The 144,179-nt window shown below is 39.2% G+C and overlaps 2 protein-coding genes, 1 non-coding gene and 2 pseudogenes across 3 annotated transcripts; 3 read left to right on the top strand and 2 right to left on the bottom strand.

Annotated features, from left to right (window-relative positions):
• Positions 1-44,492: 44,492 nt before the first annotated feature.
• Positions 44,493-102,697, top strand: RNF149 (ring finger protein 149). The gene is made up of 8 exons (XM_045827051.1): positions 44,493-45,335; positions 71,046-71,296; positions 76,383-76,451; positions 79,089-79,171; positions 81,325-81,421; positions 84,799-84,997; positions 97,794-100,052; positions 101,632-102,697. The coding sequence occupies exons 1-7, from the start codon at positions 44,885-44,887 to the stop codon at positions 97,835-97,837; spliced, it is 1,194 nt and encodes a 397-aa protein (XP_045683007.1). The 5' UTR covers positions 44,493-44,884; the 3' UTR covers positions 97,838-100,052; positions 101,632-102,697.
• Positions 74,707-75,171, bottom strand: LOC123811111 (annotated as a pseudogene).
• LOC123812289 lies at positions 100,126-100,241 on the top strand. Its single transcript, XR_006784564.1, has one exon. It is a non-coding gene; the product is annotated as a small nucleolar RNA SNORD89 (small nucleolar RNA).
• Positions 102,698-102,892: 195 nt separating the features above from the next.
• CNOT11 (CCR4-NOT transcription complex subunit 11) lies at positions 102,893-120,419 on the bottom strand. Its single transcript, XM_045827050.1, has 7 exons — positions 119,870-120,419; positions 115,878-116,042; positions 111,273-111,425; positions 107,743-107,945; positions 106,264-106,466; positions 104,004-104,100; positions 102,893-103,924 (listed from the first exon to the last, which is right to left on the bottom strand). The coding sequence occupies exons 1-7, from the start codon at positions 120,384-120,386 to the stop codon at positions 103,727-103,729; spliced, it is 1,536 nt and encodes a 511-aa protein (XP_045683006.1). The 5' UTR covers positions 120,387-120,419; the 3' UTR covers positions 102,893-103,726.
• Positions 118,811-119,371, top strand: LOC123811109 (annotated as a pseudogene).
• Positions 120,420-144,179: the final 23,760 nt, after the last annotated feature.

Below are 144,179 nucleotides of genomic sequence, written 5' to 3'. Positions count from 1 at the left end.
AAACCAGATAAAGACACAACAAAGAAAACTTTAGGCCAATATCACTGATAAACATAGACACTAAAATCCTCAACAAAATACTGACAAACTGCATCCAACAATACATTAAAAAGATCAAACACCATGACCAAGTGGGATTCATTCCAGGGATTCAAGTATGGTACAATATTCACAAATCAGTAAATGTAATATATCACATAAACAAAAGCAAAGACAAAAACCACATGATCATATCAATAGGTGCAGAAAAAGCATTTGTTAAGGTACAGCCCCCTTTTATGATAAAAACACTCTGCAAAGTGGGAATAGAGGGAGCATTCCTCAACATAATAAAGGCTATATATGAGAGACCTACAGCCAACATCATACTCAATAGGTAAAAATTAAAATCTTTTCCACTAAGATCAGAAACAAGATAAGGCTGTCCACTTTCACCACTTCTATTCAATATAGTACTGGAAGTTTTAGCCACAGTGATCAGATAAGAAAAAGAAATAAAAGGTAACCAAATTGTAAAGAAGGAAACAAGACTGTCATTGTTTGTAGATGAAATGATAATGTACATAGAAAATCCTATAGCCTTGGGCAAAAAGCTGATTGACCTAATAAATGAATTTGGGAAAACAGCGGGATAGAAAATCAATATCCAGAAATAAAAGGCATTTATGTACACCACCAATGAAACAGCAGAAGAAATCAAGAAAAAAAAACATTTGAAATAGCAAAAAGAAAAATAAAATACCTAGGAATAAATCTAACCAAGGAGGTAAAAGGCCTGTATTCAGAAAACTACATAACACTCAGGAAAGAAATCAAGAAAGACACAAACAAATGGAAACATATACCGTGTTCATGGATTGGAAGAATTAATATCATCCAAATGTCCATACTATCCAAAGCAATTTACACATTCAATGCAATACTTATTAAAGTACCAATGGCTTATTTCACAGGCATAGAACAAACACTTAAAAATTTGTATGGAAACATAAATGACCCCAAATAGCTACTGCAATTTTGAGAATGAAGAGTAAAGTAGGAAGGATCACAATACCTGATACCAAACTATACTACAAGGCCACTGTAATCAAAACAGCCTGGTACTGGTATAAAAATAGGCACATGGACGAATGGACCAGAACAGAGAGCCCAGAAATAAATCCAAGTCTCTACGGTTAGTTAATATTTGACAAAGGAGGCAGCAATATAAAATGGAGTAAAAATAGCCTCTTCAACAAATGGTGTTGGGAGACCTGGGCAGCTACGTGCCAAAAAATGAAACTAGAGCACCAACTTAAACCTTATAGAAAAGTAAATTCAAGGTGGATAAAAGACTTAAATATAAACCATGACACCATTAAAGTCATAGAGGAAAACATATGTAGGAAAATCTCAGATATTTCATGCAGAAACATTTTTACTGACATGTCCCCTAGAGCAAGGGACATAAAGAAAAGAATAAACAAATGGGATCTCATCAAAATAAAAAGATTCTGCACAGCTAAAGAAAACAGTATCAAAATAAAAAGAGAACCAACTGTATGGGAAAACATACTTGCCAATGATACCTCAGACAAAAGTTTGATCTCCAAAATATATAAAGAACTTACATGACTCCACTCTAAGGAGACAAGCAACCCAATTTAAAAAATGGGCAAAGGACTTGAACAGACACTTCTCCAAGGAGGACATACAGAGGATCCAAAGACACCTGAAATGATGTTCAATATTTCTAGCTATCAGAGAGATATAAATTAAAACCACAATGAGATACCACTTCACACCAGTCAGCATGGCCATCATAAACAAAGCAACAAACAAGTGTTAGAAAGGTTGTGGAGAAAAATGGACCCTAGTGCACTGTTTGTGGATTTGCAGACTGGTACAATCACTATGGAAAACAGTATGGAACTTCCTCAGAAAAATAAAAATGGATCTACCTTTTGACCCAGCAATTCCACTGCTGGGACTATATCCGAGGAACCCTAAAATACCAATACAAAAGAACCTTTGCACCCCAATGTTCCTAGCAGCACAATTTACAATAGCCAAGTGCTGGAAGCAACCTAGATGCCCAACAGTAAATGAATAGACCAAAAAACTATGGGACATTTACACAATGGAATTCTATGCAGCAGAAAGAAAGAAGGAGCTCCTACACTTTGTCACAGCATGTATGGAACTGGAAAGAATTATGCTAAGTGAAATAAGCCAGGTCGTGAAAGACAAATACCATATGATCTCACCTTTAACAGGAACCTAAACAGCAAAACAAAGAAACAAGCAAAATATAGTCAAAGACACTGAAATAGAGGAGAGGCTGATAGTGACCAGAGGGGAGAGAAGAGGGAATTTCAGGGGAAAATGGGAGGGTTAACCGGAACAAATTTAAAGAACAGGTGGACAAAAACTAGGGGAAGGGTGGTAATGGGAGGGAAGTGGGGAGGGCTGGGTGGGCGGGCTGGAATGGGAGTAAATGGGAGAAAACTGTACTTAAACAATGATTAAAATAATTTTTTTAAAAAATAAAATGCTTGATATGAATTCAATGTTTTTGAATTTGTGTCTTCTCATGTGGTCTATCTTTGAAAATGTTCCATGTGCATTTGAAAAGAAAGTGTATTTTGCTTCTTTGGGATAAAAAGCTCTCTCTATATATATCAGTTAAGTGGATTTGATCTAGAGCATAGTTCAATGCCACAATATCTTTGTTGATATTTTGTTTGGAAGATCTATCCATTTTTGACAGAGGATTTTTTAAACCCCCTAGTATAAGCATGTTGCAGTCTATATCTCTCTTGAATTCCTCCAATATTTTTCTTATATATTTGGGTACTCCTATGTTGGGTGAATTATGTTTAATATTTATGTCTCTTCATGGATTCTTCCCTTGAGTATTATGAAGTGTCCTTCAGTGTCTCTTTTTATGACATTTGTTTTAAAGTCTATTTTGTCTGATAGAAGTATTGGTACACCTGATTTTTTTCCTGTCCATTTTCTTGGAATATTTTTTTTTCTTACCCTTCACTTTTCATCTGTGTACGTCTTTTTTTCTGAGATGGGTTTCCTGTAGGCAGCATATGTGTGGGTCATGTTTTCTTATCTATTCAGCTACCCTATGTCTTTTAATTGGAGCATTTATTTCATTAACATTTAAGAATATTATTGATAGGTACTTGGCCATTTTTTCCCCTTTGTGCCTTAGATATAGATATAGATATAGATATCTAGACATAAATGTAGATATATATAGATATAGATATAGATAGATAGATAGATAGATAGATAGATAGATAGATAGATAGATAGATATCTTCCTCTTCCTCTTCTTAAAGCTCTCCCTTTAGCATATCTTGCAGTGCTGGTTTGGTGGAAGTGTATTCTTTCAGCCTTCTTTTGTCTGAGAGACTCCTTATTTCACCTTCGATTTTAATTGAGAGCCCTGCTGGGTAGAGTAGTCTTGCTTGCATGCCTTTGCATTTCATTGCTTGGAATACTTCTTGTCATTCTCTCCTGACTTGTAGTGTTTCTGTTCAGAAATCAACTTCTGGCTTTATCACAACTCCCTTATATGTTACTTCCTGTTTCTCTTTTGCTACTTTTAAGATTCTCTCTTTGTCTTCAAAACTTGGCTTTTTAACTGCAATGTCTCTTGGAGTAGGCCTTTGGGTTCATCTTGATTGGGATGTTCTGTGCTTCCTGAACTTGAGTTATTTCTTTCCTCTCCAAATTCAGAAAGTTTTCTGTCATTTTTTCAAACAAGGTTTCCATCCCTTGCTCCTTTTTTTTCCTTCTGGTATTCCTATTATCTGAATGTTGTTGCATTTCACTTTGTCTTGCAGTTCTATTAAGATAACTAAATATATTTTGACTCTTTTTTCATGTAGCTGCTCTCCCTGAGTATTTCATTTTACCTTGCAGGTCACTAATTCAGTCCTCTGCTTCACTCAACCAACTTGTAATTCCTTCGTGTGTTTTTTTTATTTCAGAATTTGTCTTCTTCATTTCTTCCTGGTTCTTATTTATAGTTTCTAGTTTCTTTTTCATACTGTTGTAGCTCTCATTCATTTCCTTGTAGTTGTCTGTGAGTTCCTTGAGCATCCTTATAACCATTCTTTTGAATTCTATTTCTGATAGTTTGCTTGACTCCATTTCATTTAGCTCTTTTAGTGAGGAGCCTTCCATTCCTTTTGTTTGCAGGTTCTTTCTTTTTCTCCCCATTTTATGTTACTCTTTTATTTCTTCAATTCCTGATGCTTTGCTTTACTAGCTATCTTCATAGGGTGAACTTCTTTGGCAGGAGTTATTTTGGACTTAGTGGTATGGTTTCTTTGATCTCCTTGTCTGGATGTTCTATGGTTGCCCTTTCTTCCTCTTGTGTGGGCTCTCTTGTTGTACTTGGGTTTTACCTCTTGGTGGCTCATTTGTTGGTGGGTTATCTCTTCCAGAGGGTTAGTGGTATTCACAACTCCCACCTTATCTTGTATATGATCATGGGCTGGTTGAAGGCAAAGGGATTAGCTGACGTGGACATTGGCCCACAGTGTCCTCAGCGTTATGGATGAGACGAGACATTCACAAGGACTACTGAGTCTTGTGGAAGAAAAGGGACAGTATGGCTACTCTCTCTAGGGGAGAGCACCCCAACCCTTGCCTTGACAAGCTTTTGTTGGATTTCTAATAGCATACATCAAAGGAGGTTTTCATTCATCATACTTAAGTTTGATTTAGGTAATTACTTTTTACAGATAGCAATGGAAGGGATGTTACTGATTACTTCTTATAGATTAACAAGGAAAAAATGTTGCAAATGCAAGGGAACATAACAGTAACAGGTCTAGTTACACTTCAATCCTTGGGAGAATTAGCACAGACTTCAGGAAGTTACTTTAAAGATATGCAGCAAGGGCTTTCTGTTTGAACTCAGGGTGAGAGAATTTTAGCAAGAGCAAGTCACAAAGCAGCCTAGGTATAATGAAGGCCTGATTTCCCATGGGAAAACTTCTTCACAGGCATGGTCCTGCATGCCGACTTGCCCCCTACTGGTTTTCCACGTAGGTGCTGAGCTACATTTCCATATCTTGTGAAGTGGTTCCCCACAATTAATACAGCAGGAGATTATTTTATGGTATTTAAAGTAAGAACAAGTAGAAAATAGATAGGAGATCCTTTGGAGAAGTACAGCAATAACTGTGATATTTCATCCAACTAGCCCCTTTTCATAAAAGGTGAAAAAGAGATAAGACTCTTATTAGAAGGGAAAAAGAAAGCAGAGTGCTTATGCAAGTTTAGATGTTGAGATATAGTGAGAGTAACAATTAGAAACTTGGTGTAGTGTGTGAGCTAATGAAATTAACCACCACAGTAATAAAGCTCAGGAAGATAGTGAAATGACTCAAGACCAGGGAAGGGTGTTGTGTGGGAGTTGGAAAAACAATAATATGATAAGAAATATATAATCAGAATAAAAAGGATAAAAAGTGAAAGACCAAGAGTAGTGTGTTATTTAAATATGAGTGAAGGAAGAGAAATTAAAATGCAATGTGAAAGGGAAAACAAATAAAACCAGTCAAAAGTTGAAATCAAACAAAATAAAGAAAATGTCTGTTTTTAAACATCCTCTGCAATCTTTGGCTTCCAAACTTCATATAAGCTGGGATTTCACTGGCTGTTCAATCTGTTCTTTAGATCAGCTAGGTGTCCCAGTTGGTGCATGAGCAAGTGGATTCAGCTTTCACCTACCTCACCATCATTATCAGTGTCCTGTTCCCTTTCTTTAAGCAAGTTTTTCTATCTAAATTCTTTTAGGTAAGTAAGAGGGAGGGTCAAAGGTTCTTTCTGAGATTTTTATTTTTTAATAACCAACCTTAAATCAATATCCCAAAAGGCATATTTGGAGGTGGAAAAAACTTTGGTCCCCCTCATTCTGTAACCTAAAGACCAAGTTATAAAGTTAGTCACCACCAGCATTCCTCATTTAAAAGAAAAGGAAAAAAAAAAGAAGGAAAAATTTTAGTAAATACAGGTGAATATAAAAACAACAAGCAAGGAAAAATATATAATAACCACTGCAGTCCTTGCTGGTCACAAAGGCATAGCTGATAGCCATAATTCCTTTTTCCACTATCCATTTCATGTTTCTTTCCATCTTAGCATTTCAGGTGAAGTTCATTACCCATAGGAGTAACCTAAGTCTTCTTTTCTGGAAGGTCTTGTTCATTTATTGGTAATTTTTGTAGCCTTCCATTACATGTTACTAAGAGGTGTTTCAAACATCATGCTCGCTACCCCCTTTGTGTATCAGGATCCCTTCTCCTCCCAATAATCAGGATAAATTGCCCTACACAACCTGCCAATTTTATGGTCAAATGACAGTCCGCTGTAATAAACCTGCCCATCAAGTAGAAGGCTAATCTCTTTGGCAATAGTTCCATAACAGGAAATAAACTGATATCTGTTTGGGTCAGATTCAGCATGCAATAGTCACAGTAGTGGCACCAGTCTTTTGAGACTGAAATAAAGGTATGTGGCAAAATGGCTGCAATCAATAAAAGCTTTAGGAACCATCAACAAGTAAGATCACTCATACCAGAAATATGGCTTAAACCTGGCATTGAACTTGATCCAACTTGGCAGCTAGACCCATTATACCTCTAGACTCATTATACACTCATTGTAATATATTAGCATGCTAAATGACACACCCTGCACTGCCATGATCAAAAACAAAAAGCCCATATAAGGACACAAAATACCCATCAGAGCTCTCCAGAGAAATCTCCATCCTTTATTCAGGAAGATCCTAAATATTCCTTCTCCTTATTGAATGCCCTACCTCCCTACCCCTGAGCAACCTGTTAAAAAAGCAAATTCTGCCTTGACTGGTGCAGCTCACTTGGTTGGGCATCATCCCACAAAGTGAAATATTTCTGGTTTTATCCCCGGTCAGGGCACATGCCTGGATTTCCAGCCCAGTCCCAATTCAGGGCATGTGTGAGAGGCAACCAATCAATATGTATCTCTCTGTCTTTCTACTTCCCCTCCCCTCTCCCTAAGAATAAGTAAATAAGATCTTTTAAAAATTAGAAAGTAAATTCTGTTACAGGGGGTCTGCTCTGTCTGTGGGGTAAGCCTACCCTCTATCTCACTGTTTCATTAATAAACTCTCTTTCACTTTAATTTCTATGTTGGCTCCTATTTGAATTCTTTCCTGTACAAACCCAAGAACCTACAGTGGCTGATAGACCCTCAAGTTCTCAAAACCCTGGACCAAGAAGAAGTATAAGTTGTTATATTTATGTATTACCTACAGCTCCACCTGCATTAGGCAAAGGTAATAGGAAAATGGAGGCTAACTGATCTTGTTCTGATAATTAGAATCCTCTTCTGTTCTTTGGTGAGAATTCACATGAGATATAAATATCTTCACAATTTTTGCCCATTCCGAGATTTCCATCCACCATCTCCCTTTCTAGATCTCTTTGTCACCAATCTTTTATTTTCCAGGTCCATGATTTTCTAGCCAAGCCATTAATTATTGTCTATGAATAAATATAGATTTAGGACCTGGAAGGTTAGAAATTTAGGCAGTTGTGCCCAGGATTTCCCTCCCCTGTTGTCTTTCAAAGACCCTTCTGATTGAAGCCACAATGTTGCAGCTGTCCAATTCTAGATGATGCCAGCATATCACAAACTAAGCCCAAGCTTGTTTGTGTTTTTCCTCAGTAAACTGATCATTGAAAATTTCCCTTTAGGATGGGTTATATAGGCTATTACATACCATCTCAGAATCCTGAAGCCTTTGTTATCTGGATCCTGGTCAAATAAAAAATATTCATTTTCTCATCTAAGTACTTGGACCACTGAGCCTGCAAAGGAAAAATAGAGAAATGATGCAGATTCAGAAATCATATCTTCACAGCATATAAAAAATAGGGAATTAAATCAGGAATTACATTCAGACACCTGGAGTCTACCTGAAAAACATTCAGAACACAATGAGTTTCCAGAAAATTTAAAGATCATAGAACTAGATTTGAAAAAAATGATCTCTCTCATCTTATAAATATATTTATTGATTTTTCTTATTTTAACTTGTTTATTCATCTATTATAATATTTATTCACTGCCTGCTTTATTCCAAGCACAGAGTGGCTATAAGAATAAACAAACAATGCCCTCATGGACCTCTATCACAAAGGCAGGCTGTTATGAAAATTAAATTAGTTAATACACATGAAGTGTTTAGAATAGGGCCTGGCACATAAGCATAGAGGAAATGTTAGTTATTCTTACATTCTATTTTCTACCCACAATTTCTCACAGAAAGAGAGAGGATTTAAGAGGTAAAAGGAGTCTTACTTGGCAAGCAATCCAACATCTTCATGTTACAGACATAGAAACTGAGGCCCAGAGAAAGTCTTTCAGGTCCCACAGAGTATAAGTGGTGGGGTCCAAACTATAGCCTGGAACCAAGGTGAGCCTTTAGAAGAGTGATTCGAGAGATCCCATCCCAATTTGAGTCAGATACCTGAATATATGCTAACCCAATAACTTCCTAACTATAACTTTGACAGGCTCTTTTGACTCATGAGAAGGAAGGCCTTGAGATTTTCACTTGAGACATTCAATGTGATGGTAATTTTAAAGGCTAATGGATTATTTATTTGTGATGGGTGATAAATTTCAGTGTTTCCTTGCTGTCCCCTTCTGGTTTTGTCTCTAAGGGACTTTCCAGAGAGATGGAATACAATGCAACCAGGAGAAAATACCTCTGCTTAACTTAAGCAAAAGAAAGCCTTAGAAGGCTTTACTGATGGCCATAGACTTGAGAGAAAGACAAAGTTCCTGGCTTCTAAAGGATGAAAACTGAGCCACTAGGTGTCTGGTGAAGGCGCCAAGGGAATGTCTCTTGAGAATCCTGGCTTCTGAACAGTACCCTCCAATCATTTCCAGTCTGCACTGTTCTCATTCAGGTTCTGAGAAAGAGCGCTCCCTTTGGACTAACTTGAGTTACTTGCCAAAACTTGAGTGAGGGAGAGGAATCACCTTGAGTGACAGTCTATTGAACACTGTATCTAGTGTAGAAGGCTATTTCCACAAAACAAAACGGTGGTGCTCCTGGTAGAAGAACAGGAAGTGGACCTTGGGCAGGCAAGCCAAACAGATGTCTACTACACTAAGCTCAGTGACCTGGTCACAAGAATATGTTGCCCAGTCAAATCTTAATTCACTGACACTGTCCCTTTTTCTCCTTATCTGTTAAATTGAGAAGAGGAAATGTATGTGATGGTCAATATAAGTGTCAACTTGCCTGGGCTAAGGGATGCTCAGATAGATGGTTAAACATTATTTCTAAGTGTGTCTGTGAGAGTGTTCCAGAAGAGATTAGCATTTAATGCAGTAAATGGAGTAAAGAAGATTGCCCTTACCAATGCAGGTGGGAATTGAAGGCCTCTGAACAGAACAAAAAGGAAGAGGAAATGTGAATTTTTTCTTTTTGAGCTGGGGCATCCATCTTCTCTTGCTCTTGAATATTGGTACTTCTGGTTCTCAAACCTTTGGACATAGACCAGGAATTACACCATTGGTGCCTCAATTCTCAGTCTTGGATTCAGACTGGGACCATCAGCTCACAAGACAAAGACCAAAACACATATTTCTTATACCACAATCAACCTCTTCAGTTGCAAAGAGCAAAGCTATGGAAACCCATCTGCCATCAGTTCCTCCTGGCCTCTGTGCTCTGATGTAAATCTTTTTCATCAGTCCAGGTCTTTCAAGAAGCTGACTGCATGATGAGATGAATGGTGCAAGGATTTTATTATGCCTGTGAGTGGGGAAGGAGCTGGGAAAGAGGTTGGACGCAACATTAAACTCTAAGTAAGTTTGACATCAAGTGAGAAATAGAGGAAAGAAAGACTGCTGTACGTGTCCTAGAGCTCTGTGTGAGGAAGGAAGGTTCTGAAAGAGCAAAGGAGAGCCTTCAAACCAAATTCAGCCATCAGAAGAAGTTCATGTCTTCCGGGAATTGTCTTAGTATCCCTGGATAAAGTACCCAGTCACTGGCTGAAAGCAAGCCAGCAGTGGTGTAAATTATGGCTCCTATACTTTGAGGTATATGAGATGCAGTCTGTAGCCACAGAAAGTTCCCATTCATCTGTCTTTAAAGGAGTGTTCTACCCAGAAATATGAAATTCTGAGAATTTATAGTCTGTTGACAATAAATGTTCATAAAACATCTAAATGATTATTAATTTTGTCTTGTACCTTTCTTGTGGGGGGTCTCCATTGTTTTTTTGGCAGGGGGGAGAAAAGTCCATGTTCTCTGCTGCTAAAAGATTAGATACTTATAATTGCAGAAAGCTCTAAATTCTGTATTTCTTCACTTTAGAATTATCAATGCAAAAACTTGCTTCTGGAAGCAAGTGATCCTGATACTAATGTCCAGCTTTGCAGCTTTGAAACTTATCTGATTAACTCATCCATGAATCGAATTCACACAACATGGGTTTTTAAGCCATTGTGATTTATTAATGTTAAAGGAAGATAGAGCCCACCCTGGCTGGTATGGTTCTGTGGATTGAGTGCTGGCCTGCAGACCAAAGTGTTGCTGGATTGAGTTCCAGTCAGGGCATGTGCCTGGGTTGCAGGCCAGGTCCCCAATTGGATGCACATGAGAGACAACTACACATTGATATTTCTTTCCCTCTCTTTCACTCTATCTTCCCCTCTCCTAAAATTAAATAAATAAATAAATAAATAAATAAATAAATAAATAAATAAATAAAATCTTTCTTAAAAATACAGATAAATTCCTTTTAGTAAACTATGATGTGGTCTTGATAATAGGCCTATTTATTAGATCTTATGAAGCCAAATTAGAAATTGAGACTGAAAGATAAACATGGTGACACAGGGAAGGAGAGTGAGGGGCTTTTATGGAGTTCTTCAATACCATAGGTAGGTGTGGTGTGCTTCTACAGGGAAGAGGGATCCAAGGTCCCAGCATCTTCTCTCTGTTGATAGGCATTGACTCAGCCATCCTCATAACTGTTCCTCTCCTTCTACTTTCTCCTGCTATATGGTAGTTAATGAGAATTTTGATCTTGCTGCACATTTTATTTATTTTTTCAATAACCATTTATTAAGTATGAACACAGAGATTGGGTTCTGGGTATTGGGACTACAGTTTTGAGTATGTTATGAATCTGTTTCTCACTTATCATGCTAATTAAACGGATAGTGTAAATAGCTGACTAGATTACGTTTCTGGAAGACATCACTATCTGCTTTCTTTGTTTCACCCTCCAAAAGGGCCCCATTTGGATAATGATGCCAACTGGTTCTAACATACATTCTTAGATTTAGATTCAGTTGAACTCCCAGTGGTTTTCAGAAATCTGTTTGTCTATTTCTACCGGACTTTCCCAGGAACTGCTTCTTTCCTTTCATTTTTTTTTCTCAAAACAGAACAGCTTCCCTGTCCCAGTCTCTGGGTTACCTCACTTTCTATTTTTCTGAGAAGAGTGAGTTGCCCGGTGAGAACACCTTCAAATTTCTGCCTCCAGATGTTAAAATGTCTCTGTATCCACACTTACCTTTTTATCCTTTTTTCCTGTGTCAAAGAAAGAAATGTACCTATTTTATTCTTAGGTTGCCTCCTCAACTCAATCCCATCCTTTTAGCAATTTGGAAACTTAATCTATCAACCACTTCCTCTAACTTCCATCCTCAATTTTTCCTATCTATGATTTCTTCTCTTTTACCTACAAACATTTGCATCTCCTGCACCCTCATTTGAGGGAAAAACAAAAATTCTTCCCTTATTTCTACTACTTCTTGGTATTACCAATCCTGCTTTTTCTCAAACTTAAAGTGGTAAACAGTTACAGCCCCCAATATTATAACAAACACAATCTTGGGGTCTCTGTTTTACTTGAACATTTATCTGCCATTTTCAATTTCTCTTCTTCATTCTCTTGCCCTTTCTTCTTCTCCCAAGGTTCCATCTGGCCAATGGTAGGTTCTCTACATTCTCATTTCAAGTAGTTTCCCTTGTTGAGCATTTCAGTCTTCAAGGCTCCCTAATCATCTCCATACTGTCATCTCTCAAATTAGGATGGCTAGACATCACCTTTGTCTTAAGTTGATGTACATTGTCCATGTACATTTCTTCTTGAATATCTTGCTAAGCAATTCAAACTCCGTTCAAGCCAATTCACCATCTTCTTACCAAACCAGTTCATCCTGCTGCCTTCTTTTAGTTTGGCACTGTCATCCCTACAGGCACTCTTTCTTTCCCTTGTTCATATTTAAGCAATTTTTAAGACCTATAGGTATTGCCTGAAATACAGCTCTTTATACATTGTCATTCCTTTCAGATCCCACTGCCACCACCCTGTGTCAAAGAAAGAAATGTACCTCTTTTATTCTTAGGTTGCCTCCTCAACTCAATCCCATCCTTTTAGCAATTTGGAAACTTAATCTATCAACCACTTCCACTTAAATAACATCCTAATTCATCTCCCTCACTCTATCTCTTCCTCTTCAGACACCTGCTCCTGAAAGATATTAGGTTAATCTTTAAGTCCAAGTAGTACTATGTTACTCCCTGGTCCAAAAGTGTCAAGAGGTCCAAGTAGAGGACAAACTCCATGGCATAATCTGAGTCCTTTCTAATACAGGCTCAAATGCTTTCTGACCTTACTTCAGTCTAACTTCTATACCCTACTTCCCATTCAAAACTGACTACTTACTGGTCTCCAAACACAGCCCTAATTTTCCCACTTCCAAACCTTTGCTTATGTTGTGGCCTACCTCAAATGTCTTAACTTTTTATTCTACTCACCCCATCAAAATAATAATTATCACTCATAATCCAACTAAACAATGGGTAGAGGACTGGAATAAACATTTTTTCCAAGAATATATATAAATGACCAACAGGTATATGAAAAGGTGTTCAACATCACTAATCATCATGGAAATGGAAATCAACGCCACAATGAGATATTACCTCATGCCTGTCAGAATGTCTATTATCAAAATCAATGGATAAAAAAACTATGGTACAGAAGATGGTGGCAAGATAGGTGGGAGTGAACTCCATTTCTCCCTGCACACAGGTGGAACACCTAGCCAATCTTCTGAGGAACAGAGTGAACAGCCAACAGTATCCCAGCATATATGGAGATTGGAGGCCAAAACAGTAGAGGACATTGAAAAATCAGACAGTAAGGAGATTTCTTTGGGACAATAAGTTCCCTGGGATGATAGCAAAGACCAGGGTGGCTGCAACCCCATGCTGGGCCCCCGCCAAGTCTGCCATAGGATTCTTGGAAGACAGCCAGGTAAATGGCACTGCCAAACAAGGAGGTTTGAGCAGCACCAGGATGGAACTGGATGTTTGAAGGCACTGGAGGAAATAAGGATGAAGTGGCAAACACACAGGGGTAATGTGCACCCGCTGAGACTGTGGACGCCAACTAGGAAGAGTTGGGCCATGATGGACCCTGACCTGGATAGTCTCCAGTATGGTTGGAGAGTTGAGCTGTGTGAGAGGCCAGGCACTTGTTTGGAGCAGTAGGCTTGAAAAGGAGGAATTATTCAAAAAGAAAAAAAAAGGGGGGCACTCAGAGACTTTTTGGGGAATTCTCCCCAAGAAACCAGCCCTACCTCCCCCAAACTGCACCTGTACAGTCTCCATAGCCTCAGTTGTGGGCCCACATCTGCTGCCAGGACCATGGAAACACACCTACTCTAACCCCAGCCACATGGAAGAGGGTGCCTAACCACACCTGAGACTTCAGTGGTGCACCATCAACCCAGCTGCCCTACAACCCCTGCAGCTGCTACCACAGCAGTGGATGCCCATGCATGCCAAACACCACCACATTCAAACTGTGCTCCTGTTGCAGCAGCGAATGCCACATGCTCACACCTGAAAAACCCCTAGGGAGGGCACATGCCAGAACCCACAACCCAGCAGCTGCTGATTCTGCCCCAGAAACAGAGGTTAAGCTCTCATGCCTACAGCCCAGGGGTGGAATGAGCCTGGCCCAGCCTCCCAAAGGCACCACGTATCTGACACCATTGCCCCCAGTGCAGCACCAAGGAGGAGCAAGCCCTCCACTGCCACCCCAGCCACAGCAGTTCCCCTGCCCTCTGGGGCTGACTGGCTCACTCAAAAGAAGACAGAAATGCCCTCACAGTGGAGAGCAGCAGGGCACAGGGAGTCAGCAGTCCCCAGAAAGACATAACTCAGTGCAAGGGCTGAACTACCCTGAAGAGACTCTGAGAGTGCCTAACATCTAGGACAGCAAAGAGCTAGAAGGTGGTGTGTGAGTTGCCCCTAATTGGTGCACCTCAAGGACAGCAAAACTGGTGGACTGAAGGTATAGGCCAGGATAACAAGGGCACTGGGGACCTGCAGTGAAATGAGGAACTTGGCTGGGGGCTGGGCAACTGTGAAGAATGTGGCTCAGACCTGGCCCCCATCCCCTCAAAACCACAGGAAGGAAGAAAAGCTAAACCAAACTCCCCTCAGCCTGCTGCAGCCATGAAGACCAACAGAACTGGCTTGGCCAGTTTAAAGCTAGCAGGGGGCTTTTAATTTTTATTCCTACTTCCTTTCTTTTTTTCTCTATTTCTTTTTATTATTATTATTTCCACAAGTGAGACAATAAAACCTGGAGCTGTAAAAGGACCAGAGACAGACCCAAAGAGGGGTCATGCCTATAACAGAGACAGTGAGACAAATTCCACTTTACTATTCCAGAGAACTTGCAAGTTATTGTATATTTGTATTATTATTTTTTCATCATTTTTACTTCTTTTACTTTATTAATATTTTTGTATTTCTCTTCTTTCTCTTTAGTCTTCTTCGCTTTGTTAAATTGCATTGTTTGACTGGTTTTCCTTGTTCTCTCTTTCATAGTGTATTTTTAATTTTCCTTCTTTCATTTCACTTGTGTTCTAATAGTGCACTGCTCTAGGTCATGTACTTCATATTCTTGTTATTCAGATCACATAGATTCTGTCATATGATAGTTGTTCCATTACTATTGTAAATAATTGTTCTTCAGTACAGTTGTAAACACTACACAGCACCCCTCCCAGATCTTAGCTCATTTCACTGTCTTCCAGAATTTTATTACTATTGTGGTTAACTCTATTCTCTCACACACTACAACTATCCTTCACTCTCACTATATCTCACAATCTGACCTCCCACAAGCTCATTGCTTCCTAGATCCAACTAACAATCCTCCCCCCAACCCACAAGAGTTGAATCATTTTTCCACCCTTTTGAAAAGTGGCTAGACAGGTGAAATATCACAGATAACACTATATGTATCCAAAGGATCTCCTATCTCTTCTCTACCAGTTGGTACTTTAAATCCCATAGAATACACTCCTGCTATCTTAATCCATTTTGTCTTCCCCCTCCAAATGATCACATAAAACAGATCACATAAAACTGGTATACCTGTGATCACCAGTATACCTGCTGGAAGAGGAAACCCACAAACAAAGGAACCACCAACAGATAATAACAGAAGAAGGTGAAGGAGTGGAAGCCACACTAACCTCCATCCAGCACAGATCTGGAAATACAACTAAACAGTGGAGAAATTACCCAGAACAAACAACTAAACAATAGCAAGAGAGAATCCTCAAAACCTCCTATAGACAGAAGAACAAGCTTCAACACCACCTGTTCACACCTGCACAACACAATACAAGATGTGGTGGATGAAGTCACCCTCAGTTAACCAGCTGGTGGAAGGACCCAGCAAAGAAACACCCAACACCAATCAAAACCCAAAGACATACAGAGAGCCATCATAAATGACAGCCCAAGACCAGCAACCTCAGAAGCTCAAGAAGACTGCACTACTGAATCTCATAGGTCTCCTACCATAGAAGCACACACCACAAATCCAGGGAGTCACAACAGATCAATTTAAGAAGCAGAGGCTAACAAGAAGAGTCTCACAAACAATGGGAAGACCAAGAAACAATCCCCAAATGAAAGGAAAGGAGGAATCCTCAGAAAGAGTGATAAATGAAATAGAGGCAAGTCAACTATCAAATACAGAGTTCAATGCAATGGTTATCAGGAAGCTCAATGGCTCACAGGGAATTACCAAAAATTACAGGAAAACTACAATGAACTCACAGCAAACTATGTGAACATGAAAAAGGAAATAGAAATTATCAACAAGTGTCAAGAGGAAATGAAGAATACAATTTCTGAATTGAAGAATACAGTAGAAGGAATCAAAAGCAGGCTAGATGAAGCAGAGTATTTCATCAGCAAGCTGGAGGACAAGGTAGAAAAAACACTCAGAATGAGTAAGAAAAAGAAAAGAGATTAAGAAAGAAGGAAGAGAGGTAAAGGGAACTGCAAGACAACAAGAAACATAATAATATCTGTATAATAGAGATACCAGAAGGAGAAGAAGAAGAGCAACGGATAGAAAACCTGTTTGAAAAGTAATGGTGGAAAACTTCCCTAACATGATAAGAGAAAAAGTCACACAAATCCAGGAAACACAAAGAGCCCCAATCAACAGGTACCCAAAGAGGCCCACTTTAAGACACATCATAATTAAAATGGCAAAATTTCAAGAGAAAGAGAAAATCTTAAAGGCAGCAAGAGAGAAACAGGAAGTAACATAAAAGGGAGCCCTGAAAAGGCTAGCAGTTGACTTCTCAATGGAAGCACACTGAGCCAGAAGAGGATGGTAAGAAATATTCCAAGTAATGAGAACCAGAGGCCTACAACCAAGACTACTTTACCCAGCAAGGCTCTCAATCAATGGAAGGCCAAATAAGGAGCTCCCTGACAAAAGAAGTCTAAAAGAATGCACTTCCACCAAACCAGCTCTGCAAGAGGTGCCAAAGAAACTGCTGTAAGAAAGAAAGGAAAAGAGTGAAAGAGTAAGAACACAGGTATTAAAAAAATGTCAATGAATAAGTACCTATCAATAATAACCTTAAACATAGATGGATTAAATGTTCCAAGCAAAAGACATAGAATATAATATTTTTCAGACAATAAGATGCACTTTTCCCTCCAAATTTGGGAGGAAATAGGGTTGTGTCTTATAGTCCAAATGTAGTTTACCTGGATCACTGGGGGAGGCAGTGGTGGTGGAGTGGGATTACAGGAGGCAGGAGTAGGGATGCACCCCTATTTTCCTCCCAAATTTGGGGGAGGAAGTGTATCATATCATCCAAAAATACAGTAGATGAATGAATAAGGATGCATGACCCACACAATGGTGACTATAAGAGACCCACCTTAGGACAAAAGACCTACACAGACTGAAACTGAAGGGCTAGAACCAAATATTCCAAGCAAATGGACAGGAAAAAAGAGCCGGAGTAGCAGCACTCACAGCAGTTAAAATACACTTCAAAAAGGGGCCATGAAAAGAGACTCAGGTCACTTTATAATACTCAAGGGAAGAATCTATTAAGAAGTCATAAAGACTATAAATATATATGTACCCAACATAGGGGCACCCCAATACAAAAAGAAAATCTTGGAGGACTTCAAGGAAGAACTGACGGCAACACAAGATACAGTGAAACTGAACAATATCCTAGATCAAATGGACTTAATGGAAACATATAGAGCCTTTCATACCAAAGAAGCAAAATATACATACTTTTCAAAGGCACATGTGACATTTCCAAAGATACACCACATGATGGGAAAAAAACCCTCACAAATTCAAGAAAATTGAAACCATATCAAGCATTTTATCTGATCACAAGGGACTGAAACTAGAAAGCAACCTCAAGTAAAAAACTCAGAAACACTCAAAATCATGGAGATTGAATAGCATGCTATTAAACAATAAAATACGTCAAGAATAAGATTAAGGATGAAATCAAAAAGTTTCTGGAAACAAATGAAATTGAACTAACAACAACCCAAAACTGGGACACAGAGAAGGCAGTCCTGAGAGGGAAGTTCATAGTGATACAGGCCTACCTAAAAGAGGTAGAAACATTTCAAACAACAACCTAACCTTACACCTACTAGAACTCAAGGAATAACAATAAAGACAGCTCAGAGCTAGAAGAAGAAAGGAAATAACCAAGATCAGAGCAGAATTAAACAGCAAGAGATTAAAAGCACAATCTAAGGATCAATAAATCCAGGAGCTGGTTCTTTAAAAAGATAAACAAAATTGACAATCCTTTAAGTAGGCTCATCAAGAAAAAAGAAAGGCCCCAAATAAACACAATCAGAAATGAAAGAGGAGACATCACAACTGATACCACAGAAATACAAAGAGTTGTAAGAAATTACTATGAAGAACTATATGCCAAGAAATTTTAAAACCTGGGTGAATGGACAAATTTCTAGAAAAATATAATCTTCCAAAACTCAGTGAAGAAGAAACAGAAAGCCTGAAAAGACTGATAACAACTGATGAAATTGAAGCATTAATCAAAATACTCCCTACACACAAAAGCCCTGGACTGGATTGTTTCACAGGAGACTTTTTCAAAACCTTTAAGGAAGGGCTAACCTCTATCCTTCTTACACTATTCCAAAAAAATCCAAGAACATGAAAGACACCCAAACTCTTTTTATGAAGCCAACATCATCCTAATTCCAAAACCAGATAAAGACACAACAAAGAAAGAAAACTCCAGGCCAATAGGTCGCTGATAAACATAAACACTAAAATCCTCAACAAAGGATTGTTGGTAAACCACATCCAGCAATACATTAAAATGATCATACACCATGACCAAGTGGGATTCATCCCAGGGATGCAAGGATGGTACAATATTTGCAAATCAATAAACATAATACATCACATAAACAAAAGCAAAGACAAAATCACATGATCATATCAATAGATCTGGAAAAAGCATTTGATGACAAAAACACTTAGCAAAGTAGGAACAGAGGGAGTATTCCTCAACGTAATAAAGGCCATGTATGAGAGACCTACAGCCAACATCATATTCAATGGGCAAAATAATAGAGCTTTCCCACTAAGATCAGGAACAAGACAAGGTTGTTCACTTTCACCACTTCCATTCAACATACTATTTGAAGTCCTAGCCACAGCAATCATACAAAAAGAAGTGTCAGGAGCCAACGAACAGCCAACCCTTGACACAGTCGGGATGGATGAGACGCATCTGCACAGCAGCAGCGACTGTGGCCAGAACTCCTGTCTATCTCTTCCTGTATGCCTATCCCTGAGAGCAATAGGTGGTGGGATTTTTGGACACCTGTGGTTTATAACAAAAAAATCTGCACAATGCCTCTGATTCTGTGCAAAATGACTTATTGACCACAGAATAGAAGTCCCTAACAACCCTAATGCTACCTACTTCCCCCACCTGGAAAGTTAAAGACAAAATTAAACTATGGGCAGACCAGCTGCCAGAACACTGAAGGAAGCTGTTGCTAGGAATGCCCCTTAAGGAGTTGCCACTTAAAAGCTCAAGATTTATTAGAGCCACTACCCCTCCCATACTCTGGACAGGAGTGGTTATTAATGGGACCAGGTGGGTAAAGAAGGAGAGAGTTTTAATTAAATATAATAGTCTCAATAGATAGAAATGAATACAAAAGTGCCCCCCCCAAGATGTATAAGTCAACAGACCTAGGCAAAAGACCATTTATCTAACTTAGACAATCTAGCCTCAATAAACAATAGCTGACTTTAAAATCACCCCTTGCACCTTTTTAATTTAGACCAATCTATAGAACCTTAGTAGACATTTAGTTATTAATTGCACCTGAAAGTTTGTGCCCATATAGCTTCATTGGCTAGCTGATTGATAACCCTCTTGGTCAAAATAACCTTTGTTTAACATCATTGATCTGTAAAACCTCCTGTACTTTTCGAAGTTATTTCTTTGTTTGACATGATTGCTCTGTAAAACTTCCTGTACTTTTCAAAGTTATTTCTATGGTAACTTTTTCTGTTTTAATAATCACACTATGTACCTGCTGCATTTAATATTGTATAACCTCCCCTATAAAAATAAAGATTGATTCTTCTTGGGGAGTCAGTCAGGCCTAGAGAGCCTGGCTGTCCTCTGGCACCCCACTTGGTGTCTGTTTCCTTCACCAAGCTATTCCTCCTTTGGGGACCCTGAGGCCTGCCAAGGCTGGACCCCTGCAAAGAAGTAATAAAAGGCATCCAAATTTGAAGGAGGAAACAAAACTGTCATTGTTTACAGATGACATGATAGTTTACATAGAAAATGCCATAGACTCCACCAAAAATGACTCAACCTAATAAGTGAATTAGGCAAAACAGCAGGATACAAAATCTATACTCACAAATCAAAGGCATTTTTGTGTACCAACAATGAAATATCTGATACATAAATTAAGAAAAATATCACATTTAATATAGCAGCAAGAAAAATAAAGTACCTAGGAATAAATTTAACCAAGGAGGCAAAATACCTGTACTTGGGAAACTACAGAACACTGAAAAAAGAAATTAAGGAAAACACACACAAATGGAAGCCTATAACGTGTTCATGGATTGGAAGAATCAACATCATCAAAATGTTCATACTACCCAAAGTAATGTATAGATTCAACACAATCCCTACCAAAATACTGATGACATATTTCACATATTTAGAACAAACATTTCAAAATTTTATATGGAACCAAAAACAACCCCGAATAGCCTAAGTAATTTTGAGAAAGAAGATCAAAGTAGGAGGGACCACAATACCTGATATCAAACTGTATTACAAGGCCACTATAATCAAAACAGTCTGGTACTGACATAAGAACAGAAACAGAGACCAATGGAACAGAACAGAGACCCCAGAAATAAACCTTAGTTTCTATAGCCAATTAATATTTGACAAAGGGAGAAGAAGCATAAAACTGAGTAAAAATAGCCTCTTCTACAAATGGTGTTGGGAGAGCTGGAAAGAAGAAAAAAAGAAAAGAAAGAAAGAGGAAGGAAGGAAGGAAGGAAGGAAGGAAGGAAGGAAGGAAGGAAAGAAGGAAGGGAGGGAGGGAGGAATGAAGAAAGGAAGGGGGGGACAGAGAGAGAGAGAGAGAGAGAGAGAGAGAGAGAGAGAGAGAGAGAAAGAAAGAAAGAAGGAAGGAAAGAAAGAAGGAAAGAATAACTTGATCACCAACTCACACCATGCACAGAAATAAACTCAAGGTGGATAAAAGACTTAAATATAAGTTGTGACACCATAAGAGTCCTTCAGGAGAATATAGGCAGGAAAATCTCAGATAGTCAATGCAAGAATATTTTCACTGTTATGTCCCCTAGAGCAAGGGACATAAAGAAAAGAATAAGCAAATGGAACCTCATCAAAATGAAAAGCTTCTGCACAGCCAAGAAAATAGCATTAAAGTGAAAAGAGAATCAACTGTATGGGAAAACACATTTTCCAATGATACCTCAGACAAGGGTTTGATCTCCAAAATATATAAAGAACCCACATGACTCCACTTCAGGAAGACAAACAACCCCACTAGAAAATGGGCAAAGGACTTGAACAGACACTTCTCCAAGGAGGACGTAGAAAGGGTCCAGAGATGTGAAAAGATGCTCAGCATCTCTAGCCATCAGAGAGATGTAAATTTAAATTACAATGAGATACCACTTCACACTGGTGAGAATGGCCATCATAAACAAAGCAACAAACAACAAGTATTGGAGAAGATGTGGAGAAAAAAAAAAACACCCTAGTGCACTGTTGGTGGGAATGCAGACTGATGTAGCCACTGTGGAAAACACTATGGAATTTCTTCAAAAACTGAAAATGGAACTGCCTTTTGTCCCAGCCATTCCACTGTTGGGACTATATCCTAAGAACCCTGAAACACCAATCCAAAAGAACCTATGCTCCCCAATGTTCATAGCAGCACAATTTACAATAGCCAAGTGCTAGAGGCAACCTAAGTGCCTATCAGTAAATGTATGTATCAAAAAACAATGGTACATTTACATGATGGAATACTATGTATCAGAAAGAAAGGAGTTCCTCCCCTTTGTGACAGCATGGATGGAACTGAAGAGTATTATGCTAAGCAAAATAAGCCAGGTGGTGAAAGACAAATACCATATGATCTTACCTTTTTAAGTGGAACCTAATCAACAAAACAAACAAGCATACATAAGTATAACCAGAGACATTGAAATTAAGAACAAATGGACAGTAGTCAGAGGAAGAAGGGAGGAGATAATGATGGGGAAAGAGTGAAGGCTTTTCAGGAACAACTATAAAGGACACACGGACAAAACCAAGGAGGGGTGGGATCAGGGGAGGCAGGGGGGGGATGGCTCGTGTAGGGGGATGTGGAGGAGGAAAAGGCAGACAACTATTTGAACAACTATAAAATTTAAAAAGTGAAAAAAAAACATTAAAAATAAATTAAATTAAGCATTTCTAAAAACAAAAATTAAATAATAAAAGAACAGAGCCCTAGAAAAATAGCTGGTGCTCCCCTGACTTCAGAAAGCAAGGATATATAAAACATCTATCATGGGAGAATTTGGGCTTCACAGCGAGAAATTGAATCTTTGGAGGGAGTTAGTGATTCCTTATTCCAGAAATTGATAAATAGAAGTAAATATCTGACCTGACTCTTCTGTACTAATGGTACTTCAGGGTAACCCCTACTTGTTGAGTGGTAGTTCCTTTTTACAGAAGTATTCCAGCTCCTAAATGAAGGAATCATAGAATTAGAATATTACCACTTTGCAAACCCTTAATAAAATAACAGATTAAGGTAATGACCATTAGTAGCTACTAACATCACAAAACAAGGACACCCCAACATGATATGCTCCTATATGGAAGTGCCCTACACTTCATAAGAATAAAACCTATGAAGTGTTCTTGCCCCCAAATCTAAGGGGGAGGAAAGTTCACAGAAAAACTAACTACTGGTTCACAGGAAATACAAGGGACAGAAAAATATGCTAAATTTTCATTAGCCAATATAATCAACCAAATACAGAATGTGGAAAATTATATGGGACAAATTGTTACAGGACAGGTGTTACAGAATTCCAGCTTATGACATTCTGATATAGATGTGTGGGTCCAATTGGCCACCGCCAAGACTCCCAATAGCAGAGTTTGGTCAAAAGGAAAGGAATTGTTTATTTAAAAGTTATACAGATTTATAATAATGGCAGAATTCTGCCATTAAGTCATACTGAATTTAAAATACACACACACACCCCCCCCACACACACACACACATACCTGCCTCCCTCTTGTCAAATCAGGCCAGTTTTCAGAATATGCTGGTCAGAGGTACCATCTTTCAGAAAAACAAAAAACAGAAGTCCACAGGTCAGCATTCCTGGTCAAAGCTCTGAATCTCAGGCATCTCCCATTAAACTGTGCTTGGCTGGGTAGGTCCTGCAATTCCCAGCATCATCAGCCATGATGTGTTATCCAGCTCTTAATTCAAAACTGTGTGGCATCTCCTCATGGTGAGCCAGTGGGGGTCCTTCTGCACCCTTTCAACCTGAATGGCCAACAGAGAGAATGGCTGCCCCACCTAATTTAAATCCTAGCCCAGAGCTTCAGGCATGATCCTACTTCTGACTTCTCCCACAATGAAGAAGCTACAAGTTTCCAGCCCTTCAGAATCTTACATTCATGCAGCTGCTATTCCCAGGCCATGCAGGTGTCTCCCCATGATGCAGGGGAACCGCCCACTGCTTCTCACCAGTGCTATAAAGGGTAACTGCCTCTAGGATTAACACATGCCCTGTAAGCTCCCAGGCTAAGTCACAAACCAGGATGCATTCAGAAAATCATACCCATCTCCCTTGCCTCCAATGGCTGCTACAGCTTTTTTAAAAAATGTATTTTATTTATTTTATTTTTAGACAGAGGGGAAGGTAGGGAGAAAGAGAGAGAGAGAAACATCATTGTGTGGTAGTCTCTTGTGTGCCCCCAACTAGGGACCTGACCCACAACCCAGGCATGTGTCCTGACTTGGAATTGAACTAGTGACCTTTTAGTTCACAGGCTGGCACTCAATCTACTGAGCCACCCAAGTCAGGGATCTGCCAGAGCATTTAATGTAACTATTAAGCTAGCCAAGTTGCCATAGTAATGTAGAGTAAATCTCAATAGTCATCCTCTACTTCTCCATCGCCCAAGCCAGGGTAGTGGGGGTTTTGCCTAGATCTTCAGGCACCCCAAGTTCTGAACCCTATTACAAGGGGCCTGGCCCTGAGACAATTTGCCTAGGACCAGCTGTAGTGTGTGGGTCTTTTACTTCATGTAGGAAGGATTTCACAACACGAATCCAGGTAGTTTGATCGATTGGTTTGACCATTTTATACTCCGGCTCACTTTGTTGAATATTAATTGACAAGAGAGAGTTTGGTTTATTCCTGGGCTATCTGTTCTGTTCCATTGATCTATCTGTCAGTTCTTATGCTAGTACCAGGCTGTTTTGATTACAGTAGACATGTAATACAGTGTGACAGCAGGTATTGTGATCCCTCCTACTTTGTTCTCCTTTCTCAAAATTGCTAAGACTAGTCAGAGTCATTTATGGATCCATATAAATTTTCTAAATGTTTGTTCTATATCTGTGAAATATGCCATTGATACTTTAATAAGGATGGTGTTCAATCTATAAATTACTTTGAGTAATATGGATATTTTGATGATGTTAATTGTTCCAATTCACGAACATGGTATATGCTTCCATTTTTTGTGTGTGTGACTTCCTTAATTTCTTTCTTCAGTGTTGTGTAGTTTTCTGAGTACAGGTCTTTTATATCCTTGGTTACGTTTATTCCTAGGTACTTTATACCAGATGGGAAATTTTTCCCAGTTTCTCTTCCTGATATTTATTTTGTTGGTGTACAAAATGCTTTCAACTTCTGAATATTGACTTTGTTTCACACAGTTTTTTCAAATTCACTTATTAGGCTGGGCAGGTTTTTGGTGGAGTCTATAGAATTTTCTATGTACATGATCATGTCCTCTACAAACAATTAGAGTTTTGCTTCCTCCTTTCCAATTTGGGTGTCTTTTATTTTTTTTCTTGTCTGATTACTATCGCTAGGACTTCAAATACTATATTGAATAGGAGTGGAGAAAGCAGCCATCCTTTTCTTGTTCCTGATCTTTCTGGGAAAGCTTATAGATTTTCTCTGTTGAGTATGATGTTGCTTGTTGGTTTCTACTGTATGGTATTTAATATATTGAGGTATACTCCCTTAATCCCAACTTTTCTGAGTGCTTTTATCATAAATGGATGCTGTACCTTGTTAAGCGCTTTTTCCACATCTATTCATATGATAGGTGATTTTTGTCTTTCCTTTTGTTTATGTGATATACTGTGTTTTTCATTTGCAAATATCTTACCATCTATGCATCCCTGGGATGAATCCCACTTGATCATGGTATATGATCTTTTTACTGTATTTCTGCATGTGGTGTGCCAGTGTGTTGTTAAGGATTTTAGCATCTATGTTCATCAGTGGTATTGGCCTCAAGTTTTATTTCTTCATTGTGTCCTTATCTGGTTTTGGAATTAGGATGATACTGGCTTCATAAAAAAATATTGGGAGTCTGCTGTCTTCTTGGACTTTTTGGAGTAGTCTGAGAAAAATAAGGATCAGCTCTTCCCTAAATGTTTTGTAAAATACTCCTGGAAAACAATCCAATTCAGGGCTTTTGTGGGTAGGGAGTTTTTTTTATTATTGCTTTCATTTCATCAGCTGTTATCAGTCTGTTCAGTATTTCTGCTTCTTCCTCATTGTATTTCCTCAGTACATTGTATTTTTATAGAAATTTGTCCATTTCATCTAGGTTTTCAAATTTCTTGGCATACAGTTCTTCATAGTAATTTCCTACAGTCCTTTGCATTTCTGTGGTATCAGTTGTAATATCTCCTCTCATTTCTGATTGTGTTTATTTGGGTCCTCTCTCTTTTCTTCTTGATAAACCGGCTTAAAGGCTTGTTGATTTTCTTTACCTTTTCAAAGAACAGCTCCTGGATTCATTGATTCTTAGAATTATGCTTTCAGTCTATATGTCATTTAATTCTCTTCTGATCATGGTTATTTCCTTCCTTGTACTTGCTTTGGGCTGTCTTTCTTGTTGTTCCTTCTACTCTTGTAGATGTAGTGTTAGGCTGTTTAGTTGAAATCTTTCTATAGATTTTTGATAGTTGTCTTTTTTATTTTACTTTACATGAAGTTTTATTTTTTATTTCATTTTATTATTTTTTTATTTTATTGTTGTTCAAGTACAGTTTTCTTTTACTCCCATCCCAGCCTACCACCAGCCCTTTCAACCTCCCTCCCATTTCCACAACTCCCTTGTTTTTGTCCATATGTCCTCTATACTTGTTCCTGTAAACTCTTCCGCTTTTCCTCCAAAATTCCCTCCCCTTTCCACTCTGGTCACTGTCACCCTGTTCTCTATTTCAGTGTTTTTGTTTATATTTTTTCTTGTTTGTTTGTTTTGTTGTTTAGGTTCCTGTTAAAAATGAGGTCACATGGTATTTGTCTTTCACTGCCTGGCTTACTTCACTCACCTTAATGCTTTCCAGTTCCATCCATGCTATCAAAAGGGTAGGAGCTCCTTCTTTCTTTCTGCTGCATAGAATTCCATTGTGTAATTGTACCATAGTTTTTTGATCCATTCATTTACTGATGGACACCTAGGCTACTTCCAACATATGGCTATTGTAAATTGTGCTGCTATGAATATTGGGGAGCATAGGTTCTTTTGGGTTGGTATTTCAGGGTTCTTAGGATATAATCCTAGCAGTGGAATTGCTGGGACAAAAAGGAAGATCCACTTTTAGTTTTCTGAAAAAATTCCATACTGTTTTCCATAGTGGTTGTACCAGTCAGCAATACCACCAACAGTGCACTGGGGTCCCCTTTTCTCCTCAACCTCTCCAACACTTGCTGTTTGATGCTTTGTTTGTGATGGCTATTCTGACTGGTGTGAAGTGGTATCTCATTGTAGTTTTAATTTTCATCTCTCTGATAGCTACTAATATTGAGCATCTTTTCATGTGTCTCTGGATCCTCGGTATGTCCTCCTTGGAGAAGTGTCTGTTCAAGTCCTTTGCCCATTTTTTAATTGGGTTGCTTGTCTTCTTAGAGTGGAGTCGTGTAAGTTCTTTGTATATTTTGGAGATTAAACCCTTGTCTGAGGTATCATTGGCAAATATATTTTCCCATACAGTTGGTTCTCTTTTCATTTTAATACTGTTTTCTTTAGCTGTGCAGAAGCTTTTTATTTTGATGAGGTCCCATTTGTTTATTCTTTCCTTTATGTCCCTTGCTCTAAGGACATATCAAAAAGTAAAAAATGTTGCTGTGTGAAATATCTGAGATTTTCCTTTGTTCTCCTGTATGACTTTAATGGTGTCATGGCTTCTATTTCATCAGCCTCAAATTTATGTTTGTGTATGGTGTAAGTTGGTACTTGAGTTTCATTTTTTGCACATAGCTGTCCAGATCTCCCAACACCATTTGTTGAAGAGGCTCTTTTTACTCCATTTTATGTTCCTTCCCCCTTTGTCAAATATTAATTGACTGTAGAGACTTGGGTTTATTTCTGGGCTCTCTGTTCTGTTCCACTGGTCCATGTGCCATTTTTTATGCCAGTACCAGGCTGTTTTGATTACAGTGGCCTTGTAATACAGTTTGGTATCAGGTATTGTGATCCTCCTACTTTACTCTTCTTTCTCAAAATTGCAACCACTATTCAGGTTTGTTTATGGTTCCATATAAATTTTTGAAGTGTTTGTTCTATGTCTGTGAAATATGCCACTGGTACTTTAATAGTATTGCATTGAATATGTAAATTGCTTAGGGTAGTATGGACATTTTGATGATGTTAAGTATTCCGATCCATGAACACAGTATATGTTTCCATTTGTTTGTATCTTCCTTGATTTCTTTCTTCAGTGTTGTGTAGTTTTCTGCATACAGGTCTTTTACCTCCTTGGTTAGGTTTATTCCTAGGTATTTTCTTTTTCTTGTTGCTATATCAAATGGGATTTTTTTTCTTGATTTCTGCTTCTGCTGTATCATTGTTGGTATACAAAATGCCTTTGGTTTCTGGATATTGACTTTGTATCCCACTGTTTTGCCAAATTCATTTATTAGGTCAAGAACTTTATTGGCAGAGTCTATAGGATTTTCTATGTACACTATCATGTCATCTGCAAACAGTGACAGTTTTGGTTCCTCCTTTTTTATTTGGATGCCTTTTGTTTCTTCATCTTATCTGATCGTTGTGGCTTATACTTCCAACACTATATTGAATAGAAGTGGTGAAACCTTGTCTTGTTCCTTATCTTAGTGGAAAAGATGTTAATTTTTTTCTCATTGAGTATGATGTTGGCAGTAGGTCTCCATATATGGCCTTTATTATGTTGAGTAATGCTCCCTCTATTCCCACTTTGCTGAGTGTTTTTATCTTAAATGGGTGCTGTACTTTATCAAATGCTTTTTCTGCATCTATTGATATGATCATGTGATTTTTGTGTTGCTTTTGCTTATGTGATGTGTTACACTTACTGATTTGCAAATATTGAACCATCCTCGCATCTCTGGGATGAATCCAACTTGGTCATGGTATATGATCTTTTTAATGTATTGTTGGATGTAGTTTGACATAATTTGTTGAGGATTTTAGTGTCTATGTTCATCAGCGATATTGGCCTGAATTTTCCTTCCTTTGTTGTGTCTTTATCTGGTTTTGGAATTAGGATTATGTTGGCTTCATAAAAAGAGTTTTGGAGACTTACATCATTTTGGATTCTTTTGGAATAGTCTTTAAAGGATAGGGGTTAGCTCTTCCTTAAATGCTTTGTAGAATTCTGTGAAACAGTTTGGTCCAGAGCTTTTGTGTGTTGGAAGTTTTTGATTACTGCTTGAATTTCATCTGCTGTTATTGGTCTGTACGGGCTTCCTCTTTCTTCTTCATTGTGTTTTGGAAGATTATATTTATCTAGAAATTTGTCCATTTCACTTAGGTTTTCAAATTTCTTGCCATACAGTTCTTCATTACAATCCTTTGTTAGTTCTTACAATCCTTTGTATTTCTGTGGTATCAGTTGCAATATCTCCTCTTTCATTTCTGATTGTGTTTATTTGGGTCCTCTCTCTATTTTTCTTGATGAGCCTGCTTAAAGGCTTGTGGATTTTGTTTGCCTTTTTAAAGAACCAGCTCCTGGATTCACTGATCCTTAGAATTTTGCTTTTAGTGTCTATGTCATTTAATTCTGTCCTGAACTTTCCACTCAGGACTGCCTTCCCTGTGCCCCATAAGTATTGGGTTGTTGTGAGTTCACTTTCGTTTGTTTCCAGAAACTTTTTGATTTCTTCCTTAATTGCATTCTTGACTCATTCATTATTTAATAGCATACTATTCAATCTCCATGATTTTGAGTGTTTTGGGTTTTGCTCCTTGGGGTTGGTTTCTAGTTTCAGGCCTTTGTGGTCTGAGAAAATGCTTGTTATGATTTCAATTTTCTTGATTTTGTTGAGGCTTGTTTTGTGTCCTATCATGTGGTCTATCTTTGAAAATGTTCCATTTGCATTTGAAAAGAGTGTGTAGTTAGCTTCCTTGGGATGAAGGGCTCTCTCTTTATATATAATCAGTTAAGTCCATTTCAGCTAGGGCATTGTTCATTGCCACAATATTTTTGTTGATATTTTCTTGGAAGATCTGTCCATTTTTGATAATACGGTGTTTAAATCCCATACTATAATTGTGTTGCTGTCAATTCATTCTTCAAGTCCTCTAAGATTTTCTTTATGTATTTGGGTGCTCCTATGTTGGGTGCATATATATTTCCAATGTTTATGTCTTGTTGGTGGAATCTTCCCTTGAGTATTATGAAGTGACCTTCTGGGTCTCTCTTTATGGTCCCCTTTTTGAAGTGTATTTTGTCTGCTATGGGTATTGTTACTCTGGCTCTTTTCCCCTGTCCATTTGCTTGGAAAATTTGTTTCCAGCCCTTCACTTTCAGTCTGTGTAGGTCCTTTGTCCTGAGGAGGGTCTCTTGTAGGCAGCATATGTGTGGGTCATGCTTTCTTATCCATTCAGCTATTCTATGTTTTTTGATTGGAGCATTTAATCCATTTACATTTAAGGTTATTATTGATAGGTACTTATTCATTGCCATTTTCATAGCTGTGTTCCTCTCTGTCTCTCTCTCTTTTCCTTCCTTTCCTTAGATCAGTCCCTTAGGATCTGTTGCTGAGCTGGTTTGGTAGAGGTGTATTCTTTTAGACTTCTTTTGTCTGGGAAGCTTCTTATTTGGCCTTCTATCTTGATTGAGAGCCTTGCTGGGTAAAGTAGCCTTGGTTGCAGGCCTCTGGTTCTTATTACTTGGAATATTTCTTGCCATTCTCTTCTGGCTTGGAGCATTTCCATTGAGAAGTCAGCTGCTAACCTTATTGGAACTCCCTGGTATATAAATACTGGTTTCTCCCTTGCTGCCTTGAAGAGGCAGCTGCTGCCTTGAAGAGGCTGATGCTGCCTTGCTGCTTTAAAGATTCTCTCTTTGTCTTGAATTTTGCCATTTTAATTATAATATGACTTGAAGTGGGCTGCTTTGGGTTCCTGTTGATTGGGATTCTCTGTGTTTCCCAGACTTGTGTGACTTTTTCTCTCATCAAATTATGGAAATATTCCATCATTACTTTTTAAATGGGTTTTCTATCCCTTGCTCTTCTTCTTCTCCTTCTGGTAGCCCTAGTATATGGATATTATGACATTTCATATGGTCTTGCATTTCTCTTAATCCCTCCTCATTTTTTCTGAGCCTCTTGTACTTTTCTTGCTCTTTCTGGGTGTTTTTTTTCTACTTAGTCCTCTCGCTCACTGATCCCATCTTCTGCTTCATCTAGACTGCTTTTGATTCCTTCTACTGTGTTCTTCAGTTCAGAAATTGTATTTGTCATTTCCTCTTGGCACTTGTCATAGTTACTATTTCCTTTTACATGTTCATATAGTTTGCAGTGAGTTCACTGTAGTTTCCCTGTTTCTTGTAAATCACTATGAGCTCATTGAGCTTCCTGATAATCATTGTTTTGAACTCAATATCTGATAGTTAAGTTGACTATATTTCACTTAGCATTCTTTCTGAGGATTCCTCCTTTCCTTTCATTTGGGGATTGTTTCTTTGTCTTCCCATTGTTTGTGAGACTCTTCTTGTTAGCCTTAGCTTCTTAAATTGATCTGTTCTGGCTCCCTGGGTTTATGGTGTGAATTTCTGTGGTAGAATATCTGTGAGATTCAATGGTACAGTCTTCTTGATATCCCAAGCTCACTGGTCTTGGGCTGTCATTTATGTTGGCTCTGTGTTTGTCTTTGCATTTTGATTGTTGTTGGGTCTTTAGTGGGTCCTTCCCACCAGCTGGTTAACTGAGGGTCTCTCTGTTCACCACCTCTTGTATTTTGTTGTGCTGGTGAGGGTAGGTTGTATTGAAGCTAGTTCTTCCATGTGTATAAGCTTTTGAGGATTCTCTCTTGCTCTTGTTCAGTTGTTTGTACTGGGTAGTTTCTCCACAATTTAGTTCTATTTCCACATAGGTCGTGGATTGAGGTTTGTGGGGTTTCCACTCCCCTTCACCTTCTTCTGTTGTTATCTGTTGGTGGTTCCTTTGTTTTTGCGTTTCCTCTTCCAGGGGGTATCCTGGTGTTCACAGCTTCCACCTACTCTTTTTTGTGATCCATTGGAGGGGGAAGACAAAATTATTTGAAAGAGGAAGAGAGCATTCTATGATATTTACAGTAGCAGCCAGTAGAACAGAAATAGGAGATCATTTAGCTATGAATAGTGTTAACCATGATATTCCACCCAACTATCCAATTTTTAGAAAGGGTGGAAAGAAGATAAGACTCTTGTTGAGGAGGGAAGAATTGTCAGTTGGATCTAGAAAGCAGTGAGGTTGTGGGAGGTGAGATTCTGAGGTAAGGTGAGGGTAAAGGATGGTAAATAGGTGTAGTGTGTGAGAGAATACAGTTAACCACTACAATAATAGAGTTTGGGAAACTGTGAAGTGGGCTAAGATCTGGGAGGGGTGTTATGAAATATTTACAATTGTATGGAACAGCTATTATTTATAATAATATTAGAGCAACAATCACATGACAGAATCTATGTAATCTGAGTAACTAGAATAGGGAATATAGGACCTTCAGTAGTGTGCTAAAGGAACACAAGCGTCATGAAGGACAGTAAATTATCAATACACTATGAAAGAGAGAACAGGGGAAACCTATCGAATGATACAATATAACCAGCCAAGCAAAGAAGACTACACAGAAAGAAGAGGGATACAAAAATACTGTTAAAATAAAATATGTAAGAATAATGAAAAAATAATAATAACACAAATATGCAATAACTTGCAGGTTCTCTGTAATAAGTGAATTTTGTGAAATTCACAAAGTGAATTTTGTCTCACTGTCTCAACTGTTGGGATGCCCTCTCTTTGGGTCCAACTCTGGTCTTTTCACAGTTCCAGGTTTTTATGTCACATTTGTGGGTATTTTTTAGAAAAAAGGCAGAAGGGAGGAAGAAGAGATAAAATGGGAAAGAAGAGAAGGAATAAAACAAGAAAGAAGGAAAGAGTGGGAAAAGGTATTGAAAGATAAAGTAATAATAGAAATTGAAAAAATAAAAGATTACTTAAAAAAAACACCCTCTTGTTGGTTTCAAACTGGCCAAACCAATTTTTTCTGGTCTTGCTGGCTGTAGCAGGCTGAGGGGTGATTGGGATGGCTTTTCTCCCATCTGGATACTCAGCCTGTCTTGGGCACACTCTCCCTGGAGCTAGCCTGACACCTCTCACTGGTACCTTGGTTGTGGGATTCAGGTCTTTCTGAGAGAGCTCTTTCCCTGGGGTTACCACTGTGGGCTGGGGTGCTGGCCCACATGTGCTTGGCTAGGCTGCCTCGATCCCTTGGGTTTGGGTGTGTGCTCTTCCCAATGCTATACAGGTGCACAGGGCATTCTGTGCCACCCCTCAACCTCAGAATCTCTGCCCTCGGGATTGCTGCTTGGCTAGTCGGGGAGGAAGCAGAGCGGCTGTTGTAGGAGAATTCCCCAAACAGTTTTTCTTTTTGAGAAATTCTTCCTACTCAAGCCTGCTGCTTCATACAGCCCAATTCTCCAGCCAGACCAGTGACCATCAGGGTCAGTGCCCATTACTGTGTGACTCTCAACTCTCCCAAGCTGGTGTCCACAGACTCCGCAGGTGATCACAGACCTTGTGTGTTTGCCACTTTGTCCTTTGCCCCTCTCTGAGACTTCAAGCAACCAGGTCTCTCCCAGTGCTGTTTAAACCTTGATTGTCCAGGGAGGGAGGGAGCAGTTGACCTGGCTCTCTCCCAAGGACTCTGTGGCAGACCCAGGGGTGGGTACTGGGCCTGGGGCTGCAGCTGCCCTGGTCTCCAAGCTGGCCCCTGGGACCTTATTGTCCTGAAGCACTCTCCTTACTGTCTGGTTTTTCAGTGTCCACTACAATTTTTGGTTCCTATTTTCATATATGCCGGGGTACTGTTGACTGTTGGCTCTGTTCCTCCATAGATCACCTATGTTTTTCTCCCATGTGTAGGGAGAAGTGGAATCTGCTCCCTCCTACCCTGTCACCATCTTCCCTCTCATCTACCTCCATTTCATTTCATTCTTTTAGTGGGAAGTCTTCCATTTCTTTTGATTGAAGGTTCTTTTTTATCTCCTCATTTTAGGTGACTCTTTTTATCTGTTTCTGTGCTTCCTGATGTGACACTTTGCTACGTGTCTTGGTGGGGTGAAACTCCATGGTAGTGTTACAGGGTGCAGCGAAGAGGGGGGACCCCAAATGGGCATTTGAAATGGGGTCCAGAACTTAAGGTGTCCAGGAGATTTTAAGATGTCTTCACCCCCATTCCCCAGGTGTGGGCTGGGGGAAGGGACAAATGGAGCAGGGTCATTGAGAGCTGTTTTGCATAGCAACAGCCTTGTAGCTAACCTCTGGTGTGGTCATTTAACATATCTATAGCCTTTGGCTGGTCGCTTAGATATGCTAAATAGCTATGGCCAGGTTCAAGGCCAGGGGGATGGAAAGGGATCTCCCCCCAAGATGAGACTGGGGGGCAGGTCCCCCGAGTTACAGCGCCTGCGTGGGAGCTGGGAGAAGATTGGCTCCATGACATGGGGTCACATCCGCCCAGACCCACGATGGTGACCAGAAAAGCTGGAGAAGACAGCAGATTGAGGGCAAGTGTGCCCAAGTGTAGGAGGAGTTGGAAATCGGGCTGCAGAGGAAGATTGGAGCAGGGGATTTAAACCCAGACACGGCAGCCATTGGAAGAGAACCTTGTGGCTTTAGGGGAGAACCATGCAGCTGTGGAAGTGTAGGGAGGATCACAGCCATTGGAGGGGAGAACCACGCGACCTGGACAGAGTGGGGACTCTTCCCTTCCTGCAGCCCTGAGAGAGAGAACCACGTGGCCTGGACAGAGTGGAGACTCCCACAGCCCTGAGAGAGAGAACCACGTGGCCTAGACAGAGTGGGGACTCTCCCATCCCGCAGCCCTGAGAGAGAGAACCACGCGGCTCTGGCAGAGTGGGGACTTCCGTGGCCCTGGGAGAGAGGACCACGTGCCTTTGCCAGAGTGGGGTCCCCCGCAGCTTTAGAAGGGGGAACCACCACCTGGTTTTAGCAGAGATCCCGGAGACTCAGCTGAGGGTGCAGGGAACCCAGGGAGGTCTCCCAGTCGAGATGGAGTACTAACTGGGAAGAACCAGAGGACTGCCTGAGCCATGGACTTCTATTTCCTTTCCTGAGATATGGTACTCTGAACTGGGCAAAGGGGGAAGGAAGGAAGGACTGTGTCTGTTTGTAGGTCTTTTAAGGGACTTTAGGATTTTTGGATAAAGACATTAGGTCACTACTTTAAGTTTGTATAGCATTAAATAAACATTTCCTTTCCTTTTCACAAATCTCTGGCATTGAGAGACATCTTTCCTCAGGCGGCGGACATAATGGACCCGGGGCCTTCTTTCAATAATAGTATATCGTCCCAGGCCCCCCTTGTTTGTTCTGTAACAGTAGTGCAGCAGGAAAAGAAAAACTCCAAAAGTTTCTTATGCTCTGTAACTGTAACACTTGCAAACTTTCACACACGACTGTAGAAGCTGACTAGTCATCACCAAGGCAACGATCAGTTATCTCAAGGTCGTACACTAACTCCCATGACAAGCTCCTGTGCTCTGTAGCTTCTGCAAATTTCCTCCTGCGTTTTTCTCTTTTGTCTCCCATATAAGGTAGCTAAACCTAACTTCTGCATTTAGCTTCTGTAACCTTGCTTCTCCACGTAGGCAGGAAGCCCGGGACTATTTAAACCCTGGAGAGTAAAGATCAGTGCTCAGGATTTAGGGGAAATTAACCCCCCCTTAAGCCCCCAGGTAATAAAGTTTGTGTTACATTATCTCCCCGAGTATGGGTGGATTTTCCACAACAGTAGAAATTTTTTTGGTTTCAGTAGTGTGATCTCTTTGATCTTCTTGTCTGGATGCTGTAGATTTGCCCTTTCTCCTGTTTGTGTGGGCTTTTTTGTTGTACTTGGGTTTTTATATGTTGTTGGTTCCTTTTTTGGTGGGTTCTCTTTCCAGTAAGTATACTGATGTTCACAGCTCCCACCTAATCTTGTATGTGATCAGTGGCAGGAGGAAGGCAAAATGGATTAACACAGCACGAGAGTATTCTATGGGATTTAAAGTACCAACAATTAAAGAAGAGATAGGAGATCCTTTGGATAAGTATAGCATTAACTGTGATATTTCACCCAACTAGCCATTTTTTATAAAAAGTAAAGAAGAGATAAGACTATTGTTAGAGAAGGATTGTGAGCTGGATCCAGAAAACAGAGCACTTGGGTGAGGTTAAGTGGTGACATATAGTGAGAGTAAAGAATAGAAAGTGGGTGTAGTGTGGAGACAATAGAGTTAACCACAACAGTAATAAAGCTCTGGAATATAGTGAAATGGGCTAAGATTAGGGAGGGGTGCTGCCTGGAACAGTATTTTTAATTGTATGGAACAACAATTATTTATAATAGTACTGAAACAACAATAATATGACAAGAAATATATGATTTGAATAATTAGAGTAGAAGGTACATGACCAAGAGTAGTGTGTTATTGAAACACAAGTGATGTGAAAGAAGGAAAATTAAAATACAGTATGTAAGAGAGAACAAGGAAAACCAGTTAAACGGTGCAATTAAACAAACTAAACAGAAAGAAGAGAAATAAAAAATACTAACAAAATAAAAGAAGTAAAAATAGTGAAAAATAATAATAATACAAATAATAAAATGTAAGTTCTATAGGATAACAAAGTGAAATTTGTCTCCATTTCTCAGTTGTTGGGGTTAGCCTTGTGCTCCCTCTTTGGATCTGTCTCTGGACCTTTTACACCTCCAGGTCTTATTGTCTCATTGTCTCACTTGGGAAAAAGAAAAAGGAAGGGGGAAATAAGGGGACATAAAGCCTCCTGCTAACTTTAAACCTGCCAAGCCAGTTCTTCTGGTCATCTTGACTATCTCAGGCAGAGAGAGGCTGGGCTTTGCTTTTCTCCCTTCCCATGGTTTTGCAAGGATGGGGACCAGGTATGGGCCACAATATTCACAGTTGCCCCGCCTCCAACCTAGGTCCTCCATGCACTTCCTGGCCCCCACTGTTCATCTCTTCCAGGCCAGCGTCTTTAATCCATCAGTTGTGTTGTCCTTGAGGTACACTAATTAGGGGCAACTCACACACCACCTCCACCTTCTTTTCTGGCTTGGATTCTGCATATTCTCAAACTTTCTTCAGGGCTGTTGAGCTCCCACACTAAATTAAGTCTATCTGGGGACTGCTAACTTCCTGAGCCCTGCTGCCTTCCTCTGGACAGTCCCATGCAGTGTGCCTCCTCCTTCCTCTTCACAAGCCAGCTGCAGTGTGGGCCAGCCACTGCATGAGAGCTCCTTAAACATCAGTTGAGAGCCTTTTTTAAAGTAAAATCCTCCTTTTTAAGCCCGCTGATCTTAACAAGTACCTGGCTTTTCACAAAGCCCAACTTTCTAACCAGATTGGAGACTATCTTGGTCAGGGTCCAACAGGGCCCCACTTTTCTCCCTTCTCCAGGTGTCACCCAGCTCCCAAATTTCTCTGGTAATGACCTAGCTGGCATTCACAGTCTCAGTAGTTGAATACTGCCTCTGTGCATCTCCCCCTTCATCTTTTTCCCCCCAGTGACTTCAAGCACCCAGGTCTCTCCTGGTACCAAGGTGTCCTCCCTGCTTTGGTAGGGGAGGAGCTGCTGCTCTGATTCTCCCCTAAGGATCCCACAGCAAGCGCCAGAGCCAGGGGCCACAGCAGCCTTGGTGTCCGAGGATGTCCCAGGGACCTTACTGTCCCAACACAATCTCCTTACCATCTGTTTTTCAATGTTCTCTACAATTTTGGCCTCCAGACTTTATATATGCTGGGATTCCATTTCTGTTTACTCTGTTCCTCAAAGATCAGAGGTGTTCCAGCTAGGTGCAGGGGGAAGCAGCCTCTGCTCCCACCTACCTTGCTGCCATCTTCCTATATCTCAAGATAGACAAATTTCAAATAAACAACTAACCATTTATCCACAAAATCTACAGGAACAACAACAGAGCCCAGAGAAAGTAGAAGGAAAGAAATGATCAAGATCAGAGCATAATTAAATGACACACAGACTAAAAGAACAATTCAACAGATCCATAAATCCAGGAGCTGGTTCCTTGAAAAGATAAACATAATCAACAAGCATATTACAAGATTCATCAAGAAAAAAAGACAGAGGACCCAAATACACACAATCAGAAATGAAAGAGGAAACATCACAACTGATACCACAGAAATACAATGGATTATAAAAATTACTACAAATAACTATATGCCAAGAAATTTGAAAACCTAGGTGAAATGGGCAAATTTCTAGAAACATACAATATTCCAAAATTGAATCAAGAAGAAGCAGAAGGCCTGAGTGGACCGATAGCAATTAGTGAAATTAAAATGGTAATAAAAAAGCTTCTGGGATAGAAAGCTCTGGACCAAATGACTTCTCAGGCAAATGTTACGAAATATTTAAGGAATAGCCAACACCTGTCCTTCTCAAACTATTCCAAAAAATTCAAGAAGAGGGAAGACTCCCAAATTCTTTTTATCAAGCCAACATTATCCTAATTCCAAAACCAGACAAAGAACAACAAAGAATGAAAACTACAGGCCAATATTGCTGATGAACACACACTAAAATCCTCAACAACATATTGCAAACCAGATCTAGCAATGCATTAAAGAGATCATACACCATGATCAAGTGAGGTTTATGCCATGGATGCAAGAATGGTATAATATTCACAAATCAATACATGCAATATACCACATAAACAAAATGGCAGACAAAAATCATGATTGTATGAATAGATGCAGAAAAAGCATTTGATAAGGTACAGCACCCATTTATGATAAAAACATTCAGAAAAGTGGGAATAGAGGGAACATTCATCAACATAATAAAGTCCATATATGAGAAACCTACAGGCAACATCATACTCAACAGGCAGAAGCTAAAAGCTTTCCCACTAAGATCAGGAAGAAGACAAGGGTGTCCTCTGAAGGGTTAAAGGGACTTTGAGAGTCCTCCCTGTTTATGCCTAAGCTGTTATCTTCATTGGAAAAGCAAAATATAGTGCTGTCTCCCAGGGAGAACTAGCCCTTCTCCCCAGGAGATGAGCACCTTTTAATCTTCAGTTGTTCCCTTGGGAGAATTGGCCCTTCTCCCAGAGGGAATGGTTAGTTAGTGAAAATCACACAAAGCCTTTGGCATGGAGACACTTTTGTCTAAAATAGATTTAATCATAGCCCCCAAAGTGAGACTTTGGAATCCCACTCGATGAAATTGTCTAAAATAGATTTAATCATAGCCCCCAAAGTGAGACTTTGGAATCCCACTCGGAAAGGACACTTTGCTTGGAATTATTTCCAGATGAACCCTGAATGCTGCTGCCTCTGGGATTCCCTAGAGTCTGTTAGGGTGTTGGTGATTTCCCATCTGGTGATGTATACTCCTGATTCTTGCTTTTCTTTTTGCTCTCACTTAATGAAGTACTTAACTATTCACCTTTGACTTGTGGTCTTTATTGTCTGTGAATCTAAACCTCCAAATTAAGTAGCCATGAACTCATATATGCCCCTTAATGACACACCCTCTTTCAACACTTTTATTCAACATATGGAAATTCTAGCCACAGAGATCAGATAAGAAAAAGAAACAAAACACATCCAAATTGGAAAGGAGGAAGTAAAACTGTCATTATTTGCAGACAACATGATAGTGTACACAGAAAACCGTATAAGCCCCACCAGAAAAGTACTCAACCCAAGTAAGTGAATTTGGCAAAATAGTGGGATACAAAGTCAATATTCAGAAATTGAAGGCATTTTTTAAAAGACCTTATTTATTCATTTTTTAGAGAGAGGGAAAGGGAAGGAGAAAGAGGAGAGAAACATCAATGTGTGGTTGCCTCTCATGTACCACCTGCCAGGGAACTGGCCCACAACCCAGGCATGTGTCCTGACTGGGAATCAAACTGGCAACCCTTTGGTTTGCAGGCCCGCACTCAATTCACTGGGCTACACCAGCCAGGGCCCAAGGCATTTTTGTATGCCTACAATGAAATATCAGAAATGGAAATTAGGAGGAAAATCCCATTTACTATAGCAGCAAGAAAAATAAAGTACCTAAGGATAAACTTAACCAAGGAGGCAAAATACCTGTACTTGGGAAACTACAGAACACTGAAGAAAGAAATTAAGGAAAACACACATAAAGGGAAGCCTGTAACATGTTCATGGATTGGAAAAATCAACATCATTAAAATGTCCATAACTACCCAAAGCAGCATATAGATTCAACACAATCCCTACCAAAACATCAGTGACATATTTCACATATTTAGAACAAACATTTCAAAATTTTATATGGAACCAAAAATGACCCAGAGTAGCCTAAGCAATTTTGAGAAAGAAGATCAAGTAGGAGGGATCACAATACCTGATATCGAATTATACTACAAGGCCACTGTAATCAAAATAGTCTGGTACTGGCATAAGAACAGACACATAGATTAATGGTACAGAATAGAGAACCTAGACATAAATCCATGTCTCTGTGGTCAATTAATATTTGACAAAGGGGGCAGGAACATAAAATTGAGTAAAAATAGCCTCTTCAACAAATGGTGCTGGGAGATCTGGAATGATACCAGCAAAAAAAGTAGACCACCAACTTATACCATGCACCAGAATAAACTCAAAACAGATAAAAGAGTTACATATAAACTGCAACACCTTAAAGACCTAGAGGAAAACATAAGCAGGAAAATTTCAGATATCCCAAGCAGCAATATTTTCATTCATACATCCCCTAGGGCAAGGAAATAAAGGAAAGAATCAACAAATGGGAACACATCTAACTAAAAAGTTTCTGCACAGATAAAAAAAAGAAAGAAAACAGCAGTAAAATTAAAAGGGAACCAACCATATGGGAAAAAATATTTGCCAAGGATACTTCGGATAAGGATTTGATCTCAAAAATATATATAGAACATACATGACTTCACACCAGGAAGACAGACAATTCAATTAAAAAATGGGCAAAGGACCTGAACAGACACTTCTCCAAGTACATGTTGAGAGCCCATAGGCATATGAATGAATGCTCAACATCACTAGCCATCAGAGAGATGAAATTAAAACCACAATGAAGATACCACCTCACACCTGTCAAAATGGCCATCACTAACAAACTAACAAACAAGTTCTGATGATTATGTGGAAGAAAGGGAATCCTTAGTGCACTGTTGATGGGAATGCAGACTGTCATGGCCACTGTGGAAAACAGTATGGCATTTCCCCCAAAACCTAAAGATGGAACTGCTTTTTGATCAAGCGATTCCACTGCTGAGATTATAACCTAAGAATCCTGAAACATCTATTCAAAAGTACCCATGTACTCCTGTGTTCATAGTAGCACTATTTACAATAGCCAAGTACTAGAAACAGCCTAAGTGCCCATCAATAAATGAGTAGATAAAAAAACAGTAGTACATTTACACAATGGTATACTATGCAGCAGAAAGAAAGAAGGAACTCCTCTCCTTGGGACAGCATGGATGGAACTGGAGAGTATTATGCTTAGTGAAAAAAGCAGGAAGCAAAAGATAAATACAGTATAATATCACTTATAAGTGGAACATAACAAAGAAGCAAAATAGAACCAGAGGCATGGAAACAAGGAATAGAATGATAGGGACCAGAGAGGAGTGGAGAGGGGAATAAGGGAGAAAAGAAGGGATAGTGCTTAAAGAACAAGTATAAATGACCCATGGCCATGAACACAGGGTAGAGAATGAATGTAGGGGAGGGAGTGGGGCAGGGAAGAACTTAGGGGGAAAACTGGGACAACCATAATATAAAGTAAGTAAATAAACAAATATATAGTTTTTCTAATAAATTTCTCTGTTAAAAAACAATACAATGATTTTAAAATAAAAAAAAAATTATGAAACTCAGGACCCACCCATTCAGTATTTGAAATTATTCGTCATTCTGGAGGAAAGAGACGGAGGCATGGGTCTGGGATTTCAAAGGGATAGTATGTAATTCACAGATATTTGAAAAAGGGCAAATTCTTGCCAGGCCACTCAGAAACAATGGGACATAGGGGGGTTCTAACAAAAAGCTTGTTTGGATATTCCATGTCTGCCACACTTAATTCTTATATGCTAAGGTGGGTATGCTAAGGTTCTTTCCTGAAGCAGGTTTTTCTATCAGAATTCCTTTAGGAAGGTAATGGGAGAGGAACAAAGTTTCTTTCTAAGCCTTTTGTTTCTTAAAAATAACCAGCTTAAAATAATCAATATCCCAAAAAGATATTTTTTGAAGTGGCAAATTTTGCTTCCCCTCACTGTCTGGGATTTCCTTCAAAATAATCCAGTGGGGGATGTGGAAGTCACTGGGTGTGTACTAAAAATGAAATTAGCTGTAGAGTTGATCATTGTTGAATCTGTTATAAGCCCATAGAGCTTCATTATACTAGTCTCTGTACTTTTGGAAACAGTTGAAATTTTCCATGGTAAAACTATTGAAAGAAAAGATAATGACATCTGCCTCACCCCACTACCCCACCTCCAGGGTAAGAGTAATGGTGTAAGGCCTGTCAGGTTTTCTTCTGGGACAGTAGGGAAGAGAGCGAGTGGCACTTGGCAACTAGTATAGTGGATAAAAGCCCTACAGGTTTGAGTCATTGGCAAATCTGAGGCCTGGAGTTGATAACAGAAAATAAAAACAAAGAAGCTAGGATGGGCCTTGGGGCTCAACAGCTGTAAGGCTTGTTCCTATTAGCCTGTTGGACTTCACTGACCTACAATCCTATTAACAATCATCAGTCCTTGACTCTGAAACAGTCAAAAGATATATTTTGTTCTTTTTAGACACATTGATTAGACACATGATGCTCTGCTAGCTGAGGTAGACTCATAAAAACAGCAAAGATGGATCATGGCCCTCAGGATACTCAGTTTTATAAAAAGGCTTAAAACTATTGGAAAGCAGTATTGCTAATACAACATTAATATGTTAGCATAACATACACAAGCAACATGGAAAATAGGAAGAACACCTAAGTTTGCCTTTAAGAACCAGAAAAGGTCTCACTGAAGAGTAACTTCTGAATTAAAACTTGAAGACTAAGTTGGTGTCTTCCAGGACAAGAGCGAGGAGATTTCAAAAAGTAGTAAAAAAAAAAAAAGAAAGAAAGAAAGAAAAGGAGAACATAGCATGAAACTGCAAGGCTTGTTCTGGGAACTACAAGTATGTATCTTACTGGAATACAATGTGGGGGGTCCTAGGACCTGCCCCTAGCCTGCTGCAACTGCTATACTTTATCTTCCTTTGAGACAGGATAGAAGGAAGCTGAGAAAATTCCTTGGCAAGTGGAACTCCTGCCTGCAAGAGAAAGATAAAAGCCTAAATGACCCAGCCCAAGTGTGCGCTTCCTCTAGGGAGCAACCCAGGCCATTTCCTTCCCTCTCTTCTTCCCCCACAGGCACACATCTCGTAAGCTCTAAGAGACCCCACAAAACTTGCAACCAGGAGAAAAATGGGCAGCAACAACTTGTCCCAGGCTAAGCCCCTGAACCTGTCCCCAAGGCCCTCATTTCTCTGACTTCCCAGTGAGCCTGGGCTTTCCTGTTGGTTCTTCTATGGTAAGCCCTTACTTGTTTCACTGTTCCCAGCTTTAATAAACATACACTCTTAGTCTCCTGGACTTCTGTTGTGAAATCTTTGCTACACAAAGTCAAGAACTACCGGCTGGCCCTAGGCAGACGCACTCAGGGCCAAGCCCCTTGTCCTGTAATACCTTACTCTAGGCTTGGGATCCTTTCAGTCTTTTAAAATTAGTTTCTTGATGGGGAAATGAGAGGAGATTCCAATTTCAAGGAATACTTACAGTTTGTGGGCCAGACTACATTTTGGAGCACAGTTTTAAAATGCAATCCAATAAAAATATTTAACAAAAAATGATTTGTCTGTTAAAAAATAAAAAATAGAATAAAATGCAGTCCACAAAAAATTGATAACAACTGGAAATGTAAAAGGGTGTAAGGCCCAACAAAACACCTGATATGATTGGCAACAATCTACTTCCAACCATTTGAGATCCTTGTACAAAGAAGGAAGATGAATACAGCTTTTCTTAACTTGTTTTCCTGCAGCTGTAAGGTTTTGTATTCAGGGCAAGTTTATTTCAAAATGAATTATTGATTGATTGATTGATTGATTGTTGACAACTTGATGCACTTATTTCAAAACTACAGATTATATATAAAATATACAATAAAGAGGGTAGTTGTGAGTATAATACTTCAGATAAGCCATCAAGAATCAATTAACACCCTGGCTGGTGTGACTCAGTGGATTGAGCGAACCGAAGCTCTCAGGTTCGATTCCCAGTCAGGGCACATGCCTGGCTTGTGGGCCAGGTCCCCAGTAGGGGGCACGCAAAAGGCAACACACATTGATGTTTCTCTCCTCTTTCTCCCTTGCTTCCCCCTCTAAAAACAAATAAACAAAACCTTAATTAAAAAAAAGAATCAATTAGCATTTCAAAATTGGTAACAAGAATTTGGAAAATGTGTGCAGCTTCAGATAATTTTAAATTGGATTTTTAAATGTTTTAGACAAGTTCTTTGCCACAGTAAACTCTTCATAAACATCCGTTAAGTGATTTTACACAAACTGGCTCCCACGCTTCACGAAGAGGCTTCCTGTTTCTCTGGCGCCCCCTTCCTCCGGCTTCCAGGACGAAAGAGGTCCTCTAGTTCCTCATCGGCCACTGCCTACCGGGCAGGCAGCATTGCGAAAGCCATCGTGTGGGCTATACGTAGCAGCTTCTCCGTCCGCAGAGTCTCAAGGGTCTCAGCACCGGGGTACTGCAAGTCTCCAGACTTTCACAGGCCTGAGGGAAGCTCCAAACCAAGCGCAATTGACCTTAGAAGTTCCAACCCAAGCCCAACTCACCCAACCAGGATGTAGGGTAGAGGGAGGGTGAGCAGCCACACCCTTCACATCGCTCCGCCCCCTCCATTCCACCAGGTGCGCTTGCGCCCTGGTCGCCACGATCTGGCCTACCCCTTCTCCCGCTGGGCTGGAAACATTTGGTTACTGTTGCTTCTCAGTTTTCTCTGACGCCTCCTCTCTCTCTGGAAGTCGTCCGGCCCGGCTGTCTCGCTCCTAGGCAGCCCGGCCATGACGCCGCGGCCGGAAGCTGGCCGCCAGGCCCACGGCGCCCTGGCGCTGCTGGCGCTTGCCTTGTGCGCTCCCGGGGCCTGGGGTCGGGCGCTCGAGTGGTACTCGGCGGTGGTGAGCATCGAGTACTGGGACAAACAGACGAACCGGACCACGTGTAGCGTTTCGGAGAGCGGCCGCTTTGGCGACAGCTCACCCAAGGAGGGCGCGCTAGGCCTGGTGGGCGTCCCTCGCGTGGTGGATGGTGACCGTGAGGGCTGCGCACCCAACACGCGCTTCGTTGTGCCCCGACCCAGCGGCCGGGAGGCTGCATCTTGGGTCGCCCTGGTGCCGCGCGGGGGCTGCACCTTAAAGGACAAAGTGCTGGTGGCGGCGCGGAGGAATGCTTCCGCCGTGGTAATCTACAACGAGGAGCGTCACGGGAACCTCACCGCGCCCATGTCCCATGCTGGTGAGCCAGACTCTGGTCGCCGTGAGGTGGGGGGCGTCTTTACAGCGCAGTCCTGGAGGAGTGCCTTCATGTTCTCCCTTTGTATCCTTGAGCGGGGGTGGAGGCGGGTGGGGGGGTGGGGGGGGTTGGTATGATTTTGATGGCCTGTGGCAATCCCGAACTTTCAGGGAAGCACTAGATTTGCTCGTTGTGCCCCCTGGGGTGCTGTTTGGAGGGAGGCCAGTCTCCTGAAGACAGTGGGGAGAACGAGAGACATTAAAACCCAGTCAATAAAGAGTGTAGCTCTAACCTGGAAGGTCTCATCATGGGTCCCCTTTCATTCTGCGTCGTCCAGAGTCAGGAGCAAAGCACTCCAGGGTCTGGCTGACCCTTTACCAGGGTAAAGTGGTGGCTTGGTAGCACTCTGGTTTTTGGAACATGTTTGAATATTCTAAACTGAAAGTTAGAAAATCGAGTTTAACTCTGAGTCTAAAAGCCTGGATTTAAATTCGGATATGTTGTCTCACTAAATATAGGGTTATAATACTGGCTTGACTGCCAATCAGGTTTGTTTAATCTTGAGTTTAGATGAAAATTTTAAAGCTGTGTTTCAAGAAAATATCTTGCTCTTTGCAAGGTGAGTGTTTCTACATACATGTATTCCATACATGTATGCCAACAGGTAGCATTTTCAAGCACTAATTATAGTTTAAAAGGCTTATTTTGTAAGATACCTTCTGAACTGAACCTGAGTGCTTTTCAACCAGTGCACATTAGAGTAGTGTATTATTTGTGCTGCCAAGATCATGACTCATTCAGAAACTTACTGTTATTAAAGGTCCCTGCATCTGCAAGTCAGATACCCTTTTTCCTGTACTTTTGTTTTTCGTTCTGTTTTGGCTTTCTGAAGTCACATTCTGACAGTAAAATGAGGACAGAAAAGTGGCTTAGGATTTGTCCTATTTTAGCAGAGCGATAGGAGCCCAAGTCAGTTCAGAGGTGAGGAAGTGGAGACAAAACAACACTTTAAAAAAGTTTGACTGAGAGGACTTGGGACGGTCCAATTTGCTTCTGGGTAGCAGCAGAAGTGACTGAAAGCCAGCCGAAAGCTGAACAAGCGGTATTGTTCCCTCATGGACTCCTCTCCCACATATGGCACCATAACACAGACACTGTGGATTGCCCTACCCTGGTGCATACCTAAGACTCTGCCCCTTACTATGTAACAGGCCCATCAAGACAAAAAAAAGTGGCCTAAATGACAGAACAGATCAAAACTCCAGAAAAAATACAACTAAACCACAGACAGCCAACCTATCAGATGCAGACTTCAAAATACTGGTAATCAGGATGCTCACAGAAATGGTTGAATATGGGTACAAAATAGAGGAAAGAGTGAAGGCTATGAAAAGTGAAGGCTACAAAAAGTGAAATACAGGGAAATGTACAGAGAATTAACAGTGACAGGAAGGAAACCAGGACTGGAATCAACAGTTTGAACCAGAATGAAGAAATAAACATTCAACCAGAACAAATGAAGAAACAAGAATTCAAAAAAATGACTTAGGAACCTCCAGGAAAACTTTAAATGTTCCAACAGCTGAATCATAGGGATGCCAGAAGGAGAAGAGGAAGAGCAAGAAATTGAAAACTTATTTGAAAAAGTAATGAAGGAGAAATTCCCCAATCTGGTGAAGGAAATAGAATTCCAGGAAACCCAAGAAGCTCAGTCCCAAAAAATTGGACTCAAGGAGGAACACACTAAGGCACATCATAATCAAGTTACCCAATATTAAAGATAAGGAGAGAATCTTAACGACAGCAAGAAGAAAGGAGATGGTTACCTAGAAAGGAATTTCCATAAGGTCATCAGTTAGTTTTTCAAAAGACACCTTATAGGCAAGAAGGGGCTGGAAAGAAGCATTCAAACTCATGAAAGGCAAAGACCTACATCCAAGATTACTCTATCCAGCAAAGCTATCATTTAGAATGAAAGGGCAGATAAAGTGCTTCTCAGACAAGGTCAAGTTAAAGGAGTTCATTATCACCAAGCCCTTATTATATGAAATGTTAAAGGGACTTATCTAAGAAAAAGAAGATAAAAAATATGAACAGTAAAATGACAACAAACTTAAAACTATCAACAGCCAAACCTAAAAAAGCAAAAACAAACTAAACCACTAGAACAGGAATAGAATCCACAGAAATGGAGAGCACCTGGAGGGTTATCAGCAGGGAAGAGGAGGGAGGAAATGGGGGAAAAGCTACGGGGAATAAGTAGTATAAGTGGTAGTTAGAAAATAGATGGAGGGGGGGGTTAAGAATATTATAGGAAATGTAGAAGCCAAAGAACTTACAAGTACGGCCCATGGACATGAAGTAAGGGAGGGGCAAATCCAGCTAGAAGGGGATATATAGGGCAGAGGGGAATAAAGGGAGAAAAATGGGACAACTGTGATAGCATAGTCAATAAAATATATTTTTTAAAAGTACATAAAAAATGTTTCCAGTAAAAAAAGATATTTTGGATTTATATCAGAATCAAATAGTGGCTCTAAAATAAATCATGACTTTAAAGTAATGTTCTGTCAGAACAACTGTAAGAACTGTTACCCTAATGCCCAGAGTTGATTCCCTTTAGCAGACAGATACTAAGCCAAGTAATGTGCCTTCTCAGAGACAGAAATGCATAAAACACATGTTTGCCTTTGAAGGGTTAGCAGCCTAGTCAGAGCAATAATCAATTTTCCAGACAGTGTGGTTTGGACCCTCACAAATTATATGCACAAGTGCTTAGGAAGCATAAAGGAAGGACATGTAATGCGGATATTGCAATGATGACTAGAAGTTAGTTTGAACAAGATGAGTAAAAATTGATACAAATCAAATAATTAAAAGCTTTCATGGAGTATTGGCCTTAGTGTAGTTATTGTTGAATAATAAATGGAATGATTCTTTACCTAAAATCTTAGTGTGACCTTTTAGGAATGGTGCTTTTATTCTGTTAACAGTTGTTTACTAAGTGCCAGTTATTGGCAAGGCTTAGAGCTGTGTTTGGGGAAGAGGCCAGAATTGGGGTGGAGGGGAATGACAGAATGACAGGAGTGTAAGAAGTCCCTGACCTTAAGAGAGATGTGCAATTTGTGTTTGCAGAACATAGTAAAATTTATGAATAATAATTTTTACCTTAAATTATTTTTTATTTTTCAATTACAGTTGGTATATGTTAGTTTCAGGTGTACAGCCCATTGATTAAACACTATATAACTTACTAAGGGATCATCCTGATAAATTTTGCACTCATCCATAGTTATTGGAGTATTATTGACTATATTTCCTATGCTATATTTTACATCCCTATGACTGTCCTGTAACAACCAATTTGTACTTTGCAGTCCCTTCACCTTTTTCATCTAGCCCTTCCAACACTCCTCCTATCTGGCAGCCATCAAAATGTCCTCTGTATCTATGAGTCTGTTTCTATTCTGCCTTGTTCATTTTGTTTTTTAGATTCATTTGTTGATATATATTTGTTGCCATTTTTTGTTCATATTTATCTTCTTTTCCTTCCTAAAAAAGACCGTTTAACATTTCATATAATACTGGTTTGGTGATGATGAACCCCTTTAGCTTTTTCTTGTTTGAAAAACACTTTATTAGTCCTTCAATTCTGAATAATAGCTTTGTTACAGAACAAACAAGGGGGGCCTGGGATGATATAAAGTAGCCCTCAGGTCCGTTATATCCGCCGCCAGAGGAAAGATGTCTCTCAATGCCAGAGATTCGTGAAAAGGAAAGGAAATGTTTATTTAATGCTATACAAACTTAAAGTAGGGACCTAATGTCTTCACCAAAAATCCTAAAGTCCCTTAAAACACCCACAAACAGACACAGTCCTTCCTTCCTTCCCCCTTTGCCCAGCCCAGAGTACCGTATCTCCTAAAGCTGTGGGGTGTCCCTACTCTGGCAAAGGCACATGGTCCTCTCTCCCCGTACCACGGGAGTCCCCACTCTGCCAGAGCCGTGTGGTTCTCTCCCTCAGGGCCTCGAAGAGTCTTCACTCTGCTAAAGCTGTGTGGTTCTCTCTTGCAGGGCTGCGCATGGTTCTCCCCCCCTCCAGTGACTGCCGCGTCTCGGTTTAAATCCCAGCGCCAATCTTCCTCTGAATCCCCATTTCTGGCTCCTCTCACAATTGGCTACAGCTGCCAGATTCTGGGTAGGTGTGGCCCTGTGGTGTGGAGCCAATTATCTCCAGGCTCTTCGGGATCTTATTATTGATCCCTATTTGAGGCTCCCCTCTTGGCTGCACCCTGTTACAGCTTTGCTGGGTAGAGTAATCTTGGTTGTAGGTCCTCATTTTTCATCACTTTGATACTTCTTGCCAATCCCTTCTGGCCCACAAAGTTTCTGTTGAGGAATCAGCTGACAGTTTATAGGAGCTCCCTTGTAGGTAACGAATTGCTTTTGTCTTGCTGCTTTTAAGGCTCTTTGTCTTTAAACTTTGGCATTTTAATTATGTCTTGGGTGTGGGCCTCTTTGGGCTCATCTTGTTTGGAACTATATGCACTTCCTGGACTTGTATATCTATTTCCTTCATGAGGTTAGGGAAGTTTTCTGTTGTTATTTTTTCCACATAGGTTTTCATTTTTTTGCTCTCTTTTCTCCTTCTCACACCCCCAAGATGCAAATATTGGTACTCATGAGGTTGTCCCAGAGATTCCTTATACTGTTTTCATTTTTTGGATTCTTTTTCTTTTAGCCGTTCTGATTAGGTGTTTTCTGCTTCCTTAACTTCCAGATCTCTGGTTTGATCCTCTGCTTTATCTATTCCACAGTTGATTTTCTATAATGTAACGTTCTTCATTTTAGTTAATGTATTCTTCAGTTTTCACTGTTTCTTTTTTATGTTTTCTAGTTCTGTTATGTTTCATTTCTCTTTGTTGAAGTTCTAAGTTCATATACTCTTCCCCTAAATTCATTTAGCATCCTTATAACCAGTGTTTTAAACTCTGTATCTGGTAGATTGCTTGTCTCCATTTTGTTTAGTTCCTTTTCTGGATTTTTTTTGCTCTGTTGTATCACTTGGGACATATTTCTCTTTTTTTTTTCTTTTTTACCTTCCTGTGTTTGTTTCTATGTATTAGATAGAGCTGCTATGTCTCACAGGCTTGGTAAAGTGGTCTTATGTGGTAGGGGTCCTGATGGGTCCAATGGCACAGCCTCCCCAATCAACCAAGCTGGGCACTTCAGCCGTACTCCCACCCCACCCCCATATGGGCTGTGTACTCCTTCCTGGTGTAGTTGAGCCTTGATTGCTATTTGGCGCCTCAGTGCGGGGGATTTACTACCAGGCTGATCAGCTGCAAGGAGTTGCTGCAGCCACTGTGGAGGATATAAAGAGGAATACCCCATGGAACAGGACTTACTTCAGTGGGGCTCCTGGGCCTAATGAGCCTGCCCATTGAGTATGTCACTTGTGGAAGTGTTTGGAAGGTGCTTTGATGTGGTCTGAAACTGTCCACCAGTTGTACTGGCTTTGGGGCCTTCTGGGAGGTGCAGACCAAGGTCAGCCCACCTAGCACGAGCTACAATGTGATCTACACATGGATGCTACTTGTGTTGGGTTTGGAGGTGCCCAGAAAAGGCTAAGCTGTGAACCAAGGCTAACTGCTGCTAGTTCAGGGCTGGGGCAATTTAGCAAAAGGCCAGATTCTGCTTGTTTGAGAGACTTTAGGAAAGCCTGAAGCATGAGACAGGACAGGCTATGTCTATGGAAAAAACCTCTTGGGTGGGCTGAAATTTGGATGCGGTGGGGTTTCAGGAAATCACCAGGTCTGGTTGAACAGTGTTAGCCAAGTTGATGGAATCTCAGATAAGGTGCCTGCCTGCTAACTCTGTAATTGGAGGGTTCATCAAAGGAACAACGGCCTCTGCCAGCACTTATGTCTGGGGGAAAGCCGCCCCTGTAGCTCTCACACTGAATCTGGACAGTTCAGTTCCTCTATATGTCCCTGGTGTCTTTCAAGCTGCTGCCCCAGCACTGGAGCTTAGGGGGACTAAGTCAGAGTAAGTTAGTGGGGGGGTTCCCTTGAAGAGGAACACCTGACTCCTCTGTCTCACTCAGCCTCAATCTCTGCTGGTTTTTACAGCCAGAAGTTATGGGACTTCTCTTTCCAGCACTGGCACTCTGCACTGAGGGCCTGCTGTGGACCTGGACCCCTGGCTCTTCATGAGGACTTCCACAGCCAAGAAGTCCCTCCCAATTTTATCTGGCACACATGGGTGTATGGGACCTGCCCATTCTGTTCAGTGTCTCTGCCCCTCCTATCAGTCTTATTGTGGCTTCTTTATATCCTTAGTTGTAGGACTTTTGTTCAGATAGATTTTGGGTAGTTCTGAATGATGGTTATTCTGCAGTTGAATGGTAATTTTGATGTGATCGGGGGGGAGGCGAATACTGTATTTACCTACAACTCCATCTTGACCAGAAGCCTCAAATAATAAATTCTTGATGATCTTTAAAACACTAACCCACAAATGATCTCAAAATTTAGCTTTGAATATAGACTGTATTTTGGCGCTATGGGAAGACAGAAATGGCACCTGACAGCTTCATAGAAGGTAGAATCCACTAGAGCAGTTTCCAGAAAGATTGAATTTTTGTTTTTAGATTTTGTTTTTGTTTTTTTTTATTTTTATTATTTTTAAAAGATTTTATTTATTTATTTTTAGAGAGGGAAGGGAGGGAGAAAGAGAGAGAAACATCAATGTGCAGTTACTTGGGGCCGTGGTCTGCACCCCAGGCATGTGCTCTGACTGGGAATCGAACCTGCGATGCTTTGGTTTACAGTCCACGCTCAATCCACTGAGCTACGCCAGCAGGGCGGTTTTTGGTTTTTTTTAGAGAGAGGGAAAGGGAAGGAGAAAGAGAGAGAGAAACATCAATGTGTGGTTGCCTCTCACACACCCCCTACTGGGGACCTGCCCACAACTGAGGAATGTGCTCTGACTGGGAATCAAACCAGCAACCCTTTGGTTTGCAGGCCCACTCTCAGTCCACTGAGGTACACCAGCCAGGACCAGAAAGATTGAATTTTGAAGGACATGTGAAGATGATGGAGAAGATGTCTCTGGGATATATGGCATTAGTGAGATTTGGTGGGCTGTAGGACATTCTGGATGGTGGGATTAGCACTGCAAAAAGCTGAATGCCTGAGATAGTCATGCATTTAGGAAAACAGCAAAGAGTTCCCAGTAAGATCGTTGAGTAGTATATTCAACAAATACAAAATATTTTTGAGTGAACCAAATTTTCCAAACATAATTTAAAATTCCAAGAAAAGAACTGTGTTTATTTTGGGGTCCTCTTCACTCTGAACTTACCATAAAAATTGTAAAATATCTTCAAATTTCAGAGACATTTACATTCAGATTTACTGTACTATTTTCTCTGCAGAGGAGTTAATATTCTTATTGGGTCATTTCAACTATAATACTAGAAGATAAGTCAATTTTTCACATTTACTCATTCAGAAACCCTCTATAAGTCATTAGTGTGATGCTGGGCTACAAAACCTAATAAATAAGAACAGATAGTACTGGTTTAGTGAAGGAGAGAGACCTATAAAGAAATTATATAGTAAGTGCATAAAAAGAGGTATGTCTAAGAGACTTTGATGCATCGCATACTCAGAAGTGTAGGTGGTGCTGAAAAACCTTAGTTTGATCTTAGGCTGACCCTTCAATATTTAACCAGGAAGTCTCCAGTTTGGGGGAGAAAGGTGGAGAGGGTATGGAATTTAAGTTAGTGGAAAAAAGAAAACCTGAAAGTTCATGGAATTCTTTTGCTGGAACTTTAAAATTTATTTCTTGCTGCCCAAATTAGTTTCCTAGAACAGAAATCTAATCCAGTACTTTAAATATTCCAGTAGTTCTTATTTCCTCCAACAGAGTATTGAAATCTACTTAAAATAGTTTCCATGAGAGGAGAAATGGTACACTAGACTCAAAGGTCACCTTCTAGAATTTTGAAGCTATTGCCACCAATCAGATTTTTTTTTAACATTTTGTTTGTTTTTGACAAGGTGGTAGGAACACAGAAATTTAAAAGGAAATGGAAATACATCCAATTTTATTTTGTGCATGGAAGAGTTTTGTGGATAATTTGGCTTGCTGAAGAATATTTTATTTGATATTTATTATTGACAACTAGGTGTTTGATTATATACTGTGTTCAAAGACCTTCTGATAAGTGTAAAACTAAAATAAAACAAACTGCCTCAAATTCTCCTATCTGATGGTGATGTGTATACATTATTTTGGGGAGCATGGGAGGTTGCACAAGATGACTTTCTTTAGTCAAATGTAATTGGCAATGTTAAAGCCTAGGGAAGAAAAATAATTTAAAGGCTTTTTCTCACCTGTCCCAAGTCTTCGGGAGTGTTTGTGCCTTCTCTGAAGAAATCAGCTGTTTAGTTTAAGTTGTGATGTGCTATCATATGCCACTGAAGCTGTCTGGTATTTCGCAGAGGTGCATCAGGAAAGGACAAGGACAGCAAGCACTGTTGGGGTTATGCAGACAGTAACCCCAAGCTGGTGCATTTTTACTCAGCTGCCCTGCTGCCTGTTTACCCCTAAAAATGTCCCAGAAAAGCAAATCACAGGATAGAATGAGCCTTTGTTCTGAATTGTGTTAATTTATAGTATTGGCCTGGACAAAAAGTCCGTATGGTTTTTTTCCTTAAAATAAAAGACACGTTTCATTTTCACCAGTACTTTATTGACTTGTGTATTTTGAGTATGTCAGCTATCTCCCGCTATTAGCTTCTAGTTGTGTAGAGGCCAGGAGTGCTGCTAAACATCTTCCAATGCATACGACCTCCCCACAGCAAAGAATTATTTGGCCAAAATGTCCGTAGTACCAAGAAACTTTGCAAACCACTTTGACACATTCAACCAGCCACAACACCTTCCCCATTCACTGCATAAATCTTTTATTGTGTTTCAGTTGCATTTTTACTTTTGTTAAAATAATAAAGCATAATACATGGAAAATGTTGCTTTTCTTCCATCTTCAATATTAAACTGGCTGTACAAAAATTCACCAATATTGATGTTATTTTTTTAATGCATGCTGATATGACAGCTGTCATAATACATTCTAACAAAATTGTTTCAAATGAAGTTAAAAACAACTAAGCACCTATTAGAGCCATCTTACAGAAAAAAACAAATGAATTTTTTTGCCAACCCAATAGTTCACAGAAGCAATCTTGGTGCTGTGATTACAAAACATAAGCAAACAGTTCAGCCATCATTCTAGGCATAGGATTTTTTTTTTAACAATTTCTTTTAACTCGTTAAACTAAGATTAATTTCCCAAGTGAAAAATTTCAAATTGGTGTGACAAGTTTTTCAGTTCAGGGTATCCTTCTGATGACCAGTGTGTTTTAGTTGCCCCACCCCTCCCCTACTTGAGATTGTAGGTGTTTAAGGACCTCCCTCATCTCAGTTTATCTTTCACCTCTCATTCATTCATGTATTTATTCAACAAATATTTTCTAAACACTCTGTGCTCCCTTCTATGTGAGGCACTGGGGATAATAAGATTAACACTTTTAGCGACTAACCAGACTGAATTAGTCATCACCTATGTTTTAGTGATGGTTTCACAGCCTAGAGGGTTTCGCAGTTTCCTCTGGTAAACTTTCCTGTCCTTGAGGGAAAGAGGTCTCCATAAGCCGTACAAAATGATCACCCTGTTTCTGCAGCTCTCTTTTCCCTTTCTTGTTAAGTGATACTTCAAAATTGAAAAATTCTCATCTCCATTTTATCGTTCTTCGGTTATAGTTGGCCTACCTTTTTTCCCATTGCTCACCAGTACCCCAGCCCCACTCACACCCACAGGCAATCCCCCGCCATTGTCTGTCCCCATGAGTCCTCTGTTCCTGTTCCTTTGCTTGCCCCTTTTCTTTCTTCCCCTATTTTCCCCCACCACATCCCCTCTGATCACTGTCAGTTGTTCTTTATTTCTAAGTCTCTGTTTCTATTTTCCTTGTTTGTTTTGTTGATTAGGTACCACGTATAGATGAGATCATAAGGTATTTGTATTTCACTGCCTGGCTTATTTCACTTAGCATAATGCTCTCCAGTTCCATCCATGCTGTCCTGAAGGGTAGGAGCTCCTTCTTTCTTTTTGCTGCATAGTATTCTGTTGTGTAAATATACCACCGTTTTTCAATCCACTCACTCACTGGTGGGCAAGCAGTTAGGCTGTTTCCAGCTATTGGCTATTGTAAATAACACTTTTATGAACGTTGGGGTACATAGGTTCTTTTGAATTGGTGATTCAGGATTCTTAGGGTATAGTCCCAGCAGTGGGATCAGATCACTGAATGGAAAGGAAGTTCCATCTTTAGTTTTCTGAGGAAATTCTATACTATTTTCCACAATGGCTGCACCAGTCTGCATTCCCACCAACAGAATACTAGGGTTCCCTTTTTTCTACAATTTCACCAGCACTCGCTGTTTGTTGATTTGGTTATGATAGCTATTCTCACCGGTGTGAAGTGGTATTGCTTTGTGGTTTTAGTATGCATCCCTCTAATGGCTAGTGATGTTGAGCATTTTTTCATGTGTCTGTGAGTCCTCTGTATGTCCTCCTTGGAGAAGTCTCTGTTCAGGTCCTTTGCCCGTTTTGTAATTGGGTTCTTTGTCTTCCTGGTGTGAGTCATGTGAATTCTTTATATTATTTTGTAGAAGAGATCCTTGTCCAAACTACCGTTGGCAAATATGTTTTCCCATAAGTTGGTTCCCTTTCCATATTGTTGATGTTTTCTGTATTTGTACAGAAGCTTTTTAGTTAGATGTATTCCCATTTGTTTATTCCTTCCTTTACATCCCTTGCTGTAGGGGTTGTATTGGTGAAAATACTGCTACATAGAATATCTGAGATTTTCCTGCCTATGTTCTCCTCTAAGACTTTTATGGTGTTGCAATTTATAGTTAAGTCTTTTTTCTCTCTTGAGTTTATTTTTGTGTATGGTTTAAGTTGGTGGTCAAGTTTAACTTTTTTCAATGTAGCTGTCCAGATCTCCCAACACCATTTATCGAAGAAGCTATTTTTACTCTGTTTTTCCTACAGCGGACTTGTAGTCAAAACACAGAGTTTTGACATCAGGTATTGTGTTCCCTTCTACTGTGTTCTTCTTTCTCAAAATTGCTGCAGCTATTCGGGGTCATTTATGATTCCATATAAATTTTTGAAATATGTCTGTATACCTATGAAATATGTCATTGGGATTTTAATAGGGATTGTGTTGAATCTATATATTCCTTAGGGTAGTATGGACATTCTGATGATGTTAATTCTTCCAATCCATGAACATGGTATATGCTTCCATTTATTTGTGTCTTCCTTAACTCTTTTCTTTATTGTTGTATAGTTTTCTGAATACAGGTTTTTTACATCCTTGGTTAAATTTATTCCTAAGTATTTTATTTTTCTTGTTGGGTCCCATAAATGGGATCTTTTTTCTGATTTGTGTTTCTGATATTTCATTGTTGGTGTACAAGAATACTTTTGATTTCTGAATGTTGACTTTGTATCCCATTTTGCCAGATTCATTTGTTAGGTCAAGTAGTTTTTTGGGTGGAGTCTTGGGGGTTTTCTATGTATACTATCATGTCATCTACCAACAGTGACAGTTTACTTCCTCCTTTCCAGCTTGGATGTCTTTTTTTTTTTTTTTTGTCTGTTTCCTGTGGCTAGACCTTCCAATACAATGTTGAATATATGTGCAAGTGGACACCCTTGTCTTGTGCCTTATGTTAGGGGGAACACTTTTAGGTTTTGCCCATTGAGTATCATGTTGACTATGTTTCTTATATATAACTTTTATATTATGTTGAGGTATGCTCCTTCTCCCACTTTGCTGAATGTTTTTATCAAAAATGGGTGTTGACCCTTATCAAATGCTTTTTTAGCATGTATTGATATGATCATGTCATTTTTGTCTTTCTTTTTGCTTATGTGATATATTACAGTTATGGGTTTGCATATATTTTACCATCCTAGCATCCTTGTGGTGAATCCCACTTGATCATGATGTATGATAGTTTGTATTACTGGCTGCAGTTCACCAAAATTTTATTGAGGATTTTACATCTATTTTCATCAGCAATACTGACCTGTAGTTTTCTTTCTTTGTTGTGTCTTTATATGGTTTTGGAATTAGGACAATACTGACCTCGTAAAAAGAGTTTGGGAGTCTTACCTCCTCTTGGATATTTTTAAATAGTTGGAGAAGAATCAGAGTTAGCTCTTCTCTAAATGTTTGGTAAAATTCTTCTGTGAAGCTGTCTGGGCCAGGGCTTTTGTGGGCCGAGAGTTTTTTGATTACTGCTTCAGTGTCGCTAGCTGATATCAGTGTATTCCAACTTTCTGCTGCTTCTTGGCTCATTTTTGGAGAATTATGTTTCTAGAAATGTGTCCATTTCACCCAGGTTTTCAAATTTTTGGCATATAGTTGTTTATAGTAATTTATTTTTTAAGATTTTATTTATTTATTTTTAGAGAGGGAAGGGAGGGAGATAGAGAGAGAGAAACATCAATGTGTGGTTGCTGGGGGTTATGGCCTGCAACCCAGGCATGTACCCTGGCTGGGAATCGAACCTGCAACACTTTGGTTCGCAGCCTGAGCTCAATCCACTGAGATACACCAGCCAGGGTTGTTTATAGTAATTTCTTACGGTCCTTTGTATTTCTATGGTACTAGTTGCAATCTCTCCTCTTTCATTTCTGATTTTCTTTATTTGGGTCCTTTCTCTTTTTTTCTTGATGATTCTGGTTAAAGGTTTGTCGATTTTGTTTATCTTTTCAAAGAACTAGTTCCTGGAATTATTGATCCTTAGAAATGTTCTTTTAGTCTCTATGTCATTTAATTCTGCTCTGATTTGATTATTTCTTTCCTTCTTCTCACTCTGGGCTTTGTTGTTATTTCTCTTTTTTTGTAGATGTAGAGTTATGTTTTTTATTTGAAATTTGTCTATCTTTTTTAGGTAGGTCTGTATTGCTGTGATTTTCCCTCTCAGGACTACCTTCACTGTGACTCTTATGTTTTGGGTTGTTTGTGTTCATTTTCATTTGTTTCCAGAAACTTTGATTTCTTCCTTGGTCCCATTCTTAACCCATTCATCGTTTAATAACATGTTATTCAGTCTCCATGTATTTGAGTGTCTCTGAGTTTTTCCTTGAGGTTGGTTTCTGTTTCAATCCCTTGTCCAAGAAAATGCTTGATATGATTTCAGTTTTCTTAAATTTGTTGATTTTTGTTTTGTACCCTATCATGTGGTCTATCTTTGAAAATGTTCCATGTGCACTTGAAACGAATGTGTATTTTCCTTCTTTGTGGCAAAAGTTTCTGTACATATCAGTTAAGCCCATTTGATCTACAGTGTCATTCAATGCCACAATGTCCTTGGTGAATCTTTGTTTGGAAGATCCGTCCTTTGCTGACAGTGGTACATTAAAATTCCCTAGTATAAGTGTGTTGCTATCTATGTCTTTTTTGAAGTCCTCTAATATTTTCCTTATATATTTGGGTGCTCCTATGTTGGGTGCATATATTCTTACAATATTTATAGCGTCCTGGGGATTCTTCCCTTTAGAATTATATAATTACCTTCTTTGTCTATTTCTGTCACCTTTGTTTTGAAGTCTGTTCTCTCTGATATAAGTATTGCTACCCTGGCTTTATTTTCCTGTCCATTTGCTTGGAATATTTTTTTCTAGTCCTTTACTTTCAGTCTCTGTAGGTCCTTAGTTCTGATGTGTGTCTCTTGTAGACAGCATATATATGGATCATGTTTTCTTTTCTATTCAGCTACCCTATGTCTTTTGATTGGAGCATTTAATCTCTTTATATTTAAGGTTACTGTTGATAGGTTTGTATGTAGGAGACCATTCTGCGTGGCATGGGTCCAGCTCTCACTCGGAGATGCATAGGACCCATGCCCATGGATAGGTTCTCCTGTAGGGAATCAGGCCTGCAATGTGCCTAGGCTGCTTTGAGTCTTGTTCTTGCTAAAAAAAAACTCCCTCACCCTGAATTGAGGATGTCTACTGCAAAGTAACTTCCTAAAATCAGTGCTAAACCTTCCAAGGATGAGTGTAACCGGTTCAACCACTTTTGCCTTTTCATTTGCAAATATCCCTCTTCTCTCATGTGATTAGTAGCATTGGCTCCTTTGTTTTCTGTAAAAGGTAACTTCCTAAAGCGAACCTGTGCATAGTGAATGAGGACCATCATGTAATGTGCTGAGAAAACCCAAAAAAAGGCCAGTCACGGCAAGGGCCAAGGCTTTTGCTCCTTTTGCGAGAAAAGCCATGCTGTCCCTTTTCCCCCACCGCACTCGGTACTCCATGTGAATGTCTCATTTCATCCATAATAATGTGGACACCGGGGGCTGGTGTCTGCATCATTTGTACTCATTGCCATTTTTTCCCTTTATACCCGAGTCCCTCTCTCTTTTACTCTATACTTTTATCTTCTTAAATCACTCCGCTTGGCATCTCTTGCAATGCTGGTATGCTTTTAACTTTCTTTTGTCTGGCAAACTTCTTATATCACCTTCCATTTCAAATGACAGTCTCATTGGGTAGAGTAGTCTTGGTTGCAGGCATTTGCTTTTTCATTATTTGGAATATGTCTTGCCATTCCCTTTTGTCCTTTAGTGTGTCTGTTGAAAATTCAGCTGTTAGCCTTATCAGAATTCCCTTGTATGTTAGTATCTGTTTCTCTCTTGCTGCTTCTAAGATTGTCTCTTTATCTTTAAAAATTGGCATTTTAATTATGATGTGTCTTGGAGTTGGCCTCTTTGGATTCATCTTGTTTGGGACTCTGTGCTTCCTGAATGTGCATGGTATTTCTTCTCTCCAAGTTACGGAAGTTTTCTGTCATTATTTTTTCAATAATGTTTTCTCCTTTTCTTCTTCATCTGGTATTCCAATGATGCCAATGTTTTTATGTTTCATGTTGTCCTGAAGTTCCCTTGAGCTCTCCACATACTTTTTGAGTCTTTTTTCATTTTGTTTCTCTACTGGGTATTTCATTGTACCATGTCTTCCAGTTCACTGATTTGGTCTTCTGCTTCATCTAGTGTGCCTATAATTCCTTTTAGTGTATTTTTTTATCTAAGATATTGTGTTCTTCATTTCTTCCTGGTTCTTGTTTATAGTTTCTCTTTACTTTTTTATGCTTTGTAGCTCCCAGTGAGTTCCATAAATATCCTTATAACCATTTTTTTAAAATTCTATATTTGATAGATTGCCTCAATTTCATTTAGCTCTTTTACTAGGGATTCTTCCATTCCTTTTGATTGGGGGTTCTTTCTTTGTCCCCCAGTTTTAGGTGACTCTTTGTGTATTTCTATATGTTGTGCTTTGCCTGTTTGTCTTCATGGGGTAGACTTATATGGCAGGCGTTCTGTGGGGACTCAGTGGTGTAGTCTCTTTGATCTCGTCTGAATGTTCTAGAATTGCCCTTTCTTCTGTTTGTGTGGGCTCTTGTTGTATTTGAGCTTTATATGTTGGTGGCCTCTTTATTGGTGTGTTTTTCCCTCCAGTGGGCTTACTGGTAGTCACAACTCCCACCTTGCCTTGTATGCTGTTGTACAGGTGTTGATTAACAAAGCAGTATTACCAGACAGCCAAACCTATGCCAGCAAACCTTACCACATCAGCAATTCCAACCACAATTGAGCAAAAGTTAATAAAGGTTAAGAGAGATGATGAATATTACAATATATGACAAAGGGAATATGAGATGACTAAAAGAGGGGGAAATGTTATTGTGTGGTCACAGCTAAGAGGACTGATAATAGTTGGGATAGAACCGAGGCAAAGAAAGGGAGAGAACAAAATTCAAAACATAAGTGAAACACGAAAGGACAATGGGGTAAGAAATGGGAAGAGTATACTATGAGGTTTGAAGTAAAATTGAAAAGGTACTGGACCAGTGGGAGCAAAATTACAGAAAAACCACAGTACAGTCAATATTAACAACAGCTGAATGAAGTTTAATAAAGGTGGAACAGGAATAAGGAAATTGTACAAAAGAGAAGAGTGAATATGAGATATCTACAGTAAAGAAAAATGATTTTGAGTGGATAGGGAAACAAACTAATAAGAGTAAGGAGTAAAGGCCAGGTCGAGGGATGTGGGGGAGAAATGAAATAATATTCCTCAATGAACTGATCAGCGATATGGGGAAGGTGAAATGCAGTAAGATGGGGAGACTATTCTGTGGTTTTTAAAGTACAGGCAAACAGTGAACAAATAGGAGTTCTGTTTGAATAGTACAGCAATAACCATGTTTTTCATCCAACTAACCACTATTTATAAATGATAGTAAAGGAACAAGACTCTCAGAAGAGGCAGGGGGAAGAATGTGAGCTGACTTAATAAAGAAGAGTGCTTATGTATGGTTAGATGGAGGAGAAACAGTGAGAGTAAGGGATAGGAACATGGCCTAGTGGGAGAAAATAAAGTTTACAGCACCATTAATAATGCTCAGGGAGATGGTGAAATGGATTAAGATCAGGGAAGAGTGCTGTGTGTGATTTGTTATCATAATATGATAAAAATATATAATATGAATAAGAAGTAAAAGACCAAGAGTAGTGAGTTATTTGGAATACCAATGAAGTGAAAGAACAAAAATTAAAATGCAATATGAAAGGAAGAAAAAACAAAACTAAAGAGAACAAAAAGAAGAGAGAAATTTTTTAAAAATACGCAAGCTCTGATGAAGAGCAAGGTGAAATTTGTCTCAAATGTTGGTGTTCTCCTTCCAACTTCTTTCTGGATGTTTCTGCTTTTCTTTCAGCTCCAGTCCTTAACTCTTAGGGAGGAAAAAACCCAAAAACCAATATTCAGAAATCAAAGGCATTTTTGTACATCAGCAATGAAATATCTGAAACAGAAATCAGGGAAAAAATCCCATTTGATATAACAACAAGAAAAATAAAAGACGTAGGAAGAAATCTCACCGAGGAGGTAAAAGACCTGTACTTAGAAAACTACACAACACTAAAGAAAGAAATAAGACACAAACAAATGGAAGCATATACCATGTTCAAGGATAGGAAGAATTAACATCATCAAAATGTCCATATTACCCAAAGTAATATATAGATTCAATGCAATTCCTATTAAAGCACCAATGACATATTTCACAGATACAGAACAAATACTTCAAACATTTATATGGAACCATAAATGACCCCAAATAGCTGCAGCAATTTTGAGAAAGAAGAACAAAGTAGGAGAGATCACAATACCTGATATTAAACTGTATTACAAGTCCACTGTAATCAAAACAGCCTAGTACTGGCATAAGAACAGACACATAGACCAATGGAACAATATAGAGACCCCAGAAATATACCTAAGTCTCTATGGTCAATTAATATTTGACAAAAGGGGAAGAAGCATAAAATGGAGAAAAATAGCCTCTTCAGCAAATGCTGTTGGAAGAGCTGGACATATACATGCAGAAGAAATGAAACATGATCACCAACTCACAGCATACACAAAAACAAATTCAAGGTGCATAAAAGAAATATGTCATGACACTGCAAGCATCCTAGGGGAAAACATAGGCAGGAGTATCTGATATTCCATGCGGGAATATTTTCACTGATATGTCCCCTAAAGCAAGGGACATAAAGGAAGGAATACACAAATGGGATCTCATCAAAATAAAAAGCTTCTGCATGGCTAAACAAAACAACCTTAAAGTGAAAAGGTAACCAAATGTATGGGAAAACATATTTGCCAGTTATACATTGGATAAGGGTTTGATCTCCAAAATATATAAAGAACTCACAGGACTCCACCCCAGGAAGATAAACAACCCCATTAAAAAATGGGCAAAAGACCTGAACAGGCACTTCTCCAGGGAGGACTTACAGAGGGCCCAGAGACATATGAAAAGATACTCAGCATCTCTAGCCATCAGAGAGATGCGAATTAAAACTATAATGAGAAACCACTTCACACTGGTCAGAATGGCCATCATAAACAAATCAACAAACAAGTTTTGGAGAGGATGTAGAGAAAAAGGAACACTAGTGCGCTCTTGGTGGGAATGCAGACTGGTGTAGCCACTGTGGAAAACAGTATGGAATTTCCTCAGAAAACTAAAAATGGAACTGCCTTATTTTGACTCAGCAATTTTACTGCTGGGATTATATTCTAAGAACCCTGAAACATCAATCCAAGAGAACCTATGCACCCCAGAATACATAGCAGGACAATTTACAATAGCCAAGTGCTGGAAGCACTTCAGTAAAGTGCCCATCAGTAAATGAATGGATCAAAAAACCATGGTACATTTACACAATGGAATTCTACACAGCAGAAAGAAAGAAGGAGCTCCTACCCTTTATGACAGCATAGATGGAACTGGAGAGCATTATGCTAAGTGAAATAAGCCAGGAGGTGAAAGACAATTACCATATGATCTCACCTTTAAGTGGAACTTAATCAACAAAACAAACAAGCAAGCAAAATATAACCAGACCCATTCTAATTAAGAACAATCTGACAGTAACCAGAGGGGAAGTGGGAGGGGATAATGTGGGGAAAGGGAGGAAGGGTTTTCAGGAACAACTATGAAGGACTGGGACAAAGCCATGGGGAGGTGGAATCAGGGGAGGGAGGTGGGGATGGCTGGGGTTGGGGGAAGTGCAGACAACTGTACTTGAACAACAATAAAACAATTAAAAAACAGCTGGTTGAGCCCAGGGGGTTTTGCAGGTCTTCCAGGCTCCTGCAGTTGTTTGAGGGGTGGGCTCAATTTCCCCTTTCTGCTGGTTCTGGCAAGGAAGGGGTCTCCATCTTGGCTACAGTAATTACAAGTGCCCAGTTTCCATGCCCTCACTCACTTTGCAGGCCACACTATCCACTCTGCACAGTTGTACCGGGCCGACACCAATAAACCTTTGCACCCCTTTGATCAATCTGTGAGGTGCACTGAGTGGGAGCAGATCACTCCCACAATCCTCATTCCTTGTTGGCCAGGCAGCTGCACAGACGAGGTCCCTGCCCAGCTCGCCTCAGTTCCCCTTTTGAAAAAAGTTTCTGTGTGCCACTGCCCCTCAGAGCCACTGCCTGGCTTTCCACACAGTCCAACTCTCTGGCAAGTCCAGAGTCTACCTGAGTCACAGCCAGTCTCAACCAACCTCTTCTCCCAGCTCCAGATGCCTCCATGATCCACCTCCTGACCCCCAACCCTGCACTGTCTAGCACTGTTGACCAGTGACTGCCACACTAGCTTGGGTGTGCTGCCTCTTTTTCCCTAGGATTTCAAGTCTCTCCTAGTGCTGGTCTTCAATTTCCCTGCCCTGTGAGGGGAGGGAGCCACTAGACTGCTATCACTGACCCAACTCTCCTCTGATGTCCATAAGGCAGCAGCAGTTTGTGGGGCCATGCCCAGAGTCTTTCCCTGTCTGCCTATAGAACCTCCTTACCAGCAGTTTTGAAGCGGCCTCTGCACACTTTGGCTTCCACACTTCATATCAGTTAAGATTTTGTTGGGTGTTCACTTTGTTTTTCAGATCAGCTAAGTGTCGCAGTTGGGTGCACATGCAAGTGGGCACAGCTCCCATGTACTTCACTGCTATCTTCTCCCCTCTCACTCATCTCCATTTTATAGCTGAAGAAATATTCTCAGAGAAGAAAGATTCTCCTAACTCAGACAGTGGTAACAGTGAGATTTGAACCCAGTCTGTGGCTCTCCACCCATAAGCGTATGTCCCCCTGTGACTACATACATGCCGATTCTTCTCCAATCAACTTTTTTTAGGTGCTGTATGACATTGGGCAGCTCTTCAGGATTCCTGAGCCTTCATCTGTAAAATAATTAGCCTCTTTCTGCTTCAAGTGAAATATAAATATGAAAGTGCTTGAAGGTTGTTTTGAGGGAGGAAACTGACATAGACAGTTTTCTGTATAAAAGTTTTTTAAAGTATTTTTTATTGATGATGCTATTACAGCTTTCCCAGTTTTTCCCCCTTTATCCCCCTCCACCCTGTCTCCCCAACCCTCCAGCATTCTCCCCACCTTAGTTCATGTCCATGGGTTGTATGTATAAGTTCTTTGAGTCCTCTGTTTCTTATACCATTTTTTATCTCTTCCTGTCTATTTTATGCATACTAATTATGCTTCTTCTTCCCTGTACCTTTTCCTCACTATTCCTCCCTTCCCCCTCCTCACTGAAACCCCTCTGTGTGATGTCCATTTCTCTGATTTTCTTCTTGTTCTGGTTGTTTGCTTAGTTCTTGTTTTTGTTGTTTTCTTTTAGGTTCATTTGTTGATAGTTGTGAGTTTGTTGTCATTTTACTGTTCATATTTTTTATCTTCTTAAACTTCTTAGATAAGTCCTTTAAATGTTTCATGTAATAAAGGCTTGGTGATGATGAACTCCTTTAACTTGACCTTATCTGGGAAGTACTTTATCTGCCCTTCCATTCTCAATGAAAGCTTTGCTGGATAGTCATCTTGGATGTAGGTCCTTGACTTTCATGACTTCAAATACTTCTTTCTAGCCCCTTCTTGCCTGCAAGATTTCCTTTGAGAAAGCAGCCGCAGCCCATAGCCTTATGGGCAGTCCTTTGTATGTAACTGTCTCCTTTTCTCTTGCTACTTTTAAGATTCTCTTTATATTTAATCTTGGGTAACTTAATGATAATGTGCCTCTATGTGTTCCTCTTTGGGTCCAACTTCTTTGGGACTCTGGGCTTCCTGGACTCCCTGAAAGTCTTATTTCCTTTGCCAGATTGGGGGAATTTTCTTTCATTATTTGTTCAGATAACTTTTCAATTTCTTGCTGTTGTTGTTCTCCTTCTGGCACCCCCATAAGTTGGATATTGGAATGTTTCAAGTTGTCCCAGAGGTTTCTAAGTCTCATTTTTCTAGATTCTTGTTTCTTCCTTGTCATCTGGATGTATGTTTATTTCTTTCTTATGTTCCAAATTGTTCCTTTGAAGTTCTGGTTTCCTTCCTGTCACTGTTGGTTCCCTGAATATTTTGCTTTATTTCACTTTGGGTATCCTTCATTTGTTTTTTTCTTTTTTTTTGACCAAACTCAATCAGATCTGTGAGCATTTTTATTATCGGGGCCTTAAATTCTCCATCAGATAGGTTGGCACTGTCCTCATCACTTAGTTCTGAGGTTATGCTCTCTTCTTTCATTTGGGCCATATTTCTTTGTCTTAGCACAGCTGATAGGTTGTAAGGGGGTGGGGCCTTATGTATTCACTTGGGCAGGGCAACCTTCCTTGCTGTGCTGCAGTGCTGCCTGTAGGGGAGGGGCCAGAGAAGGAACAGTGAGGCTTGCCTGCTTGTCTCTGGCATACTTTTCAATGACCTCTCATGTGAGGCTGGGAGTATCTCCCACTGCAGCAACCCCAGCCATAGCCCACAGTCAGCTCTGAGTCAGTCTTCCCCTTAAGTCAACCCCTCCTGTGTAGCCCACCAAATTCAGCACCCAGCCCCACCCCCATGGTCTGCCCTGCGTTGCCAAGGCCTCACCAGTCTGGTTGTTCTGGTTGATTTTTTGTTTAATTCCTTGGTTGTCAGAGTTGCATGCAGTTTGATTTGCTAGTGCTTTTGGTTGTTTATTGATTTTAGATTGGTTTTCCTCCTTTAGGTTGTACGAGGAAGCAAAGGGTTTCTACCTACGCGTCCATCTTGGCCAGAACTCTAAAAGTTTTTAATTGAGACAGGTATACGTGGTTATACAGGTATACATGGTCTTCCCACTTTAGTATGTTCCTGAAAACTTTCACAAAAAGGAGCTTTATTAAAAGGGCGTTCAGCTTGTGAAGGTCCATATAATTATAAGTGGTATAACCTATCATAATTGTTTCTATAGTTGTCTTTCTTAGTTACTAGATGCTTATTTTCCTGAAGGCAGAACATATCTTAGTCTTCATTGTGTCTCCCAGTGATAACATGATAGATTGTGTGAATGCTGAGACAGCTTCAGTACTTGTGAAGTAATACTTTTAGGTATAGGTCACATGATTGGCTTCCAGACAGGAACCATTTAGAAGGATGCCGTTCTGGTGATTCAGTAACTAAATATGATGGCTGAGGGCCACAGTGGATTTGCTACAGATTAAATTTCTCTGTAAGGTAAAATAGTGTTGTAATGTATTTTGGTATAATACCAAAGAACATTATATATGTATTTTTATTTTTTAAAAGATTTGATTTTTTAAAATTTATTTTTAGAGAGAGGGGAAGAGAAGTAGAAAGAGAGGGAGAGAAACATCATTTGGTTGCCTCTTAAATGTTCCCAGACTGGGAACGAACCAGTGACCTTTTTGCCTTGTGGGATGACGCCCAACCAAATGAGCCACACCAGTCAGGGATATACAAGTATTTTGAAATTAATTTTTGAATAATATGTATATATGGTAGAGAATTTTTACTATGTCCAGCTCTTTTCGCTGAGACACTAGGGCCCTCAGTCTCTAGGGTTGCCTTCCAGAGGTAGTCTGTATTGTTATGACCATTTAAATCTCGGTGTCACACAGTTCTACATGTTGCTCTTTTTCTTGTCTGTGTAGCTTGAGTGCTATCAGTATTGACAGAGATGCTGCCTCTGTGTACATTTCCTTTGATTTATATAACTGTTTTCTTATTGATGGACATTTCTATTGTGATAGCAAAAACTTAGAAAAATCATTGGCAATCAATATCTTTATAGATAACTCACATGTACATATGTAGGTATATTTATGCAGTTAAGATCTTGGATGTGGAATCACTGGGTCAAAGGGACATGTGCATTTAAAAAAATTTTTGATATCCATTACCCTCCATACCAGATTGTAATAATTCACTACCTGGAAGTGTGCAAGAATGCAGGTTTGTGCTTGCTCTCGCCAATATAGTGTATCAAACATTTTTATCTTTACCAGTGTAATAGGTATGCTTTTGTGTGTGCTACAATGTTTTATGTGTCTAAATTCCATTTGTTGGAGGGAAACTGGACAGGCTTTTTGAGGGTAATGAAAATATTATGGAATTAGATGGTGATGATTTCACAACCTTTGTAAATATTGCTTGGCCAAAAAGTTTGTTTTTCCCTTAAGATGGTTCTAGTAGCACTTAGTTGTCTTTAACTTATTTGAAACAATTTTTTTAAAGATTTTATTTTATTTATTTTTAGAGAGGGAAGGGAGGGAGAAAGAGAGAGAGAGAAACATCAATGTGGGGTTGCTGGGGGTCATGGCCTGCAACCCAGGCATGTACCCTGACTAGGAATCGAACCTGAGACACTTTGGTTCACAGCCCACGCTCAATCCATTGAGCTACGCCAGCCAGGATTTGAAACAATTTTGTTAGATTGTATTGTGACAGTTGTCTTATCAGCATGCATTTTTTAAAAAGCTTACCAAAATTGGTGAATTTTTGTATAGCCATTTTCATATTGAAGATGGAAGAAATACGTAATGTTTTCAGCATATTATGCTTTATTATTTCAAGAAAGGTGAAAACAACTGAAACGCAATAAAAGATTTGTGCAGTGTATAGAGAAGTTGCTGTGACTGATGGAACATGTCAAAAATGGTTTGTGAAGTTTCATGCTAGAGATTTCTCACTGATTGATGCTTCACAGTCTGGTAGACCGATTGAAGTTGATAAGGATCAAATCAAGATGTTAATTGAGAACAATCAATGTTATACCACACAGGAGATAGCCAACATACTGAAAGTATCCAAATCAATGAAGTTATTGGTAAAAATGAAAAATGTGTCTTTTATTATATGGAAAAAAACATATGGACTTCTTGGCCAACCCAATATACTAAAAGCCACTGAATTGTACCTTTTAAAAGGATGAATGTTATGGCATGTGAATTATACCTCAATAAAGCTGCTATTTTAAAAAATAAAACCCATTTCTATTTTTCTTTATGCACTCTGACTTTAAATAGAAGAATTTGTTTCATTACTTTGTTTTTCTATTCTTATAGGAAATTAGTTTTTTGTTTTTGTAATATTACATGTATTTTTCTCCAGTTAGCCATTGGCTATATTGATCTTGATGCCTTGAGTTTGCTCTTTAGCCATGTAGAAAATTTGTATTTATGTATGGTTGGTCAAATCCTTTCTTTCTTTTCTTTTTAGAACTTTGAGGTGGTTTTTCATACTTTCAAAGGTTTTTCTTCAATATTTTATATATATATATATATTTAAAGATTTTATTTATTTATTTTTAGAGAGAGGAGAACGGAGAGAGAAAGAAAGGTAGAGAAACATCAATGTGTGGTTGCCTCTCACGTGCCCCCTACTGAGGACCTGACATATGCCTGGGAACCCAGGCTTGTGCCCTGATGGGGAATCGAACCCATGACCCTTTGGTTTGCAGGCTATCACTCAGTCCACTGAGCCACACCAGCCAGGGCCAATGTTATATATTTTTAAATCCCTATGTTTCTTCTCTCTCTTTAAATTTTGTTTCTTTTACTGATTCTAGAGAGAGAAGATGGAAGGGAGGAAAAGAGGGAGAGAAACATTGATCAGTTATCCTCTTGCATGCACCCCAACCCAGGGCCAAACCCACAGCTCTGGCATGTGCCCTGACCAGAATTGGACTGTGACCTTTTTGGTTTGCAGGATGATGCCCAAGGAAGAAACTGAGCCACACTGGCCAGGACTCTTATGGCTCTTTTATGTTTACTTTTTAAATATTTAAATCTTTGATTCTGAATCTGCAGAATTTATTTTGTCATACGTTGTAAAAAAGGGGCAATAGCCTTTTTTTTCTTCTGATGATACCCAATTGACCCCCCCACCATACTATTTTTAAAAAATAATTCATTTTACCCTATTGCTTTAAACTCCATTTTTATTATTTCTTAAATTCTTTCATGTTTTTGGATCAAAGTCTGGATTTTTAATTCTTTCCTGATATTCTTGTCATATTCATATGTTACTATACACTGTTTTAATGACTTTAAATTAACAGGCTGGTCCAAGTTCTGTTTAATAGGTTTTCTTGATTAACCTTGATTACTTTTCCCTGAAGTGAACTTCAGAAGTGGGATTTTTAAGGTTTTTAAAATCCTATTGAAATGTTATAGTTTTTACATTAACAATTCATGAACTTGATTATTTCATTCCTTTGCTGTTTCTCTTCTGTTTTGTCTTATGTTTGCTTGTGCATTCAGAGCAGTGTTAAGTACTAGTGATCACAGGAGTTCTCAGCTTGCCTCCCTAGGTATAATGTGCATGTTTTAGGCATTATAGTCATAAGGGAAATTGGGCTGTATGGTGTTTTTGCTTTTTTTATTACTGTGTTAGGTTTTATGATCTTAGAAATCATTTTTTAATCTGTTGTGTAACAATTTAAATATCATTGATGTTGCTCATCGTTAAAAGGTTTGGTGGTAGAATTCACCTGTGAAACTGAGTGGGGCTCTTGCTTTTGAGGAGGTATTTGTTAGTGATTTATTCTGCTTCTCATGTAATCAGTTTTTTCTCTTTTGGGGCTAGTTTTAGTAACATGTTTTTCTTAAACTTACCCATTTTATCAAAGTATTTGGATGTATATTCATGAATGAGCTACAGTACTCATATTATTTTGTAAGATACAGAGTATTCTGTATCTTATTTTGTGTTCTTTATATAGATTTCTTTGTTCTTTCTTACAGGAACAGGAAATATAGTGGTCATTATGGTTAGCTACCCAAAAGGAAGAGAGATTCTGGATCTGGTGCAAAAAGAAATTCAAGTCAAAATGACCATAGGGGTTGGCACCCGCCATGTACAGGAGTTCATCAATGGTCAGTCTGTCATGTTTGTGGCCATCGCCTTCATCATCATGATGATTATCTCATTAGCATGGCTGATATTTTACTATATACAGCGTTTCCTGTATACTGGCTCACAGTTTGGAAGTCCGGTAATTATGGGTAACTTTTTATGCTTGCTTTTTCAAATATAGTTTGTAAATATTTTCCATATATATTGCTTGGAGTTGTATTGGACCCTATTCTTCTTTTCATTTTCACTCATATATAATTTAAATATTAATATGATTTTTCTTTTTTTTTAATTCTAAGGTCAATTTTTATTTCTACAAAAACAAAGGCAGTCAAAACAATATAAAACACATGTAAAAGATATTACTGACTGAGCTTCAAGGGGAGCTCGACTCTGCAAAGGCTGTGAGTCCAGAGGGAGAGGGAAGGCCATTTTGTTCCTGGGCTGGGTTGGGCTGACCCAGCCCATCCTGCTGCTTTGAAAGAAGAGGCCAGCAGGGCTCCAGTGACCCCGGACTGGTGCTGGCTATAGCTGAGTCCTGCCAGTTCCAATCCCACAGAATCAAACCATGCTGAGGGAGGGCTGAGGTGGGGCTGCTGAGCTGAGGAGTTGGAGAGCAAGCTTTGTGGCACATTCGGATGGAGCTTGCTGACAGTTGACCATTCTGGCTTCAGTGTTGTCTGCAATGACCAACACATCTTCCATAATGGCTGCAGTGAGGAGCTCCAACCTTTGACCTCAGGAGCCTCTCTGATGAGAAATTCCTCGCCCAAGTGCAGTGACCTCTGGCTGGCAGGCCCTGCCCTAGAGTGGCAGCAGACCTGATATTGCAGAGTTTTCCCTGGCAGGCTAGGCCAGGCCATGCTGGAGTTCAGTCACACACACAGACATGGGTTGCCATTTGATCCATGTTATTGTGGTAACATTGGCCAGGTTTTTACATAAGAGCTGGCCTCCCTTTTCAGAGCTTTTTTGGGAGGTGGGGTAGTGATAGTTTGCTTGTTTTTAAAATTTTTAATAGAATATTATAAATTGGAGCCAATAGAATTTGAACAAACTGCCACACTGGGCAGTGCAACATGAGAGAAGAGAAGTGACCAGACTGGACAGAGCTGTCTCCTCTTTGTAGAGGAGACAGGGCCTAGGTCTGGGAAAGTGAATCAGTGAAAAATAAACTGAATGCAAGAAAGTGAGAGTTGCAAGGGCAGGGGAAGAAAGGGAACCATAACATTTTATGTTAAATCTTAAGGTCTAAATGTAAATTGAAGATCTTGGATAAATTTGGACCAAGAAAAAAAACACCATTCTTTTAGAGTAGATTGAAGCAGTGATTTTTAAAACAAAGGGAGCAGAACTAAAACATCTTAAATTTTTAATCCTTTCTGTGCAGGTTACAGAAAGCACTTTTTTTAAAAATATATTTTATTGATTATGCTATTATAGTTGTTCCATTTCCCCCCCTTCACTTCCCTCCACCCTGCACACCCCCTCCCACCCACATGCCCCCCTTTAGTTCATGTCCATGTGTCATAAGTTCTTTAGCTTCTATGTTTCCCATACTATTCTTGCCCTCCCTCTATTTTATCCCTACCATCTATGCTACTTATTCTCTGTAACTTTTCCACCTCTCATCCTCCCACTCCCCTGTTGGTAACTCTCCATGTGATCTCTGTTTCTGTGGTTCTGTTCCTGTTCTATTTGTTTGCTTAGTTTGCTTTTGTTTTAGGTGTGGCTGTTAATAATTATGAGTTTGCTGTCTTTTTACTGGTCATATTTTTTATCTACTTTTTCCTAGATAAGTCCCTTTAACATTTCATATAATAAGGGCTTGGTGATGATGAATTCCTTTAACTTGACCTTATCTGAGAAGCACTTTATCTGCCCTTCCATTCTAAATGAAAGCCTTACTGGATAGAGTAATCTTAGATATAGGTGCTTGCCTTTCATGACTTGGAATACTTCTTTCCAGCCCCTTCTTGCTTGTAAGGTCTCTTTTGAGGAATCAGCTGACAGTCTTATGGAAATCCTTTGTAGGTGACTGTCCCCTTATCTCTTGCTGCTTCTAGAATTCTCTCCTTCATTTTAATCTTGGGTAATGTAATGATGATGTGGCTTGGTGTGTTCCTCCTTGGGTCCAACTTCTTTGGGACTCTCTGAGCTTTCTGGAAGTCTATTTCCTTTGCCAGATTGGGGAAGTTCTCCTTTATTATTTGTTCAAATAACTTCCACTTGTTTTTCTTCCTCTTCTCCTTCTGGTACCCCTATAATTCGGATGTTGGAACATTTCAAGATGTCCTGGAGGTTCCTAAGGCTCTCCTCATTTTTAAAAATTCTTGTTTCTTCATTCTTTTCTGATTGTATGTGGTTTTTTTCCTTCTGGTCCACTCCATTGGTGTGAGACCCAGTTTTCTTTCCATCACTATTGGTTCCCTGTGCATTTTCCTTCATTTTACTTAGTGTAGCTTCACTTTTTGATCTAATTTGCAACCAAAATCAACCAATTCTGTGAGCATCCTGATCACCAGTGCTTTGAACTATGCATTTGATAGGTTGGCTATCTCTTGGTTGCTTAAAAGTGTTGGCTCTGGAGCTTTCATTTGTTCTTCTGTTTGAACCATCTTTTTTTTGGTGGGGTGGGGTCTGGTCACACCTGTTATGTAGTGAGGGGTGGAGCCTTAGGTGCTCACGAGAGCGTGGCAACACATTGCTGGTGGGCAGCGTCAGAGAGGGAACAATGGTGCTTGCTCTGCTCTCAGTCAGATTTCAGTCCCCTCTGCTGCTTCCTACAAGCAAATTGGGCCCTTCTAGTGCTAGTTTCCGGGTGGGTGGGCTTGTGTATATTCTAGGACCCTGTGGGTCTCTCCAGTGAACTGTCCTGTGAGGCTGGAAGTCTCTCCCTGAGCCTCAACCTCCACAGGTGTTTTCAATTGGTGCTTTTAGGCTTTATTTCCTGGCGCTGGGTCCCTGGGTTGTGCAGTCTATCTCGCTGCCCGTTTTTCACCTGGTTTATCTGCACATGAATATGTGACTGCAGACAGCCAGCTGCCTTGCGCGCCTCACTGGTTCTGCCCATTGCCTCCCCACGCCTGGGGTCTGCTAGCCGCCACCTGTGCTTGTGGGGTCTGCCAACAGCCGCCTGGGTCCTGTGTGTCCTGGTCTGCCAGCCACCGCTTTTCCCTGCTGTGACCCCTCTCTGCAGGCTGCCAATTCCACCTCTTACTGGTCTGGATGAATGGTTGTTGGACTTCTGTACAGTTCAGTTTTCTATCTGTTCTGGTTGTTTTTTTGTTTCTAAAGTTTTGTTGTCTTTAATTTTGGCTGTGGGAGGAGGCACAGTGTGTCCACCTATGCCTCCACCTATGCCTCCATCTTGGCCAGAAGTCCCTAAAACCACTTTTGATTAAGAAAACTGTAGAAACTTAGTAACTGCCACAAGCGAACACAAGGCGATGGCATGTGTCAGTTTTCCATCAAATCCTGCTTTCCGAGGTGTCTGAATGCACTGCTCAGGTCTCTGCTCATACTTACTGGAATCAATTGTGGCAGATTTTAGTCCACAGGTCACTTTTCCCCATATTTCTTTGTAAACTCTTCAGGGTTCTTATAGAATTTTTTACAGTCCTTAGAGTATTTTCAGCTAGGTCAGCCCGAAGCGGGTGCTTGGGCTGGGGGTTATTCACCAGCGTTATGAGAGACTGGATTACTTGGCCAGTTTTGGTTACCGGCTTCCAGTTTTCAGCACTAATTACTGGCAGACAGACCTGCCCCTTTTCATCGAAGTTGGGGTGATAGATCTTTGTGTTAAATGTGATCTTCAGTGGTTTGAATGGGTACTCTGCTGGAAAGCTGATTTCCATTCTGAAGTCCCGCTTATCATATAGAGAGGGTTGTCAGGAACAGTAAGCCCTTGCCAAGTCAGTAAATTAGCTTTATCACTCTGGATATTATGGAACTTTTCATTACACATTTGCAGATTTCTTCAAGCTCCTTCATCAGCCTCCTGCTGGCCACCATCTTAGATCTGGTAATACGATTTTTCTGAAATTAACTTTTAAAATTGGAATATATTAAATTTTCTGTTTAGTGGGAAATTAGATATTTTTAAATCCAGGTCACTTTTTGCATGTTGTGCTCCTGAAAATATCCTCTTTGTCCTTTTCCAGACATAAAGGAGTGACAAAAAGGCATGAGGTAGATGGGACGTGGTTTTGTGTTTAAAAAGAGAACTCTGGATCCTAAGGTGAGGCGCAGAGTGGGAGGGGCTTCCCTGTCTCCACTTTGGAACAACTTTAAAAGTCATTTGTCTGCAGAGGAACTCTCTCTCAGCAACAGCAAAGAGGGGGGTGGTTGAAGAGGCAGGGGCTTCCAACACAGATGTTTTGAATTTCACACTTTCCTCTGTTGTCTTGAAAAGTAACCCTTCCTGACTTTGGCAGCATTAGATAGTCATATTTGTGGTCTTCTACTTGATGACTGGGAAACCTCTTTTCTTTTAGGGAAGTTAATAGATGGTAACCCTATCCTCAGCTTGCTGTTTTCTTTCCAATATTTAAACATATGAATTGGAATTGGCTTCCTGTTCATATATGAAATTGAAAACAAGCATTGTTCCCCCCACCTCCCCCAATTACTGTTTACATTCAGTATTATTTTGTAGTGGTTAGACAATCATACTTTATAAAATGTTCCCCTTGATATTTCCAGCACCCATTTGGCATCATACATAGTTATTACAGTATTATTGACTATATTTCTAATGCTGTACTTTACATCACTGTGACTATTTTGTTAATGTCAATTTATACTTCTCCATTCCTCCACCTTTTTCCACCTGTTCTCCACTCTGGCAACCATAAGTCTGTTGTCTGTACCCTTGAGTCTGTTTCTGTTTTATTAATTTGTTTATATTTTTCTTTAGATTCTACATATAAGTAAGATCATATGGTATTTGTTTTTCTCTGACTGACTCATTTGCAACAGTATGGGTAGATCTAGAGATTATTATGCTAAGTGAAAATAAGTATTCTTGAGCATATAGCTCTTAAGTTATATGTGCTTAGTCTATATATTAAGACAAGTGGTAATATTTAAGGTTATTTTCATTATAATCATTTAACTTTGCTTTTAAGTGAAATTTTTTATGTAGGCTACCATATATTTTATGAGTTTTTAAAATAGTGATTTTACCTGAAATTTTCAATAATAATAATTTTTTCCTACCCAAGAGCCATAGAAAAGAAACCAAGAAAGTTATTGGCCAGCTTCCACTTCATACTATAAAACATGAAGAAAAGGTAATATTTTTGTGTTCTTCTGTTTTGTTTTTGGTTTAGATTAGACTGTATGCCTGTCTTAGCGTCTGAGTAATGCTTTCCAATCTGCTAAATTTATAGTATAGAACATGTGGAGTTCTAACTAGTATGAGTTAGCACTGACTTAATTTATGTGTGTTCATTTTAAAGCAGGGTTGTCAGAAATAATTTTGTTGCATATGTGATGAGCCTTTCAGATATATGGTAGCCAGTAGCCATACCTGGCTACTAGAATTTAAATGAATTAAATTAAACTTAAAATTTAGTTCCTCCATCACAATAGCTACATTAAAATACTCAAATAAATCACATTGTCTAGTCACTACCATCCTGGACAGTGCCAGTATGTTCATCATTGAAAAAACTTCTACCTGTTGGTCAGACTCAGATGACTCTAAAGAAGATAAAGAAGAGCCTTGATCTGTGTGGCTCAGCTGGTTGGGCTTTGTCCCACAAAGCGAAAGGTTATTGGATTGATTCCAGGTCAGGGCACTTGCCTGGGCAGTGATTCAGTCGTGGTTCAAGGTGCATGTGAGAGGCAACTGAGTGATGTTTCTCTCCCTCCCTCTCCCTCCCTTCCTTCCCCTCTCTGTAAAAGTACATAAACTCTTGAAAAAGATAAAGAAGTTAAAGTCTCTACCACAGACCCTTGAAAATTTAAATTCACGTGTCTTGAATCTGAGACTCTGTTCTTCCTTTAATTATGGGGAAAAAATTGTGGAGAAAGGGAGAAAAGGTGTTTTTAAAAGTAGTTTTTTACCAAAACAAACAAACATTTTGACGTGGTCAACCTGAGACTTAACAGGCCAAAATTATACCAGAGTTGAAGCATTTGTAGACTAGGACAGATCCTGAATTTAGAACCTCAGGTTTGAGAAGGTGGATTCCTTAAAAGGAAAACAGTTGGTCATGCAGTGAGTGGTGTTTATTCTTTTAATAGTCTATCTTTTGTGCCATTAATTTTAATAACTGTGTTGATATAGCTGTGGGTTGATTTAGTTGTTTTGATTTTTATTTTATCTCACTAAGTTGTTGAGACTTAATCTATTCCTCCTTAATCTAGTCTCTCCTTAAAAAAAAAAAACAATAACTGTACTTAAAATATGTACCCCTTCCTCTGACCTACTTAAAGAATCAGAACAGAAATAACATATAGACCTTTGACCTAAGAATTTTGGAATCTGATACTGATGGTTTATGTGATATCTTTAATATTGATATCCCTGGATATCATTATTGCAAGGCAGGAATTCTCAGTCCTTAAATGAGAAGACATAGATTTATATGTAATAATTAACTGAGTTAAGTCTTTGAGAACATAAGTATATTGATATTATCCTCTTTCTTTACAGAACATTTTTGAAAATATGCTTCCATGCACTGTTTTTTCAAAGTTGTCAAAATAGTGGTTTAGAAAAGAAGATTTATATGTCCATGAGATATATACATGATTTTCTGATGATTTTATGTTTTAAAGTTACATGGAAAAATGTTGTTTTCTTAAATTGGGAGACTAGTGTGTGTTTTCTAATTTCTCTCTTCCTGTGGACTCATTCACAGTTACGTATAAGCTTGTCAATCATTCTTTAAAATAATTTCATCACTCTTGCATGGCATATGATAAGTAGTAAGTGATAATTTTTACTTTAGTTGTAACATAATTTTTAAGTGTTATAAGGTCCATTTTAATATAGTCTTTGATAACCATATCTACATATAAAGTCAGTTTTTATTGCTTGCTTGTTAACAAGTGATACACATGACTAAATATATTTTTAAAATAATTATGGTGTAGCCAAGTTCCATAAAATTAACTTGTTAAAGTTGTAGCCACCTACAGACACTGATTGGTGGTCCCTGAATCCCCATCCCAGAATCTTGGGAGTGAGAGTCTCATTGGTCTTTCTGGGTCAGATGATGACTCTGGCCCTACCTGCTTTGGTTGATGGGATGAGACCAGGTGGGTAGATCCTCACTACTTAGGAAAATGTGGGGGTGGGGAGGCTTGACCCATACATTCTTAGAAGTGGAAATTTTGTCTTAAGACTGCTTCCTCCCCCAATTTTTGTTTCTTTCTACCTTTGTTAATTTGATATGTGAAAAAATGGTAAGTTATTTCAATTTGTAATTTTTTAATCACTAGTGAGGTGAATCTTTGAGATATTTAGCCATTTGTATTTCTTCTTTTGCAAGTTGTAACTGTACTTCAGCAAATTCTCATGTATTTCTTTTTAATGATTCCAGAAAACAAGCAGCTTATTTGGATATTCATTCTCTTTAGAAATTTTATCTTTGAAAAATAATTAATTTTACTAAGTAAAGCATGCATTTGTATTTCTAAAGCCTTTAAAGCATGAACACTTAAAACCTGAACCACTAGCCTAGTATATAACTACTGTTTATGCCTGATTAGGTAGACAGTGAAATTTTTTTTCTTTTCAGCCAAATTCTTTAAATATTCTCTTAATAGTGGTACGAAGTGAATACCAAGTAGAAATTGTGTGTTTAGTTTTAGGTTGTACCCATATAGACTAGAACTCATCACTGTTTTACCCAAGGTACAGTGAATTTTACCAAGGATATTTACACCCAGGTTAATACTCCTCTTTTTTTTTACAGGGAATTGATGTTGATGCTGAGAATTGTGCAGTGTGTATTGAAAATTTTAAAGTGAAGGATATTATCAGAATTCTGCCTTGCAAGTATGTTCTTTTTACCTCCTGAGATGTTAAAAGGCTTCAGGTTTCCAGAAAAGAGTTTCATGTCTTCATGATATGAAGATCTTGCTATCGTAATAATCTCATGATCATCTTCAGGAAAGACGTTTTCCAGTCTTCAGGACTCCTGTTTTATATAGCTTTAGAACTGCTTTGCTTAGGACACTATAAGTGAGACATATTGAGACCAGTGATATATCTTTTGTCATGGATGAGTTTTTTAAAGTGTGCTGTGTAAGAAGCAAGGAAACTAAAGCATGACAGGGGAAGGCCCTGGTTGAGGGCTAGAATAGGGTGGCAGAGAGGAGGTCAGGGAGGGCAGTGGTTTGCTATTATTTGCATCCTAGGTTTGGGTTCTTTGGGGAGTTGCGTAAAACAATATTCTTCCCCTTACTCTAGGTTCATTAGGGGCTTGGGGCTTCTTTAGCAACAGGAAGTTATATTTCCTTTTTAATAATGGGATAGTTTGATTACTTTCTTAAAAAATTGCTTTGTTAGCAAACAGATGTACTGAATCTGCAATATTAATATGGTTAAGTATAATCAATTATAATTATACTTCACATCTATTATTAGCCAAGTCATGAGTTAATATAGGCAGGGTAGGGCAAAAGTAGGTTTACAGTTAGTTGCAAGTATATAAAGCACAGTTTATTCCTGTATTATTTATTTATTATTGTTTTATTTTCCATAAGACAACTGAAAACCTACTTTTGCCCCATCCTGTATATAATTATTTTTGCAAGTATTTTAACATATATACAAGTACTTTATAGTAGATTGAGTTCTCAGTAATGTGGAAGAAGTGAATAAACATCAGAATAACAAAAGTTTCCTGAATAAAAATATATAATTTAAATATGTAGGCATTTATAGTAGGTTGGTGTGGTGGGTACTTAGTGAATGAGGTCAGTACTGGTTGATCACATCCTGTAGAAAATTATTGGAATAGAAAAGTATTTTTACTCTAGGTTGGTTTAGGAGAGGTCTTTCTGACTTAAATATGTTGTTTAGGGTGCTACACAGAGAAGCAACAGATATATCCTGACTGCTGAACTGGGGTTTGTACTTGACCCATATAAGCACACATGTGACAAGACGTACACATTTCCTGGTCTCCTTAGGAATTTCCATAGTTTTACTCCATTTTCTCCTGTGCTTTATTTAATGAAAGGTGAAAGATTTATATGATCTGAGGAGAAACTAGAGTATATCTCCTGTGCTTTATTTAAAGAATTTCCCAATAAGGCCAATGTGTTTCTTTTATGTTTTTGTAAAAATATTTCCTTCGAGTGAATCAGTTTCAGTTTGAAGATGGAAAAGTCAAAACAGAACTGAGCTAGACTGTGTTATGTAATTAAGTACTGTTATTTTTAACTGCACCAGCAGATTATTGTACAATGAACAATTCCTAAGTATTTCCTGTCCCCAGCACTGTTGTAAGCAGTTTGTACATGTTTGCTCCTCAAAAGAGCCTGGGGTATAGGTGCAGAGAAGTTACAGAACTAGTTCAAAGTCACAGCATCAAGTCACACAGCTGATATATACAACTGATATTTGAGCCTAATCTGTCTGGTCCAACATTGGTATACTTAACTCCTTATCTTCACCCCATAAGAGCCAACAAAGACAAGTCAGTAAAAGAAGAAAATATGTACATGATTTTTTTTATCTGAAGGTGATAGGTGACTGTTACAGAAATATGTAGCACATTACAAAAACACGTGAGAGGAAATGTGCTTTTTAAAGCCTACAACCCAAAGGTGATTTCCTAATATTTTGGTCTGTTTCCATTTGAGTCATTTTATAGACTTATATAAGATGCTCTCAGTTTAGTATTAGTTTGTTACTATTAGTTTACTGTTGGTTTACTTATTCTACATTTGTTCCCAAAAGGCTTTTAAAAAACACATAAAAACATAATCTAGCATAAGGTGAAAATAAACCATGCTATTTTTTTGTGGAATAAAAGGGAAATTTCCCTGTAAGATTCTGTTTAACATGGAAAATAGGATGGTAAGAACTTAGGGTAAGTGAATGTTGATTGGACGTTATTTAACTTGTAATGAGAAGATAAGTTGGTAGAATGTGTTTTTTCCTTTATAAGATACAAACATTGATTTCACTTAATTTTTTAGGCATATTTTTCATAGAGTGTGCATTGACCCATGGCTTTTGGATCACCACACGTGTCCCATGTGTAAACTTGATGTCATCAAAGCCCTGGGATATTGGGTTTGTTACATTTTTGTTTATATTCAATCTTTGCCCTGGTTCTTCCTGAGGGATGTGATGTCATCACTGACCAGAGGCAAGAGGGATAGACTAAATACTCCTTCTAACATCCTTCTGGTTCTCTGAAAAATTTTCTTCTTTATTAAATTTGAATTAAGACATTTCAAAAATTGAACTAAATTTGTGATTATAGAATAATATGCTTGATGTTTTCTTAGAAAGTTTGTGATTACTTAGAGCAATATATTTTGGTATAGTACATTGCAGAATATGTATGTACTGGTTAATCTCGTATAAACAAAAATTATGAAATGTTTGAAGGAGCCCCAGATGTTCTCTGGCTCAAGCTGCACATCTTGCATATGAGGAAGTCAAAGCCAATGCTTTCTGACCCCAGTTCCCTTGATTCCTGTGGATTTTAGAGTCAAATGCTATTGGGGAAATGTGTCCTGTATTGAATTTTCCTCCTTTAGTTTGGTACATAGATTGTCATAGAACCTTCCTCAGAAAACAGACACTAGGGCAAAGTGAGAGAGCACATAGTAGTAGCCACGCTGTGTGCTGAATGCCATACACATTATTACATTTGCCCCCAAAGTCCTTTATGAGGTAAGTACTGCACTATCTCTATTTTGTTACTTAGAAACTTGAATTTAGGAGATGCTAAATAACTCATCCAAGGTCACAGTTTGTTAATGGGGAGTCAGTTTTCAGAAACAAGTTTGTTTGCTTATTTCCAGGATCCAAGCTCTTAACTACTGTCCTACCCTAAAGAGGAGACAGAGAGAGAAGAAAACAGATTTTTCTAGATTGTTCTATTTTTTATCATTTTTAGAGTCTTTATATAATCAAATTAGTATCTCAAAATATTCCTGATTAAATAGTAAATAGTTTTGAAATAAAGATCTTTGAAAGAAGTAATGCAAATATAAAATATATTTTTCTTCTTGCTAAGCATATTTTTAGTTTCTTCTAGTGTTTGTTGTAGTCAGAAACTACATAGTTGTTTTTTTTTAATAATTATTTTATGCTTCTTAAAGCCATAATGACCCTTAAGGCTGTAGGTCTATTAAAGAGTTCTCTTACCTTCTAGCTTAGTGTATCTGCAAATGATAGTTGAGAGACCACTACCTTAATAACCCACATAACTTCCTATGAATTATATTTTTCAAGTGTGAGTTCTGTAATGCCCTTATCATAGGTACAAAGAAAGGGGAAAGGGTTGGCATTGAAGAACTGTCTTATCTAAATCTCATTTGCTTTGATATCTAGAAAATTTGTCGTTTCTGTAGAATTCCATAGTTTTTAAAAATGATGACTCTGTGTAAGATGTTATAATATGCTTTCTTAGTGAACTAGGCTCATCCCCTCTCTGCTCTAGGCAAGATGATGAGCCTTTCTGGGACAGCATTTTACACAGTAGAATCCAGGCAGTTTGACAGGTGTTTTCTTGGCACATTTTTCCTTCCTTTTCCCTTCTCTAGATACACTCTAAGCTCATTTAAAGTAACTTACTTAATGAGTCAGTGATTTTTAAACCTGCTTGATATTTCTAAAACTTTGTATAAAAGGAATTTCACTGACAATTAGTATTAAGAGTTTAATCCTCATGAGTTTTGTTTTTGGAAATATAATTTATATATTGAAAATCAAGATTCTTCATTTTACATAAGGTTGGGTTGTTTCCTTAGAATGTTAACTTCAGAAAGCTAGAAGATGTGTCCTCAGAAAGCTTAGTATCTTTTTAAAGAACAGACCTGTAGTAACTTTAAATCAAACTGAGTAATTAACTTATCTTAATTTTTTAAATCTTTTGACAAATATGCCACTTTCTTTCCATTAGCCCCTCCTCTTTTGGATTCCATAGGTAGTTATGATACATTCTCATGTAGTAACTATAACTAGTTGTCATTTCCAAAAAAAATGTCCCCAGTAGGAGAGTAGTCACCTGTCCTTCACAGAAACATCAAAGGTAGACCTGTGGTTTGCAACTGTAACCACTTTGTCATGCTATTTATCACTGTTGTTTTCATTTGGCAAGCATTTAACAAAGAAATGCTATTTAAGGTGCTGGATCTGAACTTGGCTCTGGGAAATCAGTGATGAATAAGACATAGCCCTTTTACTTTGGGTTGGTAGGAGCCTAGACAGCCATTTTTATCCCAAACACAGCATGGCAGAAGAGGCTGTAGGAGTGCGGCAGAAAGAGGGTTTTCTGTGCCAAATGTGTGTGGGGAGGGATAGGGAGCTATTTTTAGAGGGGCATCTGAGCTAGATGTTAAAGGATTTGTCTGAGAGATGAGTAGTCTGCAGGGGTGTGAACATATGGGGTTTGAGGCTGGCAGGTAGTTAAGTTTGGCAGGTATTTAGAGAAATACCTGGAAAATACGATTAGGGTGAGCTGAGCAAATTTGGACATTATGTCAACTCAACAAAATTTGGTGTGTGGTATGTCAGGAGTCATGTTCTGAAAGTGTTCATTACTAATGATAAGACTGGAGTATATCACACAGTAGTCAGGAGATGTGGGGTATTTCAGTATATAGGTGGAGCTTCAGTGGAAGCAGCAGGCCAGCATGCCTTTTGGCCCTGAGCGCCCAGAGGAAGAGAAGGGGAAACAACAGTGCAGTTTGTTCACTCGAAGCAAAGGTGACAGTCTTGGGCATAGCTGCCTGTAAACCCATAGTCACCCCTCATTTCATAGGTCATTAGCAGTTTCATTTAATCACAACACAGCTTTTTGATTCTGGCATTAATCAAACAAGGTTTCTGGATAGCCCCCAAATTTTGAGACTTTTAATGTAGTAATCATCCTAGAGTCTCAGCCCTTACTTTTATTATTTTATTTTCTTCTTTAAAGCAGCACATAAAAGAGGGGGGAAGTTTGAGGCAAATTGACAGCTAATATTTTTAAGTGAACCAAAATCTAATCTGAAGCCCTGTGTTGTTCAAAAACCTTTATTTCTGAAACCCTGTCGCCTCACTGTAAAACAGTAGAACAATTCCAGGCAGTGATTGCAACTCATGGCCAAGGCCAGAAGTGATCTGCGGCAGACAGCCAGGCTGATTTCCACCATCTGTTCAAGAAAGCAGCAGTTTGTAACAACACTTCACTTTCTGTCAACAAACAGTTTAAACAGTGGCATTGTTTATGTCAAGGGGAAAATGGGTTTTAGAATAAAAATGTTTAGGTCTTGGAAAGTTGTTTATTGAGAAGTAACTCATTGTCTGATGATGCTAAATAAAGAAGACATCAATGTGCTTTTTGTCATATTCTGTGGATAAGTAAACATTATTTGTAAATTATGAACAAAAGGTGATGGATGAGCTTTGATTGTGTTAATTAGAAAAGACATTCTTATGTGCTAACTCTCAAGGGAGAGCTTGAAGATGTCCAGGAGATGCCCACTCCAGAATTGGCCCCTGGAAGTGTTTTGGCTGCAAATTTGAGTATTACTGTACAAGACTATGACAGAAGTGATAGGATTAATTCACTATCATCTTCCACTAATGAATCCATGCCACAGCGTGATGTACATTTTAAAGAAGATGCAGGTGAAAACACAGCCTTACTAGGTAAGTAGCTTGCAGATTATAAAGCAAACTGACATTATTAATTATTAAAAGAAAATGAAAAACATAAAGGAAATATCATTTTAATAAATATCTTTCAGAAGTTTTTGGTGTTTAAGGATAGGGAGAATGTGTTATTAGGTAACATGTTTTATTTTCCTTAGTGTATGAAGGTCTTTCTATATCAATAGGTACATAATTTTATTTTTTTAATTTATTGACTTTGAAGAGAAACATCAATTTGTTATTCCACTTATTTATGTATTTATTGGTTGATTTATGCATTATTGATATTGTCCTCTAACCAGAGATTGAACCCACAGCCTTGACAGATCAGGATGATGCTGTAACCAACTGAACTATCTGTCCAAGGCTCTAGATACATAAATTTTGTATAGCTGCATAGTGTTATATTTTAGGTTTACTATAGTCATTTCTTCAGACCACACCCTGTTGATGACCTTTTGTCAGTAACACTTTCATTATGTATATATATACCACTTGCTTAATTGTTTTCTGTCATTCTCATAGGTAAAATAGAGCAAATTGTATTTTTAAATTATTGTGGAGATTACCTTTTCATATTTTTGGTCATTTTTTCTTTTATAAATTGTTTCATTCTTAGCTTATTTTTCTGTAAAGAAACTGATTTTTCATACTGATGCCAAGAGCACTTTGGTCTTTATCATATGTATTCTATATTATCACCACAACCCCAATTTTTGTATCCTTTGACTTTCTGATGTGTTTTGCTTAGATAGAAATTTTGAATTTTTGTCTAATATTTGTGATTTTGCGTTTTACATTTAAATATTTAATCCATATAGTTTAAAGGGAGATTGAGCTAACCTATTTTTCCCCAAATGTTTAACCAATTATTCTAATATTATTTAGTGAATGACATAAAGAATATGTTTTGATATTTGCAAGACAACACAAATTCCTTCATCTTTATTCTTTTTAAAAAACTTGTGGCCTGTTCTGCATTTTTTAAGATTAATTTGGACTGTGGTAGCTGTTTCCTTCATATGGCAGCCCTGATAGCAGGACAGTAAGCCCTGGCAATAATGTCATTGAGGTTATACTACCTACCTAAATTTAATCTTACTTTTGTGTATTTGCTTCCTGAATTGGACCTAACTTGCTGTATTTCTTTTTCTCATTTTTATTATTATACAGTTTCTTTACCTTCTAAGTTTAAATATGTACATAAAATATAAATACAAGGAATTCACTAAAAATCACTATTAACAATTATTGTTTAAATAAAACTTGTAAGCAGTTATTATTTGAAAACCAGTCTTTGTTACTTTGGGGATATCTGGTTTATTTACCCAGATTTGGAGGGGGAAAAGGAGTAAATTTTTTTCTTTCCAAATCTAGCTAAAGTACTGTCTTATATCTCCCTTTGAACTTCCCATACAGGCAATATGAGGTTATTCTCATGGTCAGTTTTTCTTTTGTTTAAAGTATATTTTCAATTAAAAAATAACTTTTCATCCCTGGCTGGCGTAGCTCAGTGGATTGAGCGCGGGCTGCGGACCAAAGTGTCGCATGTTCGATTCCCAGTCAGGGTACATGCCTGGGTTGCAGGCCACGGCCCCCAGCAACCGCACATGGATGTTTCTCTCTATCTTTCTCCCTCCCTTCTCTCTCTAAAAATAAATAAATAAATCTTTTAAAAAAAATAACTTTTCTGCAGTTCTCAAAATAATGTGAAATTTAATAGGTGTTTCATTTGTTTGTCTACTTTATATATATGTATTTCTCACATCGCTGTCCTTTTTGCCCAGGTCTACACTGTATTATTTAAGTGCTGCTAGAACATTACAGTAACTAGCATAGTTTTCTACAGTCATAGAACATAGTCATAGTTTCTGCTGATTTCTTTTGCATTCATGACCTTCATATAATGTCACTGGTTTGGGTATATTTAACTTTGCAAAAGTTAGGTAGCATTTGCAAAAGGGCATTGAGTTTTTTAAAGCCCCTGATTTCTTTCTTTTTTTTAAAGATATTATTTATTTATTTTTAGACAGAGGGTAAGTGAGAGAGAAAAAGAGGGAGAGAAACATCAGTGTGTGGTGACCTCTCACACACCCACTACTGGGAACCTGGTCCACAACCCAGGCATGTGCCCTGACTGGGAATCACACCAGCAACCCTTTGGTCTGCAGGTCAGCTCCCAATCCACTGAGCCACATCAGCCAGGGCTGATTTCAAGATAACAGTTTTCCCTGTAGCTTAGAAATGCATGCATTTTTATCTAGAAAAGTCAACTTTTCATAGTTTATATTGTTGGAGGCTATACTTCTAAAGCATATACTCATGGAATAACTTATCTTAATTTCATAATGCTGTGTGGTTTCTTTTGATTTTTTATTTCATATTTTTGTTCGGATAAAATAAAATTATTTTGTATTTCATGAGCATAAATTGGCATATACGTTTTATTTATTATTTTTTAAATTTTATTTTAATCATTGTTCAAGTACAGTTTTCTCCCTTTTACTCCCAATCCAGCCCCTCCTCCCAACCCTCCCCACTTCCCTCCCATTACCACCCTCCCCCTTGTTTTTGTCCATGTGTCCTTTAAGTTTGTTCCTCTAAACCCTTCCCATTCTCCCCTGAAATTCCCTCTTCTCTCCCCTCTGGTCACTGTCAGCCTGTCCTCTATTTCAGTGTCTTTGGTTATATTTTGCTTGTTTCTTTGTTTTGTTGTTTAGGTTCCTGTTAAAGGTGAGATCATATGGTATTTGTCTTTCACTGCCTGGCTTGTTTCGCTTAGCATAATGTTTTCCAGCTCCATCCAAGCTGTTGCTAAGTGTAGGAGCTCCTCTTTTCTTTCTGCTGCATAGAATTCCATTGTGTAAATGTACCATAGTTTTTTGATCCATTCATTTACTGATGGGCATCTTGGTTGCTTCCAGCATCTAGTTATTGTAAATTATGCTGCTATGAACATTGGGATGCATAGGTTCATTTGGATTGGTGTTTTAGTATTCTTAGGATAGAGTCAAAGTAATGGAATTGCAGGGTCAAAAGGCAGATCCATTTTAAGTTTTCTGAGGAAGTTCCATACTGTTTTTCATAGTGGTTGCACCAGTCTGCAATCCCACCAACAGTGCACTAGGGACCCCTTTTCTCCACAACCTCTCCACACTTCTTGTTTATTGCTTTGTTTATGAGATGGCCATTCTCACTGGTGTGAAGTGGTATCTCATTATGGTTTTAATTTGCATCTCTCTGATAGCTAGCGATATTGAACATCGTTTCATCTGTCTTTGGTTTTCTGTATGTCCTCCTTGGAGAAGTGTCTGTTCAAGTCCTTTGCCCATTTTTTAATTGGATTCCTTGGCTTCTTAGAGTGCAGTCATGTAAGTTCTTTATATATTTTGGAGATTAAACCCTTGTCTGAGGTGTCATTGGCAAATATGTTTTCCCATACAGTTGGTTCTCTTTTAATTTTGATAGTTTTCTTTAGCTGTGCAGAAGCTTTTAATTTTGATGAGGTCCCGTTTGTTTATTCTTTCCTTTATGTCCCTTGCTCTAGGGGACACACCAGTAAAAAAGTTTCTGCATGAAATATCTGAGATTTTCCTACCTTTGTTCTCCTCTAGAACTTTAATGGTTTCATGTTTTATGTTTAAGACTTTTATCCACCATGAATTTATTTTTGTATATGGTGTAAGTTGGTGATCAAGTTTCATTTTTTTGCACGTGGCTGTCCAGTTCTCCCAACAACATTTGTTGAAGAGGTTATTTTTACTCCATTTTTTGTTGCTGCCTCCTTTGTTAAATATTAATTGACGATAGAGACTTGGGTTTATTTCTGGGCTCTCTGTTCTGTTCCATTGGTCCATGTGCCTGTTTTTATGCCATTACCAGCCTGTTTTGATTACAGTGGCCTTGTAGTATAGTTTAGTGTCAGGTATTGTGATCCCTCCTACTTTACTCTTCTTTCTCAAAATTGTAGCAGCTATTCGGGGTCGTTGATGATTCCATGTAAATTTTTGAAGTATTTGTTCTATGTCTGTGAAATATGGTACTTTAATGGGAATTGCATTGAATGTGTAAATTGCTTTGGGTAATATGGACATTTTGATGATGTTAATTCTTCCGATCCATGAACACGGTATATGTTTCCATTTGTTTGTGTCTTCCTTGATTTCTTTCCTTTGTGTTGTGTAGTTTTCTGAATACAGGTCTTTTACCTCTTTGGTTAGGTTTATTCCTAGATATTTTATTTTTCTTTTTGCTATTTCAAATGGGATTTTTTTCCTTGATCTCTGCTTCTGCTGTTTCATTGTTGGTGTACAGAAATGCCTTTGATTTCTGGATATTGACTTTGTATCCTGCTGTTTTGCCAAATTCATTTATTAGGTCAAGCATTTTTTTGGTGGAGTCTGTATGATTTTCTATGTACACTATCATGTCATCTGCAAACAGTGACAGTTTTGTTTCCCCTTTCCGATTTGGATGCCTTTTATTTCTTTTTCTTGTCTGATTGCTGTGGCTAAAACTTCCAGTACTATATTGAATAGAAGTGGTGAAAATGGACATCCTTGTCTTGTTCCTGATCTTAGTGGAAAATATTTTAATTTTTGCCCATTGAGTATGATGTTGGCTGTAGGTCTCTCATATATGGCCTTTATTATGTTGAGGAATGCTCCCTCTATTCTCACTTTGCCAAGTGTTTTTATCATGAATGGGTGCTGTACCTTATCAAATGCTTTTTCTGCATCTATTAATATGATCATGTGGTTTTTGTCTTTGCTTTTGTTTATGTGATGTATTACATTTACTGATTTGCAAATATTGTACCATCCTTGCATCCCTGGAATGAATGAATCCCACTTGGTCATGGTGTATGACCTTTTTAATGTATTGTTGGATGCGGTTCGCCAGTATTTTGTTGAGGATTTTAGCATGAATGTTCATCAGTGATATTGGCCTGAAGTTTTCTTTCTTTGTTGTGTCTTTATCTGGTTTTGGAATTAGGATGATGTTGGCCTCATAAAAAGAGTTTGGGAGTCTCCCATCTTTTTGGATTATTTGGAATAGTCTGTGAAGGATAGGGCTTAGCTCTTCCTGAAATGCTTTGTAGAATTCTCCTGTGAAACCACCTGGTCCAGGGCTTTTGTGTGTTGGGAGTTTTTTGATTACTGCTTCAATTTCTTTTGTTGTTATTCGCCTGCTCAGGCTTTCTGCTTCTTCATTCAGTTTTGGAAGATTATATTTTTCTAGAAATATGCCCATTTTACCTAGGTTTTCAAATTTCTTGGCATACAGTTCTTTGTAGTAATTTCTTACAATCCTTAGTATTTCTGTGGTATTTGTTGTAATCTCTCCTCTTTCATTTCTGATTGTGTTTATTTGGGGGTTCTCTCTTTTCTTCTTGATGAATCTGCTTAAAGGCTTGTCAATTTTGTTTATCTTTTCAAAGAACCAGCTCTTGGATTCATTGATCCTTAGAATTGTGCTTTTAGTCTCTATGTCATTTAATTCTGCTCAGATCTTGGTTATTTCCTTCCTTCTGCTTGCTCTGGGCTGTCTTTGTTGTTGTTCCTCGAGTTCTTGTAGATGTAGGGTTAGGTTGTTTGTTTGGAATGTTTCTAACTTTTTTAGGTGGGCCTGTATCACTATGAACTTCCCTCTCAGGACTGCCTTGGCTGTGTCCCATAAGTTTTGGGTTGTTGTGAGTTCGTTTTCATTTGTTTCCAGAAACCTTTTGATTTCTTCCCTAATATCTTTCTTGACCCATTCATTGTTTAATAGCATGTTATTTAATCTCCATGATTTTTAGTGTTTTGGGTTTTTTTTTGGGGGGGGGGTAGTTTCTAGCTTCAGTCCCTTGTGGTCCTAGAAAATGCTTGGTATGATTTCAGTTTTCTTAAAATTGTTGAGGCTTGTTTTGTGTCCTATCATGTGGTCTATCTTTGAAAATGTTCCGTGTACATTTGAAAAGAATGTATATTTAGCTTCTTTTGAATGGAGGGCTCTGTATATATCAGTAAGGGTATTGTCCAATGCCACAATATCTTTGTTGATACTTTGTTTGGAAGATCTGCCCATTTTTGATAGTGGGGTGTTAAAATCCCCCACTATAATTGTGTTGCTGTCCATATCTTTCTTGAAGTTCTCTAAGATTTTCTTTATGTATTTCGGTGCTCCTGTGTTGGGTGCATATATATTTACAATATTTATGTCTTCTTGGTGGATTCTTCCCTTGAGTATTATGAAGTGACCTTCTGGGTCTCTCTTCATGGACCTTTTTTGGAAGTCTATTTTGTCTGATATGAGTATTGCTACCCCAGCTTTTTTTTCCTGTCCATTTGCTTGGAAGATTTGTTTCCAGCCTTTCACTTTCAGCCTGTGCAGGTCTTTTATCCTGAGGTGGGTCTCTTGTAGGCAGCCTATATGTGGGTCATTTTTTCTTATCCATTCAGCTATTCTATGTCTTTTGATTGGAACATTTAATCTTTGGTCATTGGAACCATTGGAATCATTGTTCCATAATCATTGGAACATTTAACCATTTAAGGTTATTATTGATAGGTACTTATTCATTGTATTTTATGTACGTGTGTTTCTCTCTCTCTCTTTTCCTTCCCTTCCTTAAAGCAGTCCCCTAAGAATCTCTTGCAGAGCTGGTTGGTGGAGGTGTATTCTTTTAGACTTCTTTTGTCTGGAAAGCTTCTAATTTGGCCTTCTATCTTGATTGATTGCCTTGCTGGATAAAGTAGCCTTGTTTGCAGACCTCTGGTTCTCATTACTTGGAGTATTTCTTGCCATTCTCTTCTGGCTTGAAGTGTTTCCATTGAGAAGTCAGCTGTTAGTCTTATTGGGGGCTCCCTTGTATGTTACTCCCTGTTTCTCCCTTGCTGCCTTTAAGATTCCCTCCTTGTCTTGAAATTTTACCATTGTAATTATGATGTGTTTTGAGGTGGGCCTCTTTGGGTTCCTCTTGATTGTGGCTCTCTGTGTTTCCTGGAGTTGTGTGACTTTTTCTCTCATCAAATTAGGGAAGTTCTCCTTCATTACTTGTTCAACTAGGCTTTCAATCCCTTGCTCTTCTTCTCCTTCTGGTATCCCTATTATACGGATATTATTATGTTTCATATTGTCTTGCATTTCTCTTCATCCCTTCTGAGCCTCTTTTCCTTTTCTTGCTCTTTCTGGGTGGTGTTTTCTACTTTGTCTTCCAGCTTGCTAATCCAATCTGCTTCATCAATCCTGGTTTTCATTCCTTGTACTGTGTTCTTCAGTTCAGAAATTGTATTCTTCATTTCCTCTTGGCCCTTGTTGAGAGTTTCTCTTTCCTTTTTCATGTTTATATAGTTTGCAGTGAGATTGTTGTAGTTTCCCTCTTGTTTCTGATAGCTCATTGTGCGTTCATTGAAATTCCTGATAATCATTGTTTTGAACTCACTATGTAATAGTTGAGTTGCTTCTGTTTCATTTAGCATTTTTCTTGATGCTTCCTCGTTTCCCTTCAATTTGGAATTGTTTCTTTGTTTTCTCATTGTTCGTGGGTTTTTTCTTGTTAGTCTCTGTTTCTTAAATTGATCTGTTTTGGTTCCCTGTAATTATGGTGTGAACTTCTGTGGTAGAATACTTGTGAGATTCAGTGGTGCAGTATCCTTCATGTATCCTGGTGTTGACAACTTCCCCCTACTCTTTTTTTGTGATTAGTTGGAGGAGTAAGGCAAAATGGTTTAAGACAGCAAGATAGTATACTATGATATTTACATTAGCAGGCAGTAGAGAAGAGATGGGTTATCCTTTGGCTCTTTATACTGTTAACTGTGATCCTCCACCCCACTATCCACGTTTTAGAAAGGGTGGAAAGAAGGTAAGACTCTTACTGGGGATGAGAGGATTGTTAGTTGTATCTAGAAAGCTGTGAGGCTGTGGGAGGTCAGATTCTAAGGTAGGGTTGGAATAAAGATTAATAAATAGGAGTAGTGTGTAAAAGGATAGAGACAATCCCCACAATAGTATAGTTGAGGAAATTGCAAAGTGGGCTGAGATCAGGTAGGGGTAGTGAGTAGTAGTTACAATTGTATGAACTAGGTCTTATTAACAGTAATAGTAAAGCAACAGTCTTGTGGCAGAATCGATGAGATTTAGGTAACAAGAATAAAGAGTATAGGACCTTGAGAGGTGTATTAATGGAACACACATGAAGGATAGTAAATTATCAACACACTGTGACTGAGATACCAGGGGGAACCTATCAAATTACAGTATAACCAGCCAAGCAAAGAAGATTATACAGAAAGAAAAAGAATACCAAAATACTATTAAAATAAAAAATGTCAGAAAAGTGAGAAAAATATAATACAAATTTACAGTAACTTGCAAGTTCAAAAAAAAAAAGCAGAAGATGGAGTACAGGAGAGATAAATTTGGAGTGGAAGGAATAATACTAGGATGAATGGAAGAGAAACATAAGGGATTGTGAGATATAAAAATAATAAGAATTGAAAAATAAAATGTCACTTAAAACACAAGATAAAATCAACCAACAACAGCCACAAAAACCAAACCAAACCAAAGAAAACAAAACAATACAAAACAAAAAAAACCTCTGGTTGGTTTCTAACTAGCCAGACCAGTTTTTCTGATCTTGCTGGCTTTAGCTGGCTGAGGGACCTTTGAAATGCTTATCACTCTTCCCAGCCAAATCTCAGTAAGTCTCTCAGGTACCCTGGGCGCTCCCAAGCACACTCGCTCTCCAGAGCTCACTACTGCATTCTTCCAGACTCCGGGGTCCCTGCAGGGTTCCAGCTCTATGATCTCAGGATGCACCCACAACGTTTTGGGATTCACTGTGCCCTCTCTGGGAATCGTAAAAGGGCGTGCCCATCCACCAAATTTTTGAGTTTTGGGCTCTAGGAATGCCCTAAGTGCCGCGTCCCTTCCGGGTTCATAGCGTGAGAGTCAGGATTCCCGAATGGGTGCGCTTCCACAGTTCAGCACCGCAGACTCCAGAAACCTGAGAACGCCCGTGCCTTTTCCTGGATCAGGGCTGGGATGTCTGGGTTTTCCACTGATCCACACTCCCACCGGGCTAGGGGTGCGGGTGCTCTTCCAGGCCGCCCCTGGTCGTGCTGGCTGGAGGCACTCACTTCACTCACCTCTCCCACGGCTCTGGGTGGGTGTTCACAGACCCTGGGTGATTTTTTCCCCCCAGTCCAACTGGCCTCTCTGTGCCTTCAAGCACCAAGTTCTCCCCTGTTATTGCTCAACCCCTGTATTCGGGGGAGGTAGCAGCGACTCCCCTGTCCCGGGGGACCTGAGGCAGACCCGGGAGCACCGGGCCTGGGGACTGCAACCCCCCTGGTCCCCACACTGATCCCTGAGTCCCTTTTGTCCTGAAGCAGTCTCCTTACCGTCTGGTTTTTCAATGATCGCAATAATTTTTGATGTCCTGCTTTCAAAAATGATTCGGTAACCTAGGCCACTTGCTCTCTTTCTCCACCTATCCGAGAGTTTCCCTCCTCTTCACAGAAGCCGAGAAACATGCTGCCTAGAGTAAAGCCACCATCTTTTCTCCCCGCAACCTTGTTTTCTAAATGGCATGTAAGTTTTAAGTATTGGAAAATCAGCATGACTGTTAACCTAGTCGCAGAAAACAAAGTCTTACCTCTCGGGGGGGAAGATTTTTGTACTGAATTACTATTTTGATGTCATCAAAGCAATGTCTAAAATATGAATTCCCAGAGGTAGTAAAACTTAATTAATTAGGACTTTACTGCTTTACAGCATGTAAAAACAATAATTAAATAGAAGTTTAAAAAATTTTAGGGAAACTAGCTACTTCAGAGAGGAAAGCCTTGCCCTTTGAAAGGGTTGTTTGCTTACTTACAGTGTAATTGCAGTAGACATGAACATCTTGATACTTTGAGTGAATGTGGGAATATTTGTATGATTATGTGCTAAGCACTGCATCCTAATATTTTTGATAGGCTAAAAAAAGTTACAAGACTAGGGAGGTTAGCAAAATTGTATTTCTCACTAAACATTCTACCATTCATGTGTCCTTCCCTTGGTTCCAGTTAATGAAGTTGTATTATTTACATTTCATTCTGTGGGTTGGGTTTATTTTCTAATAAACACCAAGAAGAAAATTGGACTTTTTTAAAAATTGCATTGGAAAATTTCATTGAAACATTTAAGTAAATACTTTCATTATTTTATTTAGAATAAAGTAACTTTTTATACTATTGTAGTTTATTTGGAAAATCACTTTTGTAATAAAAATGGTAAACATATACTTGTAGTATGTAAAATTTACAACAATGAGGGGAGACCCCCCAAAATGGAGTTTATTTATAAAAAAATTGTATATGTATTCTTACATGCTTAAATTTCAGTCACCTTCAAAGCACACTCCATTTAATGTAATACACCTATCAAGAGATTTTTTCCACTGCTCAAAACAGTTTTTGAACTCACTGATTTGGATGCTAAAAAGTGCTTCTGCCATTTTTTGTTTCACTTCTTCCACATCCGCAAATATTTCCCTTTGAGGACTTTTTTCATTGGGTGAGATTGGGTGAATAGGGATGATGATGCACAGAGGTCATGCCATTTTTGGTCAAAAACTCCTGAACACTCAGTATGGTATAGGAAGGTGTGCTTGTAAATCACCCATCATGAAATGGGCAAACACGTGAGTCTTCAAAATTCACTGAAGCTGAATGTAGCTCTCACAACAATGCTAGCTGGCACACTGACACAGTTGGGTTCCTAGAACACTCACCTAGTAGGGGAAGGCTGTACTATAAGGGGCCCATCCTGCAGAAGATAATTCTGGGTTTTGGGGGTGTCCCCCCTCATATATATGCTCTAATTTTTCATCTTCAGGCATTACATTATACACAATGTTATTATAAAAGTAAAACTTTAATTTCTCTGGTCTAGGCAGTATTTGATAATCAGTATTGTAAGTGATGGTGTATTTAATTATCAAATAAATCCCAAAACTTAATTTTAGTATATATATTCCTAAGAAGCTTTGAAAGGGGTATATTTACTTGATTAAAACCTTTGTATATTATAAGTCTTTGAATGCTTATGTTTAGACTTTAACTTGAGAAGATAAATTGGAATGTGTTTGAATGATAGTATTTGTTCTAGTCTTAAATTAATACCAAGTGGTTTTGAAATAAATTGTGCTGCAATGAAAAAAACCTGGCCTGCTCTACTTTTTTAAAGATTAATCTTAAAATCATTTTGCCAAGTAAAAGAAAGTCCCATCAGAATTTTTATTGTAATTGAATTATTTTATAAATTATTGATGCTTCTGACTTTAAAATTGGCCATCCTGGAAGAGGAAGTATGTTTTTCCAAATTTGTAATATTCAGACTGAATCAGTTACTCATTTTTTTACATGTTTAGGATCTGTGAGGCAAAGACAGAAATATTAGAACTTAAATTTTAAATGGGTACCTGAGGAAGAAAGACTGTACTGTAGAAGGAAAGGAAGGCTGTGTATTTCAGAGAATTATAAAGTTGGGAGGTCAGTCTCTTACAGGCATTCTTTTAACTAGCTCTCCATCCTCCTGCTTGGAGTAAACCACCTTACAAGGTAGTGCCTTCGTTTATACACAACTCTTATTTTTAGGAATTCCATTGTGTTGAACCAAAGTGCATACAAGTGTAATTTATGCCATTGCTTGCAGTCTCCAGAAAGGAAAGGAAATTTGCTTCTCTAGTACTTGGCCACCCCTGAGATATTTAAAGACAGATAAAACTTTTATCCTGACTAAACATCCTTCAAAAGTGGTTTCCTGTCCTGGCTGGTGTGGCTCAGTGGATTGAGTGCTGGCCTGCAAAGGGTCACAGGTTCAATTCCTAGTCAGGGCACATGCCTGGGTTCCAGGCCAGGTCCCCAATAGGGGGGCACATGAGAGGCAGCCACACAATGATGTTTCTTTCCCTCTCTCCCTCCCTTCCCCTCTCTCTAAAAATAAATTAAACCTTTGAAAAAAATAAAAAGTGGTCTCCAGGTTTTTCTTCATTCTTGTTACCTGTAGTGTATTAGTTTGTCAGGGTCCTTCCTCAAATGCCCTCTTAACCTAAAATAATATAATTTCAAACAATAGAAATAAAATTGTGTAAAAAGAAACTATACAAAATAACAGTGGTAGATCACTCACCGGAGAATGTGTTTCTCTGGTTAGTTTTCCTTCCATCATCCAGTTTACCATGCACTTAGCTCTAGTGTAGGTAAGTTCAAAGTATTTGGGTTCTGCATTTAAGGAAGTATTCTATTTTTAAATCCTTCTGTGTTGAAATTATTTTGTACTCCTTTGCTTAGTATATTAGACTTTCAGGATTTGAATACCAGATTTTCTTCCAAGATACTTTCACCTCTCTGTGACTCAGTTTCCTCTTCTATAAAACGGGGATAATATATAGTATCTACCTTGGGTCAATACATATTGCCTGATATGTGGTAGCTGTGGGTTTCATGGGTAGTGACCTCATCATCACTACCAAAGCTACTTGTTTTACTTTGGAAATATACTCTAACACCAATTCGGATGGTATCATATTTTTATGGCACCTTGCTGATCAGATTAATGTTGATTAGGCTAATACTGGAAAGCATCTCATACTACATGTGACTTGACTGTCTGGAATGGGTTGCCATTTTTACACATAAGTTTTATTTAAAATTTTTTGTAATTTGTTGCTTGAATTATAATCTCTCAGTAATCGTGTTCATTTAATTGAAGTTCAGAATATGCCAACTGACTAAAGGTTTTTGTTGCTTTGTTATAGAAATGGACAGGAGCAACCTTCAGCACGGAGGACCCATCTCTTAATGTATTAGCCACTGATCGCAGCATGGACAGAACTTTGAGTCAAAGGACAGTATTTTTTAATTTAGCACATAGTTTGTACATTTGAAAATAATGTACATTCTTTTACCTTTCATGTTCTGATTTGATATACAAAGGGCTAAGATATTTAATCTGAGAGATTTTTTTATTAGTGTCATATTTACCTACCAAAGTGTATCATTTACAATAAATAAGGTTATTCCAGACTATTTACAGAAGAGACAACTAGGGAAGGCATGCTAATGTCAGGATGGGCAGTGTTTCTAAGTACTAGACTAGCTCCTGTGGTACTATATTAAAAAGGTTAATCCTGTCTCTTAAGGGTGGTTTTATATTAAGCACATTGAATTTAGACTAGTTGAAACAGAACTGTGTAATTAAATTCCGTAAATTGATCACATTGATTTTCCCTAGAGAAAAGACATTTTTTAAGAACATTAAACTTGTAAATAAGATGAAATCAACAGCTTTTTGGCACATTGGTATTATGTATAGATTTCAAAACCTGAGAACACTTTTTCATTGTTGTATTACCTAATGTGTTGTGACACTTTAATGGGAAGTTTGTTCATTTTTTTCAACAAATAAAAATACTAAGAATCTGTATTTCACATGAGCATTAAGTTCTTCATTGCCTTCTTAGGAAATGAAGTAGACAGAGACTGATTTTCTTTGTAAATGGTGAATGTAATAGATTGGGTCCAATTACAATGTAATATTTACAACTAAAGGGGTGAAGGATGGAAACTTTTTGATTGTTGTAACAAAATAAACAAGTAAACAGTTTTATTAATTTTAAAGCAGACTTAGTGACCATGACGTTGTTTAATTATCTTTTTAAAAAATTTTGTTTACTGTTCTTGTAAGTGAAAGGAACATGCAAATATAAAGCATTTGGAGATTAAGTATACAAAATGATTAAATAAAGACACACACCCTGCTTTTCTGTCACTTTGTTAGAGGTGGAATTTGAGGAGGATGAGAGAGAATTAGTTTTTATTTTTTTATTGATATTTTAGGGAGAGATTTGTTGTTCCACTTTATTTATGCATTCATCCGTTCATTCTTGTATATGTCCTGACCAGGGATCTAACCTGCAACCTTGACATTTTGGGATGACACTCTAAAACAAATAAGCTACTCCACCAGGGCTGAGTTATTTTTTTTAGAACTTGAAATTGTAGTCATTTGTTGTTTTGCTTCTAATCTAGTTACTTACATGTATCTTTTTTGTGTATGTGGGTAAAAATAAATGTTTAGTGAGAACATAATATTTTACAAAATTTAAAGAATGTATTCTTAGAGCTGTATCTAAGATATAAAGTTTTAGATGGCTTATTTTTTTTTCAAACTATTCACCACACTTTGACGTAGCTACACATAGTGAACTGAAATACTTAATGAGTAAAGTTTTTTACTGAAGTAAACTCTGGCCAGATTTCAGTTAACAAACGGCCTCAAAGTGTGTTTTCATAACAGTCATCTTAAAATCTGCCTTGTCTGGTGCATTGTGAATAGGAAAAATGTGTCCTTGGTTTTATACCAAGTAAACCATTTCCTTCTTTGTACTTTAAGAAACATACTAGGGAGAAATGCCTTAACATTTTTTTCCAGTAGCTAATGAAGCTGACTTCTAATAGGATAGTATAAGTTCATAATCAGGGACCATCAGATACAGCTTTCCTTAATTCAGAAGTTTGAACACTAAATTGTGAACAGAAGAGATTATAAGACCTGAGGTTTCATCTCTAGAAACATAGATCCTTAACAGCAGGAAAAAAAAATAGAAGAAAAACTCTTCATTCAGTACTTCAAAAGGAAAGTTTCCTTTGGTAGGTATTTTTAAAGATGGTAATAAAATAGGAAAAGAGTTAAATTCTACTAGAATTTGAGTTGAAAACATAAAAGTTGAAAAGTTGCTGGGAATATGGGGAATATTAAGTGAAAAGAGTATACTAAATCAGATTTAGTTATTATTTATGGTAGTATAATCATTTCCCTTCTAATAATTGTCATAAAAGCTGTTCGCAAATAATGTAGAGAGTTTTAACTTGGCAGGTGGCCTGTGAAAAAGGCAGTGTGTCCATGAATGTGAAGCATCCAACGTGGTCCCCTGCCTGCCCATGTGCTGCTTTTGGGTGCCCCTTCAGAAACCAGGAAGGTCTGGAGGAGAGGCGTGGAAACAGCACCATGTCAGGTAATTCCTCTGCGTGCTGTCTTTTAGGGATTCTCAACTATACACCTTTCCAGAAAGCTTGCTCCCTGTAGTTACTGAGGAATGATGACAACAAAAGGCCGAATTGCAGTGCTTCCATCAGCAGTTTGCTCTCTCTCTGGGTGCACCATGACAAAATCTCCTGAAGCGAACCATTGGTCTGACCTCAGTAACAGGGTGGAAGCTTCATGCCTTGGACAACATTTCCAAGAAAGGCTCCAAATAGCTCAGGTATTTTGAAGGAAAAATAATCAGTGAATCTTGGACAATACTAGGCCTTAAATAAATAATAAAGGCCTCTCTGTGTACTTTGGGAGATACTAGCTGACTCAAAGACAGCTGGAATCATAACGATAATACGCCTTCAAGAACAGGTGTGTCCCCATCTGGATGAAGGGCCCAGTGTAACCAAATTTCCCAGTTAAGATAGTTTAATTTGGCAAGTTTCTTCTTTTGAGCACACTCACATTTATTTGTTCAGTGAAAGCTGAGATTAAATCAGTATGTATTTATTACTACCTTGAACATGAGGGAATTGTATGTATTAGTTAAAAGAGTTTCTTTAGACTTGATGTAAACCCTACTTTGTGATACAAAGCACAAGATGTTGGTCTGAACCAAAGTGAGTCTTGTGGCATAAAATGTTGTGCTTCTGTGACACAGTCACCAGTTAGAAAAGCCTCCTTCACCCTTCCTAGTTTTTGAAGTTTTAAAAATACTTAACAAGCATTTCACTTTCAAAAACACTGATACGTGTATTAGTTTAAAAGTGAAATTTTTAGTGTCATAGTCATACCACTAGAAATTGACCAAGTATTAACTTGTAAATTGAGAAAAGTACTACATTAATTTAAAAGTAATATAACACTAAAAAGTCAATCCATTCTTTTTTGATGAGTTGTAGGTTTGTATATTATGGGCTAATGAGAAATCTGGGAACACCATTACTTCTCTGCACTGATTGCAGCATTGTTGAATCCCAGGATTATCCCAGTGCTTTTGGAAGTGGCTTGGGGTTTTTCCTGAAAACAGCAGTGACTACCAAGAGGAGGTAGAAAATGAAATCAGCAAAAATGTCTTTAGGTAGAAGATGTAAGAACTTTAATGAATGTGTAAATAGATCTTCCATTCGTTAGTTTTTCGGATACCCTTAAAATGTGATCTTCAAGGGGTATCACTGAAAATTTTATTTAAAATATTGGGTGGGGCAAAAGTAGGTTTACAGTTGTCATAAGGAAACTGCAGTAACTAAACTGTTTTACAGTTCTTTACACAGACCTGTAAATCTACTTTTGCTCACCCAGTAGGTATGTAATCCCTCATTCTCCATGGGAAGGTGAATCATTACAGAATATATAAGATGGTGTGTGCTGCTTAAAATTACGTGAAAATATACTCAAGAATAAAAAGTGATAACCATTTTTATACCATTTCTTAACATGTTTTAGGTGAATAATACACTGTTAAACAAAACTGTTTGAAATAGTTATATTTTAGGATCCCAAATACTCTTTTTGAAGTAAGTTCTACCTTGTTAGTGTTCTTGTCTTCTTTTTAACAGGTAGTTTGAAGACATTGAAGCAAAAAACTGGAACTAGAAAATCTGGAGAATTCAAGACGTGTTTAAGACAAAAGTTAAATTGAACTCATTTGAGTACACTTAAAAGTTGATTGCACAAAAAAAGGAAAAAAAAATCCATGGAAAGTTCAATGCAGTTACTGAATCCTAGAATTAGTTTCTTGTATTTCAGGTAAATTTTCCTCTGCTTTTAAACCTGTTTAATGAAGAACCTTTTGCTGATGTTCTAAATATAAATCTTGAATCAGGTTTAAGTATTATGTTGTGTAACTATAACTACTATTCTCTGTAAGCTATTTGAAATAAATTTGAAAGCCTTTCCTCTTTCAAGAAAACACCAATATTGTGATCTTGAGATGATCAGCAGCCATCACTCTATTAAGAGTCCATGTCTGTGAATTTGCCTAAAATTTATATGTAACCTGAAAATCAGTATGGGCACTACTTTTTTAGTTGTTTGTGGACATATACAGAGCAGTAAAAATTCTGAGTTGCCTGACATACATGCTGCAGTCTAGGAAGATTCTTGTTTCAGCTCTCAAACTGTCAACATGTGACCTTTTAATGATCTATTTACTGCTCCAGTTTGTACTTTTTGTCTGTGGTTTCACATTTTAAAATGGCCCCCAAGTATAGTGGTTAAGTGCTGTCTACTGGTCCCAAGCACAAGGTTGTGATGTGCCTCACAGAGAAAATGTATGTTAAATGAACTTGGTTCACGCACGAGTTCCAGTGCTACTGGCCATGAGTTTAATGTTATCAGAGGATCAGGAGCCTAAGGAGGGTTGCTTCCAACAGTGGCAAGTGGTTGAAACTTTGCCATTCCAAAAGTATTTTTGAATAATGAACCTTTTCCCCCATTGCTAATATGCAAAAAATAGTAATGCCCACTTTAAGATAGTGAGAGAAAATCAAGTTCATTGCCATCACTTCAGATGTCTGATGATGCTCCTCTGTTACATCAGCTTGGGTCCTTACTTTAAGCAAATATACTTATAAATCCTTTATTTTTATAAGGTTACCTAAAATAAAATTTGTTATAAATCTAGGAGTACTACTTTTTTGCCAATATTGTAAGATTGGAAACTACTAAGCTAGGTTTTCTTACACTTTTGCTGACAATTAGACTGGAAGGTAATTCCTATTGAACAGATTACTTCATTATAAGTATGTGCTTGAAAATATCTCAGTACATAAAGAGCTTTTCAATTTCTTCAAGAAAAAATATTCAGATAATACAGAATTTATAAAAAAAAGAACTTTAATGTAAGGCACTATTGTCCAAAGTTAAATGAGTGATGACAGCCCCACACAATGCCCTCTTGCTCTTCTACTTCTCAAACAGTACGCCTGTCCCAGCACAGGCGGAAGAATGCAGAGCCTACTCAGTCTGCAGTTTTACATGACAGTTCCTCAGTGATGGGATTACTTCCCAAAGCACTGTCTCTCCTTAAAACAAAAAATTACTATCTTATACTAATAACAGAAGAACTAATGATCATAAGAGAAAAAAAATAACCCTGAAAACTATACCGGCTGATCTGTTAAGTCCTCATAATAAGAAAGGATAAAGTTACATGTTCCTGGTTCAAACTCTGCTTAATGAGAAGCTAAGAGTTACATGCATAAATGGGTTCAAGGATCAAACTTCTGTTTGCCACATGATTCAAACACACTCAACTGATTTCACCTCAAAGGCACTACAACACATTCTTAAGAATGTCTTCATTTACTTTCATTAAATACATTTGACATTAGAACCTTGGGAAAACAGGATTCTTGACTTAATCAGAAGCCTATAATTTGTTTTAAACAAAAACGGTACCTTTTTAGTATTAAAGAGCTCATCTACTTTTTTTGCAGTAATTTTGTTGGATAACCATTTCTTCTGTGTTAAGACATCTAAAGACATTTTTCCAAGTTCTTAACCAAAGATTCTTTTAAAGGGAATTAAAACTTAAATAGTTCACGTGTTGTTTATATGCATTACACAAAACAATCCACTCAGGGTTTTAACAGTTTTAAAAAATGAATTGCAGTACAGCTGAACAATGAATGGGGTGGTTCTGATAGGGTATTATTTTGACATTTTGGTCTCAGAAGGTGTTTCCCCAGTGTCCAAAGTCTTCAACAACCGGAAAAGGCCAGCAGCTTCGCGTATCCTACTGAACTCAATACAGAATGCCTGCACTTCTATAAACAAGTCCTGCACATTAATAATTTTGTTACGGATCAGGGATTGGAGAAAGACACACACAAGACGCACCAAACGATTCTGAAAAAGAGAAAAATTTTAGTGTGCCCATTTTCTTGGCAGATAATTTATAAAATTTACTACAATTTCTATTTCTTACCTGCATATATTTATCCTTAATTTGTTCACAGGTAGAGATGCAATTTGATATATAAAGGTGAATAAATTCAGGAGGTAGATCAACAGCTGTTGTCAGTCTGTTTCATAAAGTTAGAAAATTAGGGCTATTCATTATATTTGCTAACATTAAGAAACATTGTTAACCATAAAATACAAAGTTTCCTTTGGTCATTTAGTGCAAACTTCTGATATATGACCAATTACCTAGTTGTAGTCTACAGCCATACCACCCTGAACGCGCCTGATCTCGTCTGATCTTGGAAGCTAAGCAGGGTTGGACCTGTTTAGTACTTGGATGGGAGACCAATTACCTAGTTTTAAATATACTTATGCAAATAAGCCTAAGAGCCACATCCATTTGTTAACAAATGACACTTCCAATTTTTATCCATGCAATTCTTTGAGCACAGTGTCCCTGTGTATTCTTGAATCATAATTGGGAGTTCTTATCTCCCAAGCTCTAATAGCCTTGGCAATGACTGTTCATTTATTAAACCCTAACTACATGTAAGTGCTATACAAAGCAGCAGTGCATCTGAAGGAGGTGTAAGTTTACTGACTAAATGGCATAATATGTAACTAAATGCTAAAATGAGGCACTTGCAAAGAATAATAGTGTATGAAAAGTGTTGGGAAAAATCTTAAAAGGGCAAAGAACTTAAATTGACAGCTCAGAAGAGAAGTATAGGGTATGAGTAAAGCTTGGAATCAGGGATTAGCACACCACCTTCAGGAGTATGGTGGGCAAAACCTGGCTGGAAGTTAACAAAAGGCATGGCATGCTGGCAGATCAGTTTAGAATCCCAAAAGGGGAAGGCTGGTATTTTTCAAAGGATTCTATGAAATATTTTAAGAAGAAACAAAAAAGATGAAGTGGGAATTCCATGTTCATTTAAAGGTATGCATGCTAACTATACAGTATGAATTTCCAAAAGAAACTAAACTTTGTGTCTAGAACTTTATCCCATAAGTCACTAATGAACTAGTGTTCCAAGGAAACACTGCCATAGGCTGCTGTGGTCACAGTTGTTTCACAATTCTAGCCGATGCTCTATGATTGGGTGGGGGTGGGAGGCAAAAAGAGCAGAAGTTGTCCATAATGAAACTATTGATAGGAAGACATAGTTATTCTTGGCTAAGTGCCAAATGTCTGGTAGATAATAGCTCCTACAAGAAGGTGGTGAAGTGGAAGAAGTAAGCTGTTAAGAGTTCTCTCAAACCCAAAGGATTTGACAGAATGCAGCCCCTAAAAGAGTAAGTCTTAACAGTAGGGGAAGAGTCTTGAACAAGGACAAGACAGAAATGTAGCATGTATTAAATGAGCAGCTAACCAGTTTTGCCAGTGACAAAAAAATAAAGTTGAAAAGCTCATGCTTCTTTTCCCACTCCAGAAAGGATGCACTCTCTTATATTTGGGATCACCTGTCTTCAGCTAGGGTTTTTCACCAGTTGATTAACTTGAAAGGATATACTTTGTAGTACAACTTCAAGTAGGTTATAAAAAGTAAACAGATGACAGAAAGTTTGTTCTAATTGAAGCTCAGTTGCTTGGCATTCAGAATGGATTTCCCCATGCAGCAGAAAGACCATCCAAATATAATTTAGCACCCCAAACAGGACACCACATGAAAGGAAGCCAAGAGAAGCCTAATTTGGGATTACTCAGACAAACCTGTACGTATGGCTACCCTATAAACAGCTTCATAAAATAGTAGGCTACCAGGCTAACCCCCACAAGCCTATTATATCCATAATTTACCTAAAATGTATTTTTAAGGAAAATAGTATAAAATGGGAAGACACTACAGAGAACATCAGAAAGGGAACGTATTATATTCTTCTGACAGTCAATGACAACAGAGTAAGGAGAGTCAGAGGTTGGGAGAACAGAGCAACGACTTCTAGGATGACATTTCCAGAATTCTTGCAGCTCCTAAAACCCGTAGTCGCTAACAAAAAATAATGTAACATCTATTTGTAGAGAGGTAGAGAATATACAACTATATAGAAAAAAATTTCAGCAACTGTGTCTATTAATGCTAAATATTTGAAGTCCTACCTACCTTCTGGGTTCTTTCCTGTGAATGCTAAATTCACATGTGAACACTAAGGCTCGGATTATTTATTTAATGCATTTTCTCAAGCTAACGAGATCAAAAAGTATTGTTGCTAGTTTTTCTCTCCTAGTCATGCAATCAGGATCTACATACCCCCACATTTGGTTATGTGTAGGAACTTACCGATTTACAACTTCCATGGAATGCAAAGACATATCCATATTGACCAGGACTGAAAAATATTCGGTGATCTGGCTTGACTGCATTAACTTCAGCAACATTTCTATGGCGACTAGAGGGTTATTTTCCACCAGGTCAGGAAGTTTGGCTGGAGTGAGGCCAATATGATAAACAAGTTTGGGGTCTTTTTCCAACTCACCAAGGAGCTAACACAATCAAATTTTTAAAAAGAGAAAGAGGTTCTTTAGTCAAAGTAGACATTCTGTTTCCTGCATTAAAAAAATGTGTATTTTACACAAAAAGCTATAAAACTACCTGCATTGAACCAACTTCATAAATTTCCCTGAAACCCATGTTCATAACAACTTGACATTTTTCAATTTACATTTGAATTATAAAAATATTAAAATATGAACACTTTTATGACAGTTTATAAATATTCCAGTGATGCCTCCTGGGCATTAAACCAGACTCAATATTGTCCAGTTGAATAAAATACTGTCTGGATTGTAACAACACTGTCCTTAAGTCCTTTGTGGGTTTCTTTTTCTGTCATATGATATAGCCAAAAATAACTTTAATTACCAAGTAGTTTTTCCAAAAAGCACAGACCCTAGAGAACTGAGAAGCATCTGAAACAATAGTAGAGCCCAGCTCCAGGTTGGGAAGAGAAATTCCTGAGAATGAAGCAGGATGGGAAGAGTGAGATCTGTACTACATACAACCCATCTGTTTGCAGTATTTATGGTTCAAGTCACATTCACACTGTGTAATTCAATGAGATGTCCTCAAAAACAATTATTCCCACCAAATAATTACTTTTTCTTTAAAACTTTCTATGTTCTTTTCCCTATCTACTTACATGTACCACAGTGGACTATGTTTTAGGATGGCCTAATAAGTAAAGTGAACTACAAACAGCCCTTTACTTGGCTTTGAAAATAATATTTTTGGTGGTAAACTGCACTGGAGATGTCAACATCTCCTGACAAGTTCTAATATGAAAGCATGCAATCTGAATAAAACTCACCAACCAGAAACCACATACAGGGTGTCCTTGTCTTTTCCAAGAGGAGTCTTCTAATTAGGCTGCAAGGACTAGTTTACCTTACCTGAGCCTTTTACTTATTTGAAAATGTTAATAAATCCACTTACCCTCAGGAGTTACTGTCCAGTTTCAACATAACAATGTACATAATATGTCTAGCTGACAGAGAACATGAGCAAAATGCCAAAAAAGAGACCCATCCTATCCCTCCTTCCAGAGTCAAACTGATCCCAAACAAATATTGGTACATGTTTAGTCCTCAGACTTCTTGCCCCACCACAATGGGAAGGGCAGATGAGAGTTTCAGATATCCCAAAACTCTGGGATATCTGAATAATGACCTACTGTTGGCTCCTGTTAACAGTATCATTTTATTGGTCATTTATCATGTTATGAAAAACAAAAATGCTTGATGGATTAAAGAAAAGGTTTACCTGTGTTTGTTGAGGAGAAGATAGGGGGCTTTTGAAAGCTTTGGCCATTATTCGCTTGATCTCTACACCCGTGCTATTCTTAACACACATTGACTTATCCCACTGAATCAAATGGTCAGGCTCGGTTGGATTTAGCCATGCCAGCTCATCCTCACAAACATGGAGTGGAGGTGGTGGACGAATAAACTCTGGCCGAAAATGGCCTATAAAGGAGAAGAGTAGAAACGTGACTGCTTCTCTCAGCAAGCTAACACCTATACACATCTGTGTACATTTCACTTAATGAAGTACACTAGCACCCTTTTCTAATAAGGATGACATGATAAAACAAAGATTTCAAAACCAGAAGCACAAGGCATATAGAAAATCAGGGTTTTGTTTGCAATACAAAGAAGAAAATGAAACACTAACAGAATATTATTATGCCAGAGACCAAATCTGTGTATTTTTGGAGAAGAGGGGAATGCATTACCATGATCTGACAGTTTTCCACTCAAGCATGATTACCACTCAACAGCAAAAGTACACAACCTACTTGGTAAAAATCTTTTCATGGGAAAAATGAAATACTACTAGATTTCACTCATCTTATTCTTAGTTACCACTATTTTATTCAGAGACCACTATGATTTGTATTAGTTCTAGCTCCGCATCTTACAACCTCGAAGTGGCAAATTACATGGGGATCAAAAGACAGGGGGGAAAAAAAGTATTGGTAGACTGGACATTTTCAAATAAATCTGAGGACTTCAATAAATTCATAAATACCACATTTATTTTCATAAAGCCATGAAAGTACAACAGGAAAATAAAGTTACTCAACACCTCAACTATTTCATAAACAAGATTGATTACTAAGTTAGAAATCCACTAAAATAAATGCTGGCTTGGACTTCTGCTACACAAGTTTCACACCTCTGGTTTCTACATAGGGCCTAAGATGACTTGTTTCTATCATGGATCCTAGCTCCTGCCAAATTTGAGATATACTCTATTGAAAATGTCTAGCTAAGAATTAATACCTTAGTTTAAACTGCACCATCTCTTCTCCTACATCACCAGAAATAGCACCTGAATCTTTTCTATGTGCACCTCTTTATATTGGGTTGGCCAAAAAGTTTGTTCAGTTTTCCCCATAGCTGACGCTAGCAGTGCTTAGTTGTCTAACTTCATTTGAAACAATTTTTGCTGGATTGTATTGTCACAGGTGTATCAGTGTGCATTAAAAAAAAACACCAAAAAAACCTTATCAAGTCCTGGCTGGTATGGCTCAAAGGACTGAGTGGTCTGTGACTAAAAGGATCACAGGTTCGCTTCCCAGTCAGGGCACATGCCTGGGTTGTGGGCCAGGTTCCCAGTAGTGGGTGCACAAGAGGTAACCACACATTGATGTTGCACTCCCTCTCATTTACCCTCCCTTCCCTTCTCTCTAAAAATAAAGTAAAACTTAAAAAAATGAAAATAAAAAAATAAAGTTTACCGAAATTAGGGACATTTTGTATAGCCATTTTAATATTGAAGATGGAAGAAAGTAAGCAACCTTTTTGGCATATATGTTTTATTATTTCAAGAAAGGTAAAAATGCAACTGAAATGCCAAAAAAAAAAAAAAAAAGATTTGTGCTGTGTATGAAGGTGCCGTGACTGACTGACTGTGTCAAAAGTGGTTTCCGTAGTTTCGTGCTGGAGCTTTCTTCCTTGACGATGCTCTACCCTACATTGGGGTGGACCAGCTGAAGTTGATAGCAATCAAACCGACATTAATTAAAAACAATCAACATTATACTACGCAGGAAACAGTGAACATACTCAAAATTTTCAACAAGCTTTGAAAATCTTTTGCACCAGCTTGGTTATGTTAATCATTTTGATGTTTGGGTTCCACGTAAGTTAACTAAAACAAAAACTTCTTGACCATATTTCCACATGTGATTCTCTACTTAAACATAACTAAAAAGAATGTTCTGCTTTTAAAGATTTTATTTATTTTTACAGAGAGGGGAAGGGAGGGAGAAAGAAAGGGAGAGAAACATTGATCGGCTGCCTTTTGCACACCGCCAACTGGGGACCTGGCCTGCAATGCAAGCATGTACCCTGACCAGGAATCGAACTGGGCACTCAACCCATTGAGTCACACCAGCCAGGGTGAAAACATTTCATTTTGAAAACAAATTATGACAGGCAATGAAAAGTGGATACTTTACAATAACGTGGAACAAAAGAGATCATGGGATAAGCAAAATGAACCACCACCAACCACACCGAAGGCCAGTCTTCATCCAAAGAAGGTAACGTGTATATGGTGGGATCGGAAGGGAATCCTCTAGTATGAGCTCCTTCCAGAAAACCAAACGCATAATTCCAACAAATACTGCTCCCAGTTAGACTAACTGAAAGCAGCACTCAAGGAAAAGTGTCCAGATTTAGTCAACCAAAACTTGCCATCAGGAAAATGCAAAACCACACGTTTCTCTGATGACCAGGCAAAAACTGTTACAGCTTGGCTTGGAAGTTCTGATTCATCCGTCATATTCACCAGACACTGCACCTTCAGATTTCCATTTATTTCGGTCTTTACAAAATTCTCTTAATGAAAAAATTTCAATTCCCTGGAGGACTGCAAAAGGCAACTGAACATTTCTTTACTCAAAAAATAAAAAGTTTTGGGAGGATGGAATTATGAAGTTTCCTGAAGGCAGTGGAACAAAATGGTGACTACATTGTTCAATAAAGTTATTGGTGAAAATGAAAAATGTCTTTTATTTTTATTTAAAACTAAATGGACTTTCTGGCCAACACAATATAATCAAATTCCCGTGAGGTAAGGATGCTGGGTATTTGTTTACTCACTTAATGTCTGATAGATTTGCTTTTCACACACACCTTCTGATGGCCCATGCAATCAACTGCACCTGAGCAAGTATTAAAACAGGTATGTGCTATGGACCTTCAGGTACACTTGTGACCAGCTGAGACAGCAATACTAAACCCATTTATGCCAAATATTTGCTATAAATGTCATAAAAACAAAGTAAGGTTTAAACTCACATTGATACTGTAATCTAGAGAACATGTTCTTAACCCTAAGCAGAAAGACAGTCACTAAAACCACATAGAAGCCTATAAAACCAAAAGATGCAGCTATAATATTTCAATATCAATAGATGTTTTTTGTTTAACATAAATTAGGAACTATAAGATCAGTAAAACTTTACAATGAAGAATAATAGTGATTAAATTAATAGAGAGGTATAAAACAGCTAATGAACTACAAAAATAGACTCATTTCAGTAAAATCAGAGAATTTACATCTTCAGATATGCTGATGACAGATACGTGACAAGAAATTTGGTATGTAATTTTATTAAAGAAGGTAGCATTTACTAAGCGTCTCCACTATGTTCCAGACACTATACTAAGAAATTTCTCATTAAATTCTAGTTTATGCAGCAATGAAAATAACAACGTTTCAGAAAACCATCTCAAGGGATGCTGATAAAATAAAATCAAGGGTATAAAAGATATACCTACTTTCAATAGGTGGCTTTGGTCCACTGACTAATGCTTCCGTGATCTGAGAGGCAACTGAGCTGTCAAATCCAGAATTAGAAGAATCTGGGTCTGGGTCACTGAGAATACTGGGGAAGCCAGCCTTACTTTGGGTTGGCAATTCAGACTGGCGTTCTGAAAAGGTTAAAAAAGGAGACATTTTAAAATTCAGGGCACCCCAGGGAGAGTGAAAAGACAAGTGACTAACTGAGTGACTATCTGCAACACAGAAGCAAAGGGCCAAATTCAGAATATGTATATATTTTTTCAAAACTCCTATAAATAAATTTTCATAAATAGGAAAATAGGCTAATCACTTCAATAAGCATTTTATTTTAAAAAAAAAAGCCTAAATGGGTAATACATATGACAAAAATGTTCAATCCGACTTCTGGCCAAGATGGAGGCATAGGTAGATACACTGTGCCTCCTCGCACAACCAAAAGAAGGATAACAACAAATTTAAAAACAAAAAAAACCCAGAACTGACAAAATCAAACTGTATGGAAGTCTGACAACCAAGGATTTAAGAAACATTCATCCAGACCTGTAGAAGGGGCCAGGACCAGAGGCATAGAGGATTCACAGCTAGGGGATGGCTGGCAGACTGGGTGAGGCAGCAGCTAGAGGACCAGGGCAGTCCCACATTTGGTATGGATAAACAAGGAGGAACAACTGGGGAACAAGACAGACCAGGCAACCCAGGGTTCCAGTAGGGGGAAAATAAAGCCTCAAAAACTCTGACTGTGGGGGTTGAGGAAGCAAAAGAAACTCCCAGCCTCACAGGAGAGCTCGCTGGAGAGATTCACAGGGTCTAGAACATACACAAAACCACCCACCAGGGAATCAGCACCAGAAGGGCCCAGTATGATTGTAGGTAGCAGGGAAAGGGACTGAAAACAGGCCGAGAGCTCCGAAAGTGGCATTGTTCCTTATCAGACCCCTCCCTCCCCCACTTACAGCTCCAGGACGAAGTGATGTGGGTTGCCCCACCCTGGCAAATACCTAAGACTCGGCCCCCTACTACATAACCGGCTAGCCGAGACAAAAAAAATATGGCCCAAATGAAAGAATAGATCAAAGCTCCAGAAAAAATACAACTACATGATGAAGAGATAGCCAACCTATCAGATGCACAGTTCAAAACACTGGTAATTAGGGTACTCACAGAATTGGTTGAGTATGGTCACAAAATAGAGGGAAAAGTGAAGGCTATGGAAAGTGAAACAAAGGAAAAGGTACAGGGAGCCAACAGTGAAGGGAAGGAACCGGGTCTCAAATCAACAGTTTGAATCAGAAGGAAGAAATAAACATTCAACCAGAATGGAATGAATAAACAATAATTCAAAAATATGAGGAGAGGCTTAGGAACTTCCAGGACAACTTGAAACGTTCCAATATCCAAATCATAGGGGTGCCAGAAGGACAAGAGGAGGAGCAAGAAATGGAAAACTTACTTGGAAACATAATGAAGGAGAGCTTCCCCAATCTGGCAAAGGAAATAGACTTCCAGGAAGTCCAGGAAGCTCAGAGAGTCCCAAAGAAGTTGGACCCAAGGAAGCACACACCAAGGTACATCATCATTACGTTACCCAAGATTAAAGATCAGGAGAGAATCTTAAAAGCAGCAAGAGAGACAGTTACCTACAAAGGAGTTCCCATAAGACTGTCAGCTGATTCTCAAGAGACCTTATAGGCAAGAAGGGGCTGGAAAGAAGTATTCCAAGGCATGAAAGGCAAGGACCTACATGCAAGATTGCTCTAACCAGTAAGGCTTTCATTTAGAATGGAAGGGTAGATCAAGTGCTTCTCAGATAACGTCAAATTAAAGGAGTTCATCATCTCCAAGCCCTTATTATATGAAATGTTAAAGGGATTTATCTACGAAAAAGAAAAGCAAAAATATGAACAGTAAAATGACAACAAACTCACAAATACCAACAACTGAACCTAAAAAAAAACAAACTAAGCAAACAACTAGAACAAGAACAGAATCACAGAAATGAAGATCACAAGGAGGGTTACCAGCAGGGAAGGGGAGGGGGGAAAAGGTACAGGGAATAAGTAGCATAAATGGTAGGTAGAAAATAGGGGGAGGTTAAGAACAGTGTAGGAAATGTAGAAAACAAAGAACTTGTACATACGACCCCTGGACATGAACTAAGGAAGGGTTAGGGGCAATGTGGGTGGGAAGGGGTGTGCATGGCGGAGGGGAATAAAGGGGGTGAAATGGGACAACTGTAATACCATAATAAAAAAATATACTTTAAAAAATGTTCAATCCCATTAGAAACCTGGGAAAAATCAGTTAAAACATAAGACACACCCAGTAGACTAGAAAAAAAATAACAAACCTGGCATTATCAAATGCAAAGGAGGTTGTCAGGTAACTTGCAGATTGCTATTGGGAATGAAAAGTGGCACAACTTTGGAAACCACTTTGCCATTAAAACCTTACACTTGCTTACCTTTCCATCTAGAAGAAATTTTGACATGCACACCAGGAGAATATATGAAAATCTTCATAGCGATGTTATGTCCATCAACAGTAGAGCAGATAAAGAATTTGGTATTCTACTATTTGGAATATATACTTATAACTCAGTATCAAAAACTAATCCAATTAAAAAATAGGCAAAAGTTCTGAATAGACATTTTTTCAAAGAAGACAAACAAATGCCATGAATAGGTGCTCCACATCACTAATCAGCAGAGAAATGCAAATCAAAATCCCTATGAAATGTTACCTCAGACTAGTCACAACGGCCATCATCGAAAAGACAAGATAATAATGCTGGCAAGGATGTACAGAAAAGGGAACCCTCACACACTGTTGGTGGGACTGTAAATTGGTAAAGCTACTATGCTATACATTAGGAAGGTTCCTCAAAAAGTTAAAAACGGAGCTGCCATGTAATTCAGCAATTCCACTTCTGGGTATTTATCCAAAGAAAACAAAAACAGCAATTAAAAAGATATATGCATCCCTATATTCATTACAGCATTATTTATAATAGCCAAGATATGAAAACAACCTAAATGTTCACCAATGGAAGGATAAAGAAAATGTGGTGTGTTTATCTATACATACCTGTGATCCATGGATCCCACTGTGAGATCTTAATTGCAGGCCTCTGCAGAGATGATCTAGCTCCACAGAAGATAGGTTAACTTGGTGGGGTTTGTTTGTTTTTTTTTGTAATTGTGAAATGAATGGCTTACAATATCTTTAATTTGGGTAGGGTATAGCAAGCAGCAAACTTAGCCACTCTGCCAAGCTTCTCAATCCCAACTCTAGTCATACATTCCTTTCTGAGCTTGACCTACTTTAAAACCTTCTCACAGGCTGACTCAAGCCATCAGGAGTTGAGAGGTCAGATTTGATTCTCACTTGGTGGAATACAAAGCTAGAACCCTCATATTGCTTCTGAAAGTTAAGGTGACTGAAATTGTCTGTCACCTTTGTGACCTATTTTCATACTACCTTTGGTTATAGAAATAATCATTTTATTTCTGTTAATAGACTGTGTGTGGAACCAATAGCTAATAAGTACTTCTGTGTACCTTTAATCTTAAAAGAAAAAGATTTCCCTTGCTTTCAAAAAATAACCACTGTCATATTGTTAATACCCCATAGTTAAAAAGCGAGATTCAGAATGCTGCAAGAAAAAAGCAGTTTACTGAAGGGTGTCACCTTTTATATAGCAGCCAAGTATTACAGGTGTGTTTAGTCTATGGATGGGGCAGTCAAAATTAATACTTCAGCTCATTTAATCACAGGGTCAAGGGTTCACAAATCTGGTTATATACTGGAATTTCCCTAATGAATCACTCTTAAGTGGTAAGACCCCAGCATCTGTATTTTTGCTCAGAGCAGGCAAGCAAAAGGTGCCTCTTCTTCCTTCATTCATTACAGAGGCTTTCTCTGACTAGCCAGTTCAAGAAGGTCCCCCTATTTTCTACCACAACACACTTTAGAGCACCCATTCATTTGCTTATATGTATAACACAGAATGTGCCAAAACAACTTTGAAACAGAAGAATAAAGTGGAGGTCTCACACTTCCTAATCTCAAAACTTACTACAAAGCTACCATAATTAAAAGTGTGATACTGCAATAAAGACAGATGCATAAATTGTGATACAAATCAGAGATGCCAGAAATAAACACTCCCATATATGGTCAAACGATTTTCAACAATGGTGCCAAGAGAACATTGTTTTGGCTATTCAGTATCCCTTGAGATTCCATATGAATTTTATGATTAGTTTTTCCATTTCTACAAAACATACTATTGGGATTTTGATGGGAATTGCATTGAATCTGAGTAGAACTGACGAGGAAATTAAAAAAAAAAATTTTAACAGACTAAATTTTATCCAGCATTCTTTTTAAATTGGAAAAGCAATCCATTTAAGTGAAAAGTCAAACTTACATGTCATATTAGCAAGAAGCTAATACTGAAGCTATGTTTTTCATGGAAAATACTAACACAGCAACAAACCTTCATTTTAAGTAGAGTTCCTTAAGAAAAAAAGGCTTAATACTACCACACAAGGATACCCAAACCACAAGTTCCTCCTTACCAGCCAAGGCTAGTTGAAGCCCGCTAATATCCACAGATTGGCCCATGTTTCCAATATCCATCAAGGCAATCTGTCGAGGTGTCTTTTTAAACAGTTCCCTTGGGGGTGCCAGCATTAGCTGGGAAAGAAAAAACTTCTCTGGTGGAGTTATAGGAGGTAAAAATCCTGCAAACAAAGATGTATAATGATTTGTCCATAGGTTATTTTTAAAAATTAATATGAATCTGGTAAAATTAGCATTTGCTACTTGCCATCTCAAGTTATACATTGTTGAAGACAAAATTATTTTAAGTTTCAGTTACCCAAATATATATATTTATGAAAATGTAATTAAATGTCATTTCAAATTCTATTATTTGTGTCAATATCAATAAAACTTAAAACTTTTATAATTATTAAGAACTTTGTTTTTAACATGCCTCAATTCCTGCAAGCAAAAACAAATTTAAACACTATGATCTCACCTTTAACTGGGACATAATCAACAAAAGAAAAAAGCAATCAAAATATAACCAGAGACATTGAAATTTAGAACAATCTAACAACAGCCAGAGGGGAGTGGGGAAGGGACAGTGGGGAGAAGGGTTTTCAGGAACTACTATAAAAAACACATGGACAAAACCAAGGGGGAGGGTGGAAGCAAGGGAGGGAGGTGGGTTTGGCTGGGGTCGGGGGGTAGTGGTGGGGAGAAAATGCAGACAAGTGTAACTGAACAACAATAAAGTAATTTTAAAAAACTACAACATTAAGAAATGGTTTTCTATTCTGCCGCTTTCAACAACTGTGTAGAGGTGGAAGAGACAAGGAAACATTCACTATCAATACAATTACACTTCACATATCTGCTTCACAATATCCAATGCAGCTACAAAATTCCCAGTGCTGAATGTTCCTTCCCTTTTGTTTGATATTCAATTGCTCACCAAGCCTCATCCATACTACCAAAGCAATGTTGCCAGATGCCATTCCCACATCACCATTCCATGTCCCCTCCTTTTGCCTGAACCACATTCAGGACAGCCTTCCTGGTTTCTTCAGCTCCCAATTTTGACTCCTGCCCCACCCACCACCCACAGGCCACACATTCCCCACTCCCATGTAACATTTAGTTACATTTCTAGGTATAAATTTGCTTCTATTACTTAACCTGTTTACACAGAAATAAATCCAAACTTCTGCCACCATTATAAAACCCTTTATAATCTGGTCCTGACCCACTTTCCTTAACTCATCTTTTGAATTCCCCTCTAATCCATGTACCCTTCACTCCAGCTGCAAATTCTCTCAACTTCTCCGATTCCAGATTTCTAAACATCTAATACACCCAGTTCTTTAAAACCTGGCACAGCCACACCTTTTCCTCCTACCACCATCTCCAACCATCTCCAATCAATATCCAGCAAAAAACATCACTCCCTTTGAGAATATCTTCATTTATACCCTGGTAGTTGTTCCTCTGTGCTATCAAGCATTTTGTATGTGATACCTGGCACAACCCTTACCACACTGTGTTATGACTATGTTTACATCTCCTTTACCAGCCTGTAAGCTTCTTGAGTACAAGGAAGCCTTTTTATTTACTTCCAGATATATTCTCAACCCTGGCTCAGCATCAAAATCATGTGAAAAACTTTTAAATACATACCTATTAGATGCTCACCCTAGGTGTACAATAACCTAAACCTTGGCATGGATATTCCATATATTGTATATTTAAGTACCATCCCTACCTAATTTAATGAAAGTAATGATGATAATGGTTAATGTTTATTCTTCATTAATGTCTACCAGCTAGAAATTATTGCCAAAATCTAAGGCACAGAAGAGAGAAAATAACCAATCCATGTACTCCTTCCCTGACAACTTTGTGTTTACAATGCTGTTTACCATCTAGATTTAGGTTTAGACTCATCAGATTTGAGAATGACATCATATAAAGCACAGTTCCTTTGTCTAACCAGTCTGAAGAATTCAAAGGACCATGTGACATAAATCCCACCCTGTCCCCATCCTCTTCTAAGGGCACCATAGGGTGGTGGGTTTTGACCACTCATACACAGAATGCATTCACTTTCTGGGCATTCTCAAACTTCCTGAAACCCTAGGGAATCTCAACCACCAGGAAGGTTCACCCTCTTAGCCAAGGGCAGCGAAGGAAACAAACTATTAAGATGCTCTAGATTCAGAGTGTTTCCAACAGGCTAGCTTAAAATGTAGAAGCCCTGCTGTGCTATGAAAAAACTCTGTGGTTTACCTTTTGACTGCCTGTATAAGTGGCCCCTACCTAGGAAGTGATTTGTCCTTTTTCCCATGCATTGAATACTATAAGATCAAGCCATTTCCCACCTCCAATTACCTGTTCCCCCACTACACTGGTCCTTATGTAAGTATTCCATGTAACCTCACAATCCCCCACTGTGCCTTTGTCCTTTCCTGGCTGCGAGTCTCATAAAGCATCTCAAGTTTAAATTAAAAAAAAAAAACACACACACAAAACAAAAACAAAAAGGCAGCCTCTCAACAACCCACTGATCCAATCTCAGAAATGTTGCACACAATGTTTAGTAATCATGCATTTTCTGACCTAGGCTATGAATTTGGAACAATATTCTACCCTCTGCTCCTATCCTATTATCCAAGCACACCTAACAGTCCAACGAAGGTAACTGCAAAATTTATAAACGCTGTTTTATGTGTTTCTGTTCAACAACTTCAGGTTCTTCAGGTTCCGAATAGTAGCCTCTGTTTACTCGTCTGAGACTTAAAACCAGGGACAGCGTCATTAGTTACAATTTCACACTCCGAGACAGGCTTTACAAAATTATAAACTATTTAATGTATTTAATGTATTAAAAAAGTCAAGCTTGGCTTTGTCAGAGTTCTTCCTGACCTGCTTCTTGTGGTATTTGTGTCTCAGTGCCCCTGATAGCAAGATGTCTTCAGGAAATGCTAAAATTGGGCACCCTGCCCCCAAATTAAAAACTACAGCTGTTATGCCAGATGGTCAGTTCAAAGATACCAACCTATCTGACCACAGAGGAAAATATGTGATGTTCTTCTTTTACCCTCTTTACCTTTGTGTGCCCCACAAAGATCATTGCTTTCAGTGATATGGCGGAAGAATTTAAGAAACTCAACTGCCAAGTGATTGGTGCTTCTTCACGTGATCCATGTCACCTGGCCTGGATCAACACACCCAGGAAACAAGGAGGACTGGGATCCATGAACATTCCCTTGGTGTCAGACTATTGCTCAGGACTATGGGGTCTTAAAGGCTGATGAAGGCATCTCATTCAGGGGCCTCTTTATCATTGGTGAAAAAGGTATCACTCACCAGACCACCATAAATGATCTTCCTGTTGGCCACTCTGTGGATGAAACTATCAGACTAGTTCGGTGACAAACATGGGAAGTGTGCCCAGTTGGCTGGAAATTTGGCAGTGATACCATCAAGCCTCCAGAAGAGCAGAGAATATTTCTCTAAGCAGAAGTGAGCACCAGGCCTTTATAGAGTCGTGGCGGCAGTGTACAGCCATGAGAACAAAACCTCTTTTGCAGTTGTCATGCTTAAAACACAAGATCTTAGATTTGGGCCAGATGTGGTATGGGACAAAACAGGCCTTTCCCGCAGGGTTTGGGGAGGCCAGCCTTTCTTTTTCCGGAGAAAATGGCCTGAACGTATGGAGCAGGTCAACTGACGTGTATGGTAGTGGGGCATCACCTTTTATTTTATGTAGTTTCTATTAAAACTTGAACTGAGAAAACAAAAACAAAATGTCAAGCTCCATACAGTGCTTCATGACTTGACAGCCTGTACTACTGAGAAGATTATTTTTGGTACCATCAATTTGTAGTTAAGCTGTCACTTACCCATACTTCAAAGTTGGAGGCGGAGGAAATCGTTTCAGATTTCATTTCACTTCCAGGTGGAAAGCGGACGAATCTAACTACCCACAACACACCCCCTGGCTTCGGACGCCCGCTGGACGCACCTGAGAGCGGCGGCCGGTCGGGCTCCTGGCCGCCGCGGGCCGGCGGCGCGGGATTGAGCAGGTGCGCAAAACTGGCAGCGAAGGGATTGGCGGCGAGCGGCTCGGTGCGGTACATCTCCCAGAGCAGGTAGAGCGCCGTGAGCCGCTGCGCCGCGCTGGGCAGCAGATCCGGCTGCTGCAACAGCATGACTAGCACCGAGCCCAAGCGGAAGTGGTCGGCCTTACTGAAATAGTGGTGGAAGGCGGTGGACAGGCCCTCGAAGGTGCTGCCGCCGCCCGCCTCCTCAGAGATGATGCTCAGCAGGCTCGAAAGCTCCTTCGGGGTCAAGCTCATCCTGCCCGCGAAGCCCACCAGGCCTGTATTCCCAGTCCTGGAGGCGTCCGCTGCGCCTCTGCCACCGCTGCTGGAGCCCTTCGGGCCGCCCCTAGACGCCGACGGCGCAGCTTCCGGGACCACCCTTTGTTCCTCTTTGATGAAAAGCCGGCCAGACACCACACTTGACCCCACGCCGGGCATCAAACCCGCTCACCCTCAATGCTTCTCGGAGGGTGTGGCCTTGGTGACGACTGGCTCCGCCTCCGCGACCGTAAAGTGTGGTGTTACGCGACAGAGTCGCAAACGAAACTCGACGAAGGAGCGGGACCGCCGCAAAAAAGATGGGTGGCTCTAAGCAAAACCAAGGCTGGTGGAGTAAGGTCCGTGAGGGATCGGGAGCCACAGGGTGGGCGGAATTAAGAGACCGGAAGTGGGGCGAGGACTACCCGGCAGTCTCAAGCTTCGGAGGTGTGGTAGCTTGGCCACGAGATTTGGGCCAGGTCTACACTGGGGTTAATGGACTCTCAGTCCCTGGAAATATGGGCTACGTTGTTCGGAGAAATGCATCGCGGATTCTAAATAGTTTAATATAACACGTGACTTTTCAAGACGAAAAAAACAGCTATAGTGCAAATAACTAAACACATCACACATTACCCAAGTAACTTTACAGTCTTACACTCCTTTTTTGCAGAAATGGAATCACACTGCATGACAGCTTTTATACATGGTCACTGTGGAGAACAGGACCAATAAAATGACATTATGTGGTCAAAATAGCATAAAGTACATAAAACAAAATGGAGTCAGTCATGACACTATGGTTCAAGAGAGGAAACTACCCAAGTCATGCTGGACACATCTGGCAAGGAGACATACCCAGGATACCTGCATGTGTGATCAGAAGAGCCATATCTGCAGGATGGGACCACCCACAGAGTTTCCTCCTGGGGAAATGCCCCACTTACTATCAGGGTTGCCGAGACACCCATCAGGAGACCCAGAAGGGTACAGTATGCCACTCTCAAAGGTATGACTGAAGCAGGCTCAAGACCATTGCTGAGACAGCTGAGCTCCACACACCAGAGTGCTACTCCCTGCCACAGTGATCTCCCTTGGCATCAGCTGCAGCAGGCTCTGCCCTGTTGGACTGAGGACTTCATCTGCTCTGCTGCCCATCTGGCCCTGGAAATCCTTTCTTGCCAAACATTGATGGGTCCCTTGCTCACCCATTGGGTCTCCAGGACCCACAGACTCAAAGAAACTCTGGGACTCAGGTTTGTTATCCCCCAATTCTCTCATGTGATGTTATTACTGATTGTTTCTGAGTGACTAGTATTGTTAGTAGGTTAATAATAGTTTTGAATCAAATCTGCATTTATAAAATCTGAGAGAATCTACGTTAATAAGACCCAAATGAATAACATAGTCACCTGTGTTGGCTCCCTGTTATTTCTTGGTGCTGGTATTGTAACAGGTACAGCCAGCCCCGCCCCCCCCCCGACCCAGAAAGAGATTTGTAATGGGGTCCAGAATTTGGGGTGTCCAGGAAATATTAAAAATATAGGATGTCCTCACCCCCACAAATCTAAACTTCGGGATGGGACACATGGGACAGGGCCATTGAGAGTTATTTCTCATATCAACAGTTTTGCAAATAACTGCAAGAATGGTCATTTAACGAATCTATAATTTTGACTGGTTTCATAAGATAAGTTGAGTAGCTGTGTCCATGCTTTGAGCCAGGGAGAGAACATAACTGGGAAACAACTCCCCCTGATTAAAGCGCCTGCCTGAGAGCTTGGAGATTGTTGGCTCCACGCCATGGGGCCAGGCTTGCCCAAGCTTATGGCAGACCAGAAAAGCTAGGAAAGTACAGAATGCTGGCAGGTGTAGCCGGTTGTGGTAGGAGTTGGATATGGGGTACAGAGGAAAATTCGCACCAGGATTTAAAAACAGGCACAGCAGTGATGCCGGAGAACCATGCAGTCTTGAGGTTGGGGGAAACATGAGGTTTTGGGCAGAACCACACGGTTTTGGGGCTCCCTTTGCCACACAGTTTAGGAGGCTGGAAAGCAAGATGTAGCAGTGATTTACAGGGATCATCACAAGCTCTCTCTTGGCAGTTTGGGAGAATGCAGGAAAGATGTTGCGGGAAGGAAAGGGATGAAAGGACTCTTGGCTGCTGAGCCATGAGAAGGTGCCACTTGGGTTTGGATTAAGAACTGGAGATCCCAACGACATGGCTGGTGGTGCTGGGAACCGTGGGAGGCTTGCCAGCTGAGCACAGATTACTGAGAAGAACTGGAAGCTACTTGAGCAACAGACTTCTATTTCTTTCCCTGAGATACAGTACCCCTGACTGGGCAAAGTGGGGAAGGAACTGTGGGGAACTGTGTGTGATTGTGGGTGTTTTAAGGGACTTTGGGATTTTAACGAAGACATTAAGTCATTACTCTAAGCCTGTCTAACTTATAAATAAGTAATCCCTTTCCTTTTCACCAACCTCTGACATTGAGAGCCGTAATTCCCTGGCACAGAACGTGAACCTAGTAAAGGGGGACCCTAGAAGAGGGGGGTCCATTCAGTAATAGTATCTTGTCCCCCACTATGGGTCTGTTCTGTAACAGTGTCACCTACAGGACTAATGGTCCTACAGGTGTGCTCTGTGCTTTTGGTTCTTAAGGTCTAGATCAGACAATCTGAGCGGGGACCAAAGGCTGACTTACAGGAAAGACTGTATTATGAACATATGCTCATAACAGTCATTTTAACAAGATTTCAAAGGAATGTTTTCAATAAATATTCATTTCTAGCCCTGGCTGGTATAGCTCAGTAGGTTGAGCACAGGACTATGAACCAAAGGGTCATCAGTTTGGTTCCCAGCTGGGGCACATGCCTGGGTTGTAGGACAGGTCCCCGGTACGGGGCAAGCAAGAGGCAACTGCACATTAATGTTTCTCTCCCTTTCTCTTTCCCTTCTCCTCTCTCTGAAAATAAATAAGTAAAATCTTATAAACAAAGAAAAAATATATTCATTTCCAAAATTGGTGTGCAACTTTTTACTTAGCCTGCCCTAGGACACTAATTTCTGGATCTTGGTTGCGCATTGAGGGCCCTGGGGTGTCCTAGTGACTGTTCCCACTCCCATAGATGATGACTCAGGTATTAGAGAATAAAAACCAAAACTCCTCCCCAAGTGACTCTAGGGTGCACTCTGGGCTGAGAACACCCAGTGGCGTTTCTCAGACTTACCCATCTCCTCTCTAGACCTAAAAAACGTATAGGCATTTCACTCACCAGTGATTCATTCCCATCAGGCAAGCTTTGGAAATCCAATCTTCATTACACAATGCTAGCAGCTCAGTAATTTCCAAGTTAAGTGCCACCTTAATTCTAAAGTAAAATTAAAGGTATAGAAATTGCTGAGTCATCAGGTATGCATATTTGGAAGGCTTTTTCAAATTCTTGCTGGATTGCCCTCTAGAAAGGTCTTGCTAATTACCATTCATAACAGCAGCTGTTAAAAAATTCAACCAAGTAAATCTGAGGATCTACTTGGCTTTTTTGAAAGATTCATAAATCTGGCAGCATCCCAGCTAGTATATAATAAGAGAGATGCTCCTAGGACCTGTTAAAGGTTTAAAGGTTTTTCTAGGAAAGTGAGTGGGGCAAGAAAGTAAAAAACTTTATTAGCAGAAGTAAAAAAAAAAAAAGATTGTTTTAGGCAAGTTCACCTGCCTTTGAAGGAAAGGTAACAGGTCTTATCAGGCAGATTACCTCACTAGTGTTGATCAGGAAATTCCAGACTGATTGGCTCTAGATCACATCCCTGAGCCCACATGTGTAGATTTTACTGTTTATTTTTTAAAGATACTTCAGAATATTTGAACATTATGTGATTTCTCAGAGTGTGCAAAAACCAAGAAAACCCCAGGCCCAAAATGGTGTCACTCATGCTAAAAGCCCATGATGCCAAACCTTGATTTAATATTTAACATAACTGCTACTTCAACTCTTCCAGAAATGCAATTTTAATCTATCAGTAGGACTATTCTGGTCAAGCACCAGTAAGGTCTATCACTCAGCCCTCTCCATTGCCCCATGGAAAGAAGAGGCAATCTGCATGATAAAAACTATTCCCACTCTCTTCCCCTGCAGAAAGACATACTGCCCAAAAATAAACCTTTCTTTTCTTAATCATTCCCTTGCCCCACCTTGCTTCCTATAAAAAACCTTCCATTTTATATTGCACTTCAGAATTCCCCTTTAGTTGCTAGATGGGATGTTCCCTCAATTCATGAATCACTTAATAAAGCCTATTAGATCTTCACATTTACTCAGTTGAATGTTGTTTTTTAACAAACATTTTCAAAATTTAGATGGTATCCAGAGCTTCCTACATATTCCCTGAAAACAATTCTCAGTCTCTGAATTAATTTCCTGGTAACCACAAACTGAGTGGCTTAACACAACAGAAATTTGTTGTCTCATGGTTCTGGAGGCTAAAAGTCTGAAATGAAGGTGTCAGGAGAGCCATGCTCCCTCTAAAGGTTCTAGAGAAGAATCCCCTCTTGTCTTCTAGCTTCTGTTGGTTGCCAGCCATCTCTGATATCCCTTGGCTTATAGCTGCACCATTCCAATCTCTGCCTTTGCAGCACATAGCCTCCTTCCCATTGTGTCTATGTTTCATGTGACCTTCTTATGAGGACACTAGTCATTGGATTTAGGGCCCACCCTAATCCAATATGACCTCTTCTTAACTAATTATGCCTGAAAATAACCCCATTTCCAAATAAGGTCACACTCTGTGGTTCCAGGTGGGCATGAATTTTGGGAAAACACTATTTAACCTAGTAGAGGCCCTAAGCTCTCCTGAGCATATGTCTTAGTAGTTCACACCCACCTCTTCTGTGCCCTTAGATTTGTTAACCTACAAATAAAAGGCCAAGTGAGAGGCAACAGCATTTATTTGAGATCAAAAGAACATCTATCTGGGAAGCACTGATTCAGTCAGAAACTCAAATGGTGTTCTGATTAGGAGATTCAGTAGAGAAGGCAAGGGTTATTTATAGAAAGGGAAGGAGAACAATTACATCAGTGAATGAAGGTTTTTCTATAGGTGCAAGTAAGATAACATAGTAATGTTAATTCTAAAGAATGTTTTTAATTTTCAGCCCCATAGGTAGTAATCACTCCAGTAGTCATAAATGGTTTCTTGTTACCTTTGTAAACAGTTCCTAGGTCCTCTTAATTCCACTGGCTGGTGCCCCTGACTTGAGTTTGCAATGTTGTCTCAAATTGTAGCTCTGGATAATGGTTGCCTGTAGAGTTCCTCAGTTTTTCCCAACTGACTCCAGGAACTGGCAGATCAGAGCTTATTGCAGTTCCCTGAACTAGAGCTATCAGTATGTCCTGTGATAAGGGTAGGACTGCTTATGACACTGAACACATGGTGGTAAGATAGTAGCATCTTAGCCTAAATTTGTCAACTTTTAATATGAGAAGATATATATCTCAGAGATCTTTGTACTATGTGGATAAGGTGCTTTGGGGATTCCGTTCATGAGGTTAACTGATTAAGATGTAATGATGCAGCAAGAATTCCAAATCAGTTGATTTAATTTAAACTGTTGGTCAATCCTAAAAACGAAGTTCCCAATTAGTTGTTGGCATTGATGGGCTTAACATGTCAGTGGTGTACACATCCATGTCAATCACTTGTCTTCTCAGATATGAATTTACTTTTTTTAAATCCACACCCAAGGATATGCTTTTATTGATTTTAGAGAGAGGAAGGGGAAGAAAGACACACACACACACACACACACATCAATGTAAGAGAGAAATATTGACCGGCCCATACACGTCCCAACCGGGGATCAAACCCACTACTTAGGTATGTGCCCTAACTAGGAATCAAACCCACAAACTTTTGGTGTATGGGATGACACTCCAGTCAAGTGAACCACCCAGCTAGGGCTGAACTTTTTTGATGCCCATACTTTTCCTTCTTTTCTTCCAGGGATCAGCCTTCTGAGGTAGGCAACAAAAATCCAGAGAAGGCAGATTAAAGCATGAACAGGTATACTAGCCTGATGTGGACTCTGTCCAGCAGGGCCCATATGTTGTGGATGTGATGAACAAATTCACACAGATTGCAGAAGTCCTATGGAGAAAAAGGGATGGCATGGCCACTCTCCAAGTGAGAGAGTGCCCCGACCCTTGCCTGGACAGACTTTTATTGCTTTTCTGGGAGCATTACCTCAAGGAGGGCCTTTATTCATCATTGTCAGGCAGTAATGATCAAACAATAGATAACATTCAAAGAACTATGAGAGCTTATTCTGAGTCAAGGTCAGTTAACTAAAGGGCCATAAAACTTTGGGAAACAAACTCAATTTCATGCTTGGACCCTTATCAAGAAATTGAGGAAATTCTTAGCAAAGCACATTTCACAGGATTTTATGCCTTCTTTTGTAGGCCTGATCACCCCAGGGAACTGCCCATTCCTGCCCAGAGATGCACCACCCTCTGTCATTGTTTTAGGCTTAAGTCAGGCAGGGGAAGTAAGGCAGCCAAGAGATTAGGAGACTTCTTACAGACAGAATGAGGACTCAGGCTATGTCAAAGATGAGGGGTGAGGGTCCATCACCCCCTTTTTCTATAGCCCCCCAAGTCCTTCCCTGAGGGCCCCTTCATGACCATGCCTGTCTTAGGTCATTCCTTCCTTGAGAAATCTTACCTGTCATTGTCTCACCAGTCATCCACCCAGGGCCAAGCAGGGTGAAGTAAAAAGGGGCAGAGGTGGCACCCCTGCCAGGGAGATAAGCTTTGTCTCCTTAGTGGCTTAGGATCCCAAGGTCTCTTACTCAGCCTTAGCCATGAGGGATTACAGCTTCTGAAGCTAGGCAGGGTGGCTCCCAACACTGGCCACCACTGTACGATATCATGCATGTATATAAAGGTTTGCCTCCAGTCATGTTGGTCATGGTGGGTAGCACAATACCAAGATAACTTGAAATCACACATAACAAATTAAGTGCATCTCAGACCTAACAGGGCTCATTAGCTTCTCCTACGAGCAGTGAGTAGACTTTTGCAGAAAGTTATAAATTTATTTTTGATTTTTTAGTTTAGGAAAACCTCTAATCTTAGTTTCTAAATGGCTGGTGGGATTATATACATATACCTTTCAGAAAAATAATTTGGTAGCATGCATTAAGAGTCTGAAAAACATTAACATTTTGTTTAAATGATTCCACCTCTGAAAGTCTATTAGAACCAGAAAATCCTTATTAGATGAGATATTCAATAGCAGTCATTTTCAGCAATACCTAAATGTCCAATAATAAGGGAATAGCTAAGCAAGAACCTTATGCAGTCATTGTATTGTAAATGTTATTTACCAACCATTTAATATTTATTATATGGCAAATCATGTGTGGATTTGCCATATAATGAATTAAAAATGAATGAATAGACTGCAATTAAAAATGAATTAACTGCCTTGGCTAGTGGCTTAGCTGTTTGGAATGTTTCCAATACACCAAAGGGTTGTGGGTTCAATCCACAGTTAGGACACATACCCTGGTTTCAGTTTTAATCCCCAGTGGGGGCACATACAGAAGGCAACCAATTGATGTTTTTCTGTCACATTGATGTTTCTCTCTCTCTTTTCCTCACTAAAATCAATAAACATATCCTTGGGTGAGGGCTAAAAAAATGAATGAACTATTATTAAGTGGATCAGCTTAGATGGATCTCAAGGGAACTATGCTTGGTGAAAAAATAAAGTCAATATCAAAAGCTTACATACTTGTGATTACATTTATATAACATCCTTGAAAATAAAAAATTTAGAAATAAAAAATAAATTATTTTCAGAGATTAGGGATGGCGGGGATGGTAGTAGAGGCAAGCAGAGAGGTGGGCGTGACTCCAAAAGGAAAATATGAAGGAGCTTTGTGGTGATGGAACACTTCTGTATCTCAGTTGTGATGGCAGCTACACAGATATACATGTAGGATAAAACTGCATAGAAGTGCACACATACCTTGTAACACTGCTGGTTTTCTGATCATCACTGTGCACTGTAGTTATGTAAGATGTTACTGTGGAGGCAAACTGGGCAAAGAATATGGAAGACTCTCCCTATGTTTTCTTTACAGTTTTCTATGAAACTTCAGTTACTCCAAAATAAAAAGTTAAAAATAAAATAGCAACATTCTTGTGGCATAATGCTAATTACAAATGGCAAAATAAATGTAATGTGTGTGTGTGTGTGTTTACGTACACACATATATACATAAACTTGTAAACAGTGATTGTCAGTGATTAAACAGATACCTTTTTTTCTTGTAACTTCCAAATAGACATATATTATTTTTAGGTTGGAAAAAATTTTATTGAGAGATGGCGAACATTCATTAAAAGTATATGATTGGAATTTGTTTTTGTTCACTCTGACATCTGCCTGTACCTTCATTCCCCATGGCCAAAACTGAAGAAATGTGAAATGTGAAATTGTTCTGCCTCCTAAGACTGGTCCACTCCTTTACAGATTGTTGGTAATGGTGTCAATCCACTTTCCCTGTGGAACACTCTGCAACACACAAAGCAAAGCAGTCCAGGTCTTCCCGTGGTGCTAATAGCTCTTACAGTTGACTTGTTTGTTACCCATCTCAAGTGTTTCTTCAGAAAAAGTGGAAGAGGCAAAAAAGTGAGAGGGAGGTGGCTTCAGTGGAAACTTTTGGTTTTCTGCCTATCAGATGAATAGTCACCTGTGAATATGTGAGCATTAGAAAGCTCTTTCCATATCTCTGATTCTCTCCAGAGCCCTTCTATATTCTGTATGTAGCCATCAATTGCATGGGGTTTCTTTGAAGTTGAGGGCATTCAAATGACCTGACCAACCCTGTCAGAAGAGTAGTAAGCTTCAGAACCAGGCTCATGTGGTCTGCAACATGGGTGAAGCTCAGCAATCAAGTGCCAAGCCCCATATGCATGCCTTGCATGCACTAGTAGAGGGACACAACATGAATGAGATCCAGTCCCTGCCTTTGAAGAGTCTTCAGGCTAAATGAAGAGGAGTTTAGTGCTTCCCCTCTGTTTTGTAACCATGGACAAGTTGTTAATCCCCCTGACCCTCAGATTCTTTTTCTAGGTAATATACAAAATCCACGGGGAAGGCTCCTTTCATCTATCTTGAGAAAAAGAAAAGGAGTTGTGGGTTTGTTTGTTTTTTTTAAGAATTAATCTTTCTTTGTTTACTTTTAAGCAAAAAACAGCCCTTATTGTTCACCTTCTTCAAACTTTTATTTTAGTCTTCAGATTACTTCAACACATCTGACATAAAATTAATTTCAAGTGTTTCTAAACCCTTCCAATGAAAAAGACCAAACCTATGAATATAGATACTTTTGAACACTCCTTTCATTCCTGCATCAATAACTAGTCCTGCTGAAGAGAACTGGGAGTGCCACTTAGTTCATTAATTGCAATTACAGAATTAAAAACAGATATAGATTGTGACTTATAAACTCAAAAGGGGAAACAAATGAATAACTTTTAAAGTAAAAATAACACTGAAAATGTCCATTTTTCCCAAACAAAACACATTCCATGAGAAGGGTAGCGTTATGTTTTTAACAGGTGCCTTTAATGCCTGGCTTAATGAAAAAGCTTAGTTTTGCTCTTTGGGAAGATGGCAACATAGGTAAACATGGCTCACCTCCTCAACAACATCAAAATTACAACTAAACAGCCATCATTTACAACCAACAGGAACTGAGCTTAATCAAAGTCCTACTACAGTATTAAAGAATTAAAGAAAAAACTAAGTTGAGCCTGGTAGAGGGGCAGAGATGTGGAACAGCCTGGTCCCACACCCCCGTGTGGTAGATAAAAATTGGGAGGCATAGCTCATGAGCAAAGGGTCCCAGCCCACACCATACCTCCCCCCAGCCCAGGGTTCCAGTGCCAGGAAGAGAAGTTGCCTCTAAAACCCAGTGTGGATTGAAGCTGTGGAAGTCAGAGACTTCTGGACTCTCTCTCAGTTCCTTTCAGAGGGCCCAAGCACAGATTTGCTCTGACTGACTCCATATGAGCTCTGACATGGGGGGAGTAGATTGAAAGGTAACAGAAACATACAGAGGAATTAAATCAATCGGCCTCAGGGTGAAAGCTGAGGGGCAGCTTTATGCCAGAAGTGCTGGCAGAGGCCGCTGTTCCTTTTCTGAGCCCTCCACCCAACAGAGCCATAGAGCCCACAGGTGGGCACCATATTTGAGACTCCATACCTGGCTCACACTGTTTACCCCACCCTGATGATTCCTTGAGGCCATGACCCCACCCAACTTTTCAGCCCACCCAAACTGTGTCCAGTGACTTTTCCATACAAATGTCTTGTCTTGGCCCATGATTCAGAGTTTTATAAATTATCTCAAACAGCCAGCATCTGGCTTCAGCAAACCCCATAACTTTCACTAAGTCGTCCTGAGTCCAGCACTAGCAGCAGCCAGCCTTGGTTCACATCTTGGCTTCACTTGGGCACCTCCAAGCCCAGCCCAAGTAGCAGCCATCTGCAGGTCACTTTGTAGCTTAGGCTATGTGACCCCAGATAACACAGGCAGTAGCTAACTTTGGATGTGCCAATAGCAATCAAGGCTCAACTACAAGAGCAAGGGATACACAGCCCATGCAGTGAGTGCACCTCAAGTGGTCAGCTTGGGTAATAGGGGAGGCTGTGCCACTAGGCCCTACAGGACACCTACTACATTAAGTCACTCTGCCAAGGCTAGGAGACATAGCACCTCTACCTAATACATAAAAACAAACAGAGGGAGGCTGCCAAAATTAGAAGACAAAGAAATATGGTCCAAATGAGAGAACAGAACAAAACTCCAGGAAAAGAACTAAACAAAATGGAAACAAGCAAGCTACTAGATGCAGAGTTCAAAACAGTGGTTATGAGGATGCTCAAGAAATGTAGTGAGAACCTCAACAGCATAAAAAAGATCCAATCAGAAACAAAGGATACACTAATTAAAATAAAGAACAACTTACAGGGAATCAACAGTAGAGTGAATGAAACCAAGAATCAAATCAGTGAATCTGAATTTAAGGAAGCAAAATACAGCCAATCAGAACAAAAAGAAGAAAAAAGAATACAAAAAAATGAAGATAGTATAAGGAGCCTCTGGGACAACTTCAAGTATACCAATATTCACATGATGGTGGTGCCAGAAGGAGAAGAGAGAAAGAAAGAAATTAGAAACCTATTTGAAAAAATAATGACAGAAAACTTCCCTAACTTGGTGAAGGAAATAGACATACAAGTTCAGGGAGCATGGAGAGTCCCAAACAAGATGAAAACAAAGAGACCCACACCAAGACACATTATAATTAAAATGCCAAAGGTTAAAGTCAAACAGAGAATCTTAAAAGCAGGAAAAGAAATGCAGTTAGTTACCTACAAGGGTGCCCCCATAAGATTGTTAGCCAATTTCTCAAAAGAAGTATTTCAGGCTAGAAGGGAAGGCAAGAAATATTCAAAGTGGTGAAAAGCCATGATCTACAACCAAGATTACTCTACTCAGCAAAGCTTTTAGAATAAAGGACAGATAAAGAGCTTCTTAGGCAAGAAAAAGTTAAAGAAGTTCATCACCACCAAACCAATATTATATAAAATGTTAAAAGTTCTTCTTCAAGAAGAAGATAAAAAGTATGAAAAATAAAATGGTAATAAATACACAGCTGTCAACAATGGAATCTAAAAACAAACAAATGAGTACAATAGAAACAGAATCACAGATACAGAGAACACTTTGATGGTTGCCAGATTGGGGTGGGGAGTCAGTGGGTTGGGTGAAAAAGGTGAAGGGATTAATAAGTACAAATTTGTAGTTACAGAATAGTCATAGGGATGTAAGGTACAGCATAGGAAATAGAGTAGCCCAAGAATGTATATGCATGACCTATGGACATGGACAATGGTATGAGGATTGCCTGGGGAAGTAAGAAGGGGCCGGATGAAGCGGGGCAAAGGGGAAAGATTGGGACAACTGTAATAGCATAATCAATAAAATATAATCTAAAAAAGAAAAAAGAGCTCAATTCTTATATCTGCTTCTGTATTTAATCTGTTGGAATGTGTTGTTTTGGTTTATGTACAAAGGTCTGTCCAGAAAAAGTCCAGTCATTGTTAATATAATAAGAATGGTTTATGTGTCATTGATGTAACCTGGCAGCCAGGGAGTGTGGACTGGAATGCTCATGCATGTACAATGATGCATGACTTCACTGTACTAGTCAGTGAGGGCAGTACACAGTGTTGAGTGGGTATGTGTGCTGTGTGGCCATAGAATTCAAAATGACTGAATGACTAGAGCAATGAATCTGCATGTAATTTTGCATTAAGCTTGAACACTTCTCTGCAGAAGCTATTTGGATGACTGAGAAGGCTTTCGGGGATGATGCAGTGAGTACAGTGCAGATGAAAAAATGGCACAAACACTTCAAAGATGGTTGAGAATCTGTTAAAAGTGATCCACATTCTGGAAGGCCTGCAATAAGCCAAACACCTAAGAATATCGAACATGTACAGACCACAATCAACAAAGATTGGTAACTGACAGTGTGAGAACTAGAACCTGATCTGGGGGTTCCAAAAACTACTGTGTCCAAGATTTTGATGCAGGATCTTCGCATGAAACATGTCATGGCAAAATTCATTCCACAGCTTCTACTGCCAGAGTACAAGAAACATTATGCTGCAGTTGCTAATGACTTGATTCAAACCACCACCAATTAACCAGGATTCCTCAAGAAGGTCATATCCTGAGATGAATCTTGGGTCTACAGCTATGATTCGGAAACAAAGGCCCAGTTGTCCCAATGGAAGTCACCTGGTTCTCCACACCCAAAGAAGATGCTTCAAAGTCACAGCAAAATCAAGACCATATTAACTGTGTTTTTTGTTTAGGAAGGTGTGGTCCACCATAAGTAAATCCCTCTAGGCCAAACAACTAATAAGGAGTACTACATCAATGTTCTTTGTCATTTGAGAGGTGCAATATGACAAAAACAGCTACAACTATGGGCAACTGGTGATTGGCAGCTTCATCACGACAATGCGCCCTATTATGCATCATGTCTTGTGCAGAGATTTTGGCAACATATCAAATCACCCAAGTGACTTGGTCCCCCTAAAGTTGAGATTTGGCACGCTGCAACTTCTGGCTTTTCTCAAAACTAAGATTACCTTTGAAAGGGAAGAGATTTCGGACCATTGGTGAGATACAGGAAAATATGATAGGGTAGCTGATAGCGATTCCAAAAAAGGGTTTTGCAGAGTGTTTTGAAAAGTGGAAGAGATGCTGGGAAAACTGTGAGGTCCCAAGGTGCCTACTTTGAAGGGGAGTGAGGCACCATTGTCCTCTGTACAGTGTTTCTTGTATCTTCAACAAAATGCTTCTGGACAAACCTCCTATATGCCGACAATCCAGCTTTACTCAGATATTAATAAAAAAAGATTATTTTAATAGACTTTTTACATAACTGTGGCTATTTTTGATACAACAACAAAACTTAATAATGTGGAATTTGTTACATTAAAAATATTGGCCTATCTTGTACATGTGTGCATCTTTCACCATGGATGATTTGGGGATTATCAGATATTAGTTATTTGGAAAATATTGTTTACTGCAATATGCAGATCTTCTCACTGTTGATACCTTTCATAAAATATGAAATATAACATTTATGAATATCATCACTGACCTCATCAGAAAAATATTTTAAGAATTTAGAGAGTTCTGGCCCAAGATGGAGACATAGGTAGAGACCCTTCCCTTCCTCGCCAACCAAAAGGAGGATAACAACCAATCTGAAATCAATAAACAACCAAAAGTGCCAGAAAATCAAACTGCATGGAACTCCAACCACAAAGGAATTAAAGAAAAACTCATCCAGAACAACCAGACTGGTAAGGTAGCAGGCTCAGAAAAACTACAGTGATGTGGCAGACCTTGGGGGTGGGGCTGGTTGCCGAGCTGGTGGGCTGCAAGGGAAGAGCTGAGTTAAGGGGACTCAGAGGTGGCTATGGGCTACAGTGGTTGCTGCAATAGGAGAACGTCCCAGTCTCACACCAGAGTCTGTTGAAACATACCCTATAGATGAGCAGGTGAGCTGCACTCTTCCCTGTCTGGTCCCCCCCACCCCACCCACCAGGCAGCACTGCAGCAAAGCTGCAGCAAGGAGGGTTGCCCTGCCGGTGTGAATACCTAAGGCCCCGCCCCCTTACAACCTATCAGCTGTGCCAGGACAAAGAAATACAGCCCAAATGGAAGAACAGAGTAAAGCCTCAGAAAGAGAGATAAGCAAGGAGGAGATCGCCAACCTATCTGATAGAGAGTTTAAAGTCTTGGTAATCAAAATGTTCACAGATCTGATTGAGCTTGGTCAAAAAATGAAAAAAAAAGTAAATGAAGGATACCCAAAGTGAAATAAAGCAGAATGTTCAGGGAACCAACAGTGACAGGAAGGAAACTAGGACTCAAAGCAATAATTTGCAACAAAAGGAAAAAATAAACATCCATCCAGAACAAAATGAAGAAACAAGAATTCAAAAAAGTGAAGAGACTCTTACAAACCTCTGGGACAACTTGAACATTCCAATATCCAAATTATAGGGGTGCCAGAAGGAGTAGAACAACAGCAAAAAGTTGAAAACTTATTTAAACAAATAATGAAGGAAAACTTCCCCAATATGGTGAAGGAAATAGACCTCCAGGAAGTCCAGGAAGCTCAGGGAGTCCCAAAGAAGTTGGACCCAAAGAGGAAGACACCAAGACACATCATCATTAAGTTACCCAAGATTAAATATAAAGACAGAATCCTAAAAGAAGCAAGAGGAAAGGAGAGAGTTACTTACAAAGGTGTTTCCATTAGACTATCAGCTGATTTCTCAAAAGAAATCTTGCAGGCAAGAGGGGCTAGAAAGAACTTTTCAAAGTCATGAAAGGCAAGGGCCTACATCCAAGATTACTCTATCCAGCAAAGTTTTCATTTAGAATGGAAGGGCAGATAAAGTACTTCTCAGATAAGGTCAAGTTAAAGGAGTTCATCATCACCAAGCCCTTACTGTATGAAATGTTGAAGGGACTTATCTAAGGAATTTAAGAAAATCAAAAATATGAACAGTAAAATGACAACAAACTCATAACTATCAACAGATGAACCTAAAAGAAAGGAAAACAACAAAAACAAAAACTAAGCAAACAACCAGAACAGGAATAGAATCAGAGAAATGGACATGGAGGGATTTCAATGGGGAGGGGGAAGGGAGGAATAGTGGGGAAAAGGTACAGGGAAGAAGAATCATGGTTAGTAGGTATAAGGTAGATGGAGAGAGATAAAAAATGATATGGGAAACAGAGGACTCAAAGAACTTATATGTACAACCCAAGGATATGAACTAAAGGAGTGGAATGCTGGAGGGTCAGGGGGATAGGGTGGTGGGGGGATAGAGGGAGAAAAATTGGGAAAACTGTAATAGCATAATCAATAAAAAATATTTAAAAATAAATAAAACTAAAAAATAATAGTAATAAAAGAATGTAGAAGCTGTGAAGCTCACAGTGACAATACAGGTTTTCCAAAATCCTAATTTGAAAATGAATGCCACCCTGGCTGGCGTAGCTCAGTGGATTGAGCGCGGGCTGTGAACCAAAGTGTCACAGGTTCAATTCCCAGTCAGGCAGGGCACATGCCTGGGTTGCAGGCCACGGCCCCAGCAACCGCACATTGATATCTCTCCCTCCCTCCCTCTCTCTCTCTCTCTCTCTCTCTCTCTGTCTTTCCCCCCTCTCTAAAAGTAAATAAATAAAATCTTTAAAAGAAAAATATAACTTCCATTAAAAAAAAAAGAAAATGAATGCACAAATTTTATCATTGGCAACAGATACCATTAGTAATTTTCCTTGTAGTGACAGGCTCCCATTGTTCATTGTCCAGAAAATGTTTGCCAGGTGCTTGAATTGGAATAGCTGTCATTTGTCTGCTCATCATCCATTCAAGTAAAAATGTTGTTCCATGAAAAAGTGGCTAATTAGGTTCAGAATTCAATATCCAAAATGCTTTTCTTTGAGACAACAGTTGAGCCAGTAGGAATGCTTTATGTGTACTTCCCATTTCGCCAACTAAAATATTAAAAAGTTACATGCATAAGAGATGAGATTAATAAAATTAATAATGGTTATTGCTTCATCAAGGACATTCTTTTTTAAAAAAATCTTCACCCAAGGATACATTTATTGATTTTTAGAGAGAGGAAGGGAGAAAGAGATACATCAATGTGAGAGAGAAACATCATTCCTTTGCCTCCTGTATGTACCCTGACTTGGTACAGTAATCAAACCTGAAACCTAGTTATGTGCCCTAGCTGGCAATCAAACCCTGCAACCCTTTGGTGTATGGAACAACACTCCAGCCAACTAAACCATCTGGCTAGGGTGAAGACATTCTTAAGTGAAACTGGCTTTTATTGCTTTTTTAGTGTGAGTACATAGCACTCAAAAATTGGTTTCTAGAATAACTTTGTGCAGCTACTTTATTTATGCTAAAGGACAGCAACTGTACCATCAATGCAAATACTAGTGCCATAAAAAGACAATTAATGTCTTACTTTTATTATGAAAATAATTTTGATATCACCAGCCTCCTGAAAGGGTCTCAAGCATCCCTATCAGGTTTCCTTGGACCACCCTTTTTTTAAAAAATGTTAATCGTTACTCAAGTACAGTTTTCTGCCTTCTACTCCCATCCCAGCCTACACCCTCAGCCCTCCCCACCTCCCTCCTGATTCTACCCACCCTTGTTTTTGTCCATGTATCCTTTATACTTGTTCCTGCAAACCCGTCACCTTTTCCCCTGAAATTCCCTCCCCTCTCCACTCTGGTCACTGTCAGCCTGTTCTCTGTTTCAGTATCTTTGGTTATATTTTGCTTGTTTGTTTGTTTTGTTGTTAGACTCCAGTTAAAGGTGAGATCATATGGTATTTGTCTTTCACTGCCTGGCTTATTTCACTCAGCAAAATGCTTTCTAGTTCCATCCATGCTACTGAAAAGGGTAGGAGCTCCTTCTTTCTTTCTGCTGCATAGAATTCCATTGTGTAAATGTACCATAGTTTTTTGATCCATTCATTTACTGATGGACACCTAGGTTGCTTCCAACACTTGGCTATTGTAAATTGTGCTGCTATGAACATTGGGTACATAGGTTCTTTTGGATTGGTGTTTCAGGATTCTTAGGATATAATCCTAGCAGTGGAATTGCTGGGTCAAAAGGCAGATCATTTTTAGTTTTCTGAGAAAATTCCATACTGTTTTCCATAGTGGTTGTACCAGTCTGCAATCCCACCAACAGTGCACTAGGGCTCCCTCTTCTCCACAACCTCTCCAACACTTGTTGTTTGTTGCTTTGTTTATGATGGCCATTCTGACTGGTGTGAAGTGGTATCTCATTGTGGTTTTAACTTGCATCTCTCTGATAGCTAGTAATATTTAGCATGTTTTCATGTGTCTCTGGATCCTCTGTATGTCCTCCTTGGAGAAGTGTCTGTTCAAGTCCTTTGCCCATTTTTTAACTGGGTTGCTTATCTTCTTAGAGTGGAGTCATGTGAGTTCTTTATATATTTTGGTGATGAAACCCTTGTCTGAGGTATCATTGGCAAATATGTTTTCCCATATGGCTGGTTTCCACTAAGATCAGGAACAAGACAAGGTTGTCCACTTTCACCACTTCTATTCAACATAGTATTGGAAGTTTTAGCCACAGCAATCAGACAATAAGAAGAAATAAAAAACACCATATCAGAAAAGAGGAAACAAAACTGTCATTGTTTGCAGATAACATAGAAAATCCTACAGACTCCACCAAAAAAACTGCTTGACCTAATAAATGAATTTGGCAAAACAGTAGGATACAAAGTCAATATCCAGAAATCAAAGGCATTTTTATATACCAACAATTATACAGCAGAAGCAGAAATCAAAAAAAAAAAATCCCACTTGATATACCAACAAGAAAAATAAAATACATAGGAATAAACCTAACGGAGGAGGTAAAAGACCTGTATGCAAAAAAACTACACAACACTGAAGAAAGAAATCAAGGAAGACAAAAACAAATGGAAACATATACCATGTTCATAGATCAGAAGACTTAACATCATCAAAATATCCATACTACCCAAAACAATTTACAGATTCAATGTGATACCTATTAAAGTACTGTTACAGGGTGCAGCCAAGAGGGGGGACCCCAAATGGGCATTTGAAATGGGGTCCAGAACTTAAGGTGTCCAGGAGATTTTAAGATGTCTCCAAACCCCCCCACCCAGGGTGTGGGTTGGGGGAAGGGACAAATGGAGCAGGACCATTGAGAGCTGTTTTGCATAGCAACAGCCTTGCAGCTACCCTCTGGTGTGGTCATTTAACATATCTATAGCCTTTGGCTGGTCGCTTAGATATGTTAAATAGCTGTGATCATCTCTGAGCCAGGGGAATGAAAGTAACTTCCCCACCAAGACGTGACTGGGGGCAGATCCCCCAAGCTACAGCACCTGCGTGGGAGCTCGGAGAAGATTGGCTCCAGGACATGGGGCCACACCTGCCCAGACTCATGATGGCAGCCCAGTAAAGCTGGAAGGATATGAATTCTGGCAAGTGAAGCCAAGTGTGGAAGGAGTCGGAAATGAGGCTGCAGAGGAAGATTGGCCGCGGGGATTTAAAACCCAGACTTGGCGGCCATTAGGAGAGAGAACCACGCGGCTTTGAAAGAGTGGAGACTCCTGCATCCCAAAAAGAACCATGCAACTTTAGCAGAGTGGAGACTCCCGCATCCCAGAGGAGGAGAACCATGCTGCTTTAGGAAGGAGAGCCATGCGCAGCCCTGAGAAGGAGAGCCATGCACAGCCCTGAGAAAGAGAACCACGCAGCTTTTACGGAGTAGAGACTCCTGCATCCCAGAGAGAACCGTGCTGCTTTAAGAGAGGAGAGCCATGTGCATCCCAGAGGGAGAGAACCATGTGGCTTTAGCAGAATAGGGAGGACCTCAGCGATTGAGGGAGAACCATGCTGCCCTGAGAAGGTGAACCATGCGCAGCCCTGAGAGGGAGAACCATGCTGCTTTACTAAGGAGAGCCATGCACAGCCCTGAGGGGGAGAACCACGCGGCTTTGGCAGAGTGAGGACTCTCCCTTCCCGCAGCCATAGGAGAGAGAGCCACGCGGCTTTGGCAGAGTGGGGACTCTCCCCTTCCCGCAGCCCTGAGATGGAGAACCACGAGGCCTGGACAGAGTGGGGACCCCCACAGCTTTAGAAGGGGAACCACCACCTGGTTTTAACAGAGATCCTGGCGGCTCAGCCGAGGGTGCCGGGAACCCAGGGAGGTCTCCCAGTCGAGATGGAGGACTAACTAAGAACCAGAGGACTGCCTGAGCCATGGACTTCTATTTCCTTTCCTGAGATACGGTACTCTGGACTGGGCAAAGAGGGAAGGAAGGAAGGACTGCATGTTTGTGGGTGTTTTAAGGGACTTTGGGATTTTGATAAAGACATTAGGTCACTACTTTAAGTTTGAATAGCATTAAATAAACATTTCCTTTCCTTTTCACGAATCTCTGGCATTGAGAGATGTCTTTCCTCTGGCGGCGGACATAACGGACCTGGGGGCTTCTTTCAATAATAGTATATTGTCTCAGGCCCCCCTTGTTGTGTTCTGTAACAGTACCAATGGCATATTTCACAGACATAGAACAAACACTTCAAAAATTTATATGGAACCATAAACAAACCTGAATGGCTGCTGCAATTCTGAGAAAGAAAAGCAAAGTAGGAGGGATCACAATACCTGATACCAAACTGTATTACAAGGCCACTGTAATCAAAACAGCCTGGTAATGGCATAAAAACCAGCACATGGAACAGTGGAAAAGAACAGAGAGCCCAGAAATAAACCCAAGTCTCTATGGTCAATTAATATTCAACAAAGGGAGGAGCAACATAAAATGGAGTAAAAAGAGCCTCTTCAACAAATGTTGTTGGGAGAGCTGGACAGCTACGTGCAAAAAAATGAAATTCAAGCACCAACTTATAGCATATACAAAAATAAATTCAAGGTGGATAAAAGATTTAAATCTAAGTTGTGACACCATTAAAGTCCTACAGGTGAACATAGGCAGGAAAATCTCAGATATTTCATGCAGCAACATTTTCACTGGTATGTCCCCTAGAGCAAGAAACATAAAGGAAAGAATAAACAAATGGGATCTTCATCAAAACAAAAAGCTTCTACACAGCTAAAGAAAACAGTATTAAAATTAAAAGAGAGCCTTGGACCACACTTTGAGAACTGCTGCATTAGACCTGGGATCAGCAACATGTTAAGGGACAGGTAGTAAATATTTTATACTTTGTAGGTCATATGTATAGTCTCTGTCATGACTACTCATGATATACCAACAAGCTCTTACAATGCACAAGTGGCCATAGACAATTTGTAAACAAAAGGGTATGGCTGTATTCCTATCAAACATTATTCATAAAAACAGGCAGATTTGGCAGTACTAATTTACTGACTCCTGCTTAAGACAATCCTAGCTGTTTATGTGCTTTTAAATCACAAGAGGAGAATTAATGTAATATTAGCCAATCAAATCAGGGCACAACAGAATTTACCCCAACATTCCTGTCTGACACATCTTTCCCACACCCTTATAACAAGACAGACAATACTCACCCTTAACATTGCATTTGTCAGAATTGGTTTGGTCAAGGTCCCAGCAGAAAACTGACATCATGTTCAAATTTTATAATTCTAGGTGACTTTGTGTGGGTGTGGGGGAACACAAGGAATGGCACAATAATCCAGGGCAGGGAGCCATTGAACTATTACCACCTTTAGGTGATGCGTGGGTCACCGGCCAGCCGTGACCACAGAATGCTGTGGATGGCTCGACGATAAATACGCGAGAAAAAACACATGCACAGAGACAAACTAGTTTCTGTGGGGAAGTAGGGACGAAATGGCCACCCCCCCAATGGGGAGCACACTGATTTACCATCCATACCTGCTTTTATTGGGCTCATTTTGCATAATAATTCAGGTAAAGTAGAGTACTCATTAGGGGGAAGTAAGGAACTATAGAAAACAAGGAACTCTGCCAGTCTATTTTGAGTCGGGGTCAAAGAGCTGTAAGACTTTGAGGAACAAACTAACTTCCTCCTAGGACCCTTCTCATTCAACTGAGAGCATTGTAAACAAAGAAGGTTTCACAGTAATTTACATATTCTTTCTTAGGCCTGATCACTCAGGGAATCCGCCCTTTTCAGCACAGAGCTGCACCACCCTGTCATTGTTTCAGGCTTAGGTGGAGCAAGGGAACTAAGGCAACCAAGAGATAAGGAGTTTTTCTCCCAGATGATGAGAACTCAGGCTATGTCAAAGCCGAGGAGCGAGGGTCAATCACCCCCTTTTGCTGCAGCCCCCCAAGTCCTTCTTTTGGGGTGCCTCCCAAAGTGATCATGCCTGTCTTAGGTCATTCCCCCCTTGGGGAATCTTACCCATTTTTGGCTAACCGACCAAGCTTTTGGGGGTTCAGTTATGAATAAAGCAGCAGAAGCAGCATTCCTGCCAGGGAGATAAGCTTTTGTCTCCTTGCTGGCTTAGGATTCCAAGGGCGTTCCCTTAGCCTTAGCCTAGGCGGGGCTTTCAGCTTCTGATACCAGTCAGGGCGGTTCCCAACATTTAGGTCCAAAAAGGCAAGTGGAGGGAAGGATTGTCAGAACCTGGGAGAAAAGTCATATAGTATTAGTGAACTTCACATTAGCCACAAAAATAAATACCCTACATGCTCTATGCTCTTGTTCCCTCAGATTTGCTGGAGAAACCCAATGTCAAAACCCCACAGGAAGCCAACAGCCTAAGAAAACTGTTGACATGGTCCATAGGAGGTAATCCTCAGCTTCATGCTGTAGAGCACAGGATATAAAAATGTAGAGAGTGCCTCTGTTCTGGAGGATGGGGATGCAGATAGAAGTTATGTGGCCAAAAAATGCCCTGTAATTGCTGCTAGATCAGCCTTTGTTGCCAACTAGACTATCTGGTGTGAAGTCAAGTCATACCCTTCTTCACTACTGGAGCTACAGCTCCTACTCAGTGCTTGGACCACTGTGGGGTTCAGTTCAATAAAAGTTTGCTGACAAAGAATGCATGGGAGTCCTGATGTTATGATGAGTAGACTCTGTAGAGCCAAGAAGCACTCATTCACTCACTCACCAGTAACTTGATCATTCAAACCTGCCAACACAGGAGACTACCAGCACCCAAGCTTCTAGCAGCTGACCTGCTGTGGCTGCTGCCACCCCAGTGCTGAGCAGAGCAGACCCTCATCCCCTTCTTGAAACCTAGCACAAGTCTCCAAAGAAAAAGCTCAGTGCCTAGATATGTGAACAGAGATATTTCTGGGTTTAAGTGTAGAATCCCTCCTCAAGCACAAGATCAGAACTTAGGACTCTGCCAGTGGTTGTGAGACTTTCTTTCATCAACAGAGATCCCCTCTCATAAGAAATGCTATGGAGCACACTGCTATGTAAGCCAGACTAAGGAAAAGGTATTTTGGTTGAAGCCAGTGCACCCAGAACCCCACTCACTTTGCCTCCTCTCCTGGACTAACCATCCATATGACCTAGAGGTGCCTCCACAATCTCACAGGCTCTGAGAAGTACAAGTTAAAACCCACTGCCTTCTGCAAAAAAGGAAAAAAAAAGAAGGAACTGATGTTGAAAATGAACCTAGGAAAACCCTTACAGTTTTTCATTTGTCAGTTTTTCTTCTTAGAACATTTTATGGATATCTTGTATCTTCCATCCCTTCTTAAAAATTTTAAAACATTAAAAATTTAATTTTTATCATCCTTTTACAATTTTTAAAAACATTAATAAGTTTTCTTTTACCACCCTTTTAAATTTCTTAACACATTCATTTTTTTAATCCTCACCTGAGGATATTATTTCTTCATTGCTTTTAGAGAGAAAGGAGGGGAGAAAGAGGGAAACATCAATGAGTGAGAAAAGTATCAATTGGTTGCCTCCCGTACGAACCTGCAACCTAGGTATGTGCCCTGACCAGGAATCAAACCCACAAATTTTTGGTCCTGGGACAACATTCCAACCAATTGAGCCACACTGGCCAAGGCTAATTAATTTTTTATTTTGCCAAGTTGATATTTACACAAGAGAGAAAATAGTTATGAGGCCTACAATGAAGGAACAACAGTCTCCTAGCCTACTCTTCCCCAGACATTGTTCTTCCCAGAGACAACCATTTTAAACTCTTTTAGCTGTTTCTTCTAGTATCTAGTAGCCTCTTATCTTATCTAGATACCATGTTTACATTGAACTTTTTTTAAGTATTACTTTTATCAATAAATAAGAGGTGGCTGGTTGGCAATACTCTGTACATATTGCCACACACTGTTGCTGAGAGAAGTGAGTGATCTGCATGGCCCAGTGGGAGAGAAACTGAGAGCTTTCACCTGCTGTCTCCTGGGCACCATGAAATAAACCACGACTGTGAGTGTAACAAACTTTCTAAGTTCTATGAGTCCTAGTAAATTACTGAACCCTAGAGTGGTGTTGGAGACCTTTGAACTGCAATACTTCTTTTAAGATGAAATTTAACAAAGACAAAATACTTAATTTTAATAAGTAGTTAACTATTTATAGAAACAATCTTGAATGTGATACCCTGGAAAGAAATTTGAGGGAAAAAAGCTCAATTTTAAGATATATGAAAGTATATTCCTAGTATTTTAGATCATTTACTACATTGCTTAAAAGCCCAGTGGCCTGTGGTGAGTCTGGAGTAAAATCTTAACTTCTTTCCCTAGTTTATGAAGCCAAACTCTCTGACCCTGTGTTGTGTCAC

Source organism: Phyllostomus hastatus, unplaced genomic scaffold (assembly GCF_019186645.2).
Source record: "Phyllostomus hastatus isolate PE091 unplaced genomic scaffold, TTU_PhHast_1.1 phas_scaffold_78, whole genome shotgun sequence".
Lineage (NCBI taxonomy): Eukaryota > Metazoa > Chordata > Mammalia > Chiroptera > Phyllostomidae > Phyllostomus > Phyllostomus hastatus.
The sequence above is the reverse complement of the archived record's forward strand: the minus strand, read 5'-3'. Positions and strand labels throughout refer to the sequence as shown.

Coding starts and splice junctions, on each gene's coding strand:
- CNOT11 (XM_045827050.1), bottom strand. CDS start 120,386: ATGCCCGGCGTGGGGTCAAGTGTGGTGTCTGGCCGGCTTTTCATCAAA. Junction 116,043..119,869: donor CGACCGGCCGCCGCTCTCAG/GTGCGTCCAGCG, acceptor CTTTGTTTGCAG/GATTTTTACCTCCTATAACT. Junction 106,467..107,742: donor CTTCTCCTCAACAAACACAG/GTAAACCTTTTC, acceptor TGATTGTGTTAG/CTCCTTGGTGAGTTGGAAAA.
- RNF149 (XM_045827051.1), top strand. CDS start 44,885: ATGACGCCGCGGCCGGAAGCTGGCCGCCAGGCCCACGGCGCCCTGGCG. Junction 71,297..76,382: donor GCTCACAGTTTGGAAGTCCG/GTAATTATGGGT, acceptor TTCCTACCCAAG/AGCCATAGAAAAGAAACCAA. Junction 79,172..81,324: donor ATCAGAATTCTGCCTTGCAA/GTATGTTCTTTT, acceptor TTAATTTTTTAG/GCATATTTTTCATAGAGTGT.